The following is a 138459-nucleotide window of genomic DNA, read 5'->3' as shown; positions in this document are numbered from 1 at the left end:
AGTGTGAAAGCTTTGATCGACGACGTTGGCGCTTGTAGCGTAGCTGGTGAAAGTTTCTTTATGGCCGGCAGAGTTTCGGCTGTAGCGACGGAAATCGTTCACCTCTCCGTCAGAGTAGTTTTTGAACGAGTCGTGTCCACCAGGTAGACTCGTTCCATAGTTGGTGAAATTCTTGTCGCTGTAAGCCTTGAAATTTGCATCACCTTCATGCTTTTCGAGACTCTGGGCTACTTCCGGGAAGCAGAGGAGGTTTGCGGCACCGGCAAGCGCGTGGATACCATGTTGCCTGAAGCTAGCTTCGCGAACGTAGCTGCTTCCACGGTAGATAGTGGTGAAGCCTTGGAGAACAGGAATGACGGTTTTGGTAAACGGTTGCTGATCTTTTTATCCCAATACCGATTCAGAAATGCTTTTGGCGGTGTGAATGGGTTTTTGTCTCCGGCGACCACATCTCCAACGGAAATTACCTGCATGGATGAAAACCTGTTTTAGATATAATAATGATGAGCATGAAACAATAGAAAAAATTGAAATCAAAGAAAAAAAGAGATTCTTACAGTGAGAGATGAGAAGAGAAGAAAGAGGCAGATAAGGTTGAGTGGTTTGTTCATGTTAAATATTAGGGTTAGGGTTGTTATCGATGGAGCAGTCAAGGAAAAATAATACAAAGGCTAGTTTTCGTTTCAATATATATATATATATATATATATATATATATATATATATATATATATATATATATATATATATATGTATGTATTGGCATGACGCTAAATTCGGTCGTGGTCTTTGGGCCACGGTCTCCTTTTGTACATATAAACTAGTTTCCTCGATAAACCTCTTAAATTACTGTGTTCAATATAGGTAAAGCCACGTACTGTGTCGTGCGTTCGTGGGGTGTATTCTCTCGTGCACTATAGCAGTTCTCTTTTAATTACTGTGTTTTTTAATTCTCATTTGCCCAACAATATTTATGAGTATCTTTCCACCTCTCTAGTGCCTTCCATTGACGGTCACCAACCTCTATATCGTGGCTTTTGCTTGGGTTTTATATTCACTTCATCTTCTTTTCCTTTTCATTAATTTTGCATGGAATATGACCAACGAAGCATAGTAATTATGAGTGTACATTATTCTCACAATTAATAACTGGTAACTAAGCACTGCTTTAACATGTTATACGGTTATGACTTTTACGGTGTTTTTTCTTACCAAGCAAATTGTAATCTGTTTAACGTGTCGTGCTTCTTCGTGCATTAGGAGTGTCGTGCTACATAGCACCACTCACATAACATGTTCTATCATTTTAAAAAAAAAATATTCATTAAATATCATTTATCAAATGTGTCTGCAAAATTAAATGAAATTAAATTCATTTTCTTGAATTTTTATCATTCATAATAATAGTATTAACAATGAAATGATTTTTTTTCTTATGAGATGATCATTATTAAAATGTAAAAGTCAATAAATAGTTTTTTATTCTTAATTAATCAATTTTGAATGCAAAAGTACTGAAATTCTTCAATTTGTGAATGTACAATTGAGACGAATGTAGTTTAATATTGCGCAAAAAGTTTAGGTAGATTTTGCTAGGTGTTTCTTAGTTTAGCAACCTCTTCTAGACAAAAATTTTCAACTTTGCATATGGATTCAACAAGAAATATTTACTGTTTTTCGATGATGTAATCTGCTGCATTGCTAAGAATTAAGCCACCAAGAGCCATGTCAGTGAAGACATAAATGCAAGCAAGAAATTTTTCTATCGTGCTAATGGGAACAAGATCATTAAGATAATCTTTGGACTTTGGTTGGACCATATTCCATATCATGTCAATAACAAACTCCAGTTACTCATTTAATCTAAGAGCAAGACAGTGGCCTTCTAACTTTGACTTCATCAAATGGTTGTGCACTCCATTAACAATACTCACTGACCATTCATTTGATTTCAACAAATAACCATATAACCTAAATGAGCATTCACAGTTCCTTGATCATGCGTCTTCTTGCTTCACGCTCTTCTTGTTTCCTTGGTACACACCGCCCATTTCACAAACTTCGGTGATCTTCGTCCATCACCATGATGTGATTTGTCAATAATTAAAGTTAAGGGAAATGTTAACCAATGCCCCCGGGGCACTGGTTAAGGCCTTTAAATGGTAACTTGTCATGAAAACATGTGTAATCAATGCATCGGAAATCGAAATCTTTGACTTTTTTATAAAATTATTTCTTCTTTTGGAATCCTTAAATAGTGCCCCGGGGGCACTCGTTAACATCATTATCAACAAGTTTAGAAACATCGGGCTTAACAATGTTCTCCTTAAAATCAACATTTGACTTCGAATCAATGGAAACCTCAACATCATTTGGTTCCACGTCAATGGAAAAATCAACAATGGTTGGTTTCACATAAGTAGAAGACTCAATAATGCTTAGTTTCAATTCAACGGAAGCATCGACGTTGTTTGAATTTGGATCAAGAGGGTGTTTAACCATAACTATAAATATCAAAATAAAATAAAAAACTAAACTATAATTTAGAAACATCAACAAATGGAATGAAAATTAAGTAATCAAGTTGCTGAATGGATCGGGAGTTAGGACATGATCCTGGTCCGGGACTTAACTCTTGAAAACAGTAGTTCAATTGGAAAAAAAATGAGAATCAACAATGTAAATGGTTTAAAGATGTTTTATTTGTTCTTTGTTGTCAAGTGAGTGTGGAAATCTTTTAGCAATCATTTAATGATTATTTGCGACACTTTTTTTTTTCTAGAAAAAAAAATTAAATTTTGGTGTAGATGATTTTTTTTTTTTGAAGAAATTGTTTGGTGTAGATGATGAAAATGGAAGATTGAGTGTATGTGATGGTTTGTAGTACATGTTTGGTGCCTGATAAATATATATGTAAAAGTAGATCGGATCGTAACTTCTGAACTTGAGAAATCGGATGTTACGAATTAAGACTCAATGGTATCGGTTCTTAAGTTCAAAGAGGGACACTTTTGGATTTTTGAGGAGTCTATGAGCAATTGAGGTGGCCTATAGAGCAATTTTCCCCCAGCCGAAATCATTTTTGGCCCAAAACAATAACCAGCCCATTCAGCGATTTCCCAAATAAAAAACCCTATAAATACCCTATGATCTCTACCAAAAGAATTTGCGATTCGTGATGTCACAGAAGAATACGATAGAAGTAGATACCACCGATAAAGAGAAGAGAATAAAAATCAAGAAGCAATCGAAGATGTTAGAGTTTAACAAATACATCTATGAGGTTCTTAAGAAGGTTCACCCTGACATTGCTATCTCTGGCGAAGCCCTGGATATGATGAACACTTTTATAACAGACATGATGCTGAAGCTTGCTCACAAAGCTTCCAAGCATAACAAAATACGTAACAAGAATTCACCACTGGTCGAGCCGTACATATCTGATGCGGTTTGCGAAGTCTTTCCCGAAGACATGGCTTTTCAAGCTCTCTTATCGGCTTTCAGATCTCAAAACAGAGAATCTGTTGAAGTCTTGTGTGATCGAATCACTAAGATGTAGATTCATAGATAGCTTCTAACAATGGTAGAGTTGATAGTTATATTCCCATTGAGATTTGAGACTAGTGATCTTGATAAGTTGGTTGAGATTGTTAAAAACATAATTTCATATTCCTATGTGTTTGATTATTTTTTAAGTGTCTTTTTAGAAGTTGGTTATCTACATTCTTATTAGCCTTAACGTTAATTTTGGCAACACCGGCACGTTCATGTGGAATAAGTTGGTTCAACTCTCGCTCCTAGATGATCTTTTTAGGCTTTGTTTGGGAGTTTAGATGGGAGGAGAAGGAAGGGTTTTGGGGTGACGAAATAAATCAGTATTGAAAATATATTTGAAACAAAGGCCCAACTCACTTAGACATTTATTACTATGTATAATGAAATAAATCGGTATTGAAAATATATTTGAAACAAGTTTCTCAAAAAATTCCCATGAATAGATCACGAAAGGGTATAGTATAGCTTTTAATTCTCAAAAAACTATTAATTTAAGATTGACATAGATAAACAATTTTAATAACAAAAAAAAAAAATAATGTTTAAAAGAATATCACCATGTATATTATACTACCACCCTCTTAAATCAGAAGTTAGGTCTCGTCCCTTTATGTTGAATGATATTTGATGGTTGATACAAAATGATCCTCTGTTATTATAAGTATTCAATCCTGCACCTCTTAAAGGTATACAACAAATGTACCTTTAGAAGACTCAAGTATAACATTGTAACAATGAAGTAAACAACACATTAAATAAAACAAACCAATTAAAAACGATTGACATAATTGCAATTCACTCTGATTTCACCTTCATTTGGCCTAGTCAAAACTTGAACATTCCCAAGCTTCACCATTGACACAGCAAACTGACTAGTAAAAACAAAAGGTTGTGTTGCAAATAAATCCACAAAAGGAGATGTTCTTTTATCTGAAAACAACAATTGATCTGTTGACAACAATCCAGCCTTCCTCTTAAGGTTTGTGTAATAGGTTGTGTCAAAAGTCCTTGGTGTTATAACATCAAGGTGAACCAAATCCAAATCCTTTTTACATCTTTTCCTCAACATCTTCAAGTAATAGATGTTAAGTGAAGGGTCAGGTTTACCAGTTCCATTGAAATTGTAAATCCTATTCATAACAGAATAACAAGTGCTTCTCCCAATTGTGTGTGAACCTGAGAGAGTAACCAAATCAAGCATGTCAAGTCCTCTTTCTTGAAAAAATCCAATCAAACCTGTGATGTTTTCATGTCCTTGTGGAACCAAATTGGCTTCTTTGGCTATTGAAATTTTGCCGTCTTTTCGACCGAATGGAACTTCCCAAAATGGTCCTCCTGCTAAAATGGTTGCATCTCTTGTAGCAGCAGTGAGAATGTCAGCACATGATACTGTTCTTGGACATCTTCTCTCTAGCTCAGCTTTGATTTCATCAATCAATTGGAACCCTCTCAAGGTTTTACTCGCAAAAGCAGTTCTCTCACTTCCTACATGGTTAAGCAAAATTGATCCATCACATCCCTGCATTATAAATCAATAAGAAAAATTAGTCACTCTAATATCGATTTTAGTCTTTATTTTGAGAGACTAAAAATTAATATTGTACATGTTATAGATATCAAATATAATATGATATAATTGTGCAGACCAAAAACAAATGTAAACTTTAAAAAAAATTATTCTAGGAAAACTGAACTTTGTAAAATTTAAAAAGAGATTGAGTTATGTGATTAATTACTCTAACGGCACAATCATGGAAATGCAAGCGGATGATGGATGGGGCCAAGGTGGGGTCCTTCTTAACCCAAGCAAAAACTTTTTGTGAGATAATGCCTTCAGCATCAGGACATGTTGAATGGTAGTGACCAATGGAAAGCAAGGCTTCAGGAGGTGGTAATAAGGAGGGCTTCAATGATTTTTTAGGCACAAATTGTGATGAGAGACCATAGACATTGGTGCTTAGCTCAAAGATGATCACAAAAAGGAACAATGATAGGTAGTGGAACTTCATGTTGTTTCTTTAGCTAGCCATGTTTGGTTGTGTGTGTAATTGGTATATGATTGATGCATTGTGAGAATGTCATGCACGTATTTAAGGTAAAGATTTGATGATAAAACGTGGTATGCACTACTAACATACCAACGCGTTGATGTGCCACATTGTGCTTTATAAAATGTCACTAATATTTCAACAATGGTTTTACTTGCTGAAGATATAAGGAGAGATAATGAGGTCTCATGCGACACCTAGCTTCAGTTTAGCATTATTAATTAATAATTAATTAAAGTCAATCACATGATTCATCAAATTTGTGATTTTCAATTTCAATTCTATTGAAAGGAAAATTGAGTATAGGTCGTATGCTCAAATCGTGGATTGTGTACATAAAAAAGTCTTTGTTTCTTCCACCCTTTCTGAATAAAAGTCACCACATAGAGAGCCCAATTTCTGCTTCATTATTATCTTAATCAATTCGGCAGGAACTACAAGCTATTCAATGGCCGCAAATCGGTCCGCACCCATTATTGGTTTGTCCATAATAAATTTTTACAATTGAAAAAATTATTTGATTGTCACTTTTAATTTCTAGAAAAATTGTTGATATAATATACACTACTTATAAGTTATTATTTTTGAGGGGGCTTACAAGTTATTATTCTTCACTTTGTAATAACTGTAATTATAATGTAAACAAGGGTAAATCAGTAAAAAAGAATTCTTTTATCTTTCATTTATCATCTTTTTTTAATATGCATGAAATTATCACATACATAAATTATTGTAAGACGAAGGAATTATTTATGACGTTGTTAATCGCCTACAAAATTTGGGAACTAAATTTGACATGTATGCTTACTCAAAACAAAATTTTATAGATATCTCTATAAACAACCAACTCTAATTTGATTTATAAATTTAGATTTCCGTTCTTTTGTTTTTTGAATTTTTTACGCTTTAAAAAATTCTAATTAATCTATCTACTGTCGAAAAATTATGATTTTAGGTGAAAAGTCATATTTGAACGTCCAAAACAAGTCTGCAATAAATCATAAAAAAAAAAAAATCAATATTTAGGTTATTTTTCTAGACTAATGTCTACGGGAAAAATATAAGGTCAAAAATAGAAAAATCTTTATTTTTAAACACTATAGAAAAATCTTTTCTAGACTTTAAATGTCTACGGAAAAAATAAAAGGTCAGAAATAAAAAAAGAAATTCTTAAATTACATGGTAGAATCTGTTTATTTTATTGTTTTACATACTTATCCTTCACATTTTCCTTATATCACATGATCAATTTTTTAATTTTTTTAGTAAATATTACATGTTCAAATTAAATAGTTAACCCTAAAAAAGACGAACCATATAAAGCATTGATCTGCATGCCTCCATCCATTTGTTGTGAGTTATTCCCGCAGCGTTCCACTCCACAAAAGGAATCGCAGATTCACACAACTCAACAGCATGGTATCTCCATCCATTTCTTAATTTCATTGTTGTATAATTTTTCCTAAATTATTATCCTGCGTGACCCTTGAAAAATACTTTGTTGATATCTCTATAGAATTACTTATTCTGTTCAAAATGCTTTCTTGATACTGAAGAATTTAATTCCATTTTTCTTTCCTTTTTAATGATTGATTATCGAAGGGAAAAAAGGAGCATGTCTGATTTTATCAAAGAGAGCATGAATCGAAAAAAGATGAAAAGAAGAATGCACTCTAAAAATGAAGAAAGAGAAGATAGATTAAGTGACTTACCCGACGGTGTTCTCCTTCACATTTTGTCATTTTTGAAGACCAAACATGTCATTCGAACTTGTGTTTTGTCCACAAGATGGAAATATCTCTGGAAACATGTTCCAACCCTTATTTTGCATTCCTCAACTTCATCATGGGTGAAGCATAGGCAATTTGTCATATTCGTATCTAAGATTTTGACTCTTTTTGATAACTCAACTACATTGAACTCTTTTGATTTTGGGTGTAATGGAATTATTGGGCCTGAAGTCATCCAAAAGATTTGAAATTATGTTTGTTCCCATAATACCCATCTCCAACAATTAAAAATCGCTATTCGTGGTGATTGTGGTCTAGTTATGCCCTGCAGCTTTCAACTTTCCCTAAAGATATTTGTTATCTTTCTAACACAACCTTATTTCCGAAATCTCTGATTTTGCCAGCATTAACCAGCTTGAGTCTAAAAAATTTCATCTTCTGCGGTGATGAAAACGGTTGTGCTGAGCCCTTTTTGGGCTTTACCAAGTTGAGTAGTTTGGTCATTCGTGTTTGTGAGGTAAGGGATGCACAAATCCTCAGGATATCAAGTGAGGCACTGGGCAATCTAGATATGTGTTATAATTCATTTGAGTTTGCCAATATTGAGCTAGTTGCTCCAAATCTTTGTACCTTCACTTTTTTTGGTTCTTCTTTTCCGAAAATATGTGGGAGTGGTCTTTCTTCTGTTAAACAAGTAAATATTGGTGCAGCGATTTATGATTGGGTGAAGCCTCCTATGGTTCTATTGAGCTGGCTGCTAGACCTTGCTAGTGTAAAATCATTGAAAGTCTCTTTAACTACTCTTCAGGTACCTTGGCATGATTTTAGGCTTCAATTTTACATTCATCTTAGGATTCTTTATTTTATTTCTACCATTTTTTTTTCAAATCAATTGACTTGTATAACTGGTCCTAATTCACCCTTATTCCTTATTGCTTAGATTCTCTCCTTAGTTCCCAATTTATTGGAGGTTAAACTCCCTTCTTTGTCTAACTTGAAGTCGATGGAAATAGAATTGGAACCACCTAAAGATGATATGGAATTACCCCACTTAATGAAAGAAGTCATGTTAAAGAAAGATGCTGCCGAGTCCTGCAAAGAAGCTACCAAGTTACGAAAAGCATTTGAAGCGGGTTTGAAACCATCTTCAATACCAGGAATAGTGGATTTCTTGCTTCAAAACTCACCGTCGGCCAAAGTTGACATCACAACAAACTTCAAACCGGTAAATAAGGCCGTGATTTAGTGGCTTTTACTCGCATATTGAGAGGTTTTGGGCTGCATGTTCTTTTTGTTTGCAAGTCATTCTGATCCAATTTTAAAATTAAGCGTAATTTATCATGCACTCTTGTTTTAGTTAATTTTGAGTTCCTTTGTTTTAGTTGAGTGATACTTTTGAAATACGCCTGCTTCCTAGAGTCTATTTGGAAAAAGTATTATTTTGAGTTTGTTAATCACTCGTTCAAACATATAGTCAATAAGTTTTTTGAAAATATCAATAGCAGATGAATTTGTGTGCAAATATCCAGATGCTTGTATTTAGTTATTGGGTTGTTTGTTTCTGATAAAGTAAAATGGACCGTGATGAAAAGCTCTAAGGACTAGTAGCACCAAAGTTTAATAATCCATCTTCAGGGTAGTATGGATTGCTAAAATATAATTTGAGAAACCACATGTAGTTTTTTGAAGACAATAAATATCACTCATGAGAAAAGTATTTTGTGTAAATGTAAAGCAAAAATCATGCAAATGTGGAGTACTCTCATGTATACTTTAGTCAATGACATATATAAAAACAGAGAAAATGATGAAAACATGAAATCTTCGTTGTCTGGTATTTGAGGGTCAAACCTAATAATCATTATATGGTTTGTGTCTATGGGTTGAAATTGAGGCAGGAGAGTAAGATAGGCTATAGTTGAAGAGAAAAGTTTTGGATTGTGAAGATAAATAATTTTAGAATCCACCACATCGACATGTTTTTCCTGTTAATGCAATGAAGATGACCTATAAAGACTTACTTGTTCAAACCCATAACAGACCTATTAGTGTTCATTCTTTTCAGGGTGGGTTTTGAATTTTAATTTTGAATGCACTGAATCAGTTTTAGGCATTATAACTTTTGCTTCTCGGCCATTCACAAAGATCAGAAACATTTGTCTAAGTTTGTTTAGTCAGTGTGGCCATCAGGTAACTATTTGTTCGGTAAATGCACCTAACCCAAAACGACTTAACTTTTAAATTTTAATATTTAGAGCTGATATCATTCATTCAGTAAGCTTAGGCACATCTTCTGATACTGCAAGTAATTACACGACGATCACATTTTTTGGATGCTTAGAGGTAGGGGTGTTCATGGTTCTAAACTGCATTGGAACTGAACCACATTAATGGATACAATTCAATTTTTATAACCACTTTAAAAAAAACTGGTTTATTTTTCAAACCAGTTCCAGTTCGGTTTAAAACCGGTTCAGAACCGGTTTATAGTTTTGAACTGGTTTATTTATTTCGAACCAGTTTCGAACCGGTTTACAGTTTTAAACCAGTTTTTGAACCAGATTATTCTCGAACTGGTTTTCAAACCGGATTTTAGTCATTGTTTATTAGGACATCCTTTTTCAAAACAACTTATTTACGTAAAACAACTTATTAGGATCTCCTTTTTCGAAATAACTTATTCAAAAAAGCTTATTTACGTAAAACAGCTTATTAGGATCTCTTTTTTCAAAACAAATTTTTCAAAACAGCTTATTTATGCAAAACGACTTATTAGGATCTCTTTTTTCAAAACAACTTATTCAAAACAGCTTATTTATGCAAAACAGCTTATTAGTATCTCTTTTTTCAAAATAACTTATTCAAAAGGGCTTATTTATGCAAAACAGCTTATCAAGATCTCTTTTTTCAAAATAACTTATTCAAAAAGGCTTATTTACGTAAAACAACTTATTAGGATCTCCTTTTTCAAAACAAATTTTTCAAAACAACTTATTTATGCAAAACAGCTTATTGGGATCTCTTTTTTCAAAACAAATTATTCAAAACAGCTTATTTATGCAAAACGACTTATTAGGATCCCTTTTTTCAAAATAACTTATTCAAAACAGCTTATTTATGCAAAACGACTTATTAGGATCTCTTTTTTCAAAACAACTTATTTATGCAAAACGACATATTAGGATCTCTTTTTTCAAAATAACTTATTCAAAACAGTTTATATATGCAAAACAGCTTATCAAGATCTCTTTTTTCAAAATAACTTATTCAAAACAGCTTATTTATGCAAAACAGCTTATTAGGATCTCCTTTTTCGAAATAACTTATTCAAAACAGCTTATTTATGCAAAACGACTTATTAGGATCTCTTTTTTCAAAACAACTTATTCAAAACAGCTTATTTATGCAAAACAATTTATTAGTATCCCTTTTTTCAAAATAACTTATTCAAAACAGCTTATTTATGCAAAACAGCTTATTAGGATCTCTGTTTTGAATAAGTTATTTTGAAAAAAGTGATCCTAATAAGCTGTTTTGTGTAAATAAGCTGTTTTGAATAAGTTTTTTTTGAAAAAAGAGATCCTAATAAGTCGTTTTGCATAAATAAGCTGTTTTGAATAAGATTTTTTTGAAAAAGTGATCCTAATAAGCTATTTTGCGTAAATAAGCTGTTTTGAATAAGTTATTTTGTAAAAAGTGATCCTAATAAGCTATTTTGCGTAAATAAGCTGTTTTGAATAAGTTATTTTGTAAAAAGTGATCCGAATAAGCCGTTTTACGTAAATAAGCTGTTTTGAATAAGTTTTTTTGAAAAAAGATATCGTAATAAGCTGTTTTGTGTAAATAAGCTGTTTTGAATAAGTTATTTTGAAAAAGGAGATTGTAATAAGCTGTTTTGCATAAATAAGCTGTTTTGAATAAGTTATTTTGAAAAAAGTGATCCTAATAAGCTATTTTGCGTAAATAAGTTGTTTTGAATAAGCTGTTTTTGAAAAAGAGATCCTAATAAGTTGTTTTCATAAATAAGTTGTTTCGAATAAGCGGATTTTTATAAAAAGAGATCCTAATAAGCTGTTTTGCATAAATAAGTTGTTTTGAATAAGCAGTTTTTGAAAAAAAGGTCCTAATAAAATTTTAAATTATTTTTATATATTAAATTATTTAATTAAAAATTATTATAAAAATTTGAAGAAAAGAAAGTGTACTAAAAAAAATATGGTTCAAATATATTAAACTGGTTCCGAACCGGTTTTAAAATTGAACTGAATTGTTTTTGAATTTATGGTTCAGTTCATAAACCATTTAAATGGTGCAGTTTTTTTTGGTCCAGTTTGGTTCAGTTTATGGATACAATTCAGTTAACCACATTTTTTGCACACCCCTACTTAGAGGTGCGAATCAATTTAAAGCACTACCAGTCTTCCTTTCACAAATCAAAGTGGGCAAAAAATATTTACAAGTGACAGCAGTTATACTAGTCTACCCTCCACTACTAGGCCTTTTCACCCATTCAATGAGGTTAAATATTTTCCCAGTCTTGCTTGATTTTCAAGTCCAAACTAATTTTGAACTGAATAACCAAGTCATTAAAAGCAAATGTTTCTATCTGTGATGGACACACCAAGTCATGAAGTTTAATGGTTCTATTTGTGATGCATAAATAGAAAGAGTCAGATTAAGTGTCATTAATTAGCTTGGCTCAGATGTAAGTGTTCAAGAGCTAGATTAAGATAACAGAAAGAATTATTATAACAAATGAAGACATGGATTTGTGGAGGGCTACATCATGTGTTGTATTGTGAACTTGATAGAATTTATATTAATTATTCTAGCTAGCTAGCTGGTATTTTATATGTAAATCATATGATATTTAATCATGATGATGAGATGAAAATTAGTGCACATACACATATATATGTACACTTACTAGATAATTAGCTAGACTGCAATTGGGTGTGTTTAGGGTTGAATCCTGATCTCCTCTTTCATTTTCCTAATAAACTCTTCAAACTTTCTGTTAAGTTCCTCCATATTAACATCTCCCAATTCTTCTTCTTCTTCTTCTTCTTCTTCTTCTTCTTCTTCTTCTTCTTTAGTTGATATTGTTGTAACTAACTCATCAATGTCATCTTCATCATCCACCCCCTCCTCCACCTCTTCTTCAATTGGAGCCTCATCCTCTCCTCCTTCTTCTGACCCTTGTTCATAAATTTCTTCTTCCTTTTTCATCACTTGCACTACTACTACTACTACTTCATCACATTCTTCTTGAATATCAGCCACAAGATCAGGATCAGCCTTAGTAGTACTATAGGACAAATCGTGATTGGAAGGTTGAGAATATTGAGAGTACACAGAGTCAGAAGATGATGAGGTAGTAGTGGCTAGAAAAGCAAGGATGAGATTACAGATGAGAAACATGTATTTCCTTTCAAGTGTGTGAGTAAGAATGGAGAGAAAGCACGTTGAGAAGTAAGCATTGAATGACTCATTTTGATCAGAGTGTACGTATAAGGAAAAGTAACTGAATACAAACAAAGCAAATATAAAAACTGAGAAAACTAACTGCACATTTCTTTTTGAAAACTCGTACTTGTTCATTTTCTTTTGGATGCTAATTAATATTCTGATCCAAAATGTGTATATATAGGACTTCCACCCTTCTATTTATAGTAAGTAAGGACTGAACCTTTTTTTATATGTATTTTACCAAAATGACATGCTTTGTATCATACATACAATTTTATTTTATTTTTGTTACATGAGAAAAGAAAAAGGAAAAAAGTAAAAGAAAGAAAAGAAAGACCATGTCTCAAGAAGGACATGTCTAAGGTCTTAACTAACAATTGAGGATAAGCTACATAGACCATAGTGGTTCATGCACCATAATTAAAGAATCTGAACAATTTATTCCCATCTTTGTTAGAACATCTGTACAAGTATTTCTCTATGCAATGTCTCTATCAAGTATCAACTGAGCTAAGCTCACGGGGATAGTACAAGTATTTCTCTTACGAAGAATATCATAGTATACAATGATGTGATATAGAACTTTCCAAAACTAACTTTGTTACTAGCAAAGCTATCATCGCACCAAATTGAAACAGAAATGACAATATAAATTATAGTAGTTGCGATTTTTTTAATAATGATAAATGTTATAATGACATAAATGACAATATAAAATTGACCGATAATTAATGTCACCGCTGTACTAAATCTAGTCAAAAAGTTTTTTTTTTTTTGCTCTCAATGAAAAATATCATCTTACTCCTTTCTTAAAACATTTTTGTTTTAACAATGAGAACAAGAGTTTTTATTATTTTGTGTGTGTGAAAAGGTAAACTAAATAATCAAGGGGTGAATCAAATCTAAGTATAAATAATCATGCTTCTAGTTACATGTCTTCAATAATAAAATCCTTCAAAAGTTCTCTCAAAAAAAAAAAAAAAACCTTCAAAAGTGAGATTTTTGGTCGACATATGGGCCTGTACAATAATATTTTAAAATTTTCTTTCCCTTTTTCATTTGATTTTGAGTGAAATTATCTCATAGATTAATAATTCTACTTATACTTACCTTGTAACCTTAATGAGATTATTCTCTTATTCTGAACATTGATATAACACCTCAAATTTCTCATTACTAAATCGTGGTGAAATTATGATAAATTACTATTATATGTGATAACTTTCTACATATTTACCTTATTAAACTCTATTTTTAAATAACACCCCAAATTTCTCATTGGTGTTATATTTTTTTGTTAAAATATATGTGACGGGTGGAACAAAGAGTTCTTTTTTTTTAATAAGCAAATGATAGTTATTAGTATATTATTAGAAGGAATTGAGAAATGTTAGCAACATAGATCAAATCATAAATCTATGTTGCTAACATTTCATAATAACTGGACAACATTTCACCCATTTAATCACTTGACAACACCTTTCAAAACAACAAACAGAGTTTATAATGTATTTCAATATATATATTTATATATTTGAGTAATTGTTCATATTTATATTTATAAGTACGTATTATTTTTTTGGTAGTGGTTGGGGTTTGAACCCCGGACCTTGCATATTTTATGAATTGTTCCAACCAATTGAGTTAAGCTCACGAGGACAAATACGTATTATTTTATTTGACGGATCTAATAAGGGATCTAATAAGCTATGACCACGTACCACACACAATATTGATAATTGAAATATTTTGTACTACCGACCGATAGATAGGTATAACAAATATATTTTGGCAGTGGATTTATGGATATATCGAAAGAAACTATAGTCTGAACATAATCAGAAACTTTTTTTGTGGACATTATATTAATTTATTCAATGAAGATGAATGAAATTCTCTCAAAGTTTGCTATATATACGTGTCCTATTCATCCTTCTTTCACGGTTATCTTTGGTTCAGTCCCTCTCGATGAAAGCAAGTAGCAACCTAACGCTGAAATGAAAAACCTATGGTTCATTCTTGAATCATGCATGCACTTCATTGTCATGGCAAATTCCAAATTTAAATGATAGAAGGATCACATTAGCAAAATGTCTCTTTCGTACTAAGGCCTCGGGATGTGCCGCAAGCATGCATATCGAGGGCCAATTCTATGAAATAAGAGGATCGGCTCTCATAGTAAAATATGTCTTTAATAAAATAAAAACTCTATTTTTTTAAAAGCGCAATCTTCTATTTAAAATGAAAATAGCATCCATAAACATAAGAAATAGTCATCATTATTATAATTAACACAAAAAAGATCCATATAATAAAAAAATCTCGACATTCAACATACAATAGAAGTTTTTTTTTTGAGAGAACATACAATAGAAGTTAGAACCATGTTTTTTTTTTATTTGAGTGGAGGTGGATATTGAGCTATAAATTGTTTTCACCCCAAAGTCGGACCTGTGCATATTAATATACGAATTATCACATATACTTTTCTTTGAGAGGACTTTATTACACGTACGTTGTCTCGTTAATATTTAGGCTCTTAAAATTAGTACTCTGCAAAATTTCTTAAAATTACACACTTATTTTATATGAAGAAGAATCTTTGGGTTAATATCAAGCTTGCTTCTGGATGGTGGAGCTTAATGTCAACAAGATTACTTTGAATTTGGCGCCAAGGTTACTTTGAATCAGGTGTCAAGTATGTGGTGGATAGTTTTTGTTTATCTCAAATTATTTTATCTGAATTGTATAGTATTTTAGAAAATTGTCAATTTTTTCTTTGTTTTTATTTTAAAAACTCTCATATTGAGTTCATTATAAAAAAAATGTGGTCGCTCACACCTTAAGAAGGGTAGCCACATAGCCCCTCGTTGCTATCATTATATTCCTACTTTGAATCTTTTATAATTGATGAAAATGAAGTAAATATTTTCCTGGAAAAGGCAAAACAACCGGTGAAACAAGACTTTTTGGGCTTCAGTCTACCCTATAGGCCCAAAACGTAATACACTACTCAAATTTATAAAATTGGAAATTAATACTTAAAAAAAAACGTAATCACTTTTAAATTGATGAATTTGTAGGATCCTAAATAAATTTTGTAGAGATAAGCAGATATCCTAAATAAATTTTGTAAGATCTGCTACCATTAAACATGCCTTAAACTTATCGTTTTAGATTGAGGGGACTACTACAATGGTATGGTGTTTTAGGGACAGTGACGGGCGTTTTATCAAGGCTCGGACTGTTCGGCAGCATATGAGATTTTAGGGACAACAACTGAAGGTGAAGCAATTGCATTGCTTGAGGCGATGCGGACGGCGGTAGATAGAGGTCTTGAAAGAATTACTTTTAAAAGTGAATCACAATTTTAGTATTGTTTCATTTTTGTCATCATTTATAAACTTTGAGGTAAAATTCATTAGTAGACAAATGAATGTGGTTTTGCTCATACTTTGCAAGGGCAGTCCATTTCGTGAGCTAGTCTTCATAATTTTGACATTGATCCTCTTTACATTCGGTCTTTATTGATCAAAATAAGTTAAGTTTGTTTGGTAAAAAAAGTCATATAGAAATAACTTTTATTCGCTCCGCCCCTGTTTATAATTTATTCTTATAAAACTGATTTATGAGATGAATAGTGTTTCTCCTAATAAACTATTTTTAAAGATTTATCTTTTTCAATGTGAGATAATGATCTTGTTACAACTTACAAGGAACTAGTCTTCTATGGTCACAAGACCATATAGAGGTTTTGTGGTACACTCGAATACGCAATACCAGACCTTTTACAGTTAATCAGCCCAAAAAAATATAACATTGAAAAATGGAAAAAGTAGAAATGTCAATAAGCATTTAAGTATCTCCCTCAGTTGATTTCCTTATCCCAAGCTCTAAGAAAATAGAATCCGTAATTCTTGTAATCTGCAGGTAAATAATGCTGTGATTCAATCACCTCCAAAAGTGATGTCCTTGCCTGAAAACATAGGCTTAGTTCTTAGATTATCACATTTGAATCCTAGGCAGCGGCTGCATCATATAATTCGTTACATGATAGTTGGAGATAGGGAAATTCAAATTCTAAACTCAAGTCCAAGTAAAGTCAACACTTATGCAGCACGTGAGTAAGGTCCTTGAGGCTGACTAGGGTCAAAACAAACATCAAGGTTTAGAGAACACTCACATAGTACTTACAGACTATCGACCAACGAGATCTTCACATCGGCGGAAAAAATTAAATTTACACTCTTATAGGGAATGTGTCAACTTCTTAGCAAATCAACCGACCTCCATTGTGTTGGCTATTGTGTAGCTAGAGAAAATAAGTGTATATTTTATATCAGTGGTATATGATAATCATGTTGAGCCTCCGCGATTGCTCAACATGATTATGCTATACCCATCGCAATACCAAATATTCACTAAAACAGTCATCCTTATCTTGAAATCAAGACAACCATATCATCACATCACATTTTTGAATGAAATAATGTTTTCTTTTTGTCCACCCAGCACTAAATTTATCCTGTTTTTCGAAGTCTTAACAAAGTAAATTAAAGATGCATTTGATAATGAAATTGCAGGAGGCAGATATTGAATCCACTTGCGGATACATGAATGAACCACGAAAGTTGAATCTATGTATTATTATTGGATCAATTTACTTTTAAAATTTGAGCTGTATTAAACTCAACTTTACTTATAAGGTGAGAGATGTATCCAACTTATAAACATATTTTCAATCAATTGTAATATCTCATTCCATTCAATGCAGGACTTTAAACCGAGTTTACTATGGTACAAATTAAATAAAACTAGTATGGATTCAAAAACATTGCTTTGACAAATAAACTATATATCTAGTTTGCATAATCATAACTAAAATCAGAAACGCCAACCATAGCAGTAAGGACTTGAGAAACAATGTAGAAACCACCTCCAAGAATAGCAATGATGAGAATTGCAGTAATTGGATTCTTGAGAAGCTCAAATATAGGCACCAAGATTGTGTATATTGCACCTGTACTAACAGTTAGTGCATACAAACCATACCTTCTCACGTTGTCCCAAAACTCTTCTTCCAGAAGTGGTCCTTCAGGTCCAAAAGCCAATGCCTTTTGCTCATCCATTCCATTCAGAACCAACAAAATTCCAAGAGAAACTGCTCCTATTATCACAATCTTTGAATTCTCATTTTCAAGAAATGGAAGTTTCATTGATGGTGCCCTTTGTGCATCTTCCACAGTTGGTGTGTGTTTGAGGAAAATTGGAGAAGCTTCTCTAAGTTTTATTGCATATTTTGAAGGTGGGTTTTTGAAGTTTTTAATGCCTAATACTTTGATGGGTTTGATAAATACTTTTGGAGTGAAAAGAGAACAAGAGGGGTTGGAGGAATTTGGAAGCTGGAGCTTTAATTTCAAGCTAAGATTTTTCATCTTGTTTTCTTTATCAATTCTAGCTATCACTCACATATGGATGGAGCTAACCTTTTAAGTGTATTCAACTTGTGGATGTAAATGAAGGTGCTTACTGCATTTCCTACCAATACAACCTTATCACCATTTGTTTATATTTTATTTGATTTTATGGCCTATTACCTTATCTTGCATATTCTCCCTCCAAGAGTGGGGACCTTCTCCCTATTATATTAGTGTTATTATTATCAAAATGAAATATCTTTTTAGTTTCTAAGTATTATTTTTTACGTAGGATTCATATTTTTAAATAAAAATTTGCATAAAAGTTTATAATATTTTACGAATTTTTCTAAAAAATTAGAATTTTTTAACATAACCTAAATTAAATATGAATTTTTATATTTTTTGCGGTTAAAAATTCACATTTAATTCATGTTTTGTTAAAAATATTCTATTTTTTGTGAGATTTTTACAATATTCTTCACATTTTTACACAATTTCATTAAAAAATATATTAGTTGACTTTAAAATAGAGATATCAAAAGTGATGATTAAAAATTTTGTGAGGACTAAAAATCGAAGAAAGTTTTTAAAAATACTAAAACCAAAATTTGGTATATTTATAAGAAATAAAAACATATTTAATCGTTATTATTATTGTTTTACCATCATTTAGTTCCTTTCCAACGTGTACACATCCTCGACAAAAAAAAATTATGTAAGTGAAAGGTGAGTGAATATGAGCGAAAATAATGAAATAATTAGAAGAGAAATTAATTATTGAGAGATAGATAAAAATAAAATGTTTTAGAGAGATGTAGGGAAGGTTTGTGAGAGAGAATCCAAGTCCTTTTTTTTTATTTTAAGGAATCCAAGTCCTCTTTTTGTGTACTCCTTCTCTCACATTTATTTAGATTGATTTAATTGATAAAATCAGTATCATTTATTAAAGGGTTGATAATGTTTACCTGTACTATAGGTCATTTACAGTTTTTCCTTGTAAAAAATTTTTGTTCAGATTTGTCCTTGTAAAATAAAGATTCTTCAAAATACCCCATTGACGCATCTGACTCACCAGATTCGCTGACGTGGATATTTATTTTCATTTTTCATTTTTTTTAATTTGTCCACACGTATAATTGTGTGACACATCATTAATTAATTAAAAAAATAAAAAAAAACCCAAAATTCATGAAATTATCTCAATCTTCTTCTTCATACCTTCCAACCCCAATCTTCATCTTCACAAATCACGGAAATTGCAGAGGCATCTTCAACATGCAATGTTTGGATACAACATTTCAAGGAGAATGTCACTAGATAATCGAAGTTGTTTCTAAGGACAATGTCAACATACAGTGTTTGGCGTCACAAATTATTGAACATTAAGAAATCATAAACTCATAGGAAAAAAATATCAATACAAAACCCCTTAACCAAAAGAAGAATGTCACTATATAAATTCATGTATAGTTCAAATCTGAAGCAGGGATAAATTCATGTATAGATCAGATCTGAAGCAAATCGAAGTGGAAAAAAGTGAAGAAAAAAAAATCATCTTCATCAACAACAACAACAACACATCAACAACAACGCAACAACAATAACAACACAATAACTCATCAAGTAGAATGAGATGGAGAAAGGTTGATTAGAGAAAAGGGAAAAAATCATAAAAGGGTCAAGAATTAATAAGAAAATAGAGAAATATTTCCTCCGATCTTTTTTTATAAGAAACAAAAGACATAAATCAACAAAACAAAGGAAATACATTGAAAATAATTATTTTTATTTAATACACCTTTACATTTAAAAAATTCTCATGAATACCCCTAAGTTAATTACTCTTCATTCCACCAACTTACTTACTTTTAATATTCTCTCTCATAATAAATAAGGGCACAAATGAAATTTAGTTTCAAATACACTTGAATATTGGTCAATGTTTCTTATAAAAAGGACAAAAAAAATTATCCCTTATATTTCTTGTAAAAACCGGAGGACGTAAAAAAAAGAGAGAAAAAAAATCAGAAAAGAGAGAAATCAAAAAGAAAAGAAGAGAATAGAAGAGAAAATAAAAGAAGGAGGATGAGAATGGATTAAAGAAAGAAGAGATAAGGGATGATGAGAAGAAAGGGAACCGAGAGAGAAGATAGAAATCCAGATTATGTTTTTGATTTTTTAAAATAATTATTAATTAATAAAAATGGCAGATCCTAGAAAATTAAATGAAAAAGAATTAAAAATTTCAAGTTAGCATGTCACCTTATCTCTTTTATACAATCATATCCAATTCAGCACGCCACGTAAGTGAATCTGATGAGTTAGATGGGTCAAGAGATTATTTTGGAGAATCTTTATTTTACAAAGAAGGAATCTAAACAAAAAAAATTTACATGGGAAAACCTTAAATGACATATAGTACAAGGGATAAAACACTATTAACCCTTTATTAAAAGACTCTTATTAATATGGTAAGAGGACTGAAATGCGAGATGAGATGATAGAAAATAATGAAAAAAATAAGAGATAGAGAATAATTAAGAGAGAGAAATAAGATGGTGTAAAGAGGTGTTGAGAAGTTTCGTGGGAGAGAATACGTCTTCATTTTATGTACTCCCCTCCATATAAGAATAAGTGTTGCATCTATGTCCTTTAATTATGAGATCCCAAAATATCGCGTGTCAAAAGCATCTCATCTTATATATTATTAATAAAAAAGGATAAGAAAACCAAAAAAGTTGGGGGTCAAACTAAATCCAACAAAGCTAAGTAAAACGATATGTAGACATATCAAACGTATCTAAAAAAATCAGCCCTAATAAAACTATGATATATAGATCACCATTGAGAATCTACAATTGTTTTATAAAATATCAACAAAAAAAAAAGTTTCACTTTTATCTGGAAGTCATAAGACTACGGTTTCTTCAAGCATTTTGAAATACAAAATCATTTCAAATGTCTCCGATTCCTCAAATCTATTTTTCACAAAAGTAATTGTCATATAAACAACAATAAAAAAATAGTTGATTTTTATGAATTCTTGATCAAATAATTTACTGTGATAAATATTATGTTAATTTAAATGTATTATGAATTCTTGATCAAATAATAAAATGTATTCAATTTTTGACAATTAGTATTATGTCTCTTTAAATTGTCATTTTCATTTATGTCATTTTAATAATTTATGCAACTTTTTGAAAAAAAAATATTAATGTATGTTACTATTTTGAAAAAACTAGTTAATCACAATTCGGATTATAAAATCTGAAATACAACAAATAAGCTTCGAATTACAAAATCCAAACAAAAAAAATTGATCAATTTAAAGGCGTTTGAGAAGTGAGTAGGGTGAGAAAAGAAATTTCAAAAAAAAAATTGAAGGTCAGTTGACCTTAAATATGTTAGTGTTTGGGATCTTATGAAGTAGTTTTGCAACAGCAAAAAAAACTAGGTCCCCTACAAAACTGAGCCCTAGGTCGTCGCACCTCTAACATATGCCTAGGGTCGGCTCTAAGTTTCTTACACCCTTAGCACCAGGTTATCTAAGTTATCTTTTTAGTAACTTCTTTTAAACCATTTGAGTCGGGGTTTGAATTCTAGAACTTGCATATATTATTCATTGTCCCTACCAACTGAGCTAAGCTGACGAAGACTGAGTCAATTGCTTTTGAAGATTGTGTACCCTTATTAAAGAAAATCTATTTAATTTTTCAGAAAAAACTTATCAAATAATTATTAAATATACTAATTTTGATGATAAAACATTTTTTTCTTGACAAAGGTGATAAAACATCGTTATTAACAAAATATTGAAATGAGAAAGTAGGTAGATTAAATTATAATAAATGAAGAAATTATTAATTAACACTTTATTGATATTTTAAGTTTATAAATAATATAAATGCGTTCCCATTATACTTTATACTCCCTCCATTCTTTTTCTTTTGATGTTTTAGGTGATTCCACAAATATTAAGGAATCATTAAATTAAATGAATAATTGTATGGTTTATACTAAAATACCCTTACTTACTCCTTGATTTTTTTTCTCAAAATTCTAATCACCTTAATTATTGACACTCACCACACAAATTGCATTTATTATTTAAACTTCCAATTTTCTCAAACTTATCACATGACTTTAAATTGAACGTGGGAGCTGTGCAATTGTACTCCTTTTACAAATTTTACCCATTTTTTAATTCAATTGTGATAAGTCAATAGTCCCAACTTATTTGATTACTATTAAAGTGTGTTTTTCAACAAGGGTAAAATTGGATAAAAAGTATTAAAAATTCTAAAACATCAAAAGTTTTGGAATAAAGTTTAAGTTCTAAAACATCAAAAGAAAAGGAATGGAGGGAGTACTATACGACAGAGAAATTTATATATATCCCATAAAAAATGAGAAACCTAATAAATAAAACATAAACAAAATGAGTTGACGTGATGTGCAAGTGTAAGTTAAAGTTTTACGTTTAATAAAAGAGTTGAAGTTGAACAACATACAAATAAAATGATTCATAAATCTAATGTTTAAAGTTAAGTGTGAAAATGTAGTGTTCAATTCACTTGTGTGGTTGCACTTACTTAACTCGATAAGATTATCCAACCTAGTGAGACTCTCCCTATGACCCAATAATATTATTAGAGTCTTGGTTCGACTTGATGGGGAAACAAATGACATTCTTAGTGTTACACCGGCGAAACTAGCACTCTTTTTACGAGGGGGCCAAATATAAAGAAGAAAAAAAAATCTCTTTTTACGAAGGGGCCAAATATAAAGAAGAAAAAAAAATTAAACACTAATATACGAAACTTAATTAATTTTATTTATATTTAATGAAACCGCATCAAAGAAAATAAAAGCTAACGATAGTTATTTATAAAAGTTGAGCTCTAAGGAGTTTTTAGAAGTCAAGTTTATCCATAATTGACATTAAACTAAATAGATTCTCAATATTTTTATAATATCATCTCTGTTTTAACCAACAAAATTGTTTGGAATAACCAAATAATATCTTAATGGGGTAGCTACATATATACCTAAGTTAAATATTCAAGATTTTTTTTTCCTTTGGGGTAGCCAATGCTACCCCATGTTTGCGAAGCCCTTCGCCTATACAGTGTTGGATCATGGATGCAGAGAATCTCACAACTCGATAAAAATTAGTTTACCTCAAAACTCGATTTGAGTTTGTCACAAATTTTCTTTTTTCAGCTTGAATTCAAATTCAAGCTCACAGGCAACCTGGTTCAGCTCGAATCGAACTCTAATACCGAGTTTTCAAAAAAAAAGGCTTAATTACACTTTTGGTCCTCGTGTTTTGACCTAGTCACGAAATTGGTCCTGCCCTTTTAAAACAGAACAAAACCGTCCTTCAATTATCATTTTTGTTGCATTTTTCGTCCTACCCCCCATTTTAGGTGGCATTTAGTATGCACAAATACAAGATTTGTGCACCATGCACAAACAACAATTATATGGACAGCTGGCGGTTTTGGTGGGTTGATTACCTGCTACAAAAAAAAAAATCATTAATAAAAGGAAACATATTATAATAGAAAATATTGGTTTTATTATTTTTGCTGAAGACACCCCCAAATCTGAAAATGCAGAGTAGCAATTCACACTTTTGTAGCACATCATTACAACTGGTTTCTCACTTGAGTTCTTTTTCCCGTTTTCTTCTTGCATCTTCATCGCCCCCATCATGTTCTTCATAATTCCAGAAATTGTTACTCACCATCAACGTTCCTATTAACTTAAAATTGATCTTCATCAACAAAATTGTTCAATATCATTTCATTTTCCATTGAAGTTTGAAGATTGCATCTTAGTTTGGTTTCTAGATCTGGATTTATTAAATCTGTTGGTTGATTTCTGAAATCTTTAAACTTAAGGGTATGTATAAGACTTTCTTTATTTTAGTCCTTCTATCATTTTGTGTATTGATAAAATGTGTTAGTTGATATCTAGCTTAGTTTCAAGCTTACTTACAACTGTTTTTGTTAGTTGATTTCGTTTTCGTTTGCTTCCTGCAATCTTTTTGTTAAAAAGGACATGTGGGTTTGGGTGAATATGTGGAAATATGATAATTTCGTTTGTTTTCTTCCTGCAATTTCGTTAGTATTTTATTACAGGTTTAGAAGAATAATGAAGTTTGTTAGATAATAATCACCTAGTTATAATATTAGTTACATGAATTTACCAATTAGTGATACAAAAGGCTACATGTATATAAACTCTTTCTGTGTAACTACTTCATATTCATTGAATAAAAATATCATGAGTTGATTCTTTCTCTCATTTTTCTCTCTATGATTTCTCTTAGTTCATAGATCATATCATATTTCAAAACAAAAAAGGAATAAAGTTAGATTATCGACATGTATAGAAAGATTATAGCATATTAAAAGTAAGAAAATAAACCCAACTTTGTGTTATCCATGGTCCTGCACTGGTTGCTTTTCATGAGTGTGAAGTGTTATTCACTATATCTATGTATTATGAACAGCAAAATGGATATTCATGAAATTCTAGAAATTTTTGAAGTTTCAAATGTAAGCAACATAACTGGGGAAGGCAACATAGCTGGGGAAGGTTCAGAGGTATGTTAAAGTCATTACATTATTGTCTAAATTAATTTCTGAGGTTTGCCAATTACTAAGTTATTTTGCATGTTATGTTGTACAGGACTTGGGTAGTATAGCTCTTGTTCAGAGAGTGTTCTATGTTCCTCGGATGAAGATGTGGAAGACACCTACAATTCACTAACCTTAACTTCATTAAGTACCTCTAGATTCTCATCCAAGAATTTGATCATTCATGTCATTGCAATTGCCATAGTGACATGTCCTACAATTTCAAATGTGGTACAATAAAATCTTGGAATGAGGAGGACGGGTGGAGGTGGAATCTTGAGGATAAAGGGATTTTCACGGTAAAATCGGCATATTTGAAATTAGAACGATTGTTATTATTGGATGATTTATGGCGCGATGAGGAGAAAAGGGTGTTCTCTAGTTTATGGAAAAGCTCGGCTCCCTCTAAGGTGATAGCTTTCTTTTGGAAGTTATTTCTTAACCGGGTGCCAACTAGAGATAATCTTAGTCTTAGGAATGTGTTACCGGTGGAGGCTCCTAACTCGTGTGTGTTGTGTGATAGGGATGTAGAAACGGACCGTCACCTCTTTCGTCATTGTGAGATGGCAACAGAGGTTTGGCGTGAGGTGATGAGGTGGTTTGGTTCTTCTTTTTTAACTCCGCCATATTTTTTCATACATTGGAAGTGTTGGAGTGGATCGGAAAGTAATAAGAAAATCTGGAAGGGTCTTTGGCTAGTTTTGCATACGACTATGTGGGTTATGTGGAGAGCTAGGAATGATAAAATTTTCAATAATTTGAATTGGGAGGTAGGGTAAGTTATAGAGGAGATTAAAGTTTTATCTTGGTGTTGGTTGTTGACTCGGTTCAAATTTTCGATTTGTATGTTTTACGAATGGAAGTGGAATCCGAAAGCTTGCCTGTTAAGGTAACTTTGAGCTGTTGTTCTTGGGCTGTCGTGTGCGCGGTGGGCTTGTGGCAGGGAGTTTCTTTGAGTCTGCTGTTGGTGTTCGCACCTGCTGCAATGTGGCTGTTGTGTACTGTTGTCTGCAGCAGCGTTTTTGTGGTTTGGGCCAGTGCAAGTTTTCTGCCATTTTCTGGTGTTTTTGGCTAGCTGGTTGACTGTTAGTGGGGAGCGGCTTTGCTGTTCTGTGCAGGTTTGGGGGTTGGCTTTCTGTGCCTTCTGTGCTTGATGTTAGGGAGTTTTGTTTCCGTTTTTGTTTCCGGATTTTGGTGTTCCTACCTTGTTAGGTGTTCCGCATATATACGGCACCTTTGTAAATTTTCTCATTGTGGTCAAAGTTTTTGTGATTCTTTCACTTGCTTGGGTTAATAAATTTTGCTATTTCAAAAAAAAAAAAAAAAAAAAAAACTAAACCAGTACTAACAACAAATTAACTCCATATATGGTGGAGCATTAGAGAGCCTGTTTTGAGCAACCATTGCATACTAAAATTCTGTTATGCATATTCCTTTTCTGTTTTGGCAGAGCTACTACTACACTCTTAAGGAGTAAATGGACTGCTGAAATAAAATAGCAATCTGAGTCCGAATTCTAGAATTAGAGAGCATCAACAAAAGAACTCACCCAATGTGATCATTGCGTGACTTCCTGGAAGTGATTGTGTTGATTTTTTGCATTTTTCAGTAATATGAATTCTAACATTATGGCGAGATATAGACATAACAATCAGTAGGAAAACATGAAATATTATAGAATTTGTTAACAATAACATATGCTTCTTGTTCATCAATCATAGCAAGTAGTTAACAATAACAGTAGATAACAACAAAAGTAATGGACCCTTAAACCAAAACATAAAAATCATGGCACCCATAAGCACTAAAGCTAGTTTTTTAAGCTGTATCAACTTCCAATCAAACCACACTTTACTCCTAAAAAAGGTTTGACTGTTAACGAACGACACTACTAATCGTCGTCAAGATTAATGGGTTGCTTAGATAGGATCTTGATATATGCATCGGTCTTTCGGAGAACTTCAAAGCGCAAGCTATCGTGATCCCCAATCAACAAATCCGCCGCACCGCACCGCACCACCTTCTCGTTCAACTACATTTCAAAAATTTAAGAGATTAGGAAAAAAAATCAACATAACAATGGAATGTGGACTTTGTTTAGACCAAAGAATGATATACAATATTCAATTTTAGAATAACAACTGTGACATGAAAAGTGTCTGGGTTGAAGTAATGATCCATATTGAGCCAATGCAACACCCATACTCCCGAATTGTCCTTTTTTTCTAAACAGCCAAATTTATTAAATCTTGTCGGCGTAAGACACACCGTGCAAGAACAAAGGGAACAATTACATGGTGCCAGAAATATGCGGAACACCAACCCACAAAACGTCCCGTATACAAAAGGAACCTAAGCCCATAAAAATAGGAGCTGCTAACCTCCAAAAACCAAAAAATTGTCGTAGGTGTACTGCTAAATAGCAGAACCGAAAACAAAATAGGGAACAAAGGTGCTTCTGGCAGCTGAAAAGAGCATAACAGAGGGAAGAAAAACTGATAAACCACTTCCTGCTACAAACAATACATTATAACAAAAATAACATTTTTACGGTCTAACCAAAGGGAACCTCCTTAGCATACCTGAAACTTAAAAGACACTATCACCATAACAAATTGGAAACATTGTTCATTAAAAAGCATAACAACAAGCAAAAGAGAACTCCGTACAAACCATAATCAACAATCAATACTATTTTGGAGGTACAAGAACAATGCCATAAAAGGTTAACCTAGTCTCTAATAATAAAGTCTTGTAACGAAATCCAAACCATATGCATCAGATTCAAAAATTAAACAAGTCTTGTGCATCATTTTCATATTCATTCTCCACATGAGAAGTAGATTCCAAAATTAGTACTAAATCCATGAAAATTCATTTTCTCAAAATAACGTATATAAAACTAAGCATCAAGCATTGTTCATAAACAAACAACAACCAATGAGTCATTATACCTTTGTATGCATATTCATATATCCATCATGCTAGCTGCTCAAGACAAGGGTAGCTATAACAAAATAATCATTCAGCCATTAATCTCAAATCTAACAAACTGAAGGAAATCAAAAAGCAAAGCCAATTTATATTAAGCTCCATCAAATCATTGAACCACATCAGAAAATAATCAAGTTTCATCCAACTCCCTCGCTCAAATTAAAATAGATACTTCGGTAAATGCAGAGGCGAAGGCAGGTTAGCCACGTACTTAAACTGTTACAAGAGATACCATGTCATTGAAATAGCCAAAGTAAAATCTAAGGAATGTGATGAAAAAATAGCCACCTTGACTGATTGTATTTCTCCGGAGTAGCTTCAAATGACCTTCCCATTTTGACATATACAAATCATATAAGATGAGGACACATTTGGTTTACATTCTTTCGATCAGTGATTGTGAAGATGAAGAAAGAGTAAAAAAGTCAACAAGCGTGAAGCTCGACGGTGTTAAGCTCAGAGTTGAAGGGAAAAAAAAACATTCAAATCAGAATGTTATCAACATTATATTGTGACCCTGAATCAACGTTGTATACATTTAGAAAGTGAATTCATTTTTTGTGGCACTTCACCTAATATAATCACAAGGTGTGAACAAAAATGAAACAAAAACTGAATTGAATCAACACAAAACTAAATTGAAGCAAAATTAGACTTACATTTGTTGTGATTGTAAAGCCCTCTTGAACAATTCACCTGAGATTTAAACAAAAAATATAGAGTTATGAAGTTATGAAATTAGATAAAAAATAATAATAAAAGGAACCCTAATTATATCAATGCAGAAGATTCCAAATCCCTAATTTTGAAACCGTAAAACATTCCAAATTCTGAATACTAAAGCCCTAAAACAAGCAATTGGGGAAGGAAGGAGAAATTAGAGAATCAAATGGCTTACCTTGGCTTAGAGTGAGATTGAAACAGAGATTCGTGAAAGAGATTATGTTAAAAGAACTTGTCTTTGTAGCAGAAAAATCAACTATCTGTAAAATCAACTATCTGTTAAAAACATCATTTTCGTAAGATGAATTCAATTAGATCATACTTCCATGTAAAAATCAACTATCTGTTGTACCAGTTTTGTGAGATCATAATTTGGGACCTCTTCACTTTGTCAATTATACTCGGATTATGGGAAAATTATTATTGGGTTTTGAAAAATGTCTTAATAAAGGTACACCACCAAACTTGAACACACTCAAAGCAATCACCAAAAAATTGTTGAATTCTAAATACCATACTATTATTTCATATAAAGAAATCACCAAAACACACAAATAGCAATACCTTCAACCCTGATTCAGACTTAGTTTCATAATATGCTTTAAAGAGTACCATAATGTGTCTGTCCTCTTTCACCAATCTTCTCTAATCCAAAACCAAAGTTGCGACTACAGTTTAGAAAAAGGTAAATTTTTATAAGTTGAAATGGGTAAAAGGACTTAGATGAAAAACCACTTAAAATACATATCACCCACATGCGACTACAACTCAATTGGCCTTGTTAAAAAGATAAGCCACATTGTGGCACACACATACTTAAGTATTGGTCAGATATAGACATCATCACAGAGCAAAAAAAATAAGTACATACATTGTCAAAAGGGAAAATAGGTAGAGAATGTCATAAAAAGATACCTCCAGGATTCATTGACAAAGTACTTGAGAGTTCAATCAAATCATATTTCAGATATTTGAAACGCTGAAAATTAAGACTTAACAATGGAAAATACCACAAAACACTTGCTAAAAAGAGTATCTTATGTTATTTTGTTTTGCAAGTATAGAAAGGGCAAAATCATAATCAAATTGATGTTAGAAAGCTCTTATCGTGAAAAAATTCAAGAAATAGCTAAAATAAAACATAATACAAGAACAACACTTCATAAATCACACACAATAGGCTCAAACTAACTCCCAAATCACACATAATAGGTTCTTAACTCAGTAAACCACACATAATAATTACAAACTAACTCACAAATCACATGAACACAATACCTGAATCGATCCAAGTTCGAATCCAAAGCTGAAATTTAAAAAAAATTATAAATCAGAGTTCGACCCAACCTTAAATTTCATTGAAAAATATAAACTTTCAAAAGCAACATGAACGAAGAGGAATAAACGAGTTAGTGCATTACCACTTTCTGGGTTCAATCGAATCTTAGGGTTTCAAATGATTTTAAGGATTCAATCTATGGGTTTGAAGAGTTCTGTGTGTACTGGGTTCCATTGATTTAGACGGGAGAGAAGGCGAGTTGTTGAGAGTGAGAGTTTGACGGGTTCTGGTGAGATGATGGTGAGAGGATGACGATTTCAACGAGTTCTGGTTCTACGGATTGGATTCGATGGGGTTTGATGAGAGAAGAGCGTTTCAGTTTTCAAGAAACAGGGAAATGAATTGTGAAAGAGAATGGGAGGGAGAGAAAGAAAAGAGGAAAGGGTTTTTGAGGAAAGGGAGTTGTGTTTTGTTGGTTTGGGAAAAAAGAGAGAGTAAAAAAATGGGAGGGAGACTGGAAAAAAGAGCGCCGATAATTTTTGGAAGAGGGAAACGAAAATGTGAAAATTATAGGGGAAAAATGTGATATTTTTTATTTTTTTGACAATCATATTTTGAAGTCTTCTCTCTTAATAAATTTTAAATTTAATTTAAAAATTAAATAAATTTGACATCTACTAACAATATCTAAAAGTTGAAGTACATCAAAATTTCCTTATCATTATTTTTATAACTCATGATCTCCTTAATTTTATGTGCATAATGATCATTTTACAAAATTTAATTTAATTTTTTAATTAATCATGAATAATGATCATCACAATTGAAACAAATTTTCAGGGATAACTGTGAAATTAATTAATTTGTTAAAAAAATTACGGATAATGGTGATCACAAGTCTAACAAATTTTCACGGATATAACAAATTTCCAAACATTTTTTTTGGAGGGGAATTTCCAGGCGTGTTTGATTTTTGGGATGCATAATTAACAAGTCTTTGGAATACTTTTAAAACATTATTTGTTTTTTAATTAAAACAAAAAGGTGTAGTCAATTTTTTGTCTAAAAAAATTGTAACTAATTTGCACTTAAACGAATGGGTGGATATAACAACAAATTTCAACTGATATTTGTTTTTTGATGCAAAATTAATAAATCTTTGGATTACTTTTAATTTTAAACTAATCTACAATTACAACTACTGTAATGATAAAATAAGAAAATCTTACTCCAGTAAAAATTCATAATTATCCTCGATTAAACTCATAATCTTAATTTTATAGATTCAATCGTCATTTTACAAAATAAAAATCTAATTTATTCATTTTTTGAAAATTATTATATAGTATATTTTTTTTATCTTCCAAACCTAACTAATTCCCTATGTATACTTATTGTTTAGATTAATCACTTCCAAGTCTAACTAATTATCGGTGTAAGTCGATCTGAAACTACTTCCAAGATTTCAGAACGACTGATCAAACTTAAAATTCTTGCCCTAACTTAAAGAATCTTGAAGTCAAGGTACCTGGATGAACGTTCAATGACTAATCAAACTATCTATCGACTAACCAAACTTACAAATATAACCTTAATGACAACTATAACCGTAATGACAAGAATCTTTGACATAAGCTAATTCAAAGATTTCAAAACAACTGATCAAACTCACAACTCTTACCATAACTGAAAGAATCTTGGAGTTAAAATACTTGGATGAACGTTCAACGACTAATCAAACTCTTTATCGACTAATTAAGCTTGCGACTCTCATCCTAATGACAAGAATCTTCTACCTAAACTACTTTAAATATGTCACAACGACTGATCAAACTCACAACTCTTACCCTAACTGGAAAAATCTTGCAGTGAAAGTACGTGGATGAACGTTCACTGACTAATTAAACTCTTGTTACCGACTAACCAATATTACAATTCTAAACCTAATGACAAGATTCTTCGACCTAAACTCCTTCCAAGATTTCAAATCGAATGATAAAACTCACAACTCTTACCCTAACTGAAGGAATCTTGGAGTCAAAGTACTTGGATGAACGTTCACTGACTAATCAAACTCTTGTTATCGACTAACCAAGCTTACAACTCTAACCCTAATGACAAGATTCTTCGACCTAAACTACCTCTAAGATTTCAAAACTATTAATCAAACTCACAACTATAACACCCCGTTTTCCCAACATAGAAATTTCATAAATAAATCAGAGTGTTTCAACATAAAACGGAATGTCACATTCTTTTCTTAAAAATCATAAATGGAATAAATAATAATTTATCCTTCAAAAATCATTCAACATACGTATTTCTAAACTTTGCAGCGGAATTAGTTCAACATCATAAAAATAGTCTTTGGCACCAAGGCCTCATCACTATAGTCTCATAAATAGTCTAAACATCATGAATAGTCTCATAATCTCATGGTTCTAACCAATTCCTCACCGATCAATACCAGTTTTAATATCAAAATTCGGGCAGAATGCAGATTTTCTTCAAGTTTCACCTAATCTCATGGTTCTAACCTCAAAACTACTTCCAATAATCATCCTATGGATTATCTAAGGTCTGTACACAATTTCTACATCAATTCAACAAGTTTTCATCATCTAATCATCAAATCTCTCTCAAAACCCTAATTCTCAAATTCTCAGAAACTCTCCCCAACTTGTTAGATGTAATCTAATGATTTAACAACTTAATATTAATGCAAGATAGTCTCACCCTCACCTTAGATTAATTCCTGAATCAGCGGCAGCGTTCTTCTTTCCCAAGGTCTTCTCCTCTTCTCTTGACTTTTCTCTCCTCTTCTCTTCTTTCTTGTTCTCCTCTTTTCCAAAAAGCGGTTTCCAGTAAACTCTTTCTAACCTAAGCTTCTCTATTTATAATACTAAAATATTCTTCCCAAAATAACACCAAATAACAAATATATTTAATCTAAGCTTTTTGGAAAAGAGGAGAACAAGAAATATTCTTCACCAAATAACACCAAATAACAAATATTCTTCCTAAAATATTCTTCCGGTAAACTCTTTCTAACCTAAGCTTCTCTATTTATAATACTAAAATATTCTAACCTAAGCTTCTCTATTTATAATACACCAAATAACAAATATATTTCCACACAAAATAACAAATATATTTATACACCAATCATATAAATATATTCTAAAATTCATTAAAATAATTAAATAAAAAGGAGGGCGTTACAACAACTCTTACCCTAACTGAAAGAATCTTGTAGTCAAAGTACTTGGATGAATGTATAGATGACTAATCAAACTCTTTATCAACTAACCAAGCTTAAAACTATAACCCTAAGGACAAGATTCTTCGACCTAAACTACTTTGAACATCCGTTTCTATTTAATTAATATTATGGTTATTCTTTCTTCAAAATTAATATTATAGTTATTATTATAATTAATTTATATTACATCATAATTCAACATTAAATTTAATAGATTAAATGACAATAACTAAAATTCAAATAAATACAAAAACACAAACTCCATAATTAAAAAATATTTTGTCTGTTTTAATGTTCATTTACCTTGACCCATTCGACAATAATATACACCATATCGTCGCTGATTATTGAATGCCTATTTTATACTCATTCAATAAATGTTGTGTGTGTGTGTTTTTTTTTTTGACAAGAACAAATGTTTTTTGAAAAATGACAAGAATAAACGTTGTATGTTGTCTTTAATATACATCACATACACCTATTTTATACTCATTCAAAAAATGTTTTTTTTTTTATAATAGTATTTGGATTGTGAATTTATTAGCCAAATATTACACACAATTTATTCATCTTCTAATTTTTTCCAAAAAAAACAAAATTCAACTGCGTCCAATTTACTAAAACAACTTCTACTAAATTTTAATTCATTATTTCATTTTCACATTTTTCCATATTTCTAGGTTTCAAAATTTATTTACTTGTGAAAATCAAACCCATATTAATAATCTTGTTTTGGTATTAAAATAGATTTAAGGATTAATAACATTTATTGTCCACAAAAATGGACTTAAAGAACGTTTCCAACATTTTTTTATAAGGAAAAAAAAACGCTTCCTACAATAATGAGTTTTTTTTTTGAACGGCCAGCATAATTAGACTAAAAGCATTTCAATAACTAAAAAACTGTGTTATATTTATTCTTTAAAAAAAAGTTATTATTCCATATACAACATGTAAAAAAAAAAAAATCAGCTGCCAAACATATTAAATAAATTAAAGTGGCAGCACAAGAAATTTTAGTGACATTAATAGCAATTTTTCTACTAGCATAAATTCTATCAAAAGGAATAAAAGGACTAAAACTAGGGTCCAAGCCCAATACAAAAGTAAAAAAAAAAAAACAGAATATAATATGATCTTTTACTCAATTCGTGGGGTCCCCTGTACCATTTCTAGAAAACCACCAGCAGGTCACCCATTGCACTTTTCTGCCAAATCTGAACCGTTTGAATATAATAATAATAAATCAATGGCCCAGATTTGATTTCAGCTTTTAAATGCATAAGTTGTGCATGGTGCACAAATTCTTTCCTGGTGCATACCGAATGCCACCCCCATTTTATCCTCCAAAAACGCTGATGTGTAAGAATTTTAACTGACGTGGCCAATAAAACGCCTATGTGGCGGTGCCAATCTGAAAAATGACATTTACATGTCATTAAAAAAGTAATTTTTAATTTAAAAATACAACTTAAACATTTTTTAATTTAAAAAAACAATTTATGCATTTTTTAAATTAAATAACAATTTAAACCATTTCATTAATAAAAACAAAATTCCAGATTTATACCATCTTCTTCCTCATCCAGATTCTTCTATGTTCTTCACTTACCCATTTCTCTTCTCATGATAAACACATTTCATTTTCTTCTCTTGTTCTCCACTTCTCTTTGGTTTGATTGTGAAACATAACAACAGCAACCCAAATCCGAAAATGGGTAGCAACAACCCAAATCAAAACCCCATCTTTTCAATGTTTTGAATTCAGCAACCCAAATAAAAACCCCATCTTTTTTTTGTCTTTACAACTATATATGTAGGTGATCATGAATCTAATTCATTTCCACAAATTGAAATGAGAAAAGAAATGGTATTTGACAAGAAAAAAGACAGCAAGGTCATCAAGAATTTGTCACCTTCAAGCGAAAAATGCAACAAAAAGGTAGATCTAATAAACAAGGGAAAAGAAGGGGTTGATAATAATGGTGATTCAATTAGGACAGTACTTTCAGATCAAGAATATATTGTGTTTAGCTTTAGAGAGGATGGATCATTTGATGTAGCCACGGACAGTATTGGTGCCAAATCCGAGTCTTATAAAAGTGTTGATGGAAAGCATGAAAACTCAAAGCTAGTGAGTCGAAAGGTACATATTACACACTCATTGCCATTTAACACAATTCTCAATTTTTCATATAAATTTTTACCCAAATATATAGTTCACAAAGCTTTGTTTGTGCAACCGGTGAGTTCACCAGAATCTGTAATGCTTGGTTTCTGTTCAGCTTATCCAAGTCATCAAAATCACCACCAAAAGCGGTTCCGCCATCGCCGTAGCCGACACCGTGTTTTCTCGCTTGATTTCTGAAGACAATGTGTTTTCTCGCTTAGATTTTGTCTTCTTTGTCATTCTAAATTGCTTTAAGGAGAGATAGATGTGAGATAAGAGAAAAAAAGATGTGTTGGTATGTGATGGTTTTTTGGGTTGAAAATGAAGACCAATGAAGAAGATGAATGAATGTTCTCGAGTTTTTAGTTTTATTGTTGGAAGCCAAAATTTATTTAATTTGAACTTTTAATTTTCATGAAATGTTTTTGTTTTAATTTCCAAAATATTTTAATTGTTTCCAATTAAAAAAATTGATTTGATGACATGTTAATGTCATTTTCTTGATGGAAATGCCACCTGGGTGCTTTTTAGTCCACATCATTAAAAAATTGAACAAATCAGCATTTTGGGAGGATAAAATGGAGGGTAGGACGAAAAATGAAACAAAAATGATAAATGAAGGATGGTTTTGTTCTGTTTAAAAAGGGCTAAGCAAAAAAAAAAATGAACCAAAAGACAAAACTCTTCGACCAAGTGTGATTCTTCAACTTTAAATTTAAATATAAAAAAAAAATATAACCAAGACGATACAATTCAAACTTGCCAATGATCATTTTTCTAAGATCACTTAAATTCACAACCATGGTTTAAATGAACACGAAAATAGCCCATAACGTTTTAATTGGTTTAACAGTCCCTTAATATATGGGTAACAGCACAATAACTAGATTCCCAGTTTCCCTTGTGTACCGTTGTGGTTGAGTCTATTGTAGAGTAGAATGTGACTGACCCGGTATCGAAATGTCAAATAGTAGGTGTCAATTATATATAACCATCTCGTTTGCCTCACGGTACTTATTTAATTTATATAATTTATGCAACCATCCATTAAACAATGTATTTTGTCTACAATAATTTTATTTTATTTTATAATATCTAGTTGTCTTCAATATTTTTATGAATATATGACATGAGAAAGCGAGAAGATCAATTTCAAAGTGGTAAATGCCAATTTCACTCTATGCCATGGAATTCAAATCTGCTACCTTATTCCTGATCATTTCCTCATTCATCTTCTTCTTACTTTTGCTAGCAAAAATTTATAAACAGAAAGTCAAGGAGAGAAATTTGGGCCATAAACTTCCACCAGGGCCATGGAAGCTTCCTCTAATAGGAAACTTGCATCAACTAGCATTAGGAGGATCACTTCCACACCATACACTTGGAAATCTATCTCAAAAATATGGACCTCTTATGCATCTTCAACTGGGTGAAATTTCTGCAGTGGTTGTTTCATCTCCTGATATAGCCAAAGAAATAATGAAAACACATGATCTTTCTTTTGTTCATAGGCCAGAACTCCTCTGTCCTAAAATACTATCCTATGAATCAACAGATATTGCATTTGCTCCATATGGTGATTATTGGAGACAGATGAGGAAAATATGTACATCAGAACTTCTTAGTGCTAAAAGGGTTCAATCTTTTTCTTCCATTAGAGAAGATGAGGTAGAAAAGCTTATACAATCTATTCAAGGTTCACTCTCTCTACCACTTGATATTACTAAAATAGCTTTCTCTTTGGTAAGCACCTTAGTTACAAGGGCAGCGTTTGGTAAAAAGTCAAAGTATGAAGATGAACTTTTGTTTTTGCTTAAGGAAGCAGTGGAAATGTGTGGTGGTTTTGATGTTGCTGATTTGTTCCCTTCATTTAAACCTATTCATCTAATTACTAGGTTGAAAGCTAAATTGGAGAATATGCAAAAGAAGTTGGATAAGATTTTAGTAAGCATTATCAATGAGCATCAATCAAATTCAAACCATGCCGGCATTCAAGGTGAAAATCTAATTGAAGTTCTTTTGCGTGTTCAGCAAAGTGGAAGTCTTGAGATCCCAATCACAGATAACAATGTCAAAGCCGTCATATGGGTTAGTTATCATCATCTTTACACTTAATTCTTTGAATCGTTTACTTGGTCATAATTTCAGGTCTGTTTACAGATTTCTAAATATATTTTGTTATTTATTTATTTATATTTTTAAAAAATTCAGTTATTGATCCAATAATACTTGGTCATAATTTCAGGCCTGTTTACAGATTTCTAAATATATTTTGTTATTTATTTATTTATATTTTTAAAAAATTCAGTTATTGATCCAATAATACTTGGTCATAATTTCAGGCCTGTTTACAGATTTCTAAATATATTTTGTTATTTATTTATTTATATTTTTAAAAAATTCAGTTATTGATCCAATAATACTTGGTCATAATTTCAGGCCTGTTTACAGATTTCTAAATATATTTTGTTATTTATTTATTTATATTTTTAAAAAATTCAGTTATTGATCCAATAATTGAGAGGGGTCTAATCCCACGGTTCACTTGTGAGTCTATATTTAAAGTTTGAGTAAAACTCATTATTTTATGTTTTGGAATAGATTCATCCAAATTTGAATTTTGTCTAGAATCATTTTTAACGATAAAATTATGCTATAAAATATTCGTATGGACATGTTGAGTAGTATTTTTTATTTATTTATAGACATGACATGATCATGACCTAGTTTTTTTTTTTTTTTAAAGAATGATCATGACCTATTTTGTTTACATTGTTTTGCTATGTGACGATTCATTTGGGTAGGTGTTTGGGCGCAATATCAATCGAATCACCATCACCATTATAGTAAAGAGAAAATGCTATTTTTTTACAACCAATCTATTAACGAAAGCGAATAAAATAACAATTGGTCTTCTTTATTTCCATGTATCAAAAAATGGATAAGGTGCAGCCGACATCTTATTACCGTTCGATCTTTGGCCGAACTGTTCATATCTTAAGGTAGTTTTTGTATTTTATTTAATATATAATTCTATAGTTAAATTTAGACCATTCAATCTCAATCAGATGATCACAAAACGCTTACTGTATGAGTGTATGTCGTCTCTAAAAATTTGTTGACTTTTATTATAAGGACGCATACAACTTACAAGGTCTTGTGTTTCGTTTTGCAGATCCTTCGTAATATAAAGCAATGCTGAATTTGTCAAAAAATAATAATAATAAAGCAATGTTGAGTTAAAGATGTATATAGTTTATTTTTACAAGAGAAAGGTATATATAGTTAGTATAGTTTATTTAAGGGATTTATTAATATAAACTCAGTCTAAAGATGAACCCTCCTTTTTTTTTTTTTAAAGTTTTAATAAAATATTATGTTTGCTCATAAATTTATTATTAAAAAAATTATTTTTTACTTAAAATCGTAAAATTCCGCCTTTAAACCATTTTTACGAGACCATATTAGACACACCCTATTGTTTTTTTTTTTTTGGTTCAATAGCCTAGTGGCAAGATCACACTTTTTGAAAGTGTGGAGATATTTTTGAAAGTGTGGAGAAGTGGGGAATCCGGGGTTCGAACCCCGGCCCCTGCAAACATTGTCCCTGATAGCTACCAACTGAGCTACACTTACGGGACGACACACCCTATTGTTAATGCTTTATCATTAGAACAACATTTCTTTCTATATAAGTAATGTAACTCCATGATATAATCATAGCATTTTCATTATCGACAATTTCTATTTTACTTTCCAGTCTCTACTTTTCTAGAAAGTAAAAAATGTCATGTAAATACAACTCATTTGGTAGTTTCTCACTTCTCCACACTTATAATGTGTGAGTTTAAATACTAGAGTACTTGACCGAAAAAAATTGCATTGTTAATAATGAATTGGTTCAAGTGGTAAATTATTTGAACCTCTTAAGTAAATGATTAAAATTGCTTGATTTGGACTCTTGTATATAGAGAAAATTCAATTAGAGGGAAAAATCTACCTTCTATCTCAAAGATTTCCCCATAAAGATTAGTTATTGATAAACAATAAAAACTTCACACCTATAAACATGATATCACCACAAAAAAATATAGAAATTATATTGATAATGAGAATGCTATGTATAAAGAGTTGCATCACATCACATGTTCACCTTAAAAGACTTTGTATTGATAACAATGAGCAATTTTACAAAGAAGAAATTTAAAAGTAAAAGGGTGCATCAAAACCTATTGGTCAAATGCATCTAAAGGTCCTTTAAGTTTTTCGTTTTTCCCAAAGTAGTCCTTTAAGTTTCAAAAGTTCCAAACAAGTCCTTTTAGTTTTTGAATCGTTTCAAACAAGTCCTAATGTAGATAACATAGTTGGTAATTGCTACCTTGAACTCATCTTTGGTACCAAATCTGGCTCCTAACACCCACTTAAAATTAGTCATCTTTTTAGGCATGACAAATGGTGGATAATACTCTTTGTTGCTATCATCTGAATCATCACCATCATCCTCTAAAAGGACTTGTTTGAAACGATTCAAAAACTAAAAGGACTTGTTTGAGACTTTTGAAACTTAAAGACTTGTTTAGGACTTTTGAAACTTAAAGGACCACTTTGAAAAAAACTAAAAACTTAAAGGACCTTTAGATGCATTTGACCAAACCTATTTGTAGGCATCCACTAACTACTAAGTAACACTCTATCTATTATTGTCAGCTTCGATACTTATGACTTTTAACATAATATATGTGGAATGACCAGGATGTGTTTGGTGCTGGGAGTGATACTTCAGCAACAGCAATAGAGTGGGCTATGTCAGAGTTGATGAAAAATCCAAGAGTGAGGAAGAAGGCACAGTCTGAAATAAGAGAAGCCTTCAAGGGAAAGAAGAGAATTTATGAGAGTGATCTACATAAACTTAGTTACTTTAAGTTGGTGATCAAAGAAACCATGAGGTTACACCCACCTGTTCCTTTGTTGCTTCCAAGAGAGTGCAGGGAGGGTTGCAAGATAGGTGGATATGAAATACCTATAAAAACTAAAGTGATAGTAAATGCATGGGTACTGGGAAGAGATCCCAATTATTGGTATGACGCAGAGAAGTTTATACCTGAGAGGTTTCTTGACACTGGTTTTGATTTTAATAAAGCAAATACTAAAAGTTTTGAGTACATCCCTTTTGGGGCAGGAAGGAGAGTGTGTCCTGGAATTTTATTTGGCTTAGCTAATATTGAGCTTCCTCTTGCTGCATTATTGTACCACTTCAACTGGGAACTTCCTAATGGAATGAAACCAGAGGACTTGGATATGACTGAAGCCTTTGGAGCTGCTGTGGCTAGGAGGAACAACCTGTATTTGATTCCGACACCATATATTTAAGGCAAAAAATCCTCATGTAATCCTTTATAGGTTTTTTATAGCACTGTAATTATTTATCTCTTTTTCTGTCCAAGTCATTTACCTTCTTTTTTTAAGCAAGTCATTTATCTTTTAAATCGTTTACAATGTTAGTTTTTTTTTTTTTTTTAAATAAATAATATGCTAGGGGTTGTAATACAACATAATTTCCTATATATGGATTAACGATGTCACGTAAGATATCTTGTTATCCATCTAGTGTTTTGTTATTTCCTCCCATTCTTGAACCCTAAATGTCATTTGATCAAAAACTATTTGGATTTCTCCATTTGGAACGATAAGACATATTCCTTGATTTAAGATGATTAAACCATGAAAAAACATGAGCAAGCCAATTTCAAATGCTATGGCTACAATTCTTTTTAAGTCTCGACAACCTAATCAATGCCAAGAGCCTTATTGAAGAGTTGATGAGATTTAGATCTTAGTAAGTTAAAACACCGGTTAAACAGACCCTATGGGCTATGTTTATTATGATAGCACCGCTTGAATCTCTTCCAACTACATTTTCAATGTGTAAGACACATTCAATTTTCTCTGTCATGACTCTTTTAATTTTCTTTCTTTCTTTCAATTGTACTGCATAATACAATACTTTTTTTGTGACCACATAGGTTATGAAAGCGTTCGGCAAGCGGTGGACACAATTCATATAATATCCCATAAAAAGTACCTCCCTCAAAAAAAAAGTAAGTACCCCTAAAAAAAACTTGCGTGCTGGGTGCTATATATCATGGGAAGGCGAGAAGATCAATTTCAAAGTGGTAAATGCCAATTTCACACTGTTCTATGGTCTATGCCATGGACCTCAAATCTTCCTTCCTCTACATTTTCTCATTCATCTTCTTGCTTCTTTTGCTAGCAAAAATTTATAAACAGAAATTCTCAGTGATGAGCTTCTTGCTGCTTTTGCTACCAAGAACTTATAAGCAGAAATTCAAAGTGACAAGTGTGGTTTATAAACTTCCACCAGGGCCATGGAAGCTTCCTCTAATAGGAAACTTACACCAATTGGCCTTTGCAAAATCACTTCCACACCATACACTTCGAAATCTGTCACAAAAATATGGACCTATTATGCATCTTCAGCTAGGTGAAATTTCTACAATAGTTGTCTCATCCCCTGATTTAGCCAAAGAGATATTGAAGACACGTGATCTTGCTTTTGTTCAAAGACCAAAACTCATTGCTCCTAACATATTAGCCTATGATTCAACAGATATTGTCTTTGCTCCTTACGGTGATTATTGGAGACAAATGAGGAAAATATGTACATCAGAACTTCTTAGTGCTAAAAGGGTTCAATCTTTTTCTTCCATTAGAAAAGATGAGGTAGAAAAGCTTATACAATCCATTCAAGGTTCACTTTCACTACCACTTGATGTTACTAAAATAGCTTTCTCTTTGGTAAGTACCTTTGTTTCAAGAGCAGCGTTTGGTACAAAATCTAAATATGAAGACGAACTTCTGTGTTTGCTCAAGGAATCAGTGGAAATGGCAAGTGGTTTCGATGTTGCTGATTTGTTCCCTTCATTCAAAACTATTCACCTTATTACTAGGACTAAAGCTAAATTGCAGAGTATGCAAAAGAAGTCGGATAAGATTTTAGAAAGCATTATCAACGAGCATCAAACAAATTCAATCCATGCCGGCATACAAGGTGAAAATCTAGTTGATGTTCTTTTGCGCGTTCAACAAAGTGGCTGTCTCGAGGTCCCAATCACACAAGACAATGTCAAAGCCGTGATATGGGTTAGCTAATAAACTTTTTTTATATACAAACACGATCATCTCTATAAAATCTTTCAATCGCGTTGTCAATATTGATCGCGTCACCAATCACCATCCTTCGTATTTTGGAGAATCATAATTGTGTTGCCGTCACAAGTCATAACCATGCAACCTCAAGGGACCGAGTTCATGTCCCGGGAGCGCTAAATGTAAAATGACATGACCATGTCATTTCAGTAATAATTTATCTTTCTAATTTTTTTTAAATTATTGTTTTCTTCAATGCCAGCATCATATCGTTTATTTTGTTTTGATCACAAGCTTTTTTTAAGATAACGTATGTGGATTTGAACAGGACATGTTCGGTGCCGGGAGTGATACTTCAGCAGGAACAATAGAGTGGGCTATGTCAGAGTTAATGAAAAACCCAAAAGTGATGAAGAAAGCACAATCTGAAATAAGAGAAGTTGTTAAAGGTAAAAAGAGAATTTGTGAGAGTGATCTACATGAACTTGGTTACTTGAAGTCAGTGATCAAAGAAACTATGAGGTTACATCCACCTGCTACTTTGCTTATAAGAGAGTGCAGAGAAGCATGCAACGTAGGTGGATATGAAATACCAATAAAGACTAATGTGTTAGTAAATGCTTGGGCAATAGGAAGAGATCCCAAATATTGGTATGATGCAGAGAAGTTTATACCTGAGAGGTTTCATCACAGTAAAGATTTTGATTTTAATAAAGTGAATAGTAATAATAATAACTTTGAATACATCCCTTTTGGGGGAGGAAGAAGAATGTGTCCAGGAATTTTGTTTGGCTTAGCTAATATTGAGCTTCCTCTAGCTGCATTGTTGTATCACTTCAATTGGGAACTTCCTAATGGAATGAAACCAGAGGACTTGGATATGACTGAATCCTTAGGAGCTGTTGTGGGTAGGAGAAACAACCTGTATTTGATTCCAACTCCATATGTTTGATTATTCCCTTAATTCAAAGAGTCATTGTCAGCACTTGTCTTGTCCCTCCAATAAAGATGTTTGTCTGCCGTTAACATTTTTGTCAATAAGAATATGAATTAATAATTATTAGGACAACCTTCTTTTTCTTTTTATTTATTGGTTAAAAACGACACAGAGAGAATACATAATGAGAAAGAGAAACTAAGAACACAAAAAAAAACATGAGAGAGTTGTCCAAAAGTTATCTCAAAAAGTTGTACAAATATTATTTTGTTCAACAATGATAAATAAACACTTATAAATTTTACATACTAATTCAACACTTCATTTTATTTTTATTTCTCTATTCCTATCGCATCTTCAACATATTATAACTATTATATCACTTTTTTTACTCTTTATTTCAAATTTACCCATATAAAAGTGTACACAAAACATTTTCTAAGACTATCACATTTATTTATTTAAAGGACGAAGTATGCGAGATTATAAATTCAACGACAAATTGACGGCTTACCCAATAACATAAAATGACAAAACAATACAATATTGTTGAGACAAGACCAATAATCACAATGTTGATTAAGATATAAGAATTGCAACATGAAGTTTGATTAAGATAAACGCTTATGCTAACAAGAATGACACTTGTTAAGAATATAAAAAAAAAATTATAAGTTTAATGTATAAAAAGTTGTTTTTAAAAGTTTTAATGTGTTGAATACACGAATTTTAAGATAAAATTTCTTATGTAGGCTTCTTAACAAGTGTGTTTAGGACACTTGTTAACATTTCTTTAAGATAAAAGACATTTTTGGTTAAAGCTAAAAAATGAAAAAATTTGGTAAGTTACAAAACAAAATTATCAGTTTTAAAGAACCAATTATTAGTTAACAGCGTTGCTATTTACAGCGACTGGAATTTCCCGAATGCCTCACGACAGCTTGTCACCGTTAGATCTTTTCCATTGGCACAATATATACATCCGGTTGGCAGAATAAAGGGGTGGGTCCAGAGAAAATTAGAGAGTTGACCAGAGTATAAATTATACAATCGCGATGCATTCGCTATATTATTTGTCGCTAGATATATCTTTTTCCATTAGTTAATAGTTAGTTTAACACTAGGATTAGAGTTGAACCTCACATCAACCCTTAACATAGTCTCCAATTCCAACGGAGGAACCTATAAAATAATCACACTTAGCCATCAAAAAATGTGAAGAATATCTCCTTTAAACTAAATATCATCACCAACAAAGAAACATATACATATATAATATAAACATGCATATGTGTTGAAGAAGATGAATGACTTATAAAGAATTTGTCTCGCAATTAACCTAGTGTTGATGATTAACATTAATGTAATTTAAACACCAAATACCTCATTTGTTATCATGAAGTAAACCGTCGTTAATATTATTATTTTGGCAAAAATTCCCATCAATAATGTTTAACAAAACTACAATAATCAAGTTAATATTATTTTGACAATAATTACATTTTAGAGCTTCAATAAAATATCAAGATGATGTCGTGATTTCGTCAAACTCATCTTCTATCTAAACATACATGAAGAAGTTTTGACGTGGATGGAAGGATTGCAAAATATTTATACCAAAAACAAAAAGAAAATCAAAATACATGTGATACAATCAATCTTAAAGTGGTCTCCATGTGGATAATATAATCGGAGATTTAAAAACACATTTTTGATTATATAATTTGAATTATACCATATTAGCATTGTTGAGCCGAGTTTAAACATAAGAGATAGGATCTCCAACTCTTTTCTCCCTTCTTAAACAAGTTGAGCTATACCCAACCTCTCAGATCCAACACTATTTAAATGTGTTTTATTCCCCATTGGATTGTGTTAACCAATGCATGTATGAGTAGTTTTTTTCTTTAAATACTGCAAAATACGTTTTTGTCGTCATTTTCTGTTAACCACTACAAGTAATTTGATACTAGTTTAATACAACATGCAACATTTCATAGTTACTTTTTGTCGTTGTCTTTGTCTTCACTATACTAACTATAGTAATATCCTGGTGAGAGGAGGGAAGACTTAAACATAGACCAGTCTCAAGGTCATAAAAAGTGCCAATTTCACTCTATAGTCTATACCATGGAATTCAAATCTTCCTTCCTCATCATTTCCTCATTCATCTTCTTGATACTTTGTCTAGCAAAGATTTATAAGCAGAAAATCAAAGTGAAGAACGAGGTTCATAAACTTCCACCAGGACCATGGAAGCTTCCTTTAATAGGAAATTTGCATCAACTAGCATTAGCAGGATCACTTCCACATCATACACTTCGAGATCTATCCAACAAATATGGACCTCTTATGCATCTTCAGTTTGGTGAAATTTCTGCAGTGGTTGTTTCATCTCCTGATTTGGCCAAAGAGATAATGAAGACACATGATCTTTCTTTTGTTCAGAGGCCAGAACTCCTAGCTCCTAAAATATTATCATATGATTCAACAGATATTGTTTATGCTCCATACGGTGATTATTGGAAACAGATGAGGAAAATATGTACAACACAGCTTCTTAGTGCTAAAAGGGTTCGTTATTTTTCTTCCATTAGAGAAGAAGAGGTGGAAAAGCTCATACAATCCATTCAAGTTTCACTTTCACTACCACTTAATGTTACTAAAATAGCTTTCTCTTTGGTAAGTACCTTTGTTTCAAGAGCAGCATTTGGTAAAAAATCTAAACATGAAGATGAACTTTTGAGTTTGCTCAAGCAAACAGTGGAAATGGCAAGTGGCTTTGACCCTGCTGATTTGTTCCCTTCATTTAAACCTATTCATCTTATCACTCGAACGAAAGCTAAATTGCAGAATATGCAAAAAAAGTTGGATAAGATTTTAGAAAGCATTATCAAAGAGCACCAATCAAATTCAATCCATGGCCAACAGGGTGAAAATCTAGTTGATGTTCTTTTGCGCGTTCAGCAAAGTGACAGTTTCGATATCCCTATCACAGACGACAATGTCAAAGCCGTCCTGTGGGTTAGTTGCTAAACTAAATCTATCATACTTGTACATTATCATAAACATGACATGAATTAAATCTTTCAATTGTGTTAGGTCGCAACACTGATTGCTTCACAAACGAATTCAGGAATTTTGATTAGTGAAGGCAAGATCATATAGTCGTGTTTAAGTTGTAGAGGTATAAAAAAAACCATGATGTTGCAATCATATCATATTCATAAGTTATAACCTTTTTTTAAGAACCTTAATCTTTATTACTGTCTCCACCAATGCAAACATCATATCGGGGAAAATGCAATAAGGTGATGTGTGCTACCTTTTTATAAACTCATTTCGGACTCGGTGCCTAGATAAATTATGGGTGATTCTGAATAGACGGACTTTGATATCATATAACCCATCCTTAAAAAAACCGACTCATAAGATGACATGTGTTGCTTTTTACAAACTCCTTCAAGTCTTATATCTATTCTATGTAAGATTTGAGTTTTTTTAATACACATCATGTGATTTTTTTTTGTTTTGTTATGATGATAAGTTGTTTTAACATAGTATGTGGAAATGAGCAGGATATGTTCGCTGCTGGGAGTGATACTTCAGCAACAGTAATAGAGTGGGCTATGTCAGAGTTGATGAAAAACCCAACAGTGATGAAGAAAGCACAATCTGAGATAAGAGAAACCTTTAAAGGTAAAAAGAGAATATATGAGAGTGATCTACATGATCTTAGTTACTTGAAGTCAGTGATCAAAGAAACTATGAGGTTACACCCACCTTTTACTTTGCTTCCAAGAGAATGCAGGGAAGCGTGCAACATAGGTGGATATGAAATACCTATAAAGATTAGTGTGATAGTAAATGCATGGGCAATCGGAAGAGATCCCAAACATTGGTATGATGCAGAGAAGTTTATACCTGAGAGCTTTAATGGTTTTGATTTTAATAAATTGAACAATAATAATAGCTTTGATTACATGCCTTTTGGGGGAGGAAGAAGAATGTGTCCGGGAATTTTGCTTGGCTTAGCTAATATTGAGCTTCCTCTAGCTGCATTGTTGTATCACTTCAATTGGGAACTTCCTAATGGAATGAAAGCAGAGGACTTGGATATGACTGAAGCCTTTGGAGCTGCAGCAGCTAGGAGAAATGGTCTGTATTTGATTCCAACTCCACATTGATTCAGCAACGCTATTTATCGCGAGGGCAAAAATTCTGAAACCATCACGAATCATGTGTTATGGTTGAATGACTCAATGGCTAAAGCCAGAATTAGCAGAAATCAGGTAGGTAGTGGTACTATGTGACTGAATTACACTTAACATGATGGTTTTGTGATATTTTTTTCCGATATACATAGCATTTCCCTATTTGATTATTCCTTTGAAAAATTTATAGTAGACACTTGTAACGAAAATTCAATGTCAGCACTTTAGTTCTATTTGAGATCATCCAATATATTTCCCTTTTGCTATGCATTTTGCAAACATAGATCCTCTGCAACTACAATACAATCATATTTTGTTTGTCATATTCTCATCGACTTTTTTTTTCATAAATTAAAATGTAACACTATTCAACATTGTGCAGCAGATGCGATATTTGTCTGCTAGAACAGAAAAAGTTTGCCACATTCATTTAACTTTATTTGTCTGTTTTTTTTTTTTGGGTACAACTTTATTTGTCCGTATTTAACATTTGTCAATAAGAATATGAATCAGCGGAGAGACAGCCCCATAATTTTCATTAGTAAGTGAAACATAAAACAAGTTTTGATTACATAGTATCTTTTTTGTGACATTTTTCTTATAAAAATCTTTTAAATTCTTTGTCTATTAAGTATCCACATTTAAACTAGGGACATACAAAATCCGACATGGTTTTTAAGTCATCCCAATCTATAAGTTTCAGGTCGAGTCTCATCCAAACTCAATAATCCGGACAGAGAAACACTGAAACAGAGACCATTTTGAAGTTGGGACCAATCTGGGTTGACCTTTGAGTTACAAAGGACAGAAGTGTTATTGTTTACTCATAGCTTAATAATCTCTCACGAGTCAAATTCATTATCTAGAAAAAAAAATAAACTTGTTGAAGTTTTGAATTTTTTTTTTTTTTGAGGGATTGAAAAGATTTTATAAGTCAAATTCAATAGGGTCTGTTTGGTAAGCCCACTAAATGAGCTTATAACTTATAAGTTCGTTTGACAAAAAAAGCTATGTTTGGGAATGATCTTTTACCACGAGCTTATAAGCTATTTTTCAGAAGCTATTTCAAGTAGCGTTTGAGCTTATAGCTTATAACTTATCATTTTTTTCTTCCATCTTTACCCTTGCTATTTTCTCTAAAAACCAATTCTACCCCTATAGTTTTAAATAAAATATCTATGTTTTAAATGCTCACAAATGAAAGATCTTTTTTTTTTTTTAAAAAAAATATTCGTTTTTACTGTTACATTTCATTTTACATTTTTCTAAGGACATTTAATTGTATATAATTACGTTAATTTTTTTCGAAGGACGTAATTTTTTTTTGTTCGGTTAAATTCTTTGCACATAAACTGTGCCCATTATATTAAACTTGCTCGCATCTAGTTTTATTTTTTTTTCCAGAAAGACTCACGTCTTGTTTAATTGTTTTTTTACAAATAGTTTTATTGTTATTTTTTACGTCTATATAATTTACTTTTTTGTTATAGTTTATCATTATATTTATTTTTTTACAAAGTATACTGAAATGAAAATAAATACTAAAATATAAAATAAAGATATATTAAATTAATAATTTAAATTAGCAAATTTTAAATACTTAAATATTAATGGATGCTAATTTTGTTATAAATAAGAATGTCTTTTTATGTCATTTTACACCAGCTAATTGAACCGCTAATTTTACCAAACACTTCAATTAGCTTATCAGCTATAAGTCATCAGTCATCAGCTAACAGCTATAAGCTATCAGCTAGCTTATCAGCTATCCATTATTTTTACCAAACAGAGCCTTATATGTCCAGCTCTGGTAGCGGCAAACTATTATTTTATTTTTTTTAAAGCTGAGTGCCAGATTAATATTAACAATATCACATCTGCGTATTTTAAATTTTTAACGGTGCAAATATTATTTTTTTTGAAGGAACGGTGCAAATAACTACTAGTTTGCTTTTGAAAAAAAATAATAATAGCTTGTTAAAGTCAATTAATAGTTTGACAAAAAAAAAGTAAATTAATAGTAGAAATAAGATGTGCACAGTACATTCGGTGTAAACTAATTTAATTTTACTATGAGATTGGTAGTATAGCTCCATTAATTAGTTTGACAAAAAATTAATAAAGACCACTTCCCTTGTAAATTAATAAAGAATTACATATAATTTGAAAGAGGTTCAAATTCTGACTCCTCTATTTCTACGTGTAAGCTTATAATAATTATCATCATTTTATCTATTTATAAAAAAATATATATAAAATATTTTCATCAACGAGTCCTAACCAACAAAAATGTTAGTCGGATATTGTGACCGTGGTTCGAATATCAATCTAAAAGTTATATCGTTTGATTTATCTATTCACAAAATTTCATGCACTTGTCAAGTTTAAAACTTGGTGGAATAACAAACAATTTTAGCATCTAGATTTACTCATGTCGAAGCATATATATATATAGATATCGGAGATGACATGGACACTGATATGCCTGATACCGTTAACAATTTAAAAAAATCATATAATTCAGTATAATTATATATATCGATGTCGAACACGACATGACATATTGGAGATCAAAACATGAGCAATTCTTACATGGTCACAAACCCAAATCTAATTTATTTGGTCACACACACACAAATATAATAAATTAAAAGAAAAATTATTTAATCACATCATTCAAATTCATTCTCTTTTAAAAAATTTCTATTTGTGAGTGTGTGTCCAAATGAAATTAATTTGGGGTTGTGTCCAAGTTAGAATTTATCTCAAAACATATAATTTGAAGAGTGTCGGTAGTTGATAGCTAAAGTCTATGGTTTGGCAGCGCGGATAGGAAAGTGGAGTTGAGTAAATAAATCAAACGACCCAACCATATCCCACTTGTGTGAATTTCCAAAGATAAGGTTAAGGAATATATCAATCACACAGAGCGAGCTTAGAGTTCCAGAAAATGTCTTACCATCTTTGTTCTTCCTCTTCCCCTCTTTTCCACGACCCACTTACCATCTCTTCCCGTAAATTCAAACTTCGAAACTTCCCATCTTCCTTTCATACCCCTTCTTCTTCCAAAACCCTTCTCCACATTTCCCTTCAAGAATCCATTCCACAACAACAACCACAAGACGCTAATTCCCAAAAAGACGCAAAATTTGATAACCCAATTAACAATTCTACTTCTTCCAAAAGTAGTTACATTTGGGTCAATCCCAAATCCCCCAGAGCCAAACTACTTGGAAAGAAATCTTATGATGCAAGGTATAGTTCTCTTGTTAAGCTTTCAAACGCTTTGGATTCATGTGAACCCACTGAGCATGATGTATCTCAAATTTTGAAGTGTTTAGGTGATAAAGTTATAGAACAAGACGCTGTAATTATCATCAATAATATGGAGAATTCTGTTGTTGCACCTTTTGTTCTTGAGTATGTTCAAAGGAAGAGTAGACCCACTAGGGAGGTGATTCTTTACAATGTTACCCTTAAGGTGTTTAGAAAGTGTAAGGATTTGGATGGTGCAGAGAAGGTGTTTGGTGAAATGCTTCAGAGAGGGGTGACGCCTGATAATGTTACTTTTTCGACTATAATTAGTTGTGCTAGGTCTTGTTATTTGCCTGATAAGGCTGTGGAGTGGTTTGAAAAGATGCCGTTGTTTGGATGTGAACCCGATGATGTTACGTATTCGGTTATGATTGATTCTTATGGAAAGGCTGGGGATATTGATATGGCTTTGAACTTGTATGATCGTGCTAGGACTGAGAAATGGCGTATTGAGCCTGCGACGTTCTCTACGTTGATTAAGATGTATGGGGTGGCAGGGAATTATGATGGATGCTTGAATGTTTATGAGGAAATGAAGGCTCTTGGTGTTAAGCCTAACTTGGTTGTTTATAACACTCTTTTGGATGCCATGGGTAGAGCAAAGAGGCCATGGCAGGCCAGGACTATATATAAAGAGATGATAAGTAATGATATTTTGCCGAATCGGGCAACTTATGCGTCTCTATTACATGCCTTGTGTAGAGCACGTTACTGTGAAGACGCTCTTATTGTGTATAGGGAAATGAAGGAAAAGGGAATGGATTTGAATACACATCTCTATAATTCCCTTTTAGCTATGTGTGCTGATGTTGGGTACATTGACCTAGCGTTTGAAATTTTTGAAGACATGAAAAGTTCTGATACTTGCAGTCCTGACAGTTGGACGTTCTCATCCTTGATTACAATATATTCATGCAGTGGGAGAGTTTCAGAGGCTGAAAGAATGATGAATGAAATGATTGAATCTGGATTTGAACCTACAATTTTTGTTCTGACTTCGCTAGTCCAATGCTATGGAAAAGCCAAGCGTACTGATGATGTTGTGAAAACATTTAACCAGCTCTTGGATATGGGTATTGAACCGGATGATCGATTCTGTGGTTGTCTTCTGAATGTTATGACCCAAACACCAAAAGAAGAACTTGGTAAGCTAATTGATTGTGTGGAGAAGGCTAATCCAAAGCTTAGTTTTGTGGTAAGATATTTAGTGGAAGGGCTTGAGGGTGATGGGGAGTTCAGAAAAGAAGCATTGGAACTCTTCAGTTCAATTACCGATGGAGTAAAGAGGGCATTTTGCAATTCTCTAATTGATCTTTGTATCAGCCTCGATTTGTTGGACAGAGCACGTGTGCTTCTGGATCTTGGGTTGACACTTGAGATATATACAGATATACAATCCAGGTCTCAAACTCAGTGGTCTTTGATCTTAAGGGGTCTCTCAGTTGGAGCTTCGCTGACGGCATTCCATGTCTGGATAAATGACTTGTCTAAGGCTTTTGAATCAGGAGAGGACCTTCCACCACTGCTCGGGATCCATACCGGTCATGGGAAACACAGGTATTCAGATAAAGGTTTGGCAGGCGTTATTGAATCACATATGAAGGAACTCGATGCTCCATTTCGGGAGTCTCCCGATAAGGCTGGCTGGTTTTTGACTACACAGGTAGCAGTCAAGTCATGGATGGAGTCTAGAGGTTCTTCTAAATTAGTTTCTGCATAATTTCTGAACTACATGGTTATTAGATGTTCTAGGAACGGTTTTTTTCCATTGATAATGTAGTCTTAAAGTATCTTCCTTGTATTTTGAGGAAAGTTTTGTATTAGCTTCACAAGTAATAACTGTTTTATTTTAGATGCCAAATACAGTAAATGAAGACCTGATACTAGTATATATTATCCAGTTTGGTGGCCTGATTTCTTTGCATTTGTGTAATCTATGAAAGTTATCAATTCTGCTAATTGCTTAAAATATTATTTGCCTAACACTCCTTTTTTAAAAGAATACAGCACACATTTGGAAAAACATATGAAATGAGTTCTGCCAAAAGTATATGAAAGTGAACACTTGCGAATTGTTAAACTAATTGAGTGATTTTAACTTTAGGTTGATTGAACTTTGATCTATCTGTTTATTTGTTTCACTTATTATTTTTTCTCATGTAGAATCTAGGCATTAAGAAAATGAGAAAGCGTATCTTTAAAATTCAAAAGAGGAGGAGAGTGTCCTTAAGGGAGGGGATTCAACCAAAGCATAAAACTCTTGAGAGTTACACGAATCCAGTAAAACTCCGATAGACTTTAAAAATGTAAGAAAATCAACTGACAATTAGCATTGCTGAATATTATTTCTCAACCATTTAAATTTAAATCGTAGAAAAAGAAGAATTCAATGTCATTTTGACATGATATGCTTTCATATTTTTAGCTATGAAACATTTCATTGACTTTATTACTGTCTTCACTTTAAGAAAATATATTACTCTAAACTTCATTCAAGGGATATACTCAAACTTGCATGATCCATGGCCTGCCATTGAAACCAAGAGAATAGATATCATTTGCACTGATGATTTTTCAAAATCAATTGAAACAATTGACAACGTCATGTACCAAAGAGACTTTTGTCCCCTTTGGTATTCAATGTCTTACAGTAAATGAAAAGATTTTACATTGAAAGCAATAACTTTTTAGATGAGTTGAATGAAGAGAGATTATTTACTTGGGTCAGAACCACTGATTATTGCAGCATAGTTGAAAAAGCAAGAACCTCCCTTGTGCTTATACTTCTGATAGTAATCGTTGAAGACATGAGAAGCATGATCCTTCACAGTATTTGGAAGGTAACAAGGTTGGTTCGCTTGTATCTTGCTGCAATCTACTCCATCCACATGACAAGCATAATCCATGGCCCTCAGCAGCACATCGTCAGGTATCTGTCCATCAGCTATGCACCATTCCATATATTGTCCTGAAATTTTCCAATAACTCATCACGATCTAATAAGATATTGCACTAGTCTTTGCCTTCTAATAGATAATAATTAAATAAATATATGGTTTTTACACTCAAAAAACGGTGGCTACCTTTTTTTTTTTTGAAAGAAATGTGCTTATAGCATTTCATTGATGATCATAAGTTCAATACATGTGGGTATTTCATAATAAACAGCGGAAATAGCTGAACGCGTGGCCTCTCGTGCAAGAGTATGAGCCACCGCGTTGGCTTGTCGCTTAACAAACTCCACCCTAGAGTTAGAGAACAAATTACGAAATAAAGAACGACAGGAAGAAATAATAGAACCAAATTCAGACAAGTCGTTCCGTGTAGAGAGGAAGACATCAACTGTTAACTTAGAATCAAAACGGTGGCTACCTATAAAGCACAATGAAACAAATTCATTTAATTTGACTCATTTTAAAATATTGCTATGTAAATTCTCTGGCCGAATATGATAAACTTATTAGGGTAATGCTGATTTTACCAGATGCTTGAAAAGATATGGACGCAAGGAGAATAGCTATCAGAATTTTGAGCATTGGAGAAGTCATTGTTCTTCAGGAGCTACTGGTATCTAACCTGTTTTTTTTGGGTGTAATACTGGTCTCTAACCTTGAACTATATATATCCCGTAGTCCCATAATCTGTCAATAATATAATTATTATTTTCCTTAAAAAAAAGTTTAAATAAGTAAATAGTCCCTTTAAATATACCAACATTTGATTTTAGTCCCCTTAAAATATTCTTTAAGTTTTTGGTCCCTCCAAAATTTTTCATCTATGAAATTAGTCCTTGCTATTAAAAAAATAGTGTAATACTCAATGTAGAGCGGGGACTAATTTCATGGATGAAAAATTTTAGAGGGACCAAAAACCTAAGAAATATTTTAGGGGACTAAAATCAAATGTTGGTATATTTAGGAAGACTATTTACTTATTTAACCCAAAAAAAAAAATATAATTATTGTCCCCGTGAGCATAGCTCAGTTGGCATTGTCCCCGTGAGCATAGCTCAGTTGACATGGACAATGCATTGTTATATGCAGGGGCCGGGGTTCGAACCCCGGACCCCCCACTTATTCACCTTATAAGATTCCTTATAAGATTCTAGCCACTAGGCTACTTGACGAAAATATATATAAATATATATATATATATATATATATATATATATATATATATATATATATAATTATTATTTTGTCATGAGATGAATGTTTATCGTAATGGTCCGTTTGGTGCACATGATATGATTAAAATATTATACCCTGCCTTAATCTGTTGTTTGGTGCACCAACATGAAAGGATAAATCTAACCTATTTCTAATCCTATCATATTCTACCTTTGTTATTTTAATCCTTAGTTTTTTGGTGAGTTAACAACCTGATAGGATTACAAAACCTGTATCGCTTGTTATGTTTTGCCTATGCACTGTTGAAACCCTCACTCCTCCACGCCTTTTATGATAAAAATTTCTTATCATGTGTGCACCAAACACACGACAGGATAAATGTCTATCCTGTCACTATCGTATCCTATTCATATCCAACGTTTTATCATATCTTATTTTTATCCAATCTTGCGTACCAAACGGGCACTAAAAGTTTGACTTTATATCTCAAGAGTTTAAATCTCAGATAGTTGCAAAATGATCACTATTATCGTCTTTCTTAATAATATTTTACGATACACCAAACAATGAATTAAGATAACGTTAATTTATCTCATTGTACTAGCTCGTCAAGTAGTGGATAAAGACAACAACAAAAAATAGTGTTTATAATATCAAATTTATCTTATTTTGATCATCAAAGAGACCCTTACGCATTGAATTTAACTTGGAAAAAGAATGAACACCTTGGACTTTCCTCATTTATTTAAATGAGCCTAATTAAAATTTCAAACCATGAATTTGGACTCATTAAAAAATAGTAAAGTTCCCCTGAAAAAAGTTTGTGTTTGACTTATTTATCTCATTTATAACTTCTTCATCTTCTTCTTTTTCTTTTTTCTTTTATTTTTTTGACATTTATACACATATTTCTTAAGTTGTTAAAATTTAACAATTTAGTATTTGATTAATATTCCACAAGAATACGTAACTAATGTGTAAATTCAAAAATCCTAAACTAATTTTTTTAGTCCATAAGATAAAATATTCACAACTTCTTGATTAAAATAAGTTTTTTTTAACAAGCAAAAATTGATTATATTAACGACAATAAAGAGTCCTTGATTAGTCCCCGTGAGCTTAGCTCAGTTGGTAGGGACATTGCACAATTTATGCAGGGGCCGAGGTTCGAACCCCGGACCCACTTCTCCACATTTAATTGTGTGAGCTCCAGCCACTAGGCTACTAGGAAGAAAAAAAAAAGTCCTTGATTAAAATAAGTTGACTCTGAAATCATCTTTTAAAAAATAAGCAGTGTCAATAAGGTTTAAATTTGACTCGTTTAATTAATCAAATCTGAGCATTTCATGAGCTAAACTCTATTTGTTTGCAAATATCCCAGTTTCTTTTTTTGAGAGGACAAATATTCCAGATTAAGGACTCTTTATTGTCGTTAATATAATCAATTTTTGCTTGTTTAACACGCGATCAACATTTATCTACTTAAAAAAAATATCCATTCAATTGAATTGATAGAGTACTTCAGAAAAAACACAAACTAATGTCGCTAAAAAGGAAAAATAATAAAAATAATATCACAACAATTAAGTTAATAGCATACAACTTCAAAATAACTATTAAAAATTTAAAAATATGAATATAAATATATATTTTTTTATCAAATTAAATACATTTGCTATTTCATACCTTTATTTATTTCATCTAACATATATAATAGAATTATTAATTACTTATGATTTTTTTTTTTGAAAAAATTGAAATTCTTAAATTGGTGTAGTGTCAAGAGTTTTATTAAAATTACGCTAATTTTTTAAACAATTTGGAATTTTTATCTTTTTTTCTAATATCATTTTATTCTTGCATTTAACCACTTTTTAATTATCACTTGCTAAAACACTCCTAAAAAATAAGTGGGTGTATTCTAGCAAATGCTTATAGGAGTTGCTAACATACACCCACTTATTAGTTAGAAGGTGTGTTATAGCAACATACACCTCAAGGTGTATTTATCAACTTTTTAGTTATAACTTGCTAAAAAGTCTCACATAAAAACTAGTGGGTGTGTTCTAACAAATCTCATATTTAAAATTTATATTTATTTTAAATATAAATTTTATCGAACAGTAGTTAGATCAGCGATATTGTATAGTGCAATGAGTTGGACAGTTAGAAACCAACACGATAATCAAGTAAGCGTAGAGGAAATGAGGTGTTATGTTGGATGAGTGATAAGACTAAACAAGATATGATTATGAATCACACCATTAGAAGGACCAACACTATTTGATTTTAAAATGAGGGATCAATTTCATAAATGTGTGAAAATAAGATGATCAAAATTATAATCAAGCCTAAACAATAAGAGTGCAAAAGCATTTTATATTAGCAACATATTCGACGCCTCTAAAGTGAACAACTCACTTTACACGGTAAAGTAAGTGATATTGACCGTTAATCTAAAAAATAAATGTAGATATTTTTTATCATAAATTTGATTTTCTCTCTTTACACTTTATTCACTTTAAACCCGAGTAAACAAAAACAAATTATGGCAGTTAATATTTACACGAGTCCAATTAAACTCTGTAAAGACATTAAAAATGTAAGAACATCCAAGTGACATAAGGCATTGCTGGTTCACACCATAGAATGTAGTTGGCATTTAGGGTGGGAAAGGAGAGTTCTCAACCATTTAAATTGCAGAAAAATAAGAATTCAATGTCATATTTCACCATGCTAATACTACTTCATATCAAGATATGAAACAACAACAATTTAAGAGATGCAGACAGAACATTTCATTGACTTCATTACTGTCTTCACTTTGAAAAAATAAATTACCCCAAACTTCATTCAAGGGATATACTCAAACTTGCAAGAGCCATGACCTGTAATTAAACAAAGAAAAACCATATCATTTGGACTGATAATGTTTCAAAATCAGATAAAGAGAAACAATTGATAAAGTCATTTAAGTAAAATCAAAAGGCTTTTGTGTCCCATATGGTATTCATCTATGAACACTTACACAGACACCGACAAAGGGCGTGATGCTGACAAGTCGACTCCAAATAAAAAATTGAGAAAATAAATTAATTGACTGTTACTATATGTATTGGTATCGTGTGAGTGTGACACTAACACGTATTGGACACTGAACACGTCTTCGAGGAGAAGTATTGGTTCTATAGAGGTGTTCAATGTCTTACTAATTGTTAGATATAAAGTATAATGCGTTGAAATTAATAACTTTTAAGATGAATTATGAGAGAGTATTTACTTGGATCAAGATCACTGGTTATCGCAGCAGAGTTAAAATAGCAAGATCCTCCTTTGTGCTTGAACTTCTGATAGTAATTGTTGAAGACATAGGAGGCATGGTCCTTCATAGTATTTGGAAGGTAACAGGGTTGGTTCACTTGTATGTTGCTACAATTTGCTCCACCAACATGACAAGCCCAATCCATAGCCCTCTGCAGATCATCATCTGGGGTCTGCTCATCAGCTATGCACCATTCCATGAATTGTCCTGAAATTTTCCAATAATACGTCATCATCATCAAATAACATATTGCACAATTAAACATAATTTTAATTTAACTCATTTTAAAACAATACCAAGTAAACTCTCTAGCTGAATGTGATAAACTTGGAAGAACATAAATGAGGGTAATGCTGATTTTACCTGATGCTTGAAAAGGTAGGGTCACAAGGAGCATAGCTATCAAAATTTTGATCATTGAGGAACTCATGGTTCTTCAGGAGCTTCTAATATCTAACCTTGCAACTATATTCCTTATAATGACATAATATACATTTTCTTATAAGTGTTGCCCTTTTTATATGGTTTGTCATAGATACAAAAAAGCACAATTTATAATAGAGACTATTTATTTTTGGGTTAATTATGTTTCTAGTCCCTATAAAATAGCGACCTTGTAAATTTAGTCCTTACTTAATTTTAATAGCATTTTTAGTCCCTATAAAAAAAAATTTACTTATAATTTTAGTCCCTGCTAAAACAAAGTTTGATTAATTATCATTAAACTCTTAAATTTTTGAACGATTTTTTTAAGACAAGATTAGAACACTATGAAAGGTTCGTTTACTAAAATTTAGAATTTTCTGACATGAAATGAATTAAATATGAATTTTTTAAAACGACAAAAGTTAAAGATAAAAAGTAATAAAATCTGGATGTAGAAATCAAATTTTGCGATAATTTTTTGCGGAGGAACTTTTAGTAATGTTCTAAACATGTCTGCAAAAAATTGTTCAAAAATTTAAGAGTTTAAGCATAAATTAAACAAATTTGAATTGAGTAGGGACTAATACTCAGTGCAGAAAAACAAAATTAGGGACTAAAAATGCTATTAAAATTAAATAAGGACTAAACTCACAAGGTCGCTATTTTATAGGGACTAGAAACATAATTAACCCTTTATTTTTTCCAAAGTCTGGGACACCAAATTTTGGTCCTACGTCAGTTCCTTCAGTGTCACGGTAGCTTAATTGAAACTTTTTCGCTATCTAGAATGTCCCTATCACATGATTTTGTTATACTAAGCTTTTATGCTTTTCTTATATCCAATCTTAGATATGGAAATCCCAAATATGGTATCTTAGATATTTTTTTTTTTAATAAAAATTGATAGAATAAGTGTTGGGAATTAGTCACTTTAGTCCCTGAATGGGAGATGATTCGTCACTTTAGTCCTTGAATGAAGAGAAATTGCAAAACAGTCCCATGGTCAATTTCAGGGACTAAAGTGACTAACGAAGTCTACATTCAGGGACTAAATTGACTAACGAAGTTTGCATTCAGGGACTAAATTGACTAACAAAGTCTACATTCAGGGACTATTTTGCAATTTATCTGCATTCAGGGACTAAAGTGACGAATCCCTTCCGATTCAGGGACTAAAGTGACTAATTCCCCGAATAAGTGTGGATAATTGCACATGGTACAAAAAGTAAATTCAGAGAACCTCCACATTAGTACTTAAAGGGATAACAAAATTCTGTCAAACAAATTATCTTATTTAATTGTTATTTTGATTCAGATTATGATTTTGGTGTTTATACTTTATTGTACAATATATCAAAAATAAATAATCCAGGTCCGATCTAAGCATATTTCCTCGTGCAAAGAGGAATCTAGATGATTAATTTTCCACAAGGTACAAGGATCCGGACCTGGATTCCCTGCTGTAGCTGCAACACGCTGTGGTAAATCTCAGCCATAAAACATTGATCCAATGGCTCAGATTTGTTCTACTAGTTTTCATACAGTTTGATCTCAACCGCTTATTTATGATCGGACGGCTCACACGCCTTACAGCATCATGCTGTTACAGCAGGAAATCTGCTTCCGATCTACAGGAATTGCAAATGAAAAAGTTTATTCCTATTATTTGTTTTGTTTATAACTCTTTCATCTAAATTTCATGGCTTGTTTTTTCTTTGCCACAAGGGATAAAGAGAAGGCTATAATTAGGTGTGCAATCATAAAAAACATTAAGCAGAGGCTTATCCTGATTGGAACATTATAGTTAGGTCATCACAATCATTTCAATACATGAAAAAGGGGTATTGACATTTCAAAGTCTTGAAGTTATCTTTGAATCTTGAGACTACAAATTTAACATCTACATTCTTGTTAATCTAAGAATTAATTATCAACTATCTCTCTTGAAATATCCTCATTCATGTAGGAAGTCACGTTCTTCTCCTATAAATAAGAGAAGTAAACCAAGAGTGATAATGAGAGAGAGTTCTCGCAATCCTCTTTGAGTGAGAGTTTTGTTTCCATCATAGATTTGTGAGAGTTGAGAGATATAGAGTCTGTTTGAAACACTTTACAAAAACTCTTTTTTAGTTTTTAAAAACTTGAAAACTAAAAACTTGTTTGCTAAACTATTTTTAAAATTACAGTTTTGGAAACTGTTTTGAATTTTTTAGTTTTGGGGACTAAAAAACTAAAACATGCAAAAGGATAACTATTGTGAAAAGATGACTTGTATATTTCAAAAATTGAAAACAAAAACTATTTCAAAAAGACCCATAATATATCATATCTGAAAAGGGTTTGCCCTTTCTAGACCAGACTCTGCATTTATTTTTCCAGTAAGCCCCTGGGCGTAAATATTGGGGACCAATGGTCCTCATCCTCCCTAAGATGAATATATACATGTTGACAAGCATAACCTCAAAACAAAATATAGAAAGGACTATCATAAGATTATTAAGCAAATGTGAAATGGTTGAGGTTGATTGGACTTTGTGAGCTCATTTCACACAAACCGACAAACAGAAAAACAAAATTTGGATTCATTGAGCATTGCAGTCATCTTTAGTTGCACAATCGCTAGGGTGCGGAAGTGTCACATGTAGTCTATGGTGGACCGATATTTGAAATTGATGACTACTAAATTTGTCACTCTTTCTTATTTTTTGTCAAAGCAATTCAACAATAACGAGAAAGCAGATGTCAGATGAGTTTTGAGGTACTGATATTTGTTTATCTTATTTTTTGTCATTCCAATATTGATTGGGTCATCGTCTTAGCCGTGAGTTTGGGTAATACACGAGTTTCTACTTACGGGGAACAACATCAACGGTTATAATTTCATTTTTCAAACGATTTTTAAGTACATTCTTAACCATATGAGGCACTTCCTCGCCCTATAAAACCACCCTTTAGTTGTTAAATTTTTGTAAACCCGGGTTTACGTTTACTATACTTGTTCAAAAAAATCTGTTCTTGACTTCTACATATTTAAATTTCACTAAGCCATATCCAGTAGTATATATATTTACATTCTTTAGGTATTTTCCAATAAAAGTAGTGCTAGTAACACAATCTCTATTCAACTTGCTTGGTAAAATTCATCCGGAACACTCTAAATCACGTGGAATCTATACGAATTTCATCCAATTATAAATAGAGCGTTGATACGAGAGTTTAGGTAGTATATTTACGGCCAATAGTAATGCAATTAGACAGGATTTCATATACAGATTCCCTTTAACTAAAAAAGATTACTTAGCAGATTTATAAGATGTATAAAAGACTAATGCAAACTAAGAACAATACACAACTTGATTTTAGACCGAATATCAAAGAAAATAACGTACAATAACCCATAAAACGAGACACGAATGATTCATATATAGATAGATAGATAGATAGATAGATATTCACCATATAATTTATAATCAAGTGTTATACAACTAAAACTGGATTAGACAATGCTACAGGTGAAGAGAAGTATCAACACCAGAGTCATGGACGTTGTTCCATGATGCCTGCAGGGGTTTTGATTGTGAGCAGAAGTTCTTGAAGAGTACTAGGGTCTCAACAGTATCACTACTCGTGCTAGTTCTAGTGTTGTTGTTATCATCTTGCATGCCTTGTGATGTTGGCCATAGTGAAAGAGAAACATGAGGTGGTGATGGTGACCCTGATGAATTGATGTTGATCAATTCAGGGTGGAAAAACAGCCTTGTAATTGGCTCGTGACTCATACCGCTACTCGAATTCATATGTTTAGTTTCATGATTGCCAAGCATTTTTAATAGCTCTCTCTTCTTCCTCATTTCTTTCACTCTTTGCAACTGTCTAAACCTCTCTTGTAGCAAAACAATGGAAGAGTTAACCACAATAGGATCATGTATTTTCCTATTCATTTTAAGACTATGGAGAATTAATGATCTCAACTCAAATGTGCATGCCATGAATGAATTGGTTTACGTATGTATTTATAGTGATAACATAACATGGTATGGTTAACATTTTGTAATACTGCCATATAGATAAATTATTTACTCCCTCCGTCCCGAAATATCTGACCCATTTACTAAAAAAAAGTGTCCCAAAATAACTGAGTCATTTCAATTTTCAATACTACTTTCATCATTTCCAATTCAATATATTCCACTTTACCCTTTATTTATACATTTTTCTTAATCTGTGTGAAAAACCAAACTGGCTCAGATATACCGGGACGGAGGGAGTAATATATTTAGTCTCTCTATGGAATTTTTAATGATTAAAAAAAAGAATGAGAATCGGCAGCTAGGTGAAAAGTCCAAAAGGAAGAAGTTGATTGGGCAAATCTAACGGATTATATTTAGTACTTTGTGTGTTGATTGATTGCATAAGCATATCTGTCCTGTTTTTATTTCGGTACAAAGAGGCAAAAGCATTGGTAAAGCAGAAAGAGGCTCTCACAATAATCCAAGGGAATGTCGGAACTTAGCACATGGAAGGGTGTGTTTGGAGGAATATTTAGTCATATAATGCCCTACCAAAATGTCCAAAACCACTATTCTTTCACCTTTGGGGTTGGTGGAGTTTTTCTAGTAGGCATTGTTTGGACAGTTATGTTATCTCAAAAACTACTACATTTCAAAATGAGAGTCGTTTTAGGTGTTTACACACATATTAAGAAATGCAATGATTAAAAGAAAGAGAATGATTATTTTACCAAATTATCCTTATTAACTATTGGTTAGTTTTAAAAGTAATACTTTGGAAGTAGTGTGCTGAGTATTAATTGGAGGGTATAATTGAAAAGAAAAAGTTATTATTGCATTGGAAACTGAAAGTGACATTCATTTTGAAACAATTTTTTTTAGCTAAAGCGACAATCATTTTGAAACGGAGTGAGTATAATTTCACAACTTTCGCAATTACAATTACTCCATCGGATTTGGTTGAATATAAGAAAAGATTTTTTTTAATTCATTAAGTAAATAATTTCTTTAATTTATATTATAGATCAGATACATTAATTATATAATAAATTTAAAAAAAGAATTTCATCTTATATTTAAGACCGGAGGCTCTCCCTCCCCCCTCTCTCTTTTGTGAGCCGTCGGCTGAAACCCTAATTTCTTCTCCTTCATCCACCAAAGAGGGGTGGTTTAGGGTCAATTTTTGACCCCAAATCACCCATCTAAATCGTTTTTCTCCTTCCCTTCTATTTAAATAAGTGATTTTCACATCGAATTAGATTTTTCTTTTGTGATTTTGTCGTCTTAGTGCGACGCTGTTTTGTCTGTCGTCTTTGTGCGACGTTATTTGTCTTTTCCCTTGTTCAGGTGTTTGTTCGATTCAGATTGTCAGATCAGTTTCGATCCAGTGCAGATCCAACCAATGACTTTGGCGTCATCAACGTTGCAGATCCGGAGGCATGACTATTCTGGAGATTTTAATATAGTCATATTTGTAGGCTTATGTACTTTGCCATTTTATGCTATTAATATGGATGTCGTGAGTTTGTTCACAGATTCATCCTTTTTGTTTTTAGCGAATTTGTATTACATCGATGTACTCTATCAATTTGAATGAATGTCGTTTGTTTTGTGTAAAAAAAAATTTAAGACCGGAGGAATACTTGTTAAGTGGTTAGTTATCATAATTCAAATGACTTGTGCGGGGGTGGAGCAAGATGGAGCATTGGTTCTGGTGCAAATATCCCTATTCTTGATGCACCTTGGTTGGCTAATGGCGAGTCTATAGATGGTAATATAGCTGAAGGCTTTTATGTTCGTGATTTTAAGGTTCAGAGTTTATTATCGGAGCATGGTAAGAGTTGGAATGTGCCTCTAATTCAACAGATTTTTAGTACTGACACAGCTGCAGCAATTCTGAATACGCCTTTGTATGATCAAGTTATTTATGACCGGCTCATTTGGAAATCGGAAAGAAACGGTTGTTATTCGGTGCGGAGTGCATATCGGTTATGTGTCGAAGAACTAATTGATGTATCTCATCTGCGTCGCCCTGGTAATTGGCAGAATATTTGGAGCTTAAAAGTACCACCGAAGGTCAAAAATCTGTTATGGCGTATGTGTCGAGGATGTTTACCAACTAGAGTTCGGTTGCAAGACAAAGGGGTCTCGTGTCCGACAAACTGTGAGAGTTGCGGTGCTGCTCATGAGGATTTGGAGCATTTACTGTTTGAATGTCCCTTTACTATTCAAGTTTGGAATTCAGCCGGAATTCGGTATGATGTTCAGCACGCTGCCATGCAATCGGATTCAGCTGTCAATACCATTTTCTATTTGCTACAGCAGCTGCCTATGAACATTAAACAACGAGTTGCTGCTATTTTCTGGAGTTTATGGAAGCATAGGAACCTTAAAATTTGGGAACATGTTGATGAAAATAGTGCACAGGTTGTTGACAGGGCTCGAAACATGATTGAAGACTGGTACGGAGCCAATCTGCCACGTATAGGTTCGGTTCAGCAAGCAGGTGCGCAGCTGCAGCAACCTGTTACACCTCTGCAGACCTACAGACATAATAATAGCAGACCAGCAGGCACTAGTCAGTTGTCGTGGACACCACCGAGTAATGGGAGGCTCAAATGCAATGTAGATGCAGCATTTTCGGAACATTTCAAAAGGACAGGTATCGGCGTGTGTGTTCGGGATGATTCCGGAGCTTTTGTTCTAGCTAAAGTGTTGCAATTTGATCATGTCTTCCCCGTAGCAGTAGGTGAAGCGTTGGGTTTGTATCATGCTCTTCAATGGATGCAAGATATGCAATTTGATAACATAGATTTTGAGCTTGATTCAAAAATTGCTCGAGATGCTTTCCATTCTCACACGGTCGATGTTACAGAGTTTGGTCACATAATTGATGCGTGTCGAGACACTTTTTCCACCTCCTTTACAAACTCCCGGGTTGAGTTCATTAGGCGACAAGCGAATGCTGCGGCTCATGCTTTGGCAAGAGAAGCCACATCCTTAGCTAGTCCCATTATTTATTATGATATCCCACATTGTATTGAAACTATTATTATTAATGAAATGCTATAAGCATCTTTCTCTCAAAAAAAAAAAAAAAAGTTATCATAATTCAAATAAGTTGTTAGTAATTATGTTTAATAGGTATAATAAGTGTTAAAATTCATTAACCACCAACATAACTTCATCCACCCTAAATTTAGACGTTAATAACCACAATTTTAGGTGTTCATATATTTATGTAGTTAAAGACATGATAGTTATGGCGTAATCACAGTTAATAATGTTACTATATTATTGGTTAATGTGTCCCCTAATATATACTAATTATCTAGTTAACTCCGTAAAAGTTGTCTTAAAAGTTGTTTGAATTTGATTATACAAAGAGGTGAAAGGCACATGTTAAGAAATTCAATATAGTAATATTATCTTACAAATTGTACATTTAATGTTTTAAAAGTAAAAAGTGTTCAAATCAATGCAAAATTGCTTCTTTTAAAATTCTTAACATGTGTTCTAAGAACACAAGTTAATAAGACCTTTTTTTTTTTTGAAACATCAAATTTATTATCGTCGAGAAACTGCAAGGAGCAGCCAAAAACTCGCGGAAAAAGGAATACAATACAAATAGGTGCCGCATATATACGGGACACCACCAACCCAAAAACTTCCAAAATAGAAAGGCATCAAGCGATGAGGCCGAGATATACTTGAAAACCCCAAGCATACCCCTGCTCACCAATGAACAAGCCGAGACACACCTACAGGGGGAAACCGGACTGCTGCACAAAAGGAGTGGACAGCAGCGCACACCAGCAAAAAAAACTAGCAGGCAGCCAAAATAATACCAACAGCATAACAGAGAAACAGGTCCGCCCCACTAAAACCCACTACAACGCCAACTACCTTCCCATGCATAGAAGTTATTTCTCATGTTTTTTTTTTTTTGTGGTGGCCGGGGTTTGAACTCCGGACCTTGCATATTTTATGCATTGTCCATACCAACTGAGATAATCATATAATCATATACAAGTACATAATCTATATTTTCCTTTCCTTTTATATTTTATTTATTTTTTTCTAATATTCTTTTTAACTTTTTCCTTTTGTTGGGACTTAGGGAAGGGGAAATTGGGGGCAGTGTAAATAAAAAGCAAAAGATACAAGGGTTATTAGAAGGATGGAGGAATAACCTTGGCAAGTGAAAATCCTTTGATCCAACAACTATATAGGACAAAGACAAACATACCAACATTCTTTCCTCTCTCTATCTTACTATCTATGCATGTTCTTTGTCCTAAGTGTTTGGATGTGAATGGCATGCAAAAATGAAAGCTGCAGATACCACTAATGCAATTGGATTGGATGTTATGTACTTTCTTTTATGCAGCATACCTTTATTTTTGCTATTATTTTGTCTACTAAGTGTTTCAAATTTGAAACACGTGTTGACTGATTGTGATTTTTATTGGACTCAGACATAGGCCAGGCGTGCACTAAAAATTCTACTGTAGTACAAATTCACTTTTTTATATGTAGTCTTTATTATATGTCACATACATCATTAATTGAATGTATCTAAAAAGTGGATTTTTGCTTATATTAGTGACCGGAGAGTGTAGTATTTATGTTTTCATTGGACATTAAGTTAGTTATAAACATGTTTTTGCATGAATGGATGTATATGTCTATATGTATGTACACATTGAGTTATCTAGAACAGTCCCTAGTACTTCGCTATGCCCAATAAAGAAAAAGGTACTTGGCTACTTTTTCAAAAGAGATTTTTTTAGAAATTCAAAAGAGGTTAAGTAATTTCAATTTTATTTGTTATAAAATAGCATTTTTAATTTTTAACAAAAAATCTATATAGTCACATGTGTTATATACTATGAAGCCCGGATACGTAGTGCGATACGGGTACGATACGATACGGGTACGTGAATACGCAAAATTTTTAAAATTTAGGATACGATACGGCTAAGATACGTTAACAAAATATTTATATTAAAATTTATAAGCTTGTAAAATACTTAAAAAAAAACATTGATTACTCATACTATATAATCATAAAAGTTACAATTTACAAAAAAAAAAAAATACATATGATCAAAATAAAAAATGTAAAGTTTTTGTATAAATCATATTCTATTTTCATTCATATGTTAGTATATCAACAAATGTATCAATAAAAGAACTCAAAACAAAGTTTGTTTAATGTTGATTGATTAAATCTCCCCTCTCTCGTTACTTTCATCCACCAAAATCATAATATTTAATTTGTTAATTGAAAAGTAATTATAGTGATTCGTATCTTAAATTTTCACAACACAATCTCATTTTTATACACTTCATTTTTTTTGGATACGTCTGTGTGAAGTATCTTATAAGTATCTGTGTGTATCCGTCGAGTATCTTTTAAGTATCCGACAAAATATATATTTTAAATTAAAATAATTAATTCCGATACTTCTGGGATACGGTATCCGGAGTATCCGCGGAGTATCGGTATCCGATACGTATCCGACACGGGTACGGCACCATTTTGGAGTATCCGGGCTTCATAGGTTATATATCATTCATTTAACTTATTTATAGTCAATATGAGATTAATCATTCACACGTTTGAACTCTCTATAAAAAAACCTAGCTAATTGGCAATGACAATTTTGAACTTATTTATAGTCGATATGAGATTAATCATTCACACGCTGGCTTGAACTCTCGATACAAAACTAGCTAGTTGGCAATGACAATTTTGCTAGCATGTGTTATTTCATTCAACTTATTTAGGTCACATGTGTTATATATCATTCATTTAACTTATTTATAAACGATATGAGATTAATCATTCACACGCTTGAATTCTATGTAAAAATCTAGCTAATTGGCGATGACAATTTTGCCAGCATCAAACGACTAGTTATTTAAAGTTTTCACAGCTCATGATGCACATCTAAGCGCATTATTGGGGTGTAGTTTTGAATATGATTTGAAAGTGACCCTTTGTGCATGTTTCTTTTCAAATCATATTGATCATAGAATAGTGGTGCCATGGTTTGCAGCTGTTTTTCACATTGATACATCAACTTTGAATTTTTTTTGCCATAGGAACTTACAGGTATGCACATATATATTCATACATAGTGGATGCATAAATTTAACAGGCATATGTATACATAAAACTTTATTTAGTTTATCTCCAAGTAAAGCAGTTAGGGGTATTAAAATGACACACCAAATGTTCAACAATATGCATCAATGAGACTTGGTTTCTTGGAACACCATTATTCATGAGTATGCCTCGCTTTGGTGATGTTGGAGCAACTCATAAATTAATGTGGTGCCTGATAGGGTCACTATAATTGGACAGGACAGGGTTATTGATGAACCTTATAGACGGAGGATGAATTATTCAAATATTCAGAAAGTCTTAGGATGTAGCTCAACTGAAGTTGATAGTGAACTTAATGAATTTTTTTCTAGAGATATTTCACAGCCAAAATCCTTTGAGATATTTGAAATGTTGGACAATATACTTGGCAGGATATGAGCCATTAATAACTTCAACCATACAAAGTTCAATGAATAATAGAAATAAACTACATTAGGTACTCGCAACGACAAGCTGGGAATTTCTTTTGTTACTTCTAACCATTGCTCCTGGAACTTCGACGCGGATTCTCAATAAATTGAGAGTTTGAGTTTGTCTTTTAAGCATTAAAGTTGAAAGACACGTGATAGCTGTACAAACTAAATTAGCTCTAGCCTTATCGAGTATTTGTTTCTAGTAATGGAAAATCATAATTAGGTTCTCTACCTGCACATGTTAAATTAAAAAGCTATGCATTTGAACATTAGTGCTTAGTAGTTTTCTACTTAGCAGTCCATTTTCTATACTGCTTCTCGTGAAGTTGTTGTGTTTGTCTAATTTTGGTACTTCATTTTTGGTGTACGTTAGCATCGGGTAGTAGGAAAAGTTGCGACCTATCAGTCTATCATCTTCAAAAGTTTCTTGGCAGTTTTGATCCTTTTGGATTGTCATTGTTGAAGTTCTCATGATCAGAATGGTGTATGGTGTGATTCAAGAGCAGGGTTGGCTAATACTTGCTATGTAGGTCTTTGTCCCATCATCACTAATAAGATTCTTATTATGGTAATCAATTTTCTTTGTTCACTATTTCATCTTTTCATATGGCTTCTTTCCTAATTTGAAGTGCAACAAACCTTTCAAGTTACAGGGTCATCAATATTCCAAATTTGATTGTTCTTTATTTGGTTCATCTAGTCATGGTTTTGTTGGGTCTATATGTACGTGAGGTCTACCTTTGAACTGAAGTTACTGGTTCGATAAGTTCTGTATTGATTGGTTCTGCCAACACTGGGCTTTTGGTGAAACAAATATACATGTCTCTTAAGTTGAATGAGTGTGGATGTGCAATGGAGTGAACTCTTAAAGTGATCAAAAGTTTCATCACACTTTCATCAGCATAATATTAGAGTATGTTTGATTTGCTAAAAACAACATAGAGTTGGACATAACCTTTTTATACCCCGTTTGATTTAGAAACGGTCATGAAATCAAAAAAGAGGTAGAAAAAGACCGGACAAAAACATGAACTCTTATCACCTCAACTCAAAAGACTGTCTCTCTACTGTCTATCCTATATAATTTGTCTTATCCTATATTATAATGTATCACTGATTAGTGTTTTGCGAATCAAACCATCCTTAATGATCATGTACTAATGTTTTCCATTCAAGAAAAAGTCAAGTCTTAGTGAAGTAGCAAGCAACACAGAATTGAGGTAAAAAAAACAAAAACTCAGTTTCATATCACGCATCTTCTCACACATTTCTTCGAAAGAGTAAACTGTCATTTAACATAAACACATAGGTACAGTAAACAAATGGTCCAGAACTCAGATTAATGCTACAAATATTCAAAGAAGAAAAGGGGGGGCAATAAAAAAACTCAAATAACAAAGCCAAAACCCCTACTCAAGCCAGTCTTGTGATCAATAGCAACATCAGCACCCGTCACAACACCAAAAGGCCGGAAAGATCGATCATCGCGTATAAAACAACCATTCATGAATTAAATTAGATTAATTGCTCAATTAATGAATTGTAAAGATTTGATAGAACAAACTAATTGATAATGTATTTCTATACATAAATTAAAATTACACAACTTTTGCACATAAGACCAAAATTTATACAAAGATTATGATCTTTCAACATTGTACTGTCATCACTCAATCTAATCCAAAAACTGACTTGTACACTGCAGAGAGAAAGGTAATGGGAAGAAGAAAATATGAAATGAAAATAAACATATTTTCTCACCACTCAATAAATTACTACCTCCTCACCACATGCCAAGCAACATTGACCTTACATGACAATCTCTGGCTTCAGAATATTCGACTTAATCTCCTTGTGGGGCAAAACCACACCACCATTGCTGTAAATCTCATCACATACATGGACATCTTCTCCAAGGATAGTCATATCCTCCACTCGAGCCCATTGCCCAATAGAGGAATGCCACCCAATAATACTGTGGGATATGCAGGCATGTTTCTTAATCCGGACTCCTTGCATGACTGTGCAGCGCGAGAGCCTCACACCAGGCTCAACACTGCAGTCAGGACCGATAGCGACATCAGGTCCAATGAGACATCCCTCACCGATTTTTGCTGTTTGATCCACAATGACATTCCCCACAATGTTAGAGCCACTGGCCAACTTAGAAGAAGAGCTGTTCCTCAGTGAGTCCAGGTAAAGCCTCAAGCCAGTGATATAGTCCCTAGGTTGTCCAATGTCCATCCAGAATCCAGGCAGGAGCACTGCATATAGCTTTTTCTCTGAAGCAATCTTTGGAAAAATTTCTTTTTCGATAGAAGTGGGCCTCAGTTCAATCCGATCCAAAACAGAGGGGTTCAATAGGTAAATTCCAGCATTGATTTTGTTACCAACAAACAATTTAGGTTTTTCAACAAATTTCTCAACCTGCCCTGTTGTTTCCTCCATCACAACCACACCATATTTTGATGGCTCATCAACCTGCACAAGTAGATGAAATATTATATAATTGGATGATCAAACTAGTATATTATATATACAATATATAGTCTCGCATATTTGAAAATATTTTCTTTAACTTCTTTACCTTTGTTACCATTATGGATGCCTCCCCTCCATGGGATTTGTGGAATTCAATCATTTGTTTAAGTGGATACTCACAGATAACATCACTGTTGAGAACAAAAAATGGCTCTCCAGAGTCATCCAGGGGCCGTCCCTATAAAACTGGAGGCTCGGCTCTCATAGTAAAAATAGGCCCCTAATAAAAAAAAGCACAATTTTTTTTAAAAATTAATCTTCTATTGAAATTGAAAATAACACTCGTATAATGAATATTAGCCACCGAAATTAAAATTAGCAATTATTTTTACTAAAGACGTGCTTGTTAATGAAAATAGATGACAAAAAATTCAAGATATATAGTAGTTTTCTACATTCATAAATAACTTTGAAATGCATTTTAAATTGTAATGGCCTAGTAGTTATGTATGTAATTGAGACTTTTATATTTAGTTCAAATTCACACAAATGCTAGGGATTGAACCTCAAGACCAATGACTCAAGTGGATTCTATTTTACTACTAAACCATTCCAATATATCTATTGATTTTTTTTATATTTTATTTTATATACCTAACACTTTTGAGTGCTATATATTTTTTTTAGGCTCCTACGATTACGAGGCCCGGCACCGTAGCTCACCTTGCACATGCCAAGGCCGGGCCTGGAGTCATCTATCAGCTTATCCCTAGCTAGAGCCAGAGGCCTGCAGTTCCTAATGGTTCAGTTTCTTGCGAACAACTAATCTTAATGCCAAGCTTTGCTTCAAACTTCTTCAAGAAATTCAACATAACCTGAAGTAGGAAGTATTGCAAAAGTCAAAATGAAGAAACTTTGCCGCAAATTCTTTTTGAAGCATCGACTAAAACAATGTTTTAGGAGCTGTTTATCCTATAATCACTTGGTTGAAAATCTATTCTTCAACCTTAGTGTCCTAGGTTCGATACTCTGGCACACCGAAAATAATGTATAAGAAGAGGTGTAATCCTCCTTACCTCTGGTTGGTAATTGATGGCTAGTACCACTTCAGTAACTCCAGTGGCCTTAAGAGCCTCTATCTGAAACACAACCGAAATTAAAAAGTAAAAAGCAAATCAGTAAGATAGTATATTTTGTCATATTAAGGGAAATAAAAATAAAATATGCACATAAAAGTAAAAAATATGGTTTTCCAAATGTCCAAATCTGATTGGTTATTTTACTTTAAAAAGAAAATACGCATCCCTGTTATATATGAAGAAAGAAAGGCATCATATGTTGCATTAAGAAAGCATTCAACAACAAAGCATATCTCTGATATATTCTATAACATATAAGATTTAAGACATGTAGGAAAAAAATAGTTTTAAATAGCTTTACCTGATGCAGAATCATGGGTTCGTTAGCAAAATCAACAAGAGGTTTAGGGAAGTTGAGAGTCAATGGCCTCAACCTAGTTCCAAACCCCCCAACTAGAATCAAAGCCTTCATTGTGATAAGCCTTTTGATTTCTTGTGAGATTATAAAATTAGAAGCAGATCAAGATAAACCAAGAGGATGTAATCTGATATATGAGCAGATAGATTCCACCAAATCCTATATACATCAATGCTAGTAAAGCTTCTACAAAATGAATAAAAAAAAATGAACAAACGAGTGTACTATTGAGCGTGACACAAATCAATTTATGTGTCGCCTCATGAATACCAAATTTTAGCTAGATATGAAAAACAAAGACAAAATCCAGCAAATAGGCCACAAGTTTTCAATGAGAATGACAAAAGAGGATCGAATTATGTTGCAGGTTTCTCCATCAATGGTGTATTTGTCAATTACGGGGCATGGTAAGGTAAATATATAGTGTTCTACACGCAATTTAAGGTATGCATTTGTTTCCTCTTTTGAAAATTCTCTACATAAAACATATTGCTTTGAGTCACTTTGAATAAACTTCTTCACAAACACTTACGGAAAAACTGAGTCACTATGAATAAACTTCTCCACAAACACTTAGGGAAAAAGAAATAGTAAGAGAATCTTGTAATAATACAAGTATTTAACCAATAACTTCTATACCTTTATTCGCAAGATTTCTCATTTACCTTATCCGTAAATAGACACATCCAACGATTTTTTCACCGGTGAAGAACCACAACATTTTTCAATTGTTTGCATGTCTGGTTCCTCTAAAGTATAATTGATTTTGCCTCCAAATTTAATTCCACATTTCCACTTGAAGCTAAAAATTGTATGTAGCTTCAAATTCTAGAATTGATTTTTACACTCAAATTTACTGTCAACTCATTTTTACGTGAATGTATTCAAACATAAACCACATTAACTCCAACTCAATTTTAGGCAGAATCAATTTTACGAAATCAATTCATTCAAAATCAATTTTTCTCACCGTATAACCAAACATACAATGTGAAGCTTCCATAAACTATAAGATAATCCAAATTGGGCCTCTATGGTATGTTAGGATTAACGGTGGATTTGCCGTAATCATGGTGAGTCATTGTGGTTTTGCAAAAGCTACACTCTACAACTTTTGAATTGGGATGTTGGGTTAGAAAGTGACAGTGAGTTTTGCAAAATCAAGGTGTGCCACTTTAGTTTTGGCAAAACCTACACTTTAAAATAGTGTCTCCTGATTTGATCAAACTTACTCTGATTCCAAACATGCAAATATTATGCAAATTAAAGAAGCTTTTGGAGTTGATCCTATAGAAAAGTCTAATTATTTTCTGTACATGAACACTGAAACATAATTCATAATTGATTACAACACAAAAAACAAAATTTAGCGGGAAACACACTAAACCAAATCAAAACAGCGATAATCACGGTCATGTAAACTGAAAAAATCGATTACGTACCTTGTCTTGTCAACACGGGGATTCGAATCTAATCTAGAAGAAGAAAATAAATAGGATTATGAAAAAAATTAGTGCCGCAATTTTGTCTTGTCTATCTTTGCGCGCGCGCCAACAATATTACCAACTAACTTCCTTTATTTATTTAGAGGAACTACTTATTCTTACCCCACCCCCACCCTAAAAAAATGTTTAGTATAAAAAGAATAGTAATAATTAATTAAATATTTATCAATTTCTTAATGTGTAAAACACTAGTGTAGTATTAACGTTGGTCAATTGATATAAAATCTAAAGAAAAAAACATATAAGTTGAGAGTCATTCTATTAATTAGTATCATTGGTTGTAAACGTACATATGATAGTTTAGCTAATTTAGTGGTTGAAAGTCAATTTGACACCTTCTAATTACATTGTATTTACACGAGAAATCACAATGAATGAAGAGGTACACTGTTTTGACCTAACTATTGTAGTACAACCTAAGTTACAATCCAACAACCTAGTTAGTATTATTTTTTTTTCTTTTTCACGGTCTTGTTTAATTCCTATTTACATAGTTCCATGTCTATAGAAAAGAATGAAGTCTTGTTGATTCGCCTTAATGGCATAATCTACTCAGTTAGGGCATTCCATTTTGAGATATTTGTCACATAAAAATATTTGTAGGATCGTGTCGATGGCAGCCCTCCATTCTATGATAAAGATAATGCTGCCCATATCAAATGGGTAGTTACAGTTGCTCAAGTCATGTCATGGGTCCAAGGTGATATTGATTCCAACTTTAAAAAAGTCTACATTCAGCTCGAAGATTCCATCTTGAACACGAGTTTTTTCAAAAGAGTTTTTAATTCTTTACAAATTGAAAAGAGGTTAAACGAATTCAATTTTTATTTTTCATTAGTAAAAGATCTCGCGTATGCATGAGTTTTAGTGCACCGGATTGTATTTTTACAAGTAAAAGATTCATGCATTTCCACAAGTTAATTTGTAGTTGATATCTAGGATAGATATAGTATTAAAGATCCATGCATTTCCACAAGTTAATCTGTAGTTGATATCTAGGATAGATATAGTATTAAAAGAAGAAAAAATCACTAGAATTATACAATATTTGTTTGTTTTATAGATGCGTACATCCATTACATATTTGCATTGCATCTATTATGGATTTCATGTGTTTATATCTACGAAAAGAATTTTTTATGTCTCGATGTGTAATTGATGTATAAAATCGATATGATGATGTTTTGAAAACTATTTTTAAAAATATCAGATGATGTTTTGAAAACTATTTTTAAAAATATCAACATTAGTATAATATTTTTATAAATTTTATATGTAAAAATCTTTTAAAATATTTGCATTTGATTTTGTGCTTTATTTTTTTTAAGAAGCCAAAATTATGTCTCGATGTAAAAGTTTGTTAAATCTGTTAAACAAATTTTTATGTCTCGATGTGTAATTGATTTTTTTTTTTGACGTTCTCGATGTGTAATTGATATATAAAATTGATATGATAAAATTTTCAAAAACTCATGTGTTTTTTCAAAATACCAAAATTAATATAATATTTTTATAAAGTATTTTTTCAGTAACAATTTGGTAGTGGTACATTTTTATTGATAGGGAGTATTAACACTTAATTACGTTCCTAAAAAAACACTTAATTACGACATGCTCTTTAAAAAAAGACTAAATATTCATTAAAAACTAACATTAAAAATAATTAACAAACAACTTTAACTTTATTTATAAAATTGTTCTCGTGAGCTTAGCTCGGTTGGTATGGACAATGCATAAAATATGCAAGGTCCGGAGTTCAAACCATGGTCAACACAAAAAAAAACTTTATTTATAAAATATTACTTTTAACTTTGTTTCACAAGTAGTTTTTTTACCATCAAAAAGTTGGGTCAAACAACCCTAAGTGTCTCCCTCAAAACAAAAATAAAAAGACTATTAAGTGTCGGCTTAGGTTTTCTTTTTTTCTTTTTTTGACAAAGCTCTCTTTTTCTTTTAATTTTATACTGTATATTTCTTTTGACTTAGCTCTCTTTTTTGTTCGCTTTTATTTTTTTTATTTGTTATTAAGTGTCGGTTTAGGTTCTTTTTTTTTCTTTTTTTTTGACAGAACGTTCTTTTTTTAAAATTTTATACTGTATCTTTTTTTTACTGAGCTCTTTTCTTTTTTGTAGTGGTCAGGGTTTGAACCTTGGACCTTGCACATATTATGCATTGTCCAAATCAACTGAGCTAAGAGAGCTCAGTCAAAAAAAATATACAGTATTTTTTTTTACTGAGCTCTTTTTTTTTGTTTTTATAATTAAGTAATTGAATTTAATTCAAATTTTAAATTTGAATCAAATTTAATAAAATCCTTAAATTTGAATCATGATCTATTTGAGAGAACCCTAAAAAATCAGAGACTTTTTGGTGGTTTATTTTATTTTATTTTTAATTTTAATAAATGCTAGATTTTTTTAATTTAATTGAACTTAATTAAACCTATGGATTGTAACAAAAAAAAAAAAAAACAGTGGATGAAACTAACATATGGATGAAAAATGAGAGAGCACTGCAAATCCCCCTGAAAATATTCATTCATAATTTCATATATCAAAAGTCCACTGCTCTTCTTCTCTTTTTTTTTTTTTTGACGTTACTGCTCTTCTTCTCTTCACAACTCATAACCGGTAAAAATCATGTTTCCTATAGTATTTTTTTTTCCATAATTACAATAAAAAATTTAGATCTTTTTTTGAGCAAAAAAAAAATCAGATCTTGTTCCAAAATTACATTTAAGAAAATCGGATTTTTTTTCTTCCAAAATTGGCCATCCACAATAAAAGTGAGTGAATATTTTTCTAAACTCAAAATCAAAACAAATCCACGCCTTTTCTTTTTACCCACAATTAGGATTAGTGTACTACCCTTTCTTTCCAATTAAAAATTAGGATAAGTACTACCATTTCTTTCCAATTAAAAAAAATAAAAAAAAAATATTTTTTCTTACACAAAAAAATACTGAACACATAGTATAAATACACCACAACACAACACAGTCCTGACATTGCAAAAAAGTAGGGTTTCAAAAATTATGGTTCCAAGCTCTCTTGACTTTAGAGAAGCTTTCTATTTAGCAGAGTCATGTTCAAACTGTTCCCAATAAAAACACTACACTATTCATCATTGTGTTCCTAGTTCCAAGCTTTGAGTTTTCACACCACATCACCACCATAATCACCTATCTCACCTTATCCTCCATGCTCGATTCCTCCAGCCACCATGGATAGGATAGGTAATCCAAACCCTTTATTTATTTATTTATTTATTTATTTATTATTATGATTATTATTTGACAATTTATATATTTATTTTTGTCAGATTCGTTGAGGGATCATCGTCAAATCTTGTGAGTGTTTTGGTCTTCGAGTTGGGGGAGCTGTTTTTAGTGAAGGGTCTGGTAGTAGTGTGAGGTATATATATGAAACTTCCCATGTGTAATGTTTTTAGTGGATCCTTCAAAAAAGAAAAATATGTCATGAGACAATGTAAAATAATAGGGTTTTCAAAGATTAGGGTTTGAAGCTTTCTTCATTTGAGAGAAGCTTCCTCTTCAGCAGAGTTGTGCTCGTAGTCTCTTCAGTAGAGTTGTGCTCGTGGTTAAACTTTTGACCTTTAAGAATTAAGGTATAATTTTTTTTCTCTTCACTTTGATTTTATGCAACAAATTTTGATTTTAGTGTACTATATTTTGACGTTAATTGCATCAATGTTCCTAGTCTAGTAATTAAAGGTAACACAAATGACATATCAGTGTTACCCAACAATATATTGCAAATGATTTTTAAAAGAATTATTTTGCTTAATTTATATTTATATTTATATAGAACTCAACATCTTAAGACATCTTTTATGGTTGATTCAGTGATAATGTCTCAGATCAGCAACCATCACTTCCACCATTTGAAGCTTCAAATGACTAAATAGATTGCAATGATAGTAAATATGATAACAATCACAATAATATTGTTGTCAATTCTGAAACTTGCAAGCTTCAGTCGCAAACATTTTTTCCGTAATAAAAGTTATCAATACCAAAGATGTCATTGATTCGATTAGTGACAATTTTATTGATTTAACCAGTGAAAATGTTATTGATTTGATCGGTAATGATGATTATATGCTAATTAACGATGATAAGAATGAAGATATTGTTTTAGTTGTTGAAAGAACTAGTAACTTCCAAAATCATTATTATCATTGATTTGCATATAATCATCATCGCTAGTCAGATCAATGACATTGTCATTGGTCAGATCAATAAAATTGTCATCGGTCAGATCAATGTCATTATTGGTATTAATATCTCTTATTGTGGGACTAATGTTTACGATTGATGCTTGCTGAGTTTCAAAATTGACAACAACATTACTGTGACATTCATCAGATTTACTATCCTTACAACTTATTTGGTCGTTTGGAGCTTTTAATAGTGGAAGTGACGGTTGATGCTCGGAGACATACATTATCACTATGTCAACCATAAAAGATGTGTTAAACATTGGGTTCTATATAAATATAAGGTTAAACAAGAATTTCTTTTAAAAAATTATTTGCATTATATACTTATTAAAAATAACATTTTATACTTTGTTGGATAATACATGGTTTGTGTTACCCTCTTAATTACTAGACTAATTTTTTCTTATAAACATTGATCACATATCTTTTACTTACTTGTGTGTTTGTGTTAAAGATCTTCAAAAGACATCGACACTAGATCTCTAACTAAAATTTTATGAAATTAAGTGTTTAAGTTACCTCTTTTATATATCTCTAATTTGTAGTCGATGTATGACTAATCACTTACACTTGAATTTTAACAATCTTTGGTCAAGCATGAGACTCTCATATAATTATACATACACAAATATTAACAACTAACAAAACACATCGTCTAAATTCATAACTATGAAAAAATTTGATACAAAAATTGTGTACCTGAATCAAATCCCATCCCCGGGCTATATACCACTTGTTTGTGGTAAAGAGGGATAAACAATAAAAACATTTAAGAGACTTTGACACTTCATCTTCACCAAAAATATATTCTTTTTTTATCTTTTTCACCTAAAATATATTCTTTTTTCATGGGTGACTAATTTGTTATTGTGTAATACTTAAAGATTTGAAGAATAACATGGAACATGCTTCTTCATTATGCATCATTTTACTCTTTATTTTGAGAAAATCTATTTTGGTAAATTTCTTGAGTCTAAAAATGGTCCTTGATTTTCCTTATTTTGAGAAAATCTATTTTGGTAAATTTCTTGAGTCTAAAAATGGTCCTTGATTTTCCTTATGTATGGTATATTCATAGCCCATTATCACACTCAAGTAATTTTTCAACTCACATAATTAACAATAATACTCTTATTCAATGTGTAAATCTAAAAATGTTCTGCCTCCGTACAATGATTCACTTAGGTGTGAATTGGAAAGAATATGGAATCATTGCTTTGATAATATTTATTTATTTTGTATCTACCTTCTTTTCACCATAACTGCTATATTATTTTAGGTGGCATTTAACATGGGAAAGTCTAAAACTTTCCCACCATGGGTAAGTAGGCTTTTGACCATAAGATCAAAAGAGGAACACATTCTTATCCTACTCTCTCAACATTATATTTTTTCTTACACCATCTTCCATCACCATTCTCTTTCTTTTACTCACCCACCCACCATCACCATCAAATCCAGGAAGGTAAAATGGCGCTATTACGAATCAGTTCATCAATGAAAAGCTTTACATCATCGTATTTTTTGAAGATCCACCCATCTTTAGCTTAATAAAATATGAAATTAAGCACTATGATATGAACAACACATAAGGGTTTTATTCTTAAAAAAAAAAAAAAACACGTAAGGGTTTTAATTTCCACACCTACAAAAATTTGTCAATCTAAAAAACTAATATTTGCAAAGAAATGTGGAAATTAAATCATTGAACATCCCTCCCCTCCACTATATATCAATATTACTTACGCATTTTAAGTGAAATTTGTTCATCTGAACAACAACATTGAAATGGACCATCTCCTCTCTGAATTGAAACACCGTCAATAAGTTTTTTTTTGGAGCAAACTATTAGCAAGTTGAAACCACCAAAATCTGCTTGCTGCTGGTAATGTTGGTGGTGGTGGGTGAGTGGGAGCATAAAAGAGAGAGAAAGGTGGTGGAAGATGGTGTAAGAAAAAATCTGGTGTTGAGAAAGTATGATAAGAATGTGTTCCTCTTTTGATCTTATGGTCAAAAGTTACTTGCCCATGGTGGGAAAGTTTTAGACTTTCCCATGTTAAATGCCACCTTTTTTTATTTGTTGGATTACAAATTAAAATTAGTGCTAAAATATATGAAGTTCAAAATGAAATGAAGAGCCTCGATACACAAGAAATAATAATTTGTACAGGTAAGATGTACAATATGTTCATGCTTTTTGGAGCTACAAGTATGAATACTAATATTAGACAATATACTAGTATCCTAAAGCGGAGATATTAACATTCATAAATAATATTGGCCAATATCTTACTTTCATGAACAATGTTTTCATGTGTCAAGGTTCTTCCGTTCTTTCTATAATTCATAATTCAGCACTAGTTTTTGCTCCAACAAATAGATTAATATGGTAGTTATCGTTAGAAGCAGGTAATATAAAATCTAAATAAGTATGCTCAAAGTAATGAGTAGAGCAAAAACTAGCCTGTTAGCTTATTCTTTCCAATTCATCACCAAGTCGACCATTGTAAGGGGCAGAATGTAACATCCCAGACTGCTTTTAGGATTGCCGACTAACCCCACAAACCAACACGAGTCTTTTCAGCGTGTTTTGTTCTCACTCACACGCTTACCGGGAAACTTCCCGGTAGGTCACTCATCCTAGTACTACTCCAAGCCAAGCACGCTTAACTGTGGAGTTCTTATGGAATGAGCTACCGAAAAGAAGATGCATCTTGTTGATATGGGTAGTACCTAACAATTCTTATAAGCCTTCCTTCAACCATGTAGTCTCATACCTACACGGCCTCCGGATCCCTCTCATTCCGATGTGATTCGGTTCCTCTTATTAACGTGGGGTCATCCTTACGGATAGTGCCCGTTCCAACTGGCGGGAATCTTTCATATCCAACTGGCGGGATATCGAAAGCCACGTTGTGGGTGTTACACAGAACATTTCTAGAAGCTAATTGTACTGCAGTTCCAACAGGATGATTATTGTTAACCCTGTGAGTTGACAAATTTCTTGACTCTTAACAAATGATCTATGATTCCTTTGTGTAATGATGATCTGCTACATGTTTCTCTAGTTTTTTTTTTGATAGTTTAATTATGTTTTTGTTTTTGAAATGAATATTTCTGTGAATTCTTCTAATCCAACTTTCCTGCCTCGCCATAGACTTTAAAAGATTGATACTACTATGATATGATTCATGGATTTTGAGATGGTTGATCTAGTATGCTAATCTAAGATTCTTGAATTTGATGGGGTTTTAATTTGTCTTTGTGACATTGCAGGACAATGTCAAGAGTATGGTTGAAAAGATTCTTGAATATACCTTGAACAATTACAAGATTAGAACAAGAATCGATAATATAAGCTTTTCAATTATCTCTGGTCAGAATATTTTCTTGACTTTTCTTCTGTTTCATCCTTTATTTTTTACCTTAATTCAATTTTCTCCCCTGCCTTTCCTTGGCAACATAGATCGTGTTTCTTTCTTTGTCTTTCATAAAATTGGAACTTTTTTTTTTCCTTTGTTTATATGTGACTGATGGTATTCATAGGTCAATTGAATAAATCAATTGTTTTTCTGGTCATGCTTTCTTGATTGTTAACTAATTTTGCCTCATTTTGTTCTTCATCTTCTGGAACTTGATTTGAATGATTGCCTCCCCTCGAAGAATCTCACTAAATTATAAAGTGCATCATGCTTGGTATGGTGATGTAGAATGAAGAAGCATATTTAAGGATCATTATGTTTTATAGAGATTATTATTATTATTATTGTGTTTTACTTAGAAATTTGAAGAATGACATGTAAAAATGCTTCCTCCATCTGCATCATTTGACTTTTATTTTGGGAAGTTATATTTCTTCATTAATGTCTCTTGGTTTTGCATCCACGTGATATTTGTCTTTTAATACATTTTACTAATAAAGCTTTTTCTTGTATTGTTTTCGTGTTGGATTGTTGCTTCTTGCTATAGCACAAACTTGACATTGAAGCACTTGTAATTTGACTGTAATAAAGATGCAGTCAATCTAACTATTGCAATGTTGTGTTAGTGAGAGTATTACATCAGAATACCAAAAACTATGACAAAAAATACTTGTCCCTGGTGACTTCATTATCTAGACCAATGAATCCCATTGTGCTTCGAGAACAAGTGTTGATGCAACCATTATTATTTGTAGAGTCATTGCCTAGTTCAATTATTACTTTACCGGCTAATAAACCCAATCGTGTTTCGATGGCCATGGAGCCTCCGGAGTAGGTGCAACAATTTCCTTCTTCAAGGTTCCTTTCTTCCTACCATGATTTCTCTAACCTTTTGTGACCGGGGTTGAAGACCGGCCAATGACTATTGAAGGTGTGCTCTCACCAACCAGATTCATGTGGTATCAACTACAGTTCAAAATCAAGTCGTTGAACAACCTGTCTCAAATCGTTGAGCAACCTGTTTCAAATTTGGAAGTTAGTTCAAGTCAAGTTGTATGTTCCATCTAAAACATGGTAATTCATTTCCTTGTGCATGATGAAGTAGGAGCCTATTCGTCAAACACAAGAATATCAATTCTCATAGTTTACAATAATCGTCCTATTCAATCTACAATACAATCATTATGGGAACCTTCCGCCTATGTGCAATGCTCCACTTGACCATGAATTGGAAAGAATACGTAAACATGTTTGTTTCTGCTTAACTTATTGCTTTTCGAATACTTATTTAGATTTTTTCTTACCTACCTTTAATGATAATTGCTATATTATTATTATATATGCTAGAGCCAGGGCCGTCCCTGAGGGGGTGCAAACAGCTCAAACGAGCTGGGCCTCCCTCAAGGATGGGCCTCAATTTTTTTTATACCCAGTAGTAATAGTATCCTCCAATAAAAAATGAATATTGCTTTTTAGGCCCCCTTAATATCTCCATTCCAGCAACTTCCATTCCAATCATAGATGGCTGGAAAAGGACTTCTAGGCAACAGAACCTCTCAGCCCCAATTATGATAACTTGTCCATTAGGAAGTTCATATTTTTTCTCAATTGAAGAACTTCTCTTTGCAGTCTCAAGCTCTTGTTCATAATCCAAGGCAACAAGAACAGAGGTGGTGAACAAGAAGCATTAGTGTTGCCACATTATCTACTCTAGATAATTATCACCAAATTGACCTCTTAATAATCTTACATGTCTAACCTCACCAAATATACAATACGAAGAGTTGATTGATGAATTTGCTTCAGTAAATACGCGTAGGAAGTCTCGTTTTGGTGCGAATGAAGACTCTTTTTGAAGGTATTGGCCTAAACTCGTTTTATATTATCTATTGCTCTTTAAAAAAAAATATGTTTTGATTTTATCACTGGCCTCTTTTCATTCCCTGAGCCGAGCCTCCGAATTCTCAGGGACGGCCCTGGCTAGAGCATAAATTAGTAATGAAATGCGAATTTCAGAAAGAATAGAATAACCTTGATGCACAAGGAAAAAAAATAGTTTTTTGTGCAAGTAAGATATTGGCCGATACTATGAATTTTAATATCTCGCTTCATAGTATCGTGAAGTTGAGATATTAGCATTCATAGTATGCATATTTAGGTTATTCAAAAAAATCTATTTCAATATGGTAAAACTTCAGAACCTCAGGTGAGTGAATCTCTGTCGCCATCATTAGATTATGATGCGAATTCATATGTATTAGTTAAACCTAAGATATAAGACGATCTTTTATGCATTGCTAGAATTGGAAACGAATCCCGGTAAAGATCAAAGACTCGTTCTCATTGACCATAACCGACAAAAAATGATTCAGAAGAATATTGAAATTCAACACATGGATTCCAATATAATCAATGCCATATGAACCATGATTCAGAAGAATAATAGATTGCTATGACAACTAACACATTTAACAACATTTTGAGATTGATCCTTGGGAAGGAATAGTTGTCATGGTAATCTACTATTCTTCTGAATTATAGTTCGTTCGATATTGATAATATTGGAATCTTTGTGTTGAATTTCACTATTCTTTTGAATCATCTTATGTCGCTTTTAGTCAATGAGAACTTATCTTTGATCATTGTCGGGATTTATTTCCAATTCTAGCAATGCATAAAAGATCGTCTTATATCTTGGGTTTAACTAATACATATGAATTCGCATCATAATCTAGTGATGGCGACAGAGATTCACTCACCTGAGGTTCTGAAGTTTTACCATATTGAAATAGATTTTTTTGAATAACCTAAATATGCATACTATGAATGCTAATATGACAACTTCATGATACTATGAGGTGGATATTAACATTCATAGTATCAGCCAATATCTTACATGCACAAACTATTTTTCTTGTGCATCAAGGTTATTCTTTCTAAAATTCATATTTCATCGTCAATTTCCGCTCAAACAAATAGAATAATGTAGCATTTACCATTAAAAGGAGATAAGATAAAATCTACATAACTATTCTCACAACAACGAGTGGAGCAAAAACTAACATGCTTCTGTATTCATTCCAATTCAACACCAACTGGATCATTGCACATAGGCGAAACATTTCTAAAAGCTAATTGTACTGCAGTCTGTATAGGATCGTTATTGTTAATTGTGAGTTAACAAATTGTGTCTAACGAATGGGCTTTGACTCCACCATGCACAAGGCAATGAAGGATCATGTTTGAGATTGGAGGAATAACTTAACCTGAACCAACTTTCAAATTCATAGAATGTTGTTAATCAACTTGATTTTGAATTGTTGTTGATGCCACATGAATCTGGCTGGCGAGAGCATCTTCATTGGTCGATGTCAGTCTTCAACCCTAGTCACGGAAGGTAAGTTATAGAAATCCTGGTTGGAAGAAAGGAACCTTAAAGAAGGTATATGATGTACCTACTCTAGAGGCAACATGACCATTGAAACATGATTGAGATGATTTGCAGGTGTTGTGAGAGTGACTCAAAATTGGAGTTTGGAGGCCAAAATTGATGTTTGCTGAAAGTACAAATCGGGGCCCGATTTTGGCTGTCTTTGGGAGCAGCTTGGTGCTGGAAAAATCGGCGCCCGAATGGTAAAAATCGGGGCCCGATTTTGCGTGCTGTTATTTTTCATAAACGTATTTTTTGGGCCAGATTTGGTACAATTTTATGGGAGTTACTTTTACTATAAATATAGACATTGTATCAGTGTAAACCTTGAGATAGAGGGGGCTGAAACAAGGGTTTAGAAAGGCAACAACAAAACTAGGGTTTGTATAGAGTTTGTCTCTTTGGAACAAGAGCAATGCTAGCTACAGGCGTTTTAACACTCGCGGTTGAACACACCCTGTTATAGCATGCCACGTAACCTATACTTTTTTGTCACTTACCTATTTACCGGTTCTATTTATTAAAACCTTCATTTATTTATTTTATTTTTCAATTCTTTTCAAGTCTGCAACCGACCCCACCTCCCTCAATCTCATCTATCTTTTCTTTTTTCATTACCACGTTCAAGATACCTACCTCCTCCTACTTCCTTCCTTCCTTCCTTCATCAACCATAGTTTCCAGAAAATCACTTCTCCCTTTCATTTTTTTTTTTCACTTCTCTCTAGAATTCAGACTGCTACAAGGATTATTTATAGGATTGGAGACCAGATCTGAGTCCTTTTATACGAGCTTTTGATTTTCAATGTTCTATTGTGCAACTTACTCACGTTTGGTCGGACGGTGGTGACCGTAGCCGCCGCCATTTTTTGCAAGCCCTTTTCAAACCATCGATCCCACTCTATAGAAAACAGCAATCTATACATCATTCCTCAAACCCAGATTTCAAAGTAAATGATTATGTGAAAGCAACCATGCGTTTTTTTGACAAATGCATCGAGGAATTTGTTATTTGAACAAAATTATGAGCTACTTCTCATGTTGTTATGCATCTTCTTGTTCTGTTCTTCAGGCTGCAGCAACAATGAAGAACGGAGATATCGGATTGAGGGTGGTTTTTGATTGGCATACAACATAATTTTGAGAATAATAATAATTAAAAATAAAAGGCTCATAAATTTATTAGACTTGTTCAATCCGTTACCAATTTAAGAGATTAATAAACAAGGGACGATGAGCTTGACAAAGAAGAAGGTCTTGAAGAAAAGTAATTATGGGGACCTGAGAAAATGTTATGGGTGGAAGATGAAGTCAATATTCCTTATATCTTTTATTATTTTATTTTAAAACGTATTGAAACAATGGAGCCGGTTGCCGGTTTATATTTTGTGTAAAAGCAATGACGTGGGCCAATAATGTAGCAAGTGTCGAAAAGCGATTGTAATAGAGACTGTAATTAGCATTCCTCTTGGAACAAACACTAGGTTTTGAGGGTTGATTCACCTTGGGAAACACTATTAGGATTGAGTCTCTTGGTTACGGGAAGAGGCTGGGATTTGGGTAGAATTAGGCGGGAGACTTGTTCTTGTAACCCATTGATATCTCTTTTGTAACGTTACTCATCATATAGTGAAACGGAGGGCTGCTCTCTCCCCCAGACTAGGTCAATTTGGACCGAATTGGGTAAACAGATTCTTTTGTGTTCTCTCTCCTTTTATCTCGCTGTTGTTTTCTACTTTTGGCTTGTGATTATAATTGTTCCATACACTTTGATTTTGGTTGCTTAATTATCCCTTGCTCCACACATCAAGTTGTTATTGGTGTGAGTTTTTCATCGAATTCGCAACAGCAGGTAAAATAAAAACTTGACTAGGCAGTGACTGGCTGCATCGACCCTTGTTCTTGAGGCTCAATGAGATTTGTTGGACTAGATAATGAAGTCACCAGGGACAAAGTGTTTTCTGTCATGGTTTTATGCCCCTAAGGAAAATAATTGTGAGTTAAGGCATTGCGGGAGAACGAATCACATACTTGCTTTCTCATGTATGAGTTTCGTAAAATGAAGAACCAATGATGTCTTGGTGCACTCAGATTCCTCTCAACGAGGAGCATCTTTGTTTAGTTTTACTCAGGAGCAATACAACACCATTATGGAGATACTTCAACGATCAAATTCCAACCTCCAACCCTAGGCCAAATTCAATGAAAATTTGTTCCTTTGTCATCAACTCTCATTCATCCACCACCATTGGTAAGCACCTAACTTTTGGATCCTAGATACTAGTGCGACCGGTCATGTCAGTTTCCATTTCCAATCGTTTATCACTTATTTGCCAATTGCATTTGAAAGACCATTTCATTTTTTTGCAAGATTTCTTGTTATTTTTGTTAAATTTATAGCAAATTTTGTTGGTTTTGTTGAATGGTTATGTCTTGATTGCCAATGTCCATGTGTACAGTTGTGCTTTTGCTCATCTTAGTAGTAGGATTTGGTACATCAAACCGATGGTATATATTTTATTATTTTTTTAAGAGATCAATGGTTTATGGTAAGATCAAATCGATGGTTTACTAAAAAAGATTACAAAATTATTAGGCATTGTAAAGGAACATGTGAAAAAGCTGAAATCTGATCATCTTTGGCATGTTGCATAAGCAGAAGAAGCTTCACATTAACTTTAATCATGTCATTATGGTCTTTTGAGATGGAAAGATGAATCTATATAAGAAAAGTATACATTTCTACACTCAAAAGATAAAGTTAAAATAATTAAAAAAATTATCCTTCTTCCTCTGCCGTTAACTTATCCTCATCCCAAAAACACAACTTCTGCCTTTTCTTTTTGTCTCAAAAGAAAAAGAGAGTTGCTGAGTGCTCCACACTGTTGTCTGTTTGACGGTTATTATTACTATTATAAAGAAAATTGATGTATAGAAAGTAATTGGAGATCTCCATTACCTTTTTCTTTATTAAATGAAAGTAGATAAATGAAGCAAATTTCGACTTACATTTGTGATAAATTTTTTGGTCTCCTAGTTAAGCATATAAGGGTCTGTTTGGATGATCAAAGAAAGTGAAAGGAAAGAAAGAGTGAGGAAAGATTATATGAGGAAAGAAAAAGAATAGAAAGTGAGAGGATTGTTTTGGTTGTTTGGTATAAAAGAAAGTGGAATAGAAAGTGAAAGGAAAGAGTGATGTGTATATTTGTAAAAAGACAATTACATCCTTGAAAAATTTTGGTGTTTAGAAAAATGGCACAATGCAAATAATATGTTACATCAAGGCTATTTTGGACATTTTCCCATGAAGATGGTGCATTTCTCTTGTTTCCTCAACCTTTCCGTTCCCATGTGTGGAGAAAGTTTTCCAACGTGGGTCCCACCTATATTCTTTCTTTCCTTCATCTTTCTATAGTGTTCCAAACAGCTGAAAGTCTTTCTTTCCATCCCCTTTCTTTCCTTATCACAATCTTTCCTTTGAAACAAACAAGGCCTTAAAGAAACGCGGTATTTAACCACTTTTTTCCTTTAGTTGTATAAATTACAAATATAAACCATTGATTAAAAAATTAAATATAATAAAAAATTATAAAAAATTAATATATTTAATTATATATAATAAAAAATTATAAAAATTTGATATTTTATAGATATTTATCGAGACAAATCAAATAACATCTTGCATGCTAACATTATATTGGTTAAAAAATATTGTCAAAATAAGCTAAATGAATAATGCACATTGTAAAATTGCGACATCCATTTTAAAACGGAGGAAGTATTACTTGAGATATTATCAGATTTTAAATATGGAAACATTTTTAACTAAATTGGAACCTAATTTGTTAAGACTCTAGTCTCTTTCGCCTAAACCTAACCTCAATTCTTCTTCTCCTAGTTTTACATTAGGCGGTACCAAGTTTCTACTCATAATAGAAATTTGTAAATTTTATATTGACGAATATCTATTTGCTACATAGTGACCACTCGTTTGTAGGATCATAATGATTTTTTATTTATTCTATTTTTCCAATCAACCTGTTTTCTTTCATAATTTATGATTTTTATTGGATATTATTATTTGGGACTACAAGCGATTCTACTTTTTTTTCAACAAAAAGAAGAAAAAAATATGGGTGCAAAATCAAAACTCAGGTTCAAGAAATTCAAGACCACTCTACTTATTTTTTTTTTTTTAAATTCGATAATCTATCTAAAGATAGACTAACTTGAGAAATCAATTTCACCATTTACTAAAGGAGAAAATGATCACCCTAATTATGTTTTTTTCTTTCTAAATCACATATAATTATTGTGGTAAAATGGAAGTAGAATAAAACAAAGAAAAAAAGTTACTGCAAAAAAGGTTACGTTTGCGAGAAAACGCGTTCAGTTGTCATGAGTATACGACACACTGCCGTCATGCAGTGCCAACCATGTGATATTTGTTGTAAGTATTTAATTTCAAAACAAAAATAGTTATAAGTATTTAAAGAAGTGATGAATACTACTACTACACTACAGATTACTCGTTTTTGAAGCTGAGGTCAGTTCCAAGATCCTTCCTTTGTTTCAATTCATTCAAGGCTACCCCACCAAAACCAAACAGTATTCAACTCAACCGAACCGAGTGAGGAATCTTCTACTCAAAAACGTGTAATATTAATAAATAAATATTTATCTTTGTCCTATTATACGTAGACTATAGCTTATATATATCACCTTATATTAAATCAAATGCTTTAAGTGATTTCTAATCCAAATCCAAATCATAGTTCTTAGGTGAGATTTAGGTGAAGTGAAAGACTCTTTAATTGAGTTGAAGAAGCAACCACCACCAATCCAGTTTCTAACTCAAACACACCAAGCAAAGCTACAGACAGACAGGTATGTTTTCACCAGACACTTCTTAAAATTAATCTTAGTCTTAGGTTGCTATTACATGTCTCTGCTACTTTTGTCCCTTTATTTTTTGAACTTTCCATAAAAAGAAAGAAAAGAATCATATCATGTAATATGTGAAACTGGACTTTGTATATCTCTTTTATTTCTTTGATTATTTTTTTCTTCTATGTTTTTTTTATTTTACCTATTCAATATTATAAATTCTTCTATGTTGATGTTTCCTTACCTGATGATGAATTTTCAATTGAGAAATTTAAAGGGTTATAGAAGATGATTTTTTATTTTTTGTATTTTTAGAGAATAGTGATGTAAATCTATGAGATATGAGAAATTATTTTGGATCCTCAATTGGAATTCAGATTTTGAGAACAATCCATTTTACATAGAAAGAATCTTCAATATACCGATACTATTTCGAGAAAATAAAAGTGATTAAATGTAATCAAATTGGACAGACCTTCAATATGAAGTGTCGTTGTTACTACATACATAGTATATATAGATTTCTGGATTAGTACTAGATTACTAGTGGATCTCATCTTTTTAATTGTGTATCTCTTTTGTTATATGGATCCATTTGATTTTGATTTAGAATCTTGTGTGTGTCAGAGTTGTTTTTCTTCATAGATTGTCACCATTTAGCTTGAACATATCTTCATTATTATTATTTAGATCTTTCTCTGTCAAGCTGTTTTCGTTGATGTCTTTGCTTTGTTTGATCATTGTTGAAGTTTCCTTAACAATTTTATTTTGTTATGCAGGTTCTGTTTCTTAAAGACATTTGTCAATTGTAGTTGGTGATCATTTTTGCATCTAACTACTTACCAAAATGGTGATTCCTCAGAAATCTACTGCTATGCTCTTCTGCATAACTAGCGCCTAACGACTCAACCAGTTCTGTTGGGAATAACCTTTTTTCTTTACTATTAGATTTACTACTTGCTATTCCGATTTCCTTTTCCGGCCGAGTAAATTATTATTTCAAGATGCAAATGTCTCAGCAAAGGCCAAATTCAGCTGCTCTCGGTTTCTATCACCAACCTGCTCAGGGCATTTACCTACAAACCAATCTATGTGCTGGTGGTAGCAGCAGCCAGGGAACTGATCTTTCTTTCGAAACCTACAAGCAGCAACGCTTCACCCTGGAATCATACCCAGAAATCACCGGTTTCATAGACTGTGATTCTCCTTCCTATGCCAGTGTATCATCTAACAAGACTCCATTTTCTCCACAAGAGTCTCAATCATGCCACTCAGATCACCACCAATCATCTGACAACACCTATGGATCCCCGTTAAGCGGTATGTCCAGTGTTGACGATGGGAATGATTTGAAGCACAAACTTAGAGAAATAGAGAATTCATTGCTGGGGCCTGAGGATTTTGATATTGTTGACAGTTACGGCAGCTGCATGGAGACTAGCCTCCACGGAGCATCTCCATCAGCTAAATATAATTGGGATCTGATTGCCGAAAACATTTCAAAGCTTGACATGAAGGAAGTCCTCTTGCTGTGTGCACAAGCTGTCTATGATGGTGATATTCCAACAGCAAGAGGCTGGATGGATAATGTATTGGTGAAGATGGTATCGGTTGCTGGAGATCCAATCCAGAGGTTAAGTGCTTACTTGTTGGAAGGGCTTAGAGCAAGATTAGAATCGTCCGGAAGCTTGATCTACAAGTCGTTGAAATGTGAACAACCAACGAGCAAAGAGCTAATGACTTACATGCACATGCTGTATCAGATTTGTCCATATTTTAAGTTTGCATACATATCTGCAAATGCTGTTATTTTTGAAGCAATGGCAAATGAATCCAGGATTCATATAATTGATTTTCAAATCGCACAGGGAACACAATGGCAAATGCTTATTGAAGCGCTTGCACGCAGGCCCGGTGGACCACCTTTTATTCGAATAACAGGGGTCGATGATTCACAATCATTTCATGCACGCGGTGGAGGACTTCAGATTGTAGGAGAACGACTTTCAAACTTTGCCAGGTCTCGTGGAGTTCTGTTTGAGTTCCACAGCGCTGCAATGTCTGGTTGCGAAGTTCAACGAGAAAATCTTAGAGTTAGTCCTGGAGAAGCCCTCGCCGTAAATTTTCCCTTTAGTTTGCACCATATGCCGGATGAGAGTGTAAGCATAGAGAATCATAGAGACAGATTGTTGAGATTGGTTAAGAGTTTGTCGCCAAAGGTTGTTACCCTTGTTGAGCAAGAATCCAACACCAATACTTCTCCTTTCTTTCAAAGGTTTGTGGAGACAATGGATTTTTACACGGCTATGTTTGAATCAATAGATGTTGCTTGCGCCAAAGACGATAAGAAGCGGATTAGTGCAGAGCAGAACTGCGTGGCCCGGGACATCGTCAACATGATAGCCTGTGAGGGAGTTGAGAGGGTGGAGAGGCATGAAGTTTTTGGAAAGTGGAGGTCGAGATTTTCCATGGCAGGATTTAGACAATGCCAATTGAGTTCTTCAGTGATGCATTCTGTCCAAAATATGTTGAAGGACTTCCATCAAAATTATAGGCTTGAACATAGAGATGGTGCTCTCTATCTTGGTTGGATGAAGAGAGCTATGGCCACCTCTTCTGCTTGGACGTGTTAGGTGATCTGGCCTTTATTTTTCGTTACCTATTTTACTAGTGCTTTAGTATTAGCATATGTATGGTATCCAAAGTTTCTCCATATATAAACTTTGAGATTTAGCTCTATTTCCAACATGTTCCTTTTAGCAGGTTATTATGTAGTCTGCAGAATCTCAACTTTTTGTAAATGTCAATACTGAAATGAAGGAAATTGCGAGAGTTTACTTATTTAACTGATTGAGATGAGTAAAGTACTCATTTTGTTTTCTTGTTTAATTCCTTACTCAATCAGTGGTGTGTGAAATTTTCAATACCAGACAGAGGTACATGATGCTCAAGTTTTTTGTTTACTACTCTTGTATAACCCTTTACCTCTTCCTCGGTTAATTTCTTGTGTATGCAACATACTCAAGAATTTAGAAGTTTAGTCTACTCTTAGAATTCTGGTGGTACAGTTTTGCTACATATATACCTAATCAATGGATACGTAGATCTGAGCAGGGATTTGATGTGCAATTGAGTTTATCATGTGTTTTTTTTTGTCAGGCAACAAAAATATCGTGTGTTTGGTATCACGGTTGATATGCCCAAGTCACGGCCAGGATTTACTGATCCCCGCGAAAAAAAAATAAAGCTAAAAAAGTATAATCCGTGTCTTTAAAATATTGAACAAACAAAAATATCGTGTGTTTGGTATCACGGTTGATATGCCGAAGTCACGGTCAGGATTTACTGATCCCCACGGAAAATAAAGCTAAAAAAGTATAATCCATGTCTTTAAAATATTGAACAAACTTGATCAATTGAGCCAAACACTTCCTTCAAAAATATTAAAAAATTAAGCCTGACCCAGATGTTAGATGATTAAATAAATATTCCAGGATATTTGCAAAGTTTAGTTAGACACGCTATTACCATGTTCTAGGAATAGGATATTTTCTCTGAAAAAAGAATGTTCCAGGATATTTCATGGGAATTTTTTTTTTTTTTTTACGTTTTGGAAGTAGTTGAAATAAGGCCAAACACAACAATACCACATGTTATTTGCAAAATAAAAATCGTCTTAGTGCCCATCGACGGATTACTTTTAAAACCTGGGAGGAATTTCTAGATATGAATAAAATAATTAAATTTAAAATATTTATAAAGCACTTGCAATAATATCTAAATGATAAAATTTGATTATACAGTCTACAAAAAACACTTGCATAGAATGCTTAGATAGTCCACTACAATGGTATTGACACTGATATTGCTGTGAAGATATAAATCGTCATGTTTCACAGAAAAATAAAATATGAACAAAGTGTAAACTCCACTTCTTAAAATATAATGCAAGGTAAAAGCTTTTGTTTGACAAGTAGCATTAGTATCAAAAACTACAAATTCAGCAATTCAAACAGGAATAAATGCCAATCATGTTGAACTGAATCACTTCATTCATCATACAGAAGCCTTGCATATACCACCACTCAGGACAGAAATTCATGGTTGAATCCAATCAGTGTAAGCTTCATAGCTGCAATTACTTGGCCTGAAGCAGCACTGCCACCAAATACATCTGGGCTACTTGCTACTTACTTGATTATAGGACAACACAGTTACTGATGTCAGGAGTAACGAAGCGTACTTTCTCAGTTGGCAGCAAGCCAAGAGCTATGGGATAACTCATCATCTTCCGCACCATAAAGGTTAGGGGCAATGTAGTCAGGTTCGAGTTTCTAAGTAGGATTGGTACGCTGGTGAAAGGTCATAAACACGTGGGTCGTAACACGATTCATAAGTAGGATCGGTAGGTTGTTGATAGAGTTGAGAAAAAAAAAACCCAGAGAAAATAGAGGGAAAACAGAGGAACCAAGCAAAATAACAGAGGAAACAAACAAAAAAAAACAGAGGAAACATAAGAAAAACAGAGCAAACACATCAAAAACGAACTTGATGAAAGTCGAAGCACGATTGAGGTTCCATGGACGTAGGATCGTATGATCCTACGAACCAGCACTCGATCCTGACTACAATGGTCAGGAGATAGTGCTCATATATTTCACTTCGGATGTGCGGAGGGAAAATTTTCATTAAAAATATATTACTAGGAAAATCGAACGTTGTTATGTGTTTGATCGGGAGTAGTTTTTGAAGAGCAATTTCAGTTTTGTGGAAAAGTTGATGCTTTGCGGTTATATGAGTTTATGGTGATGTATTACCCCGTATATTCAAAGTTGCGGCAAATCTTTTAAACCAACTTGAGTTTAAAAAATGGAGCACTGAACGCTGTGAGATCAGGTGTGAATATATCTTTATTTGATTCAGCAGTTTGGAGCAATAACAGATCTACAAAAATAATCATAGCGGAAAAAAAAAAAAAAAAAAAGATAGGAAAAGTAACAATATTCGATTAAAAGGATGTGCCAAAGAAAACTCAATCCAGCCACACACCAACATAGCAAGAAAGATCCTATGAAACAAAACTGCACAATCAAAACTAAGAACAAAATGCCAATCACACCCCACCCACAACCTGCATAATTAAGCAAGGAAAAAATGGGTCCTAGACACGAGAAAAAAGCTGTCAAACTTTACTCCCTGGTACACCTGCTAAAATAAGAGCCTCATTCCTAAACCCCCCATCAAATTTGAAACAGTGGACAAATTGGTTAAAGGGGAATAATGTACAACTTTGATGGGAAAATGAAAATGGATACAAGGCTTTGTTTCTTGTCACCTCTTCTTTTATAGACAAGCAAGCAAATGAAGCAAACATTTCTCCATTTAACCATGGCTTTTAGATGTGAAACACCCTCAATTGATACAGTAATATCCCTTGGCAGTTCAGCATCACAAAAGACCCCCGACGAAGGGAATTAAAAAATAAAATCACATCCAACATTTTTTTTCAACCTAGGTAAATGCATATATGACTTGAATTACATCAAATAATCAGTTCTTAGAAACATGTAATTATCTTACAAGTTCCACAACACAGGAAAAACAATACAAACTGATCATAACAGAAAATAAAATTTAAAAATGATGAAGAATTGAAGTTGAAAAGAGAATACCAGTCATGATCTTCACAATAAAACCCACTTATTGGTGTTATTACAGGATATCGCAATCGATCAGTAGTGCAAGAATGAAAAACAAATACGGAACTTTGAAGGCAATGAAAGTTTGAGATGTGTTAGAGCAACTTTGTGTTTTTCTCATCCACACAAGAAATAAACATGTTTAACGGTGTAAATCAGAAGAAATAAGCCAAAGAAATTTAAAAATAAAGAAACTGACCTAGCTGAAATGCAAGCAGAGACGGCTAAGGGGAATAGTTACGGCAGAGTTGAAGTTGCGACGGCAGGGTTATGAATGGAGAAAACCATGAAATTTTGTAATATTTTTTACTAATGATTATAACATGTGCAAAGATGGTGTGCAATTTTGGAAAACCATACCCAATTAGGCTGCTAAATATGATCAATTAAACCCTTTTCTTAGTTAATTCTGCTGTTAGATGGCAAACATATGGCAAGAATATCATACATGCATTTAACATCTTAATGGATTATGTAACCTGGACAAAAAGCCTTGCCTCAAACACCTAAATATATGTTTAAAATTGTTACTTGCTAAAAAAAACAAATGCAGCATGTTATAACAAGTATGCAAAACTCATACTGCCAATGAGGGCTGTAATAAGCATGATGCAAGAATCTTCTTCGAGTAATATACTTTAAGGCAAATTGAAGAAAAACAATAAAAATTAAAATTGCATATAACACCCAACAGATTACATTATAATGCATAGTGATAAGTAAATACACATTTGTCAGTTGACATTTAAAGAAAAGTAATTTCTCTTAGAAGTAAATCTTAAAACACTGACATAATGTGGCACAAGTGGTAGATATTTGGGTCTCTAACTATTTGCACCAAAGTTTGATCATATGCTGGTGCATATGGAAAAACATGTATTCGTAGAGATCAGCCTCTTAAATGGATCTCAATTACCTCGAGGGATTAGTCTTCATAGTTGTGCGCAGAGGATAACTTTTGGTTTACCAAGAAAATAAATCTGAAAACAAAAACATCTTACAAGTTAGAGTTCAAACTTTAGCAGGACAAATTCAGAATGTTGGGAAACAAGACATCCTTGACACTACAAGAGTTTCATCTCTCTGCCGCTGAATCTAAAATGAGTTGGAGCAGTTACCTTTCTTAATGACGTGCTTGAAAACACCACGGATGCAGAAACAGTAGCATTCACATTATCACAACCCCCCAAATCGATTTCTCTAAGTTGTGTGCAGTTCTCTACTACATGTTTCACACCATTCTCTGTGACTTCATCGCAATTTTCTAGTAACAGTTGTAAAAGCCCACAACAGTTCTTTGAGATCAGATAGAGTGTTTCATCATCAACACATGTATGTGACAAGTTAAACACCTCTAATTCAGGAACTTTAAAGTTTATTTTAAGTAGTTTCACTCTTGAACAGTAGGCTAAATTCAAATGTCTAACCTTACAACATCTCCTTAGAACTTCGCAAATACCTTCTTCAGATATGTTATGGCAGGAGCTCAAATCAAGAAATTGCAAATTGGGGAAAATGGAAGCATACAATATGATGTTTTCATTTAGTAACTGAAAATTGCAAGCTAAATGGAGTGACTTTAATTGATGGTTTAAAACAGAATCCATCAAAGAATTAGAATTATTGACACTCTTTCCCCCCAAACTTGTGTGTTCCATTTTGACCTCACTAAGTGAAGGACAATTCGTAACGAGTGCAAACATGGCTAAGTCTGTGAGCATGCTACACTGACTAAGGTTTATAGACACCAAATCACCAAGAAACAAGGACAACTCAGCAACATCGTGATCATTCATAAACGTGGCATTTTGAAGATCCAAATGTTGTATACGACACTTGGATAACAAAGAGTATATTCCAACATAATTATAGCCGGTGCAATTTTGGAGGACAAGTCTTCTCAAAGGAAGACCTCCCATTGCAATAGAGAAAAGCAATTCATCGGAGATGCGCAAAGACGACAAATTAAGACAAGTTAAGCCATTCAAACTCACCAATGAGCCAATGAAGTTTGAACCAATGTTGTCATGGCTTCCATTTGATCTCCATCTAACGGATAGGGACTTCAAAGTAGGTCTCTCACTGATGGCAGAAGCGACACCATCATGAGTTAAGAACGGACATTTCAACATCATAACCTCTTCAAGAAACTCACAATTCTTACATAAATGCAAAAGTGAGGAGTCGTCTATATTGTAATAACCCGAAAGATCAACCTTGCGGAGCTTAGGAAGCACCATTGACATAGTCTTTACCCAAACATTCATATCAAAATCTCTACTAGCGAAAGGATTACTACTACTGAAGTCAAGTTCTTCAAGGAAAGGGAAGCAATCAGAAATAAGAACAAGGTCATTGTTACGTAGAGAAGCAATGTTGGAACAAATGAGAGAAGTCAAAGTTGTAATATTTTGGGAGAAAGCTCGTAAGCCAATAGCGGGGATGATGGGTTGGTTGGAGAGATTGAGCGAAGTGAGATTCAATGGAAAAGATATTTGGCAGAGAAGAGCGTTGAGGTCACCGTTGTAACAACTAAGATCAAGGTAGGTGATGTTAGTGAACCTTTGGAAAAGACGAGGGAGGAAAGTGCATGTTTGATAGAGGATAGTTAGAGAGAATCGAAGAGTGTTGGTGACTGAGAGAAACTGTTTGGAGACCGTAGAGAGAGACTTCAAGTAGCGAGGATTGTCGTTGATCAGAAATGTGAAAACATATTCCCAACAATTATCAGATAAATACAAATTATTTACTGCTGTAACAGTTGTGTTTCTTCTTCTTCTTCTTCTTCTTCTTCTTCTTCTTCTTCTTTCTGTGTTTCTGAAAGCAACCAGTTTACTCAACCTCATTGTTGTTGTTGTTCTTCTTTTACTTTTTGTGTGGCTGCCTGCCTTGTGAAGCTTCGCGATGGACGATTTATGAAGAAGGTAGGGGAAGAAGATTAGATTTGAGGGCTTAGGTTGATAAGCTTTTTATGAAGATGAAGATTAGGGTTTTTTTTTTCTTTTTTTGACAGATGGTTACGAACTTGTGAGTGTGTAAAATGTGTCAAAACATCAAGGATTCAGCGAGAAGAGTGTTGTGTACGCTTCCAACGCATCAATGATCCAACGGTTGTAAACTCTTCCGGATCAATTCAAGGTGTTTTTATTCGCGAAAAATAGCATACCTGCATATATTCACCGTCTTTTTTTTTTTTTTTTGTCTAGAATATTCACCATCTTTAATTCTCAAAGAGTGTAAGAAAGACAATATTCTAACTTTTTGGCTTTTCTTCAAAAAAAAACTTTTTGGCTTAAATAGGTGGATGGTCCATATAAGTTCGCGTGTTTTTTTTCGTCTTTCTATCTTTTTTTTTCTTTTCTAAAACAATCTTTGTAGGTTATAAACGTTTTGGTTTTGATCCATACCATCATCATCTGTTACAAAACGTTTATGTGGCAAACGGATGAGAGGTGGCAAACGAGACTGATGTGTCGTTCCATATGCTGAGTCGCAAATAGATGGTGGTTTAAATCAGGTCCGGTCCAAGGGCCAAGTCACCCAAGCAAGGGCTTTAGGTCCCAATATCTTGGGATAAAAAAGGTCTCAAAATAAGTTAATTTAACTATAAATCAATAATATATATATATATAATAAGGTTTTTTATGCCACATGTCACTTTCACATTCATTCTCAATATTTTTATTATTTTTTCTATTTTATTTAACATAAATATCTCAACAAACTTTTGATCTTATGCACTCAGTATTTTTTATCTCAACAAACTACACATCAATCAATCAATCAATCAATAGTATATATATAAAGTAAGGTTTTTTATGCCACATGTCACTTCCACATTCATTCTCAATATTTTTATTATTTTTTCTATTTTATTTAACATAAATATCTCAACAAACTTTTGATTTTATACACTCAGTATTTTTTATCTCAACAAACTACACATCAATCAATCAATAAATAGTATATATATAAAAGTATGGTTTTTTATGACACATGTCACTTCCACATTCATTCTCAATATTTTTATTATTTTTTCTATTTTATTTAACATAAATATCTCAACAAACTTTTGATCTTATGCACTCAGTATTTTTTATCTCAACAAACTACACATCAATCAATCAATCAATAGTATATATATAAAGTAAGGTTTTTTATGCCACATGTCACTTCCACATTCATTCTCAATATTTTTATTATTTTTTCTATTTTATTTAACATAAATATCTCAACAAACTTTTGATTTTATGCACTCAGTATTTTTTATCTCAACAAACTACACATCAATCAATCAATAGTATATATATAAAGTATGGTTTTTTATGACACATGTCACTTCAACATTCATTCTCAATATTTTTATTATTTTTTCTATTTTATTTAACATAAATATCTAAACAAACTTTTGATCTTATGCACTCAGTATTTTTTATCTCAACAAACTACACATCAATCAATCAATCAATCAATCAATAGTATATATATAAAGTAAGATTTTTTATGTCACATGTCACTTCCACATTCATTCTCAATATTTTTATTATTTTTTCTATTTTATTTAACATAAATATCTCAACAAACTTTTGATCTTATGCACTCAGTATTTTTTATCTCAACAAACTACACATCAATCAATCAATCAATAATCAATCAATAATCAATAGTATATATATAAAGTAAGGTTTTTTATGTCACGTGTCGCTTCCACGTTTATTCTCAATATTTTTATATTTTTTTCTATATTTTATTTTACATCTTATATGACATAAAAATCTCAGCAAACTTTTGATTTTATCCACTAAATATTTTATTTAATTTTATACTTAATTCCTAATATTTTGTGTAGCCAAAATATCTCAACAAACTATATATAATACTTTCAGTACTATCCATTAAATCTTCCTTTATTTTTTTCTTTCTTTTTTTTAGGAAAAGAAGTTTCAATTAGTTTTTTCATTGAGGAAAAAAAGGCTTCGATTTGTTTTTTTTTTAACTATAATAAAGGAGAATTTTTTAATCGCGTAAACACCTATTTTGAGCAGAAACTGAAACTTAAACCTTCTTTTGATCTAAGCTTTTTCTTTCTTCAGGTTTGACAAACACATATACTATTGTTTCTTTTACTTATGCTTAGATTTTTATTTTTATATATAATATGAGAGAGAACTAACACCTACGAGTGAATTTACCGATTGTTTTTTTTTCTTTTTTTTCTTTCAGGTCCTTGAACTATTGTTGCTGGCATCCATTACAAACACCTACGAGTTTCAGGTCCTTGAACTAACACCTGTACTACTGTTTCTGTTTCAAGTCCTTGAATTAACACCTATACTATTTTTTTCCTTTTCGTTTCAACAGTAGCGTTTTAATATTATTAATCACCTATAATATTATCACCTATACTATTTTTTCAGGTCCTTTTCGTTTTAATATTATTAATCAGTAGCATTTTGATTTTAATAATAATATTTCAGGACCTGATATCAATCAATCAATCAATCAATAGTATATATATAAAGTAAGGTTTTTTATGCCACGTGTCGCTTCCACGTTTATTCTCAATATTTTTATATTTTTTTCTATATTTTATTTTACAATTTATTTGACATAAAAATCTCAGCAAACTTTTGATTTTATCCGCTAAATATTTTATTTAATTTTATACTTAATTCCTAATATTTTGTGTAGCCAAAATATCTCAACAAACTATATATAATACTTTCAATACTATCCATTAAATCTTCCTTTATTTTTTTCTTTCTTTTTTTTAGGAAAAGAAGTTTCAATTAGTTTTTTCATTGAGGAAAAAAGACTTCGATTTGTTTTTTTTTAACTATAATAAAGGAGAAATTTTTAATCGCGCAAACACATATTTTGAGCAGAAACTGAAACTCAAACCTTCTTTTGATCTAAGCTTTTTCTTTCTTCAGGTTTGACAAACACCCATACTATTGTTTCTTTTACTTATGCTTAGATTTTTATTTTTATATATAATATGAGAGGGAACTAACACCTACGAGTGAATTTACCGATTGTTTTTTTTTCTTTTTTTTCTTTCAGGTCCTTGAACTATTGTTGCTGGCATCCATTACAAACACCTACGAGTTTCAGGTCCTTGAACTAACACCTGTACTACTGTTTCTGTTTCAAGTCCTTGAATTAACACCTATACTATTTTTTTTCCTTTTCGTTTCAACAGTAGCGTTTTAATATTATTAATCATCCATACTATTATCACCTATACTATTTTTTCAGGTCCTTTTCGTTTTAATATTATTAATCAGTAGCGTTTTGATTTTAATAATAATATTTCAGGATCTGATACCAATCAATCAATAGTATATATATAAAGTAAGGTTTTTTTATGTCACGTGTTACTTCCACATTCATTCTCAATATTTTTATTATATTTTCTATTTTTAAACACCAATATTTTATTTAACATCAATATCTCAACAAACATTTGATCTTATGCACTCAGTATTTTTTTTTAATTTTTATTGAATTTCTAATATTTTATCTAGCAGAAATATCTCAACAAACTATACATCAATCAATCAATCAATAGTGTATATATAAAGTATGGTTTTTTATGCCACATGTCACTTCCACATTCATTCTCAATATTTTTATTTTTTTTCTATTTTATTTAACATAAATATTTCAACAAAATTTTTGATCTTATGCACTCAGTATTTTTTATCTCAACAAACTACACATCAATCAATCAATCAATCAATCAATCATAGTATATATATAAAGTAAGGTTTTTTATGCCACATGTCACTTCCACATTCATTCTCAATATTTTTATTTTTTTTTATTGTATTTAACATAAATATCTCAACAAACTTTTGATCTTATGCACTCAGTATTTTTTATCTCAACAAACTACACATCAATCAGTCAATCAATCAATAGTATATATATAAAGTAAGGTTTTTTATGCCACATGTCACTTCCACATTCATTCTCAATATTTTTATTTTTTTTTCTATTTTATTTAACATAAATATTTCAACAAACTTTTGATTTTATGCACTCAGTATTTTTTATCTCAACAAACTACACATCAATCAATCAATCAATCAATAGTATATATATAAAGTAAGGTTTTTTATGCCACATGTCACTTCCACATTCATTCTCAATAGTTTTATTTTTTTTTTCTATTTTATTTAACATAAATATCTCAACAAACTTTTGATCTTATGCACTCAGTATTTTTTATCTCAACAAACTACACATCAATCAGTCAATCAATCAATCAATCAATAGTATATATATAAAGTAAGGTTTTTTATGCCACATGTCACTTCCACAATCATTCTCAATATTTTTATTTTTTTTCTATTTTATTTAACATAAATATTTCAACAAACTTTTGATCTTATGCACTCAGTATTTTTTTATCTCAACAAACTACACATCAATCAATCAATCAATCAATAGTATATATATAAAGTAAGGTTTTTTATGTCATGTGTCGCTTCCACGTTTATTCTCAATATTTTTATATTTTTTTCTATATTTTATTTTACATCTTATATGACATAAAAATCTCAGCAAACTTTTGATTTTATCCACTAAATATTTTATTTAATTTTATACTTAATTCCTAATATTTTGTGTAGCCAAAATATCTCAACAAACTATATATAATACTTTCAGTACTATCCATTAAATCTTCCTTTATTTTTTTCTTTCTTTTTTTTAGGAAAAGAAGTTTCAATTAGTTTTTTCATTGAGGAAAAAAGACTTCGATTTGTTTTTTTTTTTAACTATAATAAAGGAGAATTTTTTAATCGCGTAAACACCTATTTTGAGCAGAAACTGAAACCTAAACCTTCTTTTGATCTAAGTTTTTTCTTTCTTCAGGTTTGACAAACACCTATACTATTGTTTCTTTTACTTATGCTTAGATTTTTATTTTTATATATAATATGAGAGAGAACTAACACCTACGAGTGAATTTACCGATTGTTTTTTTTTCTTTTTTTTCTTTCAGATCCTTGAACTATTGTTGCTGGCATCCATTACAAACACCTACGAGTTTCAGGTCCTTGAACTAACACCTGTACTACTGTTTCTGTTTCAAGTCCTTGAATTAACACCTATACTATTTTTTTCCTTTTCGTTTCAACAGTAGCGTTTTAATATTATTAATCACCTATACTATTATCACCTATACTATTTTTTCAGGTCCTTTTCGTTTTAATATTATTAATCAGTAGCATTTTGATTTTAGTAATAATATTTCAGGACCTGATATCAATCAATCAATCAATAGTATATATATAAAGTAAGGTTTTTTATGCCACGTGTCGCTTCCACGTTTATTCTCAATATTTTTATATTTTTTTCTATATTTTATTTTACAATTTATTTGACATAAAAATCTCAGCAAACTTTTGATTTTATCCACTAAATATTTTATTTAATTTTATACTTAATTCCTAATATTTTGTGTAGCCAAAATATCTCAACAAACTATATATAATACTTTCAATACTATCCATTAAATCTTCCTTTATTTTTTTTCTTTCTTTTTTTTAGGAAAAGAAGTTTCAATTAGTTTTTTCATTGAGGAAAAAAGACTTCGATTTGTTTTTTTTTTTAACTATAATAAAGGAGAATTTTTTAATCGCGTAAACACATATTTTGAGCAGAAACTGAAACTCAAACCTTCTTTTGATCTAAGCTTTTTCTTTCTTCAGGTTTGACAAACACCAATACTATTGTTTCTTTTACTTATGCTTAGATTTTTATTTTTATATATATAATATGAGAGGGAACTAACACCTACGAGTGAATTTACCTATTGTTTTTTTTTCTTTTTTTTCTTTCAGGTCCTTGAATTATTGTTGCTGGCATCCATTACAAACACCTACGAGTTTCAGGTACTTGAACTAACACCTGTACTACTGTTTCTGTTTCAAGTCCTTGAATTAACACCTATACTATTTTTTTTCCTTTTCGTTTCAACAGTAGCGTTTTAATATTATTAATCATCCATACTATTATCACCTATACTATTTTTTCAGGTCCTTTTCGTTTTAATATTATTAATCAGTAGCGTTTTGATTTTAATAATAATATTTCAGGACCTGATACCAATCAATCAATAGTATATATATAAAGTAAGGTTTTTTATGTCACGTGTTACTTCCACATTCATTCTCAATATTTTTATTATATTTTCTATTTTTAAACACCAATATTTTATTTAACATAAATATCTCAACAAACATTTGATCTTATGCACTCAGTATTTTTTTTTTAATTTTTATTTAATTTCTAATATTTTATGTAGCAGAAATATCTCAACAAACTATACATCAATCAATCAATCAATAGTGTATATATAAAGTAAGATTTTTTATGCCACGTGTCACTTCCACATTCATTCTCAATATTTTTATTATTTTTTCTATTTTTAAAAACCAATATTTTATTTAACATAAATATCTCAACAAACTTTTGATCTTATGCACTCAGTATGTTTTTTTAATTTTTATTGAATTTCTAATATTTTATGTAGCAGAAATATCTTAACAAACTACACATCAATCAATCAATCAATAATATATATCAATCAATCAATCAATCAATAGTATATATATAAAGTAAGGTTTTTTATGCCACGTGTCGCTTCCACGTTTATTCTCAATATTTTTATATTTTTTTCTATATTTTATTTTATATCTTATTTGACATAAAAATCTCAGCAAACTTTTGATCTTATCCACTAAATATTTTATTTAATTTTATACTTAATTCCTAATATTTTGTGTAGCCAAAATATCTCAACAAACTATATATAATACTTTCAATACTATCCATTAAATCTTCCTTTATTTTTTTCTTTCTTTTTTTTTGGAAAAGAAGTTTCAATTAGTTTTTTCATTGAGGAAAAAAAAGCTTCGATTTGTTTTTTTTAACTATAATAAAGGAGAATTTTTTAATTGCGTAAACACATATTTTGTGCAGAAATTGAAACTCAAACCTTCTTTTGATCTAAGCTTTTTCTTTCTTTAGGTTTAACAAACACCTATACTATTGTTTCTTTTACTTATGCTTAGATTTTTATTTTTATATATAATATGAGAAGGAACTAACACCTACGAGTGAATTTACCGATTGTTTTTTTTTTCTTTTTTTTCTTTCAGGTCCTTGAACTATTGTTGCTGGCATCCATTACAAACACCTACGAGTTTCAGGTCCTTGAACTAACACATGTACTATTGTTTCTGTTTCAAGTTTTTGAACTAACACATATACTATTTTTTTTCCTTTTCGTTTCAACAGTAGCGTTTTAATATTATTAATCACCTATACTACTATCACCTATACTATTTTTTCAGGTCCTTTTCGTTTCAATATTATTAATCAATAGCGTTTTGATTTTAATAATAATATTTCAGGACCTGATATCAATCAATCAATCAATAGTATATATATAAAGTAAGGTTTTTATGTCACGTGTCACTTCCACATTCATTCTCAATATTTTTATTATTTTTAAAAACCAATATTTTATTTAACATAAATATCTCAACAAACATTTGATCTTATGCACTCAGTATTTTTTTTTAATTTTTATTGAATTTTTAATATTTTATATAGCAGAAATATCTCAACAAACTACACATCAATCAATCAATCAATCAATAGTATATATATAAAGTAAGGTTTTTTATGCCACGTGTCACTTCCACATTCATTCTCAATATTTTTATTATTTTTTCTATTTTTAAAAATCAATATTTTATTTGGTTAATTAAGTAAATGGTCCATGTAAATATTCAAAATTTTGTTTTTAGTCCCTATAAAATATAATCACACTTTTTAGTCCTTATAAAATTTTCCATCAGCATTTTTAGTCCCTATAAAAAATTTTCATTAGCATTTTTAGTCCCTATAAAAAATTTCCATCAACATTTTTGGTCCCTAAAATGCTTAAGGAAAATGTCACAGGTACTAAAAAGTTTGATTTTATTTTATAGGGACTAAAAACAAAATTGTGAATATTTATAGGGACTAAAAACTTAATTAACCCTATTTTATTTAACATAAATATCTCAACAACATTTTGATCTTATCTACTCAATATTTTCTTTAAATTTTTATTGAATTTCTAATATTTTATGTAGCGGAAATATCTCAACAAACTACACATAATACTTTCAACAAAGTTTGCATATATGATTAAATTTTTCTTCCTTTTCAATCGATTTTTCTCTCTCATACGCATGGGCTACGAAACAAACTCATGACCACATGTTTAAAGGGACCCAAAACTCTTACCACATGGACTAATTCATTATTGATTTTGTTACACTTTTTATTCTTGCATTGGACATTCATCTCATCATTTATATTTATTTTTATTATATTATTATAATTGTAAATTTAAATAAATTCAATCTAACATACTGACACGTGTATTCGTGCATACAAACTTATAAAACTTATTTAATATCTAACCCGGGCAACGCCGGGTCTCTAAACTAGTATATAATATGACATGCTAATAATCTGTGAAGCCCCGATACTTCAAAATGGATGACGTATCGTATCTCTTGCGTATCATGCACTGATACCTGTCTGATACTTCCCGATACGTATCAGGAGAGTATCCAAAGATTAAATTTTATTTTTTTTAAAATAATTATCTGATACTTCCCGATACGTATCAGGAGAGTATCCGATAATTATCCTGCACCGATATTTTTCCCGATACTTCCCAATTAATGTTAACTAAAATAACTTAACTCTTGAGTACTTATGTGTTTTTTTTTTTTGGATCGATATAGCATAACACTTACAATGTTTCTTTTGGGATGTGTTCTTTTTATGACATATTGTGTATGTAATTGACTAATCATCACTCTTTTAATTGTCAACATTATTTATATTTATGTTGATGTGCTATGAGTTTATGACTAGTTTCTTTTGTTTGTTAATATATTTGCATATTAAAAAAATGGTTATAATTATATTGTACATTTAATTATATAATTTTTTTCATTAACGTATCCCAGCCGTATCGTATCTTAATTTTTTAAAAAATTCTGTATCGGCGTATCGGTGCAGTATCGTATCCGTATCGTATCTCGTATCCTGGCTTCACAGCTAATAATCTATATTTATCTAGCTTAGTTGGTCAATTTTAAGGCCTCAAATATCATTTTGGTCGTAAGTTCAAATCTTGGATTCAATAAAACTTGATTTATTATGCTTTTAACAAGCATTGTATTATTCCTAAAAAAAAAATAAGCATTGTGTAATTTTTTTTTTTAAATTTCAAGAGACCTCGTTATAAAATTTGCTTTAAGCCTCTTGTCATGTTGGACCGGCCCTAGTTTAAATTATTTTGATGACATAAATATAAATGATAAAAACAAATAATAATTGCAAATATAAACAAAATTAAAATGACAAAATGATACAAACAAAATCTTATTTTATTAATATATCAATACATTTACAATAAAATAAAGCTTAAGTTTAAGCTTGAAACTTATTACATAAAATATTCATAGTTAATGTTAATCTATTAAAAACCTAAAGCTAAGTCTGCGGTGCAAGAAGATAGAGGGGAAATGAGAAGGAGGAAGGAGAAAAAGATGGTGGGGGAGGGGGCTGAAGTAAGGTTTGTTTCCTTTCTAGAGCGAAAGAGATCTTTATGGTCAATCTTACACCAAGACAATTCAACCTCACACCCAAACAGACCACACTTCTTTGCAACGTAACATCCCCATTGATCATTCATACAATACATACAATTGTTTTGCAGTTTATGCGAGGATTCTACCGCGGACAGTAGAGACCTTTCATATCAAATACAACACTAAAAAAGTAGTTCATTTTAATTCGGATTCTAAAATCCAAAAAGGCCTAACAATCTGTTTCAGATTTTAAAACCCGGATATAGGGTATTTTCGAAGAAAAAATAAAGTAGGGCACACGAATAAATATAGGGTGGGAAAAGTAAAAGCCATGAGAGCTTGCATTGGGCCTGGGTCGTTGGAGCAAAAGCCCATGGGTGTAGAACCGACAGATTTAGTGTCTCTGTTTTGGAGGCGGCAGCAAAGAGCTTCACAAAGTATCTATAAAACTGCTGCCAGTGTTCTCCTCTCCGATCATGTTTCTATACTTCATTCTCATTGATTTTTATTGAATCCCTTGGATTTTTATTGAATCCCTTGGATCCATGATTGTTTCAGTTTTATCAGTATTGTTATGGTTGTTTCAATTATATATTGTTTAAAGTTTAATTTTATTTAAGAGTTTTTGTGACGGGAGATTTTAATCCAAATCTCTAACTTGAATGGGGGCAAACTGATTCATTTTTTGTATAACTCCAAGTAAACGTTGCATATTGATGTTTATCGACGTAGACGGTCTTCTTTCCTCGGAGAGAGTTCCTCCGTTGGTGCTTGTCTCATATTCCATCTCCTTGTGGAGCTGCGTTGTTGCCTTTACCTCTTTGGACGGCCATGAGACTCACATTTTTCATTATTGTTTCTCTTTTTTTAAGTTTGTTTTTTCACATGTTTTGTTTGATATAAATGTTTGTTTTCATAAAAAAAAACATAGATATTGCCAGTGATGATATATGATACACCAATCACCATCTTTCGGGACTGAATGGCTTTTATGCCTTGTGGATACTCTTCTGCAATTCTGAGGCTTTATCTATGTTTTTCTTTAATTTCGTTTTGCAGTTTCTTATTAACAGGGTTTCAGAGTCTCTCAGAAGTTTACATGTCGTGCAAATAAAACTGCACAATTTAAATAATCAATGTTTAGTTGTGTTTTCTTCTAAACAACACTGATGACTTCTTGTGCAGGTTTTTTTTTGTACACTATGAATCTTGCCCCGGCCTCAAATTGTAGACTTTAATTAATGATTACAATCTACTCCCTCCGTTTCAAAATGAGTGTCGCTTTAGCCAAAAAAAATTTGTTTTAAAGTGAATGTCACTTTTTCTTTTCAATTTTACCCTCCAATTTTACCCTCCAATTACACACTACATCCAAAGTATTACTTTTAAAACTAACCAATAGTTAATAAGGATAGTTTTAGTCATAAATGTGTATAAACACTTAAATTGAAACGGAGGGAGTACTTAAAGTACTTAAATTCGGTAGTCATTTTAGTCATGGATGTTAAAAACTTAGTTGACAACTTTTTTTGTTGATCCATGAGCCTCATTAGTCCTCAATGTTAAATGATAAATTTGATGTTAAAGTTGACAATTTTTTTAGGCCTGCAAATAGGGGCGACTTGAGTTTTGGTTCTGAATTTGCTAATCCTTTCATTTTTGCCCTGCAAATATTAATCACACATCGTTTGCCAGGTAGGTTTAGCATTGGCCTATAAATTAATCCTATTGCACAGTTGCAACTTCAGCCTCCATCTCCATGGCGGCGATGTAAAACAAATCCTGGTCAATTTAGCTTTTCAAAATTAGTTTTGTTTTCACTTAGATTTTCAAACAGAATGATGAAGAGATCATAAGTGTCTCTGTAATCCTTTTAACATCGAGGTATAACAACGCTGAGTCATTGTTTCGGTCGTCATTTGTTTCATTGGCGATACGATTGTTTCTCGTCTACAATTTTTACTTGTTTAATTTTCTTTTTGGTTAATAACTTAAGTGCATATGATGTGTAAATGAATATTTCTTCACTTTGAACTGAATGGAGATATATGCATATCCTTGCGGACACTGTTCATTCACTGATGCGCTCCTTGTTTTTTGTTTTTAATTCAATTAAGATTTATGATTTTATTCAATTATTTTAATTACTGATTTGATTTTGATATCCTCTGACGGGGAAGATTAAACAAACTTTAATTACTGATTTGATTGTGATTTTGAGTTTGTTTATTCTGATTGTATTCATAGAAACACAGATGTTGCCAATGATGATATCATACACCAAATACCATCTTTCGGGACTGAATGGCTTGTTGCCTTGTTGATACTATTCTGCAATTCTGAGGCATTTGGTGTGTTCCCTCCCTAGTTTTTGTTTCGCAGTCCTTTTGATAAAGATTCTAATTGGTTTTCGATTTTTATCACTTCAGAATGTATATTGTTTAAAGTTTAATTTTAGTCAGAGTTGTTGGGACGGGAGATTTTAATCCAAATCTCTAACTTGAACGGGGGCAAACTTATTGTGTTTGTATAACTCCAAGTAAACGTTGCAGAATGATGTATACCGACGTTGACGGTCTTCTCTCCTCGGAGAGATTTCCTCCGTTGGTACTTGTCTCATATTCCATCTCCTTGTGGAGCAGCGTTGCTGCCTTTACTTCTTTGGACGGCCATGAGACACACATTTTTTCATTATTTTCTTTGTTTTTGTTTTTTTTAGAGTTTTTTTTCTTCACATGTTTTGTTTAATCTAAATGTCTTCATATAAACATAGATATTGCCAGTGATGATATATCATACACCAATTACCATCTTTCGGGACTGAATGGCTTTTATGCGTTGTTGATACTATTCTGCAATTCTGAGGCTTTCTCTGTGTTTCACTAAGCAGGATTGTCTTGCCAGCTAGAACATCACTATGTAAGTGGAATCCCTATATAGTTGTGGTCTCTGTTGTCAATAGCGGCCAAACGCGGCGCGATCGCGGCGCGGCCGAAAACAGCCTAGCGCGTCAGAGCGCGACCGAGTCGCGCGTTAGGGAAAAGCGGGTCAAAAGCGGGTTTCGCGGCCGCTATCTGGTGGAGCGGCGCGGACCAATAGCGGGTCAAAGCGCCGCTTTTTCGGGTTGGAGCACAAAACCACTGTGTTTTGGTTTTTGGTGATTGTTTTCGGTCTGGTTTCCAGTTAGATCTGTAACATAGAGATGAGGGGAGGAAGAGGAAGAGGAAGGAAGAGGAAAAAGAAAGAGAAAAGAGAAGGAAGAGTTAAGATCTACCGTAGATTTGTGTTTTGGTTTTGTGGTGGACAACAGCTGGACTTTTCCTTCTACCAAAGTGAGACATACAGCTGTATTACACAGTTTTTTTTAAGTAAAGCTGTACTACATAGTTCTTTTCCCATAGATTATTATTATTATTATATGTAGTAAAGTTTTGTAACCTTCACACTCTCCTTCTAAACGTGCTTTAAAAAAAATTAATCCATATGTCGCTTGCCACCCATGTTAACCTTTACACAGTTCTTTTCCCATAGATTATTATTATTATTATTATTATTATTATATGTAGTAAAGTTTTGTAGCCTGTAGGTATACAATTATGTTTTGTAGGTATACTATATGTTTTACTTAAAAAAAAAAGTATATATAACTGATTTGTTTTTTAAGTACATTGTTTAAGGTATTTTAGTATTTTTTTTTAACATTATGGTATTTAAGTATATGATTTAAGGTATTTTAACATTAAAAGTATTTAAGTATAATAGTATTTAATACTAAAAACAGTTAATAATCTTTAATTTTTCATTTATACTAATACTAAATACATATTTTTCCATATTTTAGCAGTCCTTTATTAATAATATAATTTTTAGTTTTAGTGTCCGCGTCATGTAATAGCGCCCGCGTCGCGCCCGCATACCGCGCCGCGTCAATTTTTGGGGTGGCCGCGCCGCGCCGCGTTTCCGCTTTGACAACTATGGTTGTGGTTTCATCTTTGATGATGACCAGAATGTGTTGGTTCTTAGTGTTACTCATGTTTGTGTTTATGTTAAATCTTCATGATCAACACAGCACCTTCTTTTTCTGTATCTTGGTATCATCTGTCACCCTTTTTGCAGTGCAGCTGAAAAGGGCCACTATTGATGCTAATGTAGCAGAAAAAGCGGCCGTTAATGGTGGTGGATGAGTTGTAATGTTTTATTTCAATTAGATAATTGAATGCATGACTAAATTGTTTTTCATTGTGAACATAATTGAATGTCAAGTTTTGCTAACTATGTTAGATATCCATATTAATGAAGTCCTTTGCCATGCTTTAATTCATCTTGGTAAATTTTGAGTTTGTTTTAGTTTTAAATTCATTTTACTTTGATATTTGGTGAAAGGAGATTGTATCCAAATTCCTAACTTCGTTGGACAAGTCATGAGACACATTTTTCATGCCATTCGTTTTTGCTTCTGCTAATTTTATTTATCCTTTAATCTTTCCAATATTTTTCATAGACACAAATCAAAATGGTTATGGTATGAGTCACCGAATGCCTTATGCCTTTGGGACTTGATCGCCTTCCTGATTCACTTTTACTTTTTTATTCTTCATTTTTTTTTTTTTAAATTGATTTGAGTTTGATCTGATGTGACGGGGGATTTTAATCCAAATCCCTAACTTGATTGGGGGCAAACTGATATTGTGTTTGTATGACTCCAAGTAAACGTTGCATATAAATGATCACTGATGTTGACGGTTTTCTCTCCTTGGAGAGAACTTCCTCCGTCGGTCCTTGTCTCATATTCCATCTCCTTGTAGAGCAGTGTTGCTGCCTTTACTTCTTGGGACGGCCATGAGACACACATTTTTTAGTATTTGTAAATTTTATCGTTTTTGTTAAATTGATCTGTTGTGAGGGGGGATTTTTAATCCAAGTCCCTAACTTGATCGTGTTTGTAAGTAAATGTTGCATATAAATGTTGATGGGCGTTGACGGTTTTCTCTCCTCGGAGATAATTCCTCTGTTGGTGGTTGTCTCATATAAGCGTAGCAGCGTTGTTGCTTTTACTTGTTTGGGGCCATGAGATGCACATTTTTTAATTTTATTTTTTCACACATGTTTTGTTTAACCTAGTTGTATTCATATTTCATACAAACACAGATTGCCAATGATGATATCATACACCAAATACCATCTTTCGGGACTGAATGGCTTTTATGCCTTGTGGATAATATTCTGCAATTCTGAGGCTTATACGTGTTTCGTTTATAATATGTTTTTATATGTGTTTCGTTTATAATATGTTTTTATTCTGTTATGGGAAAAAAATTCCCATAAGATATTTACCCCATGATCAAGTACCTTATATAAAAGCAAAAAAAATAAAATAAAATTAACTTGCGCTCTATGTATGTGCAACAATATTTAACCTATGTTCTTTTATAATAAAATTAAGCATTCTGTATTTATAATAGGTGAAAAGACTAATCTTTAATATCACATATGTATTCATGTATTTATATTAAGCATTCTGTATTCATGTGGCCCACAAGTTCATATCTGTAATCTTTCAAAGATAGTCTCTTGTTGGTTTCATCTTGTAGAGATTACCTTTGAAGTCAGTCCCTTGTTATGTTCCCTGAGAAATGATGATTAAGTTGATGAGACATCCTTTGGAGACCCCTTGTAGAGACTAATCTTATGTTGTACCCAAATTTGATCACTTTCAGAGCTGTTCCAATGAATCATATTTAGTTGTTACTTTACCATTTGTATGTGGTGCTGTTTATTCCTTGCTGTGGCTTCCGGATGATCTTATATGTTTGTTAGTTTGTTTTTCATAACTAAAAATTAAGGATCTCTGTGCTGGTTTGTTTTTTCCCCAAGTTTGTATTGGTCTCAGTTTTTGTTTCCCTACAGTAATTGGTGCTGTTGAGATTCTGTTTATTTTACTTTATGTGGAGGGGGTTGAATAAAATGTCACATTTTGCTGCATCTTTTTACAAGTTGTAGTGTATTGTTTGCAGAATTGATGAATTAGTTTGGTGATAATCATGCTATCAGTACCCCACTAAGAGATGCAATGCAGGATAGGAATCCATTGCAATCCAAGTTCCACCGTGCTTGCATTTGACAGGTACAGCAGTGATGTAATCTGTTCATGAATATGTCTATATGAACTTCCTTTCTATTTGTTTTGGTAGCATATTTTTGTTCTTTTTATAGTCTAGAAATTTGGTCCGCTGATTCTCTGGTTTTGTTTTGGCATATGATAGTCAATGGAAGTATTTGTTGCTTTTGATCAATTTCAGGTGGACGTTTAGTTGTTATTGTGTTTGATTGCTATGAAATTTAATTTTTTAATTTGATTTTCAATTGTTATATTTATTCTGTCAAATATTTTAAAACATGTTTTTTTTTTTTTTTAAAAAAAAAATTGCTGATAAAGAGCTCTACAATAGACATTGATTGTCTTCTAAACAATATGGTGAAGAAATTTTCACTTTCAAACTACAATGTGGTTGATGTCCAAAGTTTACTCTTTCAAAACTGATCATGTGGATGGCTATATGTTTGCAAGGTAGTTTTGATTTTTACTGTTTGGTGATTGTTATTTTATAGGCTTAAAACACGAGGACCAAAAATACAGTATAACATACTTTTCTAAAATTTCTTTTATCGTTACGCTTCATATATATACAACCATTACTTATCTAAAATTAACCATAATAGACAACCATTACTTAGCTAAATATTTTACTATATTTCTAAACCTAGATAATAACAACTACTCTACTACGTATTTCCCCCTCTATGAACACTATGTATTCAAAATAAGCAGTATAGTTAGGGAACATTTATGTTTTATTTCATCCCCTCTTATATAGCACGAATAAAAAAAAAAATCGAAAGCTAACAAGTTCTTTTGAACATTATAGTTTTTAAATTAAATAAAATCTATTTTCGAATCTGGTTTAACTAAAATGGAAGGTTTAGTAGAACCAATTATCTGCAAGATGAATATAAGAAAATTTTGATTTATATATTGTATCTCTTTTAAATTCTTGAGGTGGTTTTAAATATACGAATTGTTAAAAAAAATGTATTGATGAGTGGCACATCAATCACGTACTGTTTGATTATCTTATTTCCCTTGTGCCTTGTTGATGCTATTCTGCAATTCCGAGGCATTCAGTGTTTCATTTTGTCTTTGAGTATGTTCGAACCTTTAAACCTAATGTTTTCACAAGTTATCACGGTGTGAACATTACATTGCAACAAAATATGGGACCATTAATCTTTCCAAAATTGAGTAGGCAACACAGCACAACCATTACTGTTTTTTCAAACTTTTTTCTACTGTTTTACCCATAATTGGGCAAAAAAAATTAACATAAAGAATTATATTACCGTTTTTACAAATTCTAAAAATCTAAAAAAATTCCAGTTGGGTGGGTTTGTATAAATAACCACCTCTGTGAAAACTATAAATATTACCTAACTACTCTATGAACACATATGTATTCAAAATAAGCACTATAGTTTTCACTGAGTACTCTACTACGTTTCCAAGTAGTATTTTAATTTACGTTTAACTATTTTATTAGGTGGTTGTTTTTCTGGTTTAATAGCAAAATCTTGCTCATTCGCCCTCCTATAAAGCAATGTTGATGCTTCCACCCTGTTTTTTAGCAGCATAAATTAGATTCAGATAAAAAAAGACGGCAAAAGAATAAACAAAAATATAATACTCTGTCTTTTTCAAATTATATGTCACTTTAACAATTTCACATAAACATAAAAATAAAGTTAACGTTATATAAAAAAGAGTAATATGTCACTTTAACAATTTCACGTAAACATAAAAATATAGTTAACGTTATATAAAAAAGAGTAATTGTGGGTTGTTTTACGAAAATGTCGTTCAATAATGGTACGGAAAACATAAATTAAAAATTGGTAAAAAATAATGTAATAAATGGTAAAAGGTATAATAGAAAGATAATTAATGATTGATTGATATTGTAAAATAACATATAATTTAGAACAACCAAGCTTGGCGAAAATAACATAATTTAATACAGAAGTAACTTATAAGGTACACACCAGTTAGGATGGACAACAAATTTTCTATTGGAGATACCCCATTTCACCTGTGCGGGACAAAATAACATTCATCAAAAATATATTCCAGAGACTCTTTTGATAATAACTTTGTAGGAACATAGTGACTTTTAAGATTTTATTGAAGACTTTCGTACGATTAGGATTTTAAGTTTTGATTTTAATGGATTTATAACACAGACTTTTAAGATTTTAAACTATTTTAGAAAGTTTTTACAAAAATTAAAAGTTATAAGAGAGTGAATAGAAAAGATAATTAATAAATTTTAAGATGTTGTTGTAATGGGATATATTCTCATTAAATTATTTGTTGCATTGGGATGCATTCTATTTACTGGAAATTATGTTTTAGATGTGTCTCTTATATTTTATGATCATCTCAATTCTCAAACATTATGTACTTTGGTTCCCTATATTTTTTCAGTTTCATGAAAAATTCAACTTAATAAAGCCTACTTTGTTTTATGCTTCTCCAACAACAATGATGAAGGGCCGACAAAGTGTAGAAGACCATTGGGAAAAAAGAGAATGAGAAAGATATAAATATATAGAAACATAAGAAAAGTGGAGAAATGTTTAGGAGATGAGGGATATACAAGGAGAACATAAAAGAAATAGAGAAAAGAGAAGAACGAAAGAGAGAGATGTTAAAATATAAAAAAAATGAGAAATTGAAATTTTCATTGAAATCTTAGATGTGGGGAAAGTCTTTTTGAAGATAAAAAATCTCTAAAAAGTCTAATAAAATCCTAATTTTTGAATAATTCATCGAAGTTAAAGATGCTTTGAATACCACAAGTCTTTTTTGTAAGTTGTTAAAAGTTTCGATTAAATACCACTTGACTTTTTTAAATGAAATAAAAGTCTTGATTAAATACTGCCATAAGACTTTTTTCATTGTAAAATCCTTCAAGTTCCAATTGAATACACAGAAACTAAGTCTGTCTAAACTATCACACTAGTGAAGATTTTACTATATGTTTAGCCCCTATGAAAAAATTAGAGAAAAAACAGAACTTGAAAGGAAGGGCTCTTTCTAAATTGATGTTAAATGATTTTGTATCGGTTGATTTCAACAAATATCACTGAATAATCAGTACTTAAGTTGCCATATTAGGAAATTGTAAATAGTGGCTAATCTTTTATGATTGCTTACAGTTACTGTAGTTTTGCATGTGTATATTTTTCTGAATACAACCATCAAACAAAATAAATATATCATAACTAGGTGAAAGTTTCAAAATCAAAGTATACATACCTTATCAGTCCCAGGGTCTTTTGCAACTACATGAGTAACTCGATCATCAATTTGGTTTGTGCAAGTAGCACCAAATTGTTCAGCTGTCTGCCACAATGGGTGAAGGTGGGGATTGGCTTTGCCAACAGGAAACACCCTACTAAATAATATATGACAACCATTCAAGATTTTTTTCTGTTCTATAGCTAGGAAATCTCTGACATCCATTTCTTGTAAGGATTGAGACGCAAAAAAGTTCCGGTGTATTGTCTCAATAACCTACTTCGGGAAGAGAAGGAATTATCGACTGAAAAAAATAATAAATTCCATATCAAATAAAAATTGAATATAACCTTACCCCCAAAGAGGATGCAAGAGCTCCAGATTCTGGTATCTCGTCCTGACCAATCTCAAGAAGAGATTGGCCAGGAAGCCTGTAATGACGTATGCTACAAGGGAAGTATAAGTACCTGCAATATCTTAAAACTTGATAAAGGGATAATGCTTCCACTCAAAACTAATGACAGTAAAGACTAAAGAATTTCATTTAAGCGAATTGCATGCTATGACATACAGACCTCTCCACGGCTATAAGGTTCCGTTTGTTATGAGGCCAGACTCCCACAGAATCGTCTATAATTACAACAGATGATTCCAGACCCAAAACGCGTTCCAAATCTTTGCATTTAGTATCGCCTGTTTCAGCATCGTCGCCTCTAGAAATAACTCTACCAGCAAATAATACTCCCTTTGGATCAAGCACCTGTGCCATTCGAGTTGCATATTGCTTGTTTCCCATAGTGTAAAGATGCATCTCAAAGAGTTTACTAGCCTGTAAAGCATTAGGGAAAGATGTGAATGCTTCGATACAAAATTAATCCCGGTGCAATATCATACCTAAAACATAATATAAAATTCATATTACCTTCTCCAGGAAGTTCCAGACTCCTGGTCTAAGTTTAGTCCACATTTTCATGTCCGGAAAACGAAAAAGATGTCTCTTAGACTTTTCACGGTCCTGTTTTTCTTTCTTTCTCAATATCTCTTCATGCACAGGGTCAACTTCATCAAACTGAAAAACAAAATGTTAATAAGCAATTGTCCAAACTTTAATCCAAAGGACAAGAGAACCCATTCAATGCAAATTACCATAGCAGAATTAAGAAGTGTATGGTCTAGGTCCAATACAAGGCACAACTTTCTAGCAGCAAACATTTTATCATGTTCTTTAAGCCTCCTAGCTCTCTCTCTTTGTATAACGGCTTTCTGCTGCACATCGTAGCCTTCAATGTGGTGCTCAGCATCTGCTGACCATGTATTCTGGGGCCGAGAGGAACTTGATGCACATGTTTCACGAGCTGATCCTACACCATATTTCAGGTCCTGAGAGTTAGGTACACCAGATTTCTGCTTAGCTCTATCTGATGTAAAAGGAAAAGATGAAGAAGAAATATTTTGAGTAGCAGGAGGGTGAATTGATATTTCTCGGGGAACAGACGTAATATCAGCAATGTTTTTCAGATTCTTGGTAAACTGTTGAGTAATATCAGATTGTGCAATTGACTGAGTAGGTGCCAATTTTGTCTGAAACCTAACATCAAGTTTCTGGGCATTGACATTAGACCTAGTTCCCTGGATATTTGGCGTAGAGGATACAATTTCTTTGGACCGTTCACTCCCCAAACTTCCACTCTTCTGGACAGTACTACTTCCATGGAAAGAACGGTGTGGATCCTGGGGTTTCATGTGAATCATTCTAGAATCCTCTTGTAGGGTTTGAGCCTGCGTATCAAAATCATGCAAAAAATTAGACAACGGGTTAGCCTTAAGAAGCTTACATGACAATAAACTATCTAGACTTCCAAATTTTGCAAACAATTTTCAGTCCAAGTTAAATCATAACGAGGGATCAAAATGTTAAACTTTCCACGTTAATTCTCAGATGCAAGTAGAAGAAAGTAATAGATAATTGGAAGATAAAACTAAAACCAAAACCGTAAAGAGTATCAAGAATTGATTTATGCTGTGTGTACTTAAGATAAATAAATAATCTCATAAAAGGATTTTACCATGGAAATTGCTGGAGATGAAGCTGGAAGCATTCTAACGGAACTTTGCGGAAGAACAACAATCATTGTTGGAATAGTATTCACAGTTGCATCTGTTCCCCTCGCTGAATTTGAGTTCGTCAAATGCATTGTACTTGCGGCAGAATCAACTGGTTTCTTTTTTACTTCTGCTGATCTCTTATGTAGCTCTAAAAACTTATTGGGTAAGGGAGCTTCGGCCCAGCTACTTGTATTGCGCTCGGAATTTTCCAAAGACCTTCTAAGTCTTTTGGGAGCAGTGGCAGTATTTTCTGAAAGCCAACCACCTGTTCCAGCCATAGTTCTTTTCTCTCTAGTATTGTGCAACTTAGAATCTTTACCGTCCAGTTCCATCTTCTCAGTGTCTGTCTTAACAGCAGGAGACAACCCAAATCTATCAGTCCCATCTCCAACCGGAAACAATTTATTCACAGGGACGCAGGATGGAGCTTCTTGGGTGGGTCTGTCTAAATCATGATCCTTATGCAGGTCAAGGACCTCAAATTTTTCCTCTTCACCAATCGCCTCACTATTGCCCAAAACATTAATTAAACCAATCATGACCTGAACTTATACAAAAAAGCAAACAAATTTTAGATTCTACCTAAATTTCTATTTTACAAACCAAGTATTATATGAAGGAATTGGGGTTGACTCCTAAACAAGTTAACATTAAACATCACCTCTTTCAGGCCCGGAGTTAATAAATGAACATGTTCATTCATTAGAAAAGAAAGCAATCTAACATGAAAAATATAAACAAGGAAAAATAGTTTAGAGATAGATAGTATTGCAACTTGAAAGAATTAACAACTAAAAACTAAGAACTCATATTTTTAACACCTTAATATATTATCCTTATTCTCTTTCTTTTGCAAATTGTCCATAGAGCAAAATGCCTACAACAACACGGAAAAAAAGTTGTAACAAGATCATCAGCAGAAACCAAAATGATACATCAAAAAGTACAACAAACAAGGATCTCTAAAGGGTCTTACAGAAGAAACCACTTGAATGGCATTGAATAACAAAGAAAGAAGATCAACAATTCCAGAGAACACCTTGCTCTGCAAGGCACTCTGAATCCTAGTACAAGTTTCAGCAAAAGATCTACAAAAACAAAAATCACCAAATAAAAACATAAGCCAATTCAAAGTCACATATTTGCAATTCAACTCCAACCAACAACAAAAATCCATAAACAATTTTCACTTACTCCGCCACATTCGCCTCATCAGTAATACTCTTGAAAACATCTCTAACACCAATCACCTCAGAATCAAAAATACAATATGTATCAACATCAGCATCAATCTCACCCTCCTCCAACTCCCTTTCCTGTTTATCATCATCATTGTCCAAATCAATACGTAGTATTATTGTTCCTATTGTTATTACTATGAGCATTAGCATTAGCATCAACATCTTTATCAACAAAAAATATCATTCAAAGGCTTATTCTGAAGCATAACCACCATGACATATAGTGGTATACTTTGAATACATATTCTGCACTTTTGCATCATTATTATATATTACTATTATTATTCACCTTATCAAAATCCTCTTCACTCGATTCCTCTGAAGCAGTATCAACAATCTCACCCTCTTCCACATCCATTACTTCTATGTCTTTCGATTTATAACAATCCAAAGACGATCGAAAAACCATGATAAGGAATAACACAATGCACCACAAATATGAAACAGTAAATCTCAAAAATCAAAATAGAACGAAAATAATTAAGTCAGTGATTAAGTTAAGGTTAGAAATTCTCAATTATATATAGAGCCACAAAACCCTAAACCCTAAACTTATTTCTAAAACATATATATTTAGCTATATAGAACTACAAAATATATTTCTAAATCATGTATTTTAATATACAAAACTATAAAACTTATTTCTAAAACATCTATTTATACCGAGCTACAAAACTTATTTCTAAAACATATATTTAAATATATAGAGCTACAAACTTTTTTTTTTTTTAAGAGCTACAATCCTTATTTCTAAATCATATATTTATACAGAGTTGCAAAACTTATTTCTAAAACATATATTTAAATGAGTTTAATTGCGGTGAGTTGACAGTCCAAAACAGTTTTGCACACAGAACCAATCAAAACATTCTGAATTGCCACGTTTAACCCACATAAATTAAAATAATTAACTGATGTGGCAATTCAAAATGTTTTGATTGGTTGTGTGTGCAAAACTGTTTTGGATCGTCAACCCACCACAATTAAAATATATAGAGCTACAAAACTTATTTCTAATACTTTAATAAAAATAAATTTTAAATATATTCTAGACAAAAATATAATTATATCTACAATATTTTGGAAATTTTATTCTCAACAAAATATAATTCTAAAATAAAATAATGGTCTTGTTAACGGATATCTCCAGGACACTCTTTAAGCATTCTAAATTAGAATATTATTCCTTAAAAAAAGTCAAATAGTTCAATTTCCATTGTATTAAATGCACAAATTTTTATAAAAAGTTATCATTTAAGGCCCTTAAAAGAGTGTTCCGGGAGCACTCGTTAACATTTCCCATAATAATTTTAATCTAATTCTTCATATTTTTTTATATGGAAGTTCTCTCATAAACATTTTACATACAGAGCTCTAAGAATTTTTAGCAAATTTTGACCCTCCAACTGTTTTCTATCACCATTTTTATCCTTGATTTTAAATAAAATTATGTGTACCTTTTATATTTTTGAATAATTTTTTTTATAGAGATATTTACAATATTATGACAATCTCTCCAACAATTTTTTTCTAAAAAAGTACATATTAAATATGAATTTGTAAGCGCTAAAAAACTCAAAAAATAATATTTAATTTGGGTCAAATATGTACTTAGTTCCTACAATACAAGCTTTCAAGTTTAATCCATAAAAAAAAAAAAAATTGTTAACTTTTGGTCCCAAATTGCCTTTTATAGGGACTATTCTTGCAAATTGTAATATTTTAGAAGACTAAAATTTACATTAAAATTTAATAGGGATTAAAAATATATTTAACCCTTAATTCTTCCATAGTTAAAAAAATAAATAAACATTTGTAAGAGAAACTTTTATAATGTACTAACATGACTGTAAAAATAATTCAAAATTTTGAAGGATGCACATGAGTTTACTTACAAGAATGAACCAAAAGTCGTGGCGGATAATATTTGGCAAACCGAAATTTGCTGAAATTTTTTAGAGTGGTTAAAAACAAAATTTAAAATATTTATTCTAATCAAAAACTTATTTAACTCTTACTAGTATTATACATCAATAAACTTGCACGCAACATTACCAGTTTTGTTTCCTTTGCAAGAAAATATTATACACATTAGTTGAGAAGACAATTTTTTTTTTTGAAAAAAAAGATGCTTATAGCATTTCATTAATAATAAGGTGTTCAATATAACGAGGTACAATATAATAAGAAGTGGGACTAGCTGATAATGTGGCAACCCTGCTAAAGTGTGAGTTACCTCATTTGTTTGTCGCCTATTAAACTTAACATTCGAGTTTGTGAAGTGTGAAGTAAACAAACGTCGGCACACGGAGATTAAGTGACCTGTCTCTGTAATGTCAACTCGATCCTGATGAAAAGCATCTATAATAACTTTGGAATCATACGTGAAGACACGAAGTCTACATTATCGAAGGACATGTCACGTAGTGTAGTATAACGCAAGGCTTCCCCCATTGGAGATGAACACATTGGAGAGCTATGAATACTTTTTGCCAATACAAAAGTACCTTCATCATCATAGAGACAAATTCCTATCTCTGTTCTATTAAATTCATGAGAAAATGATGCGTCAACATTGCATTTCACTCGACCTCGTCGTGGTGGCTGCCATTGCAATTGCCTTGTCACCAGACTATTAGTACAAACAAGATCAACATGAGAGGTTGTGGTCTCCGGACAATTTGTAAAGTAGTGTCCGTGATCAAAATCCATTAATCAAATTTTCTTCTTCATTCTTTGTGAGATATCGTTTGACGACAAAATCTTCATGCTAGGAAGAAAAGCGTCTAAGGCAAGGACTCTATGTCTTGACCATGATTTAGACGAAAATAATAGGTTACGGGGTTGAATATTTGCATGCATCTTGAATTCGATGGATGAGCGGAAATATCGGTTATGTTCTTCTATAATTTTCGTGATTTGGTAGATATAAGAAATTGGTGATTTTCGATTTTGTAAAATTATGTGATTTTATGAATATGTGAATATGTGTTTAAGCCTCTGCTTGCCCCCCGGATCCATCTCTGTGTCTATAACCCTAAGGAAATATGGAGGCTTGTTGTTCGTGTTATCGATGTCTAGAGTGTTGTCAACGACAAGAGGAATGAGCACCTTGAGAAGGCTGTTATGGATTCAAAGCTAAATAACTTCACCAATTACTTTATGGGTTTCAGCTATTATTTTCAATGTTTGGTTGCAGGTTTCATAATTTCGTTCCATTTAGATTTAGAAAGTTTGGATGTTTATCAAATAATAATATTTTAGTTTTCAGATGACAGCTATGAAAGTATAATTGGAATTTAGAAATATGGGTTTTTGGTTGTGTTGAAACACAAAATTTGACATTGGTTTATATTTGTAAAATTCTGTTTATGTTTGTTGCTTTTGGATTTGCAAAATTAGCTTTATCATGTGATGGATTTGAAATGGTATTTTAGTGTGAGTAGCATGTGTTTGTGAAATTACTTGAATAAAAAAAGGAAAAAATAATTGTGATATAATGGGTGTTAGAGTTTATAGTATTTTTTTATCAAGAAGAAATGATAAAACAAAAACAAACTACAATCTCAAGCGAGCAACTCCAAGAGCATCATCCAGAAAGGAATGATGCAATTGAAGAGGGCAAACAATCCAAGACTTTAGAGCATACGAAGAAGAAGCACCATGCTTAGCAAGCCAATCCGCTCACAAGTTGCCTTGACGGAGGGTATGATGAAAATTAACAATCTAATCTCGATGTTGCAGTTGGACAATCTGACTAATCAGAGGAGCACGAGGATGATGAGATTGGACTTCCGACATGATTAAATCAAGAGCCATCCTAGAATCTAATTCAAGAATAATGTTCCTGTGACCCGCATCATATGCAATACAAAGGCCATGAAAAATGGCATACAATTCGGCCGCCAAGCAAGAAGTAATACCACAAAATCCAGAAAAATCCAGCAACCAACCACCATTATTGTTTCTAATAAGACTTCCAAAACCTGATCTTCCAGGATTAGAAAGAGAATTACCGTCAACATTAACTTTGATGATATTATTCAAAGGAGGAATCCATTTAACCTGTCTAATGGGCTTCCGAATTGCATCATTAGAAAGGTGCACCATCACATCTGAATGAAGAGAAAAAATATGGCTAAGACAAACCCAATTTACCCAATCATTTCCATTGAAAACCTTATGAAATCCTGAGATAACGAAGATATTGCCATTAGGAGCAAGATATTACCATTAGGAGCAAGGGCATAATGTTTGAACCACCAATTGAAATCCTGAGAATTGAAATTTGTATCTTTGTTGAACAACAAGGTATCCCAGATCGCCAATGAGAGGGGGCAATCTCTAAAGGTGTGAAGAAGTGACTCAATTCTAGCTCCACATCTCTTGCATGCATGATGAATCTGATGTCAAATGTCTACCGGCCGGAAATGCATTCGTTGGAAAGGTTACCCAACCGAATGAAATGCTTCAGATTTTCTAGGAGGTTGAGCTTCCAAATCCATTACCATGCATTCGTTGGAAGTTTATAGTATGCACTAGTTGTAAATGTAATTTTTGGTCTAATGTTTAATTTAAATTATTTTTGGTTATAAAATAAATAATTTATAGAAATACAGCATTAATGATGGTATTAAAAAAAATACTAATGAATTTTAATAAGATTTTTTTTGACCAAGAATGTAATAATAATTTTATAATCGACATTATAATCAAGTTATATATCAACGTATAAGTGAAAGGTCTCGTAGCAAATATGTCTTCTACTGGACACTGGTGGACTGGTGGTGCTGTAAGTATGAGTTTATAATTGTGTTAAATATATTTCCAAAAAACAAATACATGTTAAATATATTGGTATACCATAAAATGTAAAAATAAACAAAAGTCAAGATGGCCGAGTTGGTCTAAGGCGCCAGTTTCAGGTACTGGTCCGAAAGGGCATGGGTTCAAATCCCATTCTTGACAATTTTGTTTATATTTTTGTCCCATTCTTGACAATTTTGTTTATATTTTTGTTTATAGTATCACTGACAATTTTGTTTATATTTTTGTTTATAGTATCACGGACCAAGGATAGGGCAGATTCCACTCTTTTCTGGGGCTAATACTTCAAGGGACTTGTAAATTAAGGTTGTTGTGACTTATGCACACCCATGTTACAACTAAGTACAGTAAAAATACTTGTGAAAATAGACAACTTAATATAAAATAATGATACCTATATTGATGTTTTTGTTTGAATTATTGGTGTATATACCATTTTTTTTTTATGATTTTTATGAGCTGGTGCCTCTATCCCTCAAAAAAAAAAAATGAGCTGGTGCCTCTACGCGGGTAAAGGCAAGAAGACTTTTGATGGAGCAACTCTTACTTGGATATATATACAAAATGAATATTTTTTGGGCATACAAATGAAGAAAAATAAATGTAAAAGAATCTAGTCACATCATTCAATTATTTTCTCTTTTAATTTTTTAATTTATGTGTGTGTCTAATCATTTTCTATTTGTGTTTGTGTTCAAGCAAGTATTTCTTCTTTTGTTTTTGGTTTGACATACAACTCTTTGTGCAATGTTTGACATACAACTCTTTGTGCAATATACAAAGTTACGAATGATTGTATTTTTTTTAGAAGAAGTAAATGTGGACGGAGGTGGTGGATCATAAATCAACATTTCTCTTGGCAATGGTTATTAGCTAAGAAGAATGATGTGTCACGCTTATTCTATTAATAGTTTGTTTACATATTGTATTTTGAGAAGTTAATTTTTCGGTTTTATGAAGAGTCTTCCGCCTCTTTTTTAGTTTTGGTAGACTAATAGCATGTTTGTTGAAGCGGTGGATTTTTCACTTCAGCGGTGGAAAACCACGTTGGAGGATAAACTTGCTTTTGCAGCTTCTATAAATCACAGTGAAAAATGGCTTGGAACGCGCAAATGATACTTCAGCTGTGAATCCAAACACAGGCTAAGTATCCCTTGTACTCATTGGGGGTTTGAGTACTCTTTTTACTTATCTTTTTTTTTTTTAAACAAAGATATTTGTTTGTTTCATCATCGTTGTTTTTTTAGAAAAGGGTTTTCTATCATGTGCAAATTAAAGTAATATATTTGTATTGGAACTTGTGCATAATTATTTTTTTTCAATAATATTTTTAGTTACTTTAACATGTGCAATATTGCGCATGTTAGACAAACCCAAACATTGTTTATCAAATTCATAAAAGGTAAACTTTATCTTGAAAATACAAATCAAACACTTATCGAATTAACAATGTACATATTTTTTTATGCAATTTTTTTTAATTTCTTAAATAATGGGCTAAGTACACTTGTTAATATTATTATTATTTGACTAAGTTAATATTTTTCTTTATATTGAAGTTTTGCAAGATAAAATAAGATGTGGAAGGTTGTAATTTAACCTTTGTGATATACGGCTATATGCCGTACGCCAACAATGACCATTGACATGTTTCTTAAAGTCCACGACACCATTGCATTGCATTGCATATATTCTAACGAGAAATGATTTTTTGACAATTTTTAGACAACTTTCTCTCTCATACTCACATGATGTTGTTATCCTCTCTCTTCCTTTTTCTCTCTCCATTGTTTTTGACCAATAAGAAGTGAGAAAAACAAGGTTGTCAACAAAGTTATTATTAAATGGATGTCAAAATATCATTAGTCTATTCTAATTCCAATCTAGGAGAATAAAAACGACAGCATGCAACGACACCAATGATCGATGAAAATTGCCAAGTTGCAGGGAACGCTGGGTCCGTCCAATGAAATAGTTTATCATCTTATTATGAATATTTATTTGTTATAATGAATCTCATTTTATTAAGTTGATTGTTATATTAAGATAATTTGCTCAAATAAAATTATTATTGAAAAAGAAAAGGTCCCACAGCAGCAACGAGGAAAAGATCAACCAGTTTGATTCAGCCGGGCTGGTCTTAGTCATCTCCTCCTCCACACGCTAAGGTGTTAAGCCCTCTTGCGTAGTGGTTGTTTGTACTAATTGGACTGTGTATATGAATAATAAATTATTTAACTACACTAAATAAATAAATAGTTTTTTTCTGACAAATAAATAGTTTAATTAGTATCTTTCTTTGGAGTTTAATTCAAAATTTATTTTTACTTTGTCAATAGAGATCTCTTATAAGTTATATCAGTAAGAAGAAAATTGCTTTTTTGACAAAGAATACTTCCAATTGACATATGAAAATGATCATATTGCCCTTGGAGGTAGTTAACTACCGCTGGTAAACACGTCGGCAGTTAACTGCCGCTGGTACCCAGCGGTTGTTAACTACCGCTGGTGTTCGTGATAACTCCAAGTCAGTAGCACAATCCAGACACTCACCCATCATCACCATCACCATCACCATCTTTCTCTCAAATTTTCACTCTCTCTCTAAAAAAAACTCTACCAAATCATCCAAAATTTCTTCCACTAAATCACAAGTAAGTTATCACTTATTGCTATTGTCATACATTTTAGTTAGTATATGTGTTTATATGTTTATAATTTTAGTTGTTGTTTAATTATTAAATTTTGAATATTTGTTTTTAATATAATTATGTTGTAGATCTAAAATGCTATTAACATATATTATGAATACCTGTTATAATGAAGTTATATTGCTTAAATTTATAATTTTTTTCGAATTTTATAAATTTTTTAGGGTTTGAATATTTGTTTTTAATATAGTTATGTTGTAGATCTTTTTTTTTTTTTAGGGAAGTTATGTTGTAGATCTGAAATGCTATTAACATATATTATAAATACATGTTATAATGAAGTTATATTGATTAAATTTATAATTTTTTTCGAATTTTATAAATTTTGTAGGGTTTGTTTATGATTTTTAGGGTTTATGTCAAATTTTCACTACAAGTGTTTGAATGAGTTTTTCATTGATTATTTTTAATTTCTATGTGTGTAGATTTGAAACAATGGCTGGGTGGATCGACGTTCATGCAGAATTCAACGGCGGAGAACCTCAGAGGTTGAAGGTTCGGTGCCTTGATGTAACGTTAAGAGGTCTCAAGGATCAACTGAATGAATTCAACCAACGAGTCAACCCCAGAGACACAAGGAGGGTGGAACACGTTCGGTATAAACGTCCAACGCTCGACGAGGGGAGGATATCATTCACTTGGGTGGAGTTAAAGAACGACGAAAACGTGACGAGCATGTTTTGGGAGCACACCAAGTTCCAGTGGATCGATATGCGGGTGACGTTGCTGAGATCAACTGAAGATATCATCAACAGCTTGATTCCTCCAGAAGATCGTCATTAGTTAGGGTAAGGTGCATTCCAACTACAACAATTGTCTTACCTCTGAAATGGGGTAATTCAAACTTGCCAAACGGCCAGGACTCAAGCATTTCGCTTAGCGTTCATGTTTTTCCTTTGAAAAGATTAAATTTTTGTTAGGCTTGCTTAGATGATGGTATTAAGTGTCAAGGAATGGACCTCATTTCGGTGGCACTGGAATACATTCATCTAAATCAAGCCTAACAAAAATTTATTCTTTTCAAAGGAAAGCATGAACGCTGAGCGAAATGCTTGAGTCCTGTTGTTTGGCAAGTTTGAATTTCCTCATTTCAAAGGTAAGACATTTGTTGTAGTTGGAATGCACATTCCAACTGCAACAATTGTCTTACACTGGATGGGGCAATTCAAACTTGTTAATCGGCAGGACTCCAACATTCGATGAGCATCTTGAACGATGGTATTCAAGTGTCAAGGAATGGACCTCATTTAGTTGGCACTTGAATACCATCGTTCAAGATGCTCATCGAATATTGGAGTCCTGCTGCTTAGCAAGTTTGAATTTGCCCCATTCAGTGGTAAGATAATTGTTGCAGTTGGAAGGTACATTCCGGAATGTAATGTAATTGTTGACATACATGTCGTTTATGTAATGTAACGAAAACTCTATCGCAATATTTATTCGAATTCACGCTATCGCAATATTTATTCAAATTCACGCTATCGCAATATATGTAAATAAAATTATATGTAAGACAATGCAATGTAACGTAGATGAAATTATATGTAAATAAAATTGTCTAAGAATTAATGTTGTGTACTTATCGAATTTATTTATTCAATACACTATTTTTATTTGAATTAATGTTGTGTACTTATTATAATTTACTTATTCGATACGCAATATTTATTCGAATTCACGTTAGATTTTATTCGAATTTTAATTATTTGAATTCATGTTAGATTTTATTCAAATTTTATTCGGATTTTATATAAATAAATGAAAATAAAAACTAAAATAAAGGAACACAAGTAATATATATAAAATCACATTTTAGTAATATAATAATACATTTACAATGGGGTAAAACTAAATCTGCTTCGTCGTACCAATAACATTAAAAATAACATCTTCGTCGTACATTTATTCCTTAATAGGTGGAGTCATCTTCGTCGTACATTTATTGACTGAGGATGAGCCTGAGAAATACCAGACTCAATTTATTGACTGAGGATGAGCCTGAAAAATACCATACTTAATTTATTGACTGAGGATGAACCTGAAAAATACCAGACTCACTTTAGTGAGTACATTAAGAAAGGAATCGAGGCAGATGGCCTTGAGGAGCTTTACAAGAAGGTTCATGCTGCAATTCGTGTTGTTCCTCACTTGAATATATAACCAATGAACAAGTTCTGGTTGAGTTTCTTTGAGTACTGGACTATGACAAACAAACATTTTGTAGAAGAAAGAGTAAAGAAGTAAAGAGGAAATGAGAGTAAGGAGGAGAGAATGTGAGGAAATGTGAGAATGTGAGGGTTTTTATAGGGGAAAAATGTAGGAAAAATAGGTTGAATGAATGATGGAAAAAGAGGTTGAATGTAGAAAAAAATAGGTTGAATGTTGAAAGAAAATAGGTTGAATGTGGAAAAAATGTGTTGAATGAATGAAGAAAAAGAGGTTGAATGGTGAAAAGGACGGTGCATCCTAGAACGCACGTAGCGGCTGTTAACTGTCGGCGCATTAACCAGCGGCTGTTAACTGCCGCTGGGGGTAAAATGGTCATTTCCATGTGTCAATTGGAAGTATTCTATGTCAGAAAAGCAATTTTCCAGTAAGAAAGAACGGGTTAAGGCCTGAGACCCAAAACAAGTTGAAAAGAATGCTTTAGTATCACTCTTGAGAGTTTATTTGTCATTAGAATCCTGCTCTTTACCCAAACAGTTTCGCTCATTCCCAAAGTAAAAGTCGAAAATGGCCCTACGCAACTTAACTTGCGCTAGTGCATTTGTTACGTATGTTAAGTCACGTTACGTGACTCAACATGCGTAAGTGTTATATGAACGTGACTTAAGTCACGCCAAACTACAGCACTAGCGCAAGTTAACTTGCGCTAGTTGGCCGGTGAAGAACAAACGTTTTTCCAACTTTGGTCAGCTTTTCAACATTCAATGTACACGTTTTTTACCACTTCACACGTTTTTTTTGACCACATTTATGTTAGATATAACCTAGGTTCACATTTCTACCTATAAATACCCCTCCATACTTACCTAATTCCTCACACCATATCACTTTCTCCCCCTCCTCACTCTCTCCCTCTATTTCTCTTCTTTCTTTTCTTTTTTTCAATATTCTCTTTTGGGGTAAAAGGTGATCAAACTTCGTCGGGGTAAAATAGTGAGTAGCCGACTTGGGGAAGTGATCGACCCTTGGGATAATTTTAAACCTGTTTTTTTAACCGCAGAAACTTTTTACCGTGGGTAAAAAGAACTTCTTGTGGTAAAAAAAAACAGATTTAAATTTAGCCCAAGGGTTGATGATGTATTTTCCCCAAGAAGCCTGCTCACTATTTTACCCCACGAAGATTGTTCACTTTTTACCCCAAAAAGGAGAAAATAAGTAGATTTAGTGAATAACTTCAACATTATTGTATGACAATTGTTGTAATGTGAGAATTATTAATAAAATAAGATATTGTTATATTTACTTTTATTTATATTTAGTCCATTTACTTTTATTTATATTTAGTCCATTTGCTTTTATTTTTATTAATTTAGTCCATTTACTTTTATTTATATTTAGTCCATTTGCTTTTATCAATAATTTAGAATAATGTTAACAAAATAATTTCGGAATAATGTTAATAAAATAATTTAGAATAAAGTTAAGAAAATAATTTAGAGTAATGTAAACAAAATAATTTAGAATAAAGTTAATAAATTAATTTAGATTAATGTGCACAAACTAATTTACAATAATGTTAAGAAAATATTTTAGAATAATGTTAATAAAATAATTTAGTATAAAGTTAAGAAAATAATTTAGATTAATGTAAACAAAACAATTTAGAATAATAAATTAATTTAGAATATAGGCCTTAATGTAACAAAAAAAAAAAACCAAGGCATAATTGAAAATTATTTAGTGCATAGGTTTTATATGCACTAAATTCAGTCAAAAACAGTAAAAAAAAACGTGTAAAACACAATAAAATCATGGTTGAATAACGAACCAAAGTCCAAAAAACGTGTTCTTGAGTTGTGACCACCGGCCTAACTAGCGTGAGTTAACTCACGCTAGTGTAAATCCTGGGCGTGAGTTAACTTGCGTAAGTTATAACATCCAACTTATAAAATTACGGCCAACTTATAACTAGCGTGACTTAAGTCACGTAGCGTGACTAAAGTCACGTTCATCTTATAACTGGCGTAGGTTAACTCACGCTACGTGAGTTAACATGCGTAGGGGCAGTATGGACTTTTACTTTGGGAGTGAGCAAAATCATTTGGGTAAAGAGCAGGACTCTTGTCATTATTTACATTGAGAATAGTAACAATGTAAATACTCAATAAAATGATACAACTTTCCTCCTTTTGTCATATGATTATACGAAGAAAATAAACAAACTCCACACTTATTAAGAAATGATAAAAGTTAATCAACTCAATATAAAAATATCGCATCGTCTCAAAGTTTATGCTTCAACTTTTTAAAAAAATTATTTTTTTATCATAAAATTATATTTTGGACTCTTTAACGTATGTCTTTGTGACACAAGTTAGTAAATATCTTTAAAAATTTAGTTGAATGCAACTCATTTTCCTCATCTTACAAATAGAAGAAGGTTGTTTTCAAAAGCATTCTTCACTGGAACTTGTTTGATTGTAAATATTAAAAGTCATTAGAAAACAAAAATTATTTTAATTGATGATATAATAGGAATGACATTTTTAAATTAAACACACTAAAAGTTGTTAAATTTGCTTATGTTTTAGACCAAACAATTTCAGTACTTTTTTGTTTATGTGAGATCTACATCACCCATTTGATGAATTGAGGGTAGTTTACCCTTTATAATAATAGAATTCGATTTTGAAATGAAAGAGATGAATATCATATGTTGAATGAAGAAGATGAAAAAATTTGATGTTCTTGAAATGAAAATGAAAAAAAAAAAGGAGAAATTGTTAGCCAGATCCGATATCTACAATTTTACATATGGAAATGAAAGAGATGAAGATCATATGTTGAATGAAGAAGATGAAAAAATTTGATGTTCTTGAAATGAAAATGAAACAAAAAAAAAGGAGAAATTGTAAGCCAGATCCGATATCTACAATTTTACTTACATATAAATACATATAAATTTTTTTGGTGGTGGTCAGGATTCGAACCTCGGACCTCGCATATTTTATGCATTTGTTCCTACCAACTGAGCTATGCTCGCGAGGACATTTTACATATGAATTTATAATAACTTTACCATTTCGCCTTTCTATATAAAAAAAATTATCAAACTTAAAATTATTGAGCCGCCTCATGTATATTCACCTACTGCCTGACGTTTTGTTAAACCTGCCGAGAAAGTTCTGATCCTCTTTACTCTCATAATCCCCACGTCAAATTGCACCTATGTTTACTTTGTCAAATCAATTATTAGAGACATTGATTGATTAAAAGAAGATAAAATAACTTTTTCGAATAGGGGAGGGTAGGAATCTATATCTATATAATATAAATTTACCACCTATTCCAAGGTCTCTTCTCTTCTTTTCTTGACAAGTGTCATCATTTTTAAAGGTTTTAAAGTTTCATTCAACTAGCGACATGTGACGCTCTAATCTTCTTCTATTCTAATGTTTTATTTATGGAAATGTTACAATTCAATGTTTTTTTTTTGGAAGACCAATTATATTGTGTTATTATATGTTATTTTTTTATGGAAATGTAACAATTCAATGTTTTTTTTGGAAGACCAATGATATTGTATTATTATATTATTTGTATAATCGTGTAATGTAGTGTTTAGTTATCATATATTTTATAGTTGGTATTAAGGAATGAAATTTTAACGAGATTGTTTTATATAATATGATATTTCAATTATAACATGATAATACGTGCAGAATAAAAAAAATATCGTTGAAAATAAAAGGTTAATCCACGCTGATATTTATCCCTGTGCTAAAATAAATGTTAAACCTTCTCTAAAAAAAATTAGCCTTAAACCAAAAAAAATATAAATTTGAGATTAAATTTGGGATTAAATTTTAGAAATCAATCATTTCGAATTCAAAAAATACAAATTTTAATCAAATTATTTAATTTTTTTTAATAAACAAATAATTTAAATTAAAATATTTGAATGCAGAGATTAAAATAAAACAAGTAATGGAATAATTATTTAAATATTAAAGAGATAAATAATTGATGTATGTCAAATAATAAAAATATGATTTGATAAGAGTGTAACTTTTTAAAATAATTTTAATTAGATTTGGTAATAACCATTAATTTTTTTATATAATTTGAATTAACATGTTCTTTTTTAAGATAATATACTTTTGTTTCTATTTTCAAATGTATATTGTATAGTAATAATACCGTATAACAGTGTTTATTCAAAACAAAACAAAAATAATGTTATACATTTCTTAATTTTTATTTTTGTAATAAAAATGATGTTGGACAAACTATTTTTTTTACAAATGATGTGAAACAATTGATTTGGTTGTAATTATGTCAAAGATATTTTATTCAAAGTGGCATTAAAACAATTAAACACAATATGATTTGATTTTCCTTAATAATAAGGAAAAACTTTCCCCTCAAAAAAAAAAGAGGGAAAGATCATATGTAAGAGATGCATATAGAAGTCGACCGAAAAAATAGCAAATCGATGAAATAAAATTGATTAAAAAGGGTAGGAAAAAAATAGTAAGACTTATGTTAGAGAATATATGTAACTGAAAATTAAAAACGATCGCGTGTAATTACTCTCATGCCAAATTAGATCCATTTAGTTTACCAAATTACCCTCTGGAAATTACTATAAATTAGACCTATGGCTTCACCAATTTTCACATCACAAATCACAACCTTGCCTCTTTTCTTGTTTGTTTAGTTTTTTCCTTTGTTTTTTTCGTTGTTCATCTTTTTGTTTGTTTTATTATTTTTTTGATTCAATCGAGTATGATGCTCATTGAATTCGTTGCCGATATATGTCGTTCACATAAAGAAATTTGAAGTATCAATGATCGAATCATGTGGTTGATTTTCTTAGATTTTTTTTTTTTTGCTTAAATTTGTTGGATTTATTATTTATACCTTAACATAATGTTTACATCGGGAACAAATTTATTATATTTAGTACTTTTAGATTAATTCAATTGTAGCAAACTACATTTTTATCATAATTGTTCTATTGCCCTATTATATATTATTATTCGTATCTTAAATGTTTTTTTTTTATATAGACTACAATAGTTGCTCAAAAAAAATATAGACTGTACTAATATCAAATTTGATATAATCCCGTAAAATAGTGCAATTATTTAAGTGCATTAAGGAGAGATGGCTGCAAATAAGTAATACTAAGTAGTAATATAAACCGGAAACAAAAAAAGTACTCCGTCCCATTTTAAATGATATAATTTAAAAATATATATTGTTTACATAATATAATTTGATCATATTTTTGTACTAATATATAAAGACAAAATATAGTATATAAGATGTTGGATTCGTCTCGATTAATATTTTTAAAATATCAATTTTTCATAATTTTTTTAATAGATTATTAAAGATATTTAAAGATATTTACGGATGGAGTAATATAGACCGTTTCATTAAGCAAAAGCCTACAAAATATCTTTGTAATTTATTATTCGCCGAATAAAACAAATAAAAGGCTTTAATGACATTTTTTATTTTGTTTTGACATATTAATGACGTTGTTATTACTACATTAAAATCAGTACACCTTCACTACCAAAAAGATCAGTACACCTTTCGTCTCATTTTTTTTTATGATATTAAAGCAAGGATGTTAAATTTTACTTGACAACATGAGCCATGTCGTTTTCACAATTAACTAATATTAGTCAAATTATTTTCTACATTCATGAAAAAAAAAGTATACATTTGGTTTTTGAACACATTTACAATTTTTTGCACATTTAAATAAAAAAATTAAATAGATATGTACATCATGAGTATTTTTTTTTAATAAAGATGTACCTCATGAGTATTTGTTTCCCCTAAAAAAATCATGAGTATTTTTTTTCTTTCTAATTTAATCGTACAAATTGTTGATAATTAATGTACCATTTAATTGTCAATTACTACATCCATGGAATTTTTTTTGTGATTGCTTCATACATGTTGGCTATAAATATTGTGTTTGAAGCTCACACTTTTTACACCATTTTAAGTTACAACTGACAATTTTCATATCACTACTATACATTGTGCTTTTTGGTTTCAACATTCTCACTCAATTTCGAGATTCATACTAAAATTTTGAAAATTTTCTCGAGATCATTCTTTTATTTTATTCATTTTTACTTCTTATTCTCATTTTTTGTCTTCTTAGATATATTTTTCCTTCCAGCCATTCTAGGTATATATTTTACATTAATATTTTTTTATTAATTTAATTTTTTTCCAAGTACCAAAATTTATAAAGAACCATTGTTTTAATGGACATTTAATGAGGAAATATTCACCATTCAATAGGCATTACCATTGTCTTAGACCTTTAATGAGGAAATATTCACCATTCAATAGGCATTACCATTTTATCTGTTGAACAAGTATAAATAAAAATACTTTGATTTTTCTAAAATTCAAATCATTTTGAATCTAAGGTACATGGTTAAAATGATTTTGATATTTATTTTTAAATTTGTTAAGATTTTAAATATTATAGTTATATAATTTTTTTTTTCATATTAAAAGAAACCTATGAAGGAAGACAAATATCTAAGAGAATCATAAGCAATTTAAATGATATTATCAAATTGTAATATTTTCAATAAATATTAATTTTAATGAATACTTTCCTTAACGAGTAATGATGTTTTTCAAATAAGGACATTCTCATTTTTGTAAAATTTTAATAATTATAATTATAATAATAAATAAAAAATTCAATTTTTTATAACTATAATTATACATTAATAGTTTAAAATATTAAGTATTATTAAAATAAAAA

The 138459-nt window shown here is 31.9% G+C and overlaps 13 protein-coding genes, 4 long non-coding RNA genes, 6 other non-coding genes and 2 pseudogenes across 27 annotated transcripts; 16 read left to right on the top strand and 9 right to left on the bottom strand.

The window, feature by feature from the left end:
- Positions 1-3178: 3178 nt before the first annotated feature.
- Positions 3179-3559, top strand: LOC146903545 (histone H2B.4-like). Its single transcript, XM_085737249.1, has one exon. The coding sequence runs from the start codon at positions 3179-3181 to the stop codon at positions 3557-3559; it is 381 nt and encodes a 126-aa protein (XP_085593375.1).
- Positions 3560-4186: 627 nt separating this feature from the next.
- On the bottom strand, positions 4187-5625 carry LOC146903544 (peroxidase 7-like). Its single transcript, XM_085733305.1, has 2 exons — positions 5292-5625; positions 4187-5074 (listed from the first exon to the last, which is right to left on the bottom strand). The coding sequence occupies exons 1-2, from the start codon at positions 5562-5564 to the stop codon at positions 4325-4327; spliced, it is 1023 nt and encodes a 340-aa protein (XP_085589431.1). The 5' UTR covers positions 5565-5625; the 3' UTR covers positions 4187-4324.
- Positions 5626-7621: 1996 nt separating this feature from the next.
- Positions 7622-8736, top strand: LOC146903543 (uncharacterized). Its single transcript, XM_085735474.1, has 2 exons — positions 7622-8141; positions 8274-8736. Exons 1-2 carry the CDS (start codon positions 7905-7907, stop codon positions 8577-8579), a joined length of 543 nt encoding a protein of 180 aa, XP_085591600.1. The 5' UTR covers positions 7622-7904; the 3' UTR covers positions 8580-8736.
- A 2854-nt stretch (positions 8737-11590) lies between these two features.
- On the bottom strand, positions 11591-12957 carry LOC146903542 (uncharacterized; annotated as a pseudogene).
- Positions 12958-17537: 4580 nt separating this feature from the next.
- On the bottom strand, positions 17538-18262 carry LOC146903541 (uncharacterized). Its single transcript, XM_085736109.1, has one exon. It carries the CDS (start codon positions 18235-18237, stop codon positions 17662-17664), a length of 576 nt encoding a protein of 191 aa, XP_085592235.1. The 5' UTR covers positions 18238-18262; the 3' UTR covers positions 17538-17661.
- A 5535-nt stretch (positions 18263-23797) lies between these two features.
- On the top strand, positions 23798-26152 carry LOC146903540 (uncharacterized). The gene is made up of 3 exons (XR_015023346.1): positions 23798-24132; positions 24746-24839; positions 24925-26152. It is a non-coding gene; the product is annotated as an uncharacterized LOC146903540 (long non-coding RNA).
- A 375-nt stretch (positions 26153-26527) lies between these two features.
- Positions 26528-30409, bottom strand: LOC146903539 (uncharacterized). The gene is made up of 7 exons (XR_015022885.1): positions 30011-30409; positions 29868-29895; positions 29154-29257; positions 28765-28849; positions 28526-28562; positions 27827-27879; positions 26528-26904 (listed from the first exon to the last, which is right to left on the bottom strand). It is a non-coding gene; the product is annotated as an uncharacterized LOC146903539 (long non-coding RNA).
- A 4286-nt stretch (positions 30410-34695) lies between these two features.
- On the top strand, positions 34696-40903 carry LOC146903538 (cytochrome P450 71D8-like). Of its 4 annotated transcripts, XR_015021504.1 has the most exons (4): positions 34730-35276; positions 36570-37388; positions 38105-38302; positions 40053-40903. XR_015021504.1 is itself a non-coding variant. In XM_085732785.1 (3 exons), the coding sequence occupies exons 2-3, from the start codon at positions 36714-36716 to the stop codon at positions 40668-40670; spliced, it is 1293 nt and encodes a 430-aa protein (XP_085588911.1). In that variant the 5' UTR covers positions 34696-35276; positions 36553-36713; the 3' UTR covers positions 40671-40903. The 4 variants fall into 4 exon arrangements, 3 of the variants coding, with proteins under 3 accessions (XP_085588911.1, XP_085588909.1, XP_085588910.1); XM_085732785.1 differs by lacking the exon at positions 38105-38302 and having other exon boundaries at positions 34696-35276; positions 36553-37388; XM_085732783.1 differs by lacking the exon at positions 38105-38302 and having other exon boundaries at positions 34744-35276.
- Positions 40904-41053: 150 nt separating this feature from the next.
- LOC146903537 (cytochrome P450 71D8-like) lies at positions 41054-43553 on the top strand. Its single transcript, XM_085732786.1, has 2 exons — positions 41054-42461; positions 42796-43553. Exons 1-2 carry the CDS (start codon positions 41478-41480, stop codon positions 43417-43419), a joined length of 1608 nt encoding a protein of 535 aa, XP_085588912.1. The 5' UTR covers positions 41054-41477; the 3' UTR covers positions 43420-43553.
- A 1838-nt stretch (positions 43554-45391) lies between these two features.
- On the top strand, positions 45392-47897 carry LOC146903536 (cytochrome P450 71D8-like). The gene is made up of 2 exons (XM_085736168.1): positions 45392-46428; positions 46983-47897. The coding sequence occupies exons 1-2, from the start codon at positions 45535-45537 to the stop codon at positions 47589-47591; spliced, it is 1503 nt and encodes a 500-aa protein (XP_085592294.1). The 5' UTR covers positions 45392-45534; the 3' UTR covers positions 47592-47897.
- A 2492-nt stretch (positions 47898-50389) lies between these two features.
- SVR7 (pentatricopeptide (PPR) repeat-containing protein) lies at positions 50390-52857 on the top strand. Its single transcript, XM_085732181.1, has one exon. The coding sequence runs from the start codon at positions 50569-50571 to the stop codon at positions 52651-52653; it is 2085 nt and encodes a 694-aa protein (XP_085588307.1). The 5' UTR covers positions 50390-50568; the 3' UTR covers positions 52654-52857.
- Positions 52858-53238: 381 nt separating this feature from the next.
- LOC146903534 (major pollen allergen Ole e 10-like) lies at positions 53239-54534 on the bottom strand. The gene is made up of 3 exons (XM_085732183.1): positions 54415-54534; positions 53653-53901; positions 53239-53460 (listed from the first exon to the last, which is right to left on the bottom strand). The coding sequence occupies exons 1-3, from the start codon at positions 54479-54481 to the stop codon at positions 53426-53428; spliced, it is 351 nt and encodes a 116-aa protein (XP_085588309.1). The 5' UTR covers positions 54482-54534; the 3' UTR covers positions 53239-53425.
- A 3165-nt stretch (positions 54535-57699) lies between these two features.
- LOC146903533 (PLASMODESMATA CALLOSE-BINDING PROTEIN 5-like) lies at positions 57700-58896 on the bottom strand. Its single transcript, XM_085732182.1, has 3 exons — positions 58749-58896; positions 58344-58592; positions 57700-57951 (listed from the first exon to the last, which is right to left on the bottom strand). Exons 1-3 carry the CDS (start codon positions 58813-58815, stop codon positions 57917-57919), a joined length of 351 nt encoding a protein of 116 aa, XP_085588308.1. The 5' UTR covers positions 58816-58896; the 3' UTR covers positions 57700-57916.
- A 12080-nt stretch (positions 58897-70976) lies between these two features.
- On the bottom strand, positions 70977-72116 carry LOC146903532 (mannose-1-phosphate guanylyltransferase 1-like). Its single transcript, XM_085736108.1, has 2 exons — positions 71997-72116; positions 70977-71890 (listed from the first exon to the last, which is right to left on the bottom strand). The coding sequence occupies exons 1-2, from the start codon at positions 72048-72050 to the stop codon at positions 71219-71221; spliced, it is 726 nt and encodes a 241-aa protein (XP_085592234.1). The 5' UTR covers positions 72051-72116; the 3' UTR covers positions 70977-71218.
- Positions 72117-77744: 5628 nt separating this feature from the next.
- LOC146903531 (uncharacterized) lies at positions 77745-83839 on the top strand. The gene is made up of 3 exons (XR_015023043.1): positions 77745-78127; positions 78214-78519; positions 82411-83839. It is a non-coding gene; the product is annotated as an uncharacterized LOC146903531 (long non-coding RNA).
- A 6890-nt stretch (positions 83840-90729) lies between these two features.
- On the top strand, positions 90730-93718 carry LOC146903530 (scarecrow-like protein 13). Its single transcript, XM_085736107.1, has 2 exons — positions 90730-90872; positions 91652-93718. Exon 2 carries the CDS (start codon positions 91877-91879, stop codon positions 93503-93505), a length of 1629 nt encoding a protein of 542 aa, XP_085592233.1. The 5' UTR covers positions 90730-90872; positions 91652-91876; the 3' UTR covers positions 93506-93718.
- A 3808-nt stretch (positions 93719-97526) lies between these two features.
- LOC146903529 (F-box/LRR-repeat protein 16-like) lies at positions 97527-99548 on the bottom strand (annotated as a pseudogene). Its single transcript, XR_015023042.1, has one exon. The product of XR_015023042.1 is annotated as an F-box/LRR-repeat protein 16-like (transcript).
- Positions 99549-110179: 10631 nt separating this feature from the next.
- LOC146903528 (small nucleolar RNA SNORD96 family) lies at positions 110180-110272 on the top strand. Its single transcript, XR_015024269.1, has one exon. It is a non-coding gene; the product is annotated as a small nucleolar RNA SNORD96 family (small nucleolar RNA).
- An 807-nt stretch (positions 110273-111079) lies between these two features.
- On the top strand, positions 111080-111201 carry LOC146903527 (small nucleolar RNA snoR111). The gene has a single exon (XR_015024285.1). It is a non-coding gene; the product is annotated as a small nucleolar RNA snoR111 (small nucleolar RNA).
- Positions 111202-111503: 302 nt separating this feature from the next.
- Positions 111504-111593, top strand: LOC146903526 (small nucleolar RNA SNORD96 family). Its single transcript, XR_015024476.1, has one exon. It is a non-coding gene; the product is annotated as a small nucleolar RNA SNORD96 family (small nucleolar RNA).
- Positions 111594-112011: 418 nt separating this feature from the next.
- LOC146903523 (uncharacterized) lies at positions 112012-115477 on the top strand. The gene is made up of 2 exons (XR_015023109.1): positions 112012-112164; positions 115260-115477. It is a non-coding gene; the product is annotated as an uncharacterized LOC146903523 (long non-coding RNA).
- Positions 112022-112114, top strand: LOC146903525 (small nucleolar RNA SNORD96 family). Its single transcript, XR_015024271.1, has one exon. It is a non-coding gene; the product is annotated as a small nucleolar RNA SNORD96 family (small nucleolar RNA).
- On the top strand, positions 114395-114485 carry LOC146903524 (small nucleolar RNA SNORD96 family). The gene has a single exon (XR_015024273.1). It is a non-coding gene; the product is annotated as a small nucleolar RNA SNORD96 family (small nucleolar RNA).
- Positions 115478-116569: 1092 nt separating the features above from the next.
- Positions 116570-122302, bottom strand: LOC146903522 (RNA polymerase II C-terminal domain phosphatase-like 3). The gene is made up of 13 exons (XM_085737248.1): positions 122234-122302; positions 121898-122019; positions 121680-121791; positions 121525-121580; positions 121365-121422; positions 120664-121245; positions 119744-120376; positions 119520-119666; positions 119173-119426; positions 118953-119064; positions 118616-118873; positions 117340-117386; positions 116570-116914 (listed from the first exon to the last, which is right to left on the bottom strand). The coding sequence occupies exons 1-13, from the start codon at positions 122300-122302 to the stop codon at positions 116794-116796; spliced, it is 2571 nt and encodes an 856-aa protein (XP_085593374.1). The 3' UTR covers positions 116570-116793.
- Positions 122303-126831: 4529 nt separating this feature from the next.
- TRNAL-CAG (transfer RNA leucine (anticodon CAG)) lies at positions 126832-126912 on the top strand. Its single transcript has one exon. It is a non-coding gene; the product is annotated as a tRNA-Leu (tRNA).
- Positions 126913-138459: the final 11547 nt, after the last annotated feature.

The sequence above is a fragment of the Medicago sativa genome, chromosome 8 (genome assembly GCF_051527215.1).
Source record: "Medicago sativa cultivar Bolivia chromosome 8, Bolivia_mono, whole genome shotgun sequence".
NCBI classification, from domain to species: domain Eukaryota; kingdom Viridiplantae; phylum Streptophyta; class Magnoliopsida; order Fabales; family Fabaceae; genus Medicago; species Medicago sativa.
The sequence above is the reverse complement of the archived record's forward strand: the minus strand, read 5'-3'. Positions and strand labels throughout refer to the sequence as shown.

Coding starts and splice junctions, on each gene's coding strand:
- LOC146903522 (XM_085737248.1), bottom strand. CDS start 122,302: ATGGATGTGGAAGAGGGTGAGATTGTTGATACTGCTTCAGAGGAATCG. Junction 119,667..119,743: donor CACTTCTTAATTCTGCTATG/GTAATTTGCATT, acceptor TTTGTTTTTCAG/TTTGATGAAGTTGACCCTGT. Junction 116,915..117,339: donor TTTGTTGTCCATCCTAACTG/GTGTGTACCTTA, acceptor GCTAAAAAACAG/GGTGGAAGCATCAACATTGC.
- LOC146903544 (XM_085733305.1), bottom strand. CDS start 5,564: ATGAAGTTCCACTACCTATCATTGTTCCTTTTTGTGATCATCTTTGAG. Junction 5,075..5,291: donor TCCATGATTGTGCCGTTAGA/GTAATTAATCAC, acceptor TTTATAATGCAG/GGATGTGATGGATCAATTTT.
- LOC146903532 (XM_085736108.1), bottom strand. CDS start 72,050: ATGATTGAATTCCACAAATCCCATGGAGGGGAGGCATCCATAATGGTA. Junction 71,891..71,996: donor CATCCATAATGGTAACAAAG/GTAAAGAAGTTA, acceptor CTACTTGTGCAG/GTTGATGAGCCATCAAAATA.
- LOC146903543 (XM_085735474.1), top strand. CDS start 7,905: ATGTGTTATAATTCATTTGAGTTTGCCAATATTGAGCTAGTTGCTCCA. Junction 8,142..8,273: donor TCTCTTTAACTACTCTTCAG/GTACCTTGGCAT, acceptor CTTATTGCTTAG/ATTCTCTCCTTAGTTCCCAA.
- LOC146903530 (XM_085736107.1), top strand. CDS start 91,877: ATGCAAATGTCTCAGCAAAGGCCAAATTCAGCTGCTCTCGGTTTCTAT.
- LOC146903541 (XM_085736109.1), bottom strand. CDS start 18,237: ATGAAAAATCTTAGCTTGAAATTAAAGCTCCAGCTTCCAAATTCCTCC.
- LOC146903538 (XM_085732783.1), top strand. CDS start 34,986: ATGAGAAAAGAAATGGTATTTGACAAGAAAAAAGACAGCAAGGTCATC. Junction 35,277..36,569: donor CAAAGCTAGTGAGTCGAAAG/GTACATATTACA, acceptor ATTTATAAACAG/AAAGTCAAGGAGAGAAATTT. Junction 37,389..40,052: donor ATGTCAAAGCCGTCATATGG/GTTAGTTATCAT, acceptor TGGAATGACCAG/GATGTGTTTGGTGCTGGGAG.
- LOC146903537 (XM_085732786.1), top strand. CDS start 41,478: ATGCCAATTTCACACTGTTCTATGGTCTATGCCATGGACCTCAAATCT. Junction 42,462..42,795: donor ATGTCAAAGCCGTGATATGG/GTTAGCTAATAA, acceptor GGATTTGAACAG/GACATGTTCGGTGCCGGGAG.
- LOC146903534 (XM_085732183.1), bottom strand. CDS start 54,481: ATGACTTCTCCAATGCTCAAAATTCTGATAGCTATTCTCCTTGCGTCC. Junction 53,902..54,414: donor CATATCTTTTCAAGCATCTG/GTAAAATCAGCA, acceptor GGAAAATTTCAG/GACAATATATGGAATGGTGC. Junction 53,461..53,652: donor AATCAGTGGTTCTGACCCAA/GTAAATAATCTC, acceptor TTTCAATGGCAG/GCCATGGATCATGCAAGTTT.
- LOC146903533 (XM_085732182.1), bottom strand. CDS start 58,815: ATGAGTTCCTCAATGATCAAAATTTTGATAGCTATGCTCCTTGTGACC. Junction 58,593..58,748: donor CCTACCTTTTCAAGCATCAG/GTAAAATCAGCA, acceptor GGAAAATTTCAG/GACAATTCATGGAATGGTGC. Junction 57,952..58,343: donor AACCAGTGATCTTGATCCAA/GTAAATACTCTC, acceptor GTTTAATTACAG/GTCATGGCTCTTGCAAGTTT.
- LOC146903536 (XM_085736168.1), top strand. CDS start 45,535: ATGGAATTCAAATCTTCCTTCCTCATCATTTCCTCATTCATCTTCTTG. Junction 46,429..46,982: donor ATGTCAAAGCCGTCCTGTGG/GTTAGTTGCTAA, acceptor GGAAATGAGCAG/GATATGTTCGCTGCTGGGAG.
- LOC146903545 (XM_085737249.1), top strand. CDS start 3,179: ATGTCACAGAAGAATACGATAGAAGTAGATACCACCGATAAAGAGAAG.
- SVR7 (XM_085732181.1), top strand. CDS start 50,569: ATGTCTTACCATCTTTGTTCTTCCTCTTCCCCTCTTTTCCACGACCCA.